At 42.2% G+C, this 112307-nt stretch overlaps 5 protein-coding genes across 13 annotated transcripts; 2 read left to right on the forward strand and 3 right to left on the reverse strand.

The window, feature by feature from the left end:
* Nucleotides 1–5419: 5419 nt before the first annotated feature.
* Nucleotides 5420–19681, reverse strand: rtn4ip1 (reticulon 4 interacting protein 1). Of its 3 annotated transcripts, XM_068581047.1 has the most exons (10): nucleotides 19137–19681; nucleotides 17557–17628; nucleotides 16895–17046; nucleotides 16389–16457; nucleotides 16094–16218; nucleotides 15781–15829; nucleotides 15320–15456; nucleotides 14863–15046; nucleotides 10249–10341; nucleotides 5420–7166 (listed from the first exon to the last, which is right to left on the reverse strand). In XM_068581047.1, exons 1-10 carry the CDS (start codon nucleotides 19408–19410, stop codon nucleotides 7041–7043), a joined length of 1281 nt encoding a protein of 426 aa, XP_068437148.1. In that variant the 5' UTR covers nucleotides 19411–19681; the 3' UTR covers nucleotides 5420–7040. The 3 variants fall into 3 exon arrangements, with proteins under 3 accessions (XP_068437148.1, XP_068437150.1, XP_068437149.1); XM_068581049.1 differs by lacking the exon at nucleotides 17557–17628 and having other exon boundaries at nucleotides 19547–19681; XM_068581048.1 differs by lacking the exon at nucleotides 17557–17628.
* Nucleotides 19682–19738: 57 nt separating this feature from the next.
* Nucleotides 19739–25562, forward strand: qrsl1 (glutaminyl-tRNA amidotransferase subunit QRSL1). Of its 2 annotated transcripts, none has more exons than XM_068580314.1 (11): nucleotides 19739–19850; nucleotides 20467–20626; nucleotides 20708–20806; nucleotides 20880–20976; nucleotides 21075–21236; nucleotides 21330–21505; nucleotides 21733–21845; nucleotides 22850–23042; nucleotides 23200–23317; nucleotides 23642–23847; nucleotides 24982–25562. In XM_068580314.1, the coding sequence occupies exons 1-11, from the start codon at nucleotides 19827–19829 to the stop codon at nucleotides 25191–25193; spliced, it is 1560 nt and encodes a 519-aa protein (XP_068436415.1). In that variant the 5' UTR covers nucleotides 19739–19826; the 3' UTR covers nucleotides 25194–25562. The 2 variants fall into 2 exon arrangements, with proteins under 2 accessions (XP_068436415.1, XP_068436416.1); XM_068580315.1 differs by having other exon boundaries at nucleotides 19752–19850; nucleotides 20477–20626.
* An 11463-nt stretch (nucleotides 25563–37025) lies between these two features.
* iars2 (isoleucyl-tRNA synthetase 2, mitochondrial) lies at nucleotides 37026–51843 on the forward strand. Of its 3 annotated transcripts, none has more exons than XM_068580839.1 (24): nucleotides 37026–37438; nucleotides 37608–37730; nucleotides 37903–38056; nucleotides 38144–38292; nucleotides 38483–38532; nucleotides 38661–38767; nucleotides 38931–39024; nucleotides 39563–39678; nucleotides 39786–39955; nucleotides 40114–40204; nucleotides 40328–40479; nucleotides 40566–40726; nucleotides 40934–41036; nucleotides 42887–42980; nucleotides 46228–46308; nucleotides 46937–47045; nucleotides 47224–47326; nucleotides 47476–47598; nucleotides 47685–47816; nucleotides 48563–48669; nucleotides 49390–49535; nucleotides 49617–49807; nucleotides 50263–50407; nucleotides 51065–51843. In XM_068580839.1, exons 1-24 carry the CDS (start codon nucleotides 37187–37189, stop codon nucleotides 51208–51210), a joined length of 3099 nt encoding a protein of 1032 aa, XP_068436940.1. In that variant the 5' UTR covers nucleotides 37026–37186; the 3' UTR covers nucleotides 51211–51843. The 3 variants fall into 3 exon arrangements, with proteins under 3 accessions (XP_068436940.1, XP_068436941.1, XP_068436942.1); XM_068580840.1 differs by having other exon boundaries at nucleotides 38934–39024; XM_068580841.1 differs by lacking the exon at nucleotides 46228–46308 and having other exon boundaries at nucleotides 37027–37438.
* Nucleotides 51844–54057: 2214 nt separating this feature from the next.
* On the reverse strand, nucleotides 54058–75545 carry rab3gap2 (RAB3 GTPase activating protein subunit 2 (non-catalytic)). Of its 4 annotated transcripts, none has more exons than XM_068580194.1 (35): nucleotides 75173–75545; nucleotides 74032–74120; nucleotides 73737–73854; nucleotides 70515–70596; nucleotides 70362–70409; nucleotides 70211–70286; nucleotides 70007–70108; nucleotides 69567–69666; nucleotides 69323–69421; nucleotides 67327–67475; nucleotides 67165–67244; nucleotides 66561–66653; nucleotides 66329–66468; nucleotides 65985–66180; nucleotides 65661–65804; nucleotides 64904–64986; nucleotides 64750–64814; nucleotides 64577–64667; nucleotides 64363–64484; nucleotides 63976–64186; nucleotides 63578–63675; nucleotides 63298–63406; nucleotides 63032–63192; nucleotides 62650–62824; nucleotides 59712–59891; nucleotides 59394–59500; nucleotides 59107–59173; nucleotides 57968–58038; nucleotides 57824–57859; nucleotides 57599–57727; nucleotides 56540–56755; nucleotides 56298–56387; nucleotides 55970–56200; nucleotides 55549–55713; nucleotides 54058–54943 (listed from the first exon to the last, which is right to left on the reverse strand). In XM_068580194.1, the coding sequence occupies exons 1-35, from the start codon at nucleotides 75279–75281 to the stop codon at nucleotides 54791–54793; spliced, it is 4185 nt and encodes a 1394-aa protein (XP_068436295.1). In that variant the 5' UTR covers nucleotides 75282–75545; the 3' UTR covers nucleotides 54058–54790. The 4 variants fall into 4 exon arrangements, with proteins under 4 accessions (XP_068436295.1, XP_068436296.1, XP_068436293.1 ...); XM_068580195.1 differs by having other exon boundaries at nucleotides 57653–57727; nucleotides 63976–64189; XM_068580192.1 differs by having other exon boundaries at nucleotides 63976–64189.
* Nucleotides 75546–84794: 9249 nt separating this feature from the next.
* Nucleotides 84795–95623, reverse strand: kcnk5a (potassium channel, subfamily K, member 5a). The gene is made up of 5 exons (XM_068580521.1): nucleotides 95414–95623; nucleotides 88502–88613; nucleotides 88039–88205; nucleotides 87791–87959; nucleotides 84795–87704 (listed from the first exon to the last, which is right to left on the reverse strand). The coding sequence occupies exons 1-5, from the start codon at nucleotides 95597–95599 to the stop codon at nucleotides 86767–86769; spliced, it is 1572 nt and encodes a 523-aa protein (XP_068436622.1). The 5' UTR covers nucleotides 95600–95623; the 3' UTR covers nucleotides 84795–86766.
* Between the last annotated feature and the right edge of the window lie 16684 nt (nucleotides 95624–112307).

Consider the following 112307-nt stretch of genomic DNA (forward strand, 5'->3'; position numbering starts at 1 on the left):
CGGGGGAGCTCGAACGCTATGTCGGTCGTCTGCATTTCAAACCGTGATCGTGCGTCGGACACATTTGTGTGTGTGCGTGCGTGTGTGTGTGTGTATATGTGTGTGTGTGTTCTGTGTCGTTGCTTGTAACACTGGAGGTGATGACTAAATAAAAATTTTAATTTAAAAAAAAAACAATAACAAAACAAAACAAAAAAACAAAACAATAAAATGCAACTGTCTTGTCATTTTTTTATTTATTTTTTACATTCGGGATACGGAATGACTTGTATGCTAAATGTCAACATTTGGCCTACGTAACACTTGCAATGCAACGTATGCTAAAAATCTTCCCTTACTCCCCCTCTACCTCGGTGATAAGCACGGGTCATTTCGACCCAAGGACGAGGCCAAGAGCTCGGTGATAAACGCGGGGTCGTTTTGACCCAGGGACGAGGCCGAGAGCTCGCTCAAACTCGAGGGTCTTTTTGACCCCCATGGAGACAGCAAGGGCCCAGTGGAAAAACTCTGGTCTTTTTTTTTGACCAAAGGACGGGGCCAGGAGCTCGGTGAAAAACTCGAGTCGTTTCGACCCAAGGATGAGGCCAGGAGCTCGGTGGAAAACTCGGGTCATTTTGACCAAGGAGACGAGGCCGAGGGCTCGGTGAGAAACGCGGCTCATTTTGACCCCAGGGACAGGGCCTGGAGCTTGGTGATGAAAGCGGGTCATTTTGACCCGAGGAAGACGGGTTTTACACATACATACATGCATACATACATACGTATACAATGGTAGTGGGTTAGTTTTTGACCCTAAAACCGCGTGAGGATACACACAAATACATAAACACTCAAACATGGATGAATGAATACCTGATAGTTTCATCACTATTCTGCCTGAAAGCTTTATTTCCATTTTTTTTTGCACTTCAAAAGACATTTCAGGATGAACACAGTTGAAAACTTGATTTTCTTAAAGATTCTTTTTTTAAATTTCCATCAAAAAGTGTCTCAAAACACCAGTTCTATATGTTGTATGATATTTTAATGAATAACTGATGGTTTCATACTATACCGCATGCAAGCTTCATTTCCTCATACTTATGCTCTTAAACGTCGTTTAAGGGTGAACAGAGTTGAAAACTAGATTTTCTTTAAAGAATTCCTTTTTATTAAATTCCAGTCAAGAAAGTGCCTCAGAACACTAGTCACCATAGTCCAAGAAAGCTTTATTTACTCATTTCTATGGGCTGAAACGATGTTTCAGGCTGAACAGAGTTGAAAACTAGATTTTCTTTAAAGAATTCATTTTTTTTAAGTTCCATCAAGAAAATGTCTCAGACCACCAGACCTATAAGTTGTATGATATTTTAATGACTACCTAATGGTTTCATCACTGAAAGCTTTATTTATAAAGCCTGAAAGCTTTATTTCCTCATTTTTATGCGCTTAAACGACGTTTAAGGATGAACAGAGTTGAAAACTTGATTTTCTTAAAGAATTCATTTTTTATTTTAAATTTCCATCAAGAAATTTTGTTAGGACACGAGACTTACAAGTTGATTGATGTTTTCATGAAATCCTGATGTTTTTATCACTATACTGCCTAAAAGCTGCATTTCTTCATTTTTATACTCTTAAACGACGTCTCAAGCTGAACACAGTTGAAAACTAGATTTTCTTAAAAAATTCATTCTCTTTTTAAAATTTCCATCAAGAAATTTTCTTCGGACACGAGACTTACAAGTTGTTTGATATTTTCCTGAATTCCTGATGTTTCATCACTAAGTATAGTGATGAAACATCAACAGCCTAAAAGCCGCATTTCCTCAGTTTTATGCTTTTAAAGGACGTTTCAGGCTGAACAGAGTTGAAAACTAGATTTTGTTAAAGAATTCATTTTTTTTTGTATTTCAATCAAGACAGTGTCTCAGACCACCAGACCTACAAGTTGTATGATATTCTAATGAATACTTGATAGTTTCATCACAATACTGCCTGAAAGCAGTATTTCCTCATTTTTATGCACTTCAAACAAATTTTTAAGATGAATAGAGGTGAAAACTAGATTTTATAAACAAATTCATTTTTTTTTAGATGTCCATCAACGAAGTGTGTCAGAACACTAGTTCTATAAGTTGTATGATATTTTAATGAATACCTGATGGTTTCATCACTATACAGTCTGAAAGCTGTATTTCCTCATCGTTATGCTCTTAAACGACGTTTTAGGCTGAACACTGTCGAAAACTTGATTTTCTAAAAGACTTCATTTTTTTGTAATTTCCATCAAGAAAGAGTCTCAAAACACCAGTTCTATAGGTTGTATGCTATTTTAATGAATACCTGATGGTTTCATTACGATTCCGCCTGAAAGCTTCATTTCCTCATTTTTATGCGCTTTAACGACGTCTCGGGTTGAACAGAGTTGAAAACTAGATTTTCTTAAAGAATTCTTTTTTTTTTAAAGTTCCATCAAGAAAATGTCTCAGGACTCCAGACTTACAAGTTGTTTGATATGTTCATGAATACCTGATGTTTTAATCACTATACTGCCTGGAAGCTTCATTTCCTCATTTGTATGCGCTTAAACGACTTTTCAGGTTGAACAGAGTTGAAAACTAGATTTTCTTTACCCTGGTGTGGTCCTCACTCATTCCTCGTAAACCCCGTGTCCTGTGGGGTCAATCTGTCTTTGCTAAAGAGCCTTCGATTAGCGCAAGCACACCAACAAGGCCGACTACGGGATTACGCAGATGTAAATAAATTGTATATAAATACAGCGTATACGTACACCCCTTTTATCGTGTCCTTATTCGCACATAACAACGCGTGACAGCTAATTTCAATTTGAATCAATTCAGTTTATTTTGAATAGCTCAGAATAAGAAATACATTTTTTTAAATGGCTTTACAATCTGCAGTTATACGAAGTGATGTCACGTGACCACCCCCCCACCCTCCCACAGCCGGTTTATGTCGCACACGTCGGGCAGTACGCCAGCAAGCAGCCCTTGCAGATGTACTTGTTGCACCCGTTTGTTATGCCCGCCCTAGGAGTGCCAGAGCGTAGCACGACGTCGGGTCTCCCCATTTCCCAAATGAGGACCAATGCTGCAGAGTCATGAACAATGATGTTTATTTTGTTCAGGTGTCAACAATTCTTCAGGGTTAGCCCGGCCCAAAATAACAAACAAAACAATCTATGCAAGTCAGCTGCCTTCCCTAGATCATAACCGAACCAAAAGAAAGTACAAAGCACTTACCTAACTCCCTATTGAAAAACAAGAGAAAACAGGATGAAACAAAAAGGGTTTCTCGCCCCTACCGACACTCGTTGTAACCCCACCACCCACAAATCATTGCTGTGCAGCATGGCCTGGTTGGGAGCTGGAGAGAGAGCGCAGGCCACCACAGGGTTCCTCTCCGTCCAATCACCTGCAAGGAAAAGAGACCAGCAACACATCATAGCACCCCCCTCAGGCAGGGAGGTGAACAACATTAAGGGGAGGATTTACTCTCATTCATAACACCGTTGCACATGGTGTAAGTTTTACAGTCCTTTTCGGGTGGGCCGATCTGACACCTCTTCCGCTTACTCGCAGCCCCGCGCGGCGAGGCGCAGCGGTGCCTGAGGAGCCTCGAGAGGCCTGGGCGAGCGCCGCGTTCTCGGGCCCGTCACTCGTCCGGCCCCACCTTCGCACGGCTTTCAAGACGGCGGCGGACGCCTCCGTGCAGGGCAGACGCTCCTGTCTCACCATGAACAGAGCCAAAAAAGCCCTTCCCAGCCGCTTGAGAAACACCCTCCTCTTGTTCCGCTTGCTCGTCCACACGACCAAGGCGTTGTAGGCGGACACGTAAAGGACGTTGTGGAAGATGACCAGGGGCCAGCGTGAGGTCATCCTCCGGCAGCTGTACGTCCCGGTCACCTTGTTGAGGTTGTCCACGCCGCGCTTGTTGCGGTTGTAGTCGAGGACGATGACGGGCTTGGCGTCCGGGCGATCGCTGACGTCGCCCCGCGCGGTGGGCCCCAGCGTAGCGTTCGGCAATGCGCGCTCCTCTCGCTCGTACGTCGTCGAGGACCACAATATTTCTCCGCTTTTTGACGGGAAGGTCTGTCTTTCGCCTCGGGGGTCGTCCTCTCTGTCGGCCTCTTCCTCCTCCTCCTCCTCCTCTTTCTCTTCTTCTTCTGAAGATGACTGATCATGCACTTGTTCGGATTTCTCTTCTTCGTTGAGAAGGCGACGCGAGGTGCAGGCTCGTGGGCGGAGGCAATATCGTTTGGATAAATAAAAGACGAGTGACCCTCGATCACAGCTGGAACACGTCAGACATGTCTTCCGCGAACGGAGGCGAGAACACGCCGGCCCGCGACGATTCCCCAATGGCCCAACGGCAGTTCGGAAAGCAGACGCCACCGCCGCCGCACCGCCGCCGCACCGCCGCCGCCGAGCGTGTCGGGCGTCACCGCGGTGGAAAACGACGAAGCCGCGCCCTACGCCGACATTTTTCGTAGAAACGAAAGACGCGAGGCAGCCGGCCCTGATCCGTGCTTTGACCGGGACGCGGCCGGGCTCTTCTACTGGCTGCGAGCCGCGGACGACGGCGGCAAGAATGTACTGGCCGGAGGCGATTCCCCGACGGCCTGCCGAGTCCGACCGTGAAAGCTTTGGGCCGGCGCGACGTTGTCTCGCAAAGCGGAGAGTGGATCGAACGGCTGGAACGCGACCCCGTCCAGGCCGATCGAATGGGCTCTGGCCACGACCGTGCCGGCCTGGGACGACTCCGCTCCCGCTCGAGAAGCAAGGCGATGGGTGATGTTTTCACAGAGGGCGGACCAAGCGTCGCCACCGCTCCTGAGAGGGTGGAGATTCGCGTCCGACGGCGTCGATCGATCGAGGGGGGGAGGCCAAGACGAGGCCTTTGACGATTCCGCATTCGCCCGGGGGGCGGGCGCCGCGGCGACCAAATCAGTTTATCGGTACGCCCATTTGGGCGAGCCGGGCTCCATGGATCGCACGGGGCCGTGAGACGCTCACCAGTGCGCCGAGTGCGACCTGATAGTCTCGAGCTGGGTGCCTGGCGACACGTTTCTGAATCAGCACGCCTACTACACCCAGGGAGAGTGCGCCTACCTGAAGGTAGGCCCATTGGGATCTCGCTACGCCGACACTGACGGACGGGATATACGTAACGCTGGAAGCGCGTCCGTGGTGTTACGTGTGCGGGCACACGCCCCAGAACCACAGCTTGCAGTGCTACCGAATGAAAGAGCTTGCGGGGGAGCTCGAACGCTATGTCGGTCGTCTGCATTTTAAACCATGATCCTGTGTCGGACACTTTTGTGTGTGTGTGTGTGTGTGTGTGTGTGTGTGTGTGTGTGTGTGTGTGTGTGTGTGTGGGTGTGTGTGGGTGTGTGTGGGTGTGTGTGGGTGTGTGTAGGTGTGTGTGGGTGTGTGTGGGTGTGTGTAGGTGTGTGTGTGTGCGTTCTGTGTCGTTGCTTGTAACACTGGCGGTGATGACTAAATAAAAAAAAACAATAAAATGCAACAGTCTTGTCATTTTTTTTTTTTACATTTGGCATACCGACTTGTAATACAACATATGCCAAAAGTTGACATTTGGCCTACATGATACTTGTAATACAACGTATGCTAAATCTCAACATTTATCTTCCCTTACCTTCCCTCCCCCTCGGTGATAAGCGCGGGTCATTTCGACCAAAGGACGAGGCCAGGAGCTCCGTGATAAACGCGGGGTCGTTTTGACCCAGGGACGAGGCCAAAGGCTCGCTCAAACTCAAGGGTCTTTTTGACCCCCAGGGCGACAGCGAGTGCTCGATGAAAAACTCGGGTCGTTTGACCCAAGGACGAGACCAGGAGCTCGGTGGAAAAAACGCGGGTCATTTTGACCCAAGGGACGAGGCCGAGGGCTCGCTCAAACTCGAGGGTCTTTTTCACCCCAGGGCGATGGCCCAGAGGACGACGCCAGGAGCTCGGTAAAACACGGGTCATTTTGACCCAGGGACGGGGCCAGGAGCTCGGTGATAAACGCAAGTCGTTTTGACACAGGTCGAGGGCTCGGTGAGAAACGCGTGTCATTTTGACCCAAGGATGGGGGGCAGGAGCTCGGTGATGAACGCGGGTCATTTTGACCCAGGGACGAGGCCTCGCTTAAACTTGAGGGTCTTTTTGACCCCAGGGCGACGGCAAGGGCTCGGTGAAAAACTCGGATCATTTTGACCCAGGAGACGAGGCTGAAGGCTCGGTGAGAAACGTGGATCATTTTGACTCCAGGGACAGGGGCCAGGAGCTTGGTGATGTACGCGGGTCATTTAAAACGACGTTTAAGGATGAACAGAGTTGAAAACTTGATTTTCTTAAAGAATTAATTAAAAAAAAAAATTTTAATCAACAAATTTTCTTCGGACACGAGACTTATAAGTTGTTTGATATTTTCATGAATTCCTGCTGTTTTTTCACTATACTGCCTAAAAATTGCATTTATTAATTTTTATACTCTTAAACGACGTTTCAGGCTGGGCAGAGTTGAAAACTAGATTTTATTAAAGAATTCCTTTTCTTAATAATTTCCATCAAGACATTTTCCTAGGAGAGGAGATGTACAAGTTGTTATTGATATGTTTGATATTTGTAAGTGTCACATGACACTTACACTCAGGTCGGTGGTTTTATTATAATTAGTTTAAGCTAGTTCTACCTAATAAACTGGAACTGGGTGTGTAAGAATAATGTTTTAATACACGGTCAAGCTTTACTAATTGCTCTTAAAAAATAAAATAATCTGATGACAATTCTGTGATAATTCAATCACTGTCAATAATCAACAACATATATCAATAATATATATTTTTAAGCCAGTAAAAAAAAAAAATCAAAATTCAAAAGCATCTTACACACATTTCTAGTGACAAACCCCACACACTAGAAGCAGTGACCTTGTTCTGGTACCTTGTTTGCAACCATGGATCCAATAAGTGAAAACCTTGCATTCAAATGAGTTGAATTCTTCCACAAGTGCATAAAGATGTACAGTCAGTGCTATGAGTCATCTCCTTCTTTGCTGATCTGCACCACAGTCTTTCCACGAGCGTGACCTTTCTCCATCTTCTCAAAGGCCTGAGGAACCTGGGAAAAACTGAAAGTGTCCTCCACCACAGCCCGAATCTGGTACAGAGCACAGAGAGGTCAAACAGAGGTCAATTCCATTCTTAACTATTGTGCATTACAATATCAGTGAGGGAAGCCGTTTTCAGATGATGCTGTCAATTAGGGATGCTCGATTATGGCTCAAATCATAATCACGATTATTTTGATCAATATTGAGATCACAATTATTTACCATGATTATTAAATAATTTTAGGAACATCTTTTTTATTGTACTTTATCATTTAAATGAACAAGAACATTTCTTCTACTTCAATTATTGTGTTACATTCTGGCTAATATTCAAACGTACACATATTTGTATCATGATATAAAAAAAGTTTAAAAAAATAAAGTGCAAAACATGAATAAAATATTTACCCAAAATAAAGTGCAAAATATGAATTCAATGTTTACCAAAAATAAAAATACTCGACAGCTGTGACATCCCTTTGGGAGGTGGATGGATATGCTGCCGTGCTATGCAGGGTCGTGGTTATGTTTGTCTTGTGTTGACGTTGCACATGGACGGAGATTCAGTGCGGTAGCGTTAACCCTCAGACATTGGTCATACAGTAGTTTATGGTGGTTTTTGAGGTGGTTAAATCAATTAGTTGTGTTGCGATGTGGCGCAAATAACTCTAGGCACTCTGTGTATGTGACTTTTTCTTGATTCACATCACTAGTTTTACAGCGATAAGACAGACGCAGTTCATGGAGTCGGTGACATTCACCAAGTAGTCATGTGTCGTTCGTGAACAATTCGTTCAAAATGAAGAGTCCTTACAAGCACTCAAGAGTAATGAGTCTTCTCAAAAAAAGATTTGTTCATGTTCTCGTGGTCGCGCATGAGGACTTGCATAGGCTCAACCAAGGAAACAGAAATGATTTGTTGAATGCAGGTCACGTGAAAAAGGATCCAAAGACTCATACAAAGACCGGGTCGGGAAATGAACGAATCATTTCTGTTTCCTAGTACTGAGCCTATGCAGGTCACGTGGCAAACGGATCTGACCGTGTCTTTGGATCAATGATTCGTTCTTCTGCCGGAGACTCATAACCGGCAGAAGAACGAATCATTGATCCGAAGAGTTGGTTGGCAAAAGAACGAAACATTGATCCGAAGACAGAGTCACAATTTGTTCATCTGATGAGCGAATCGGCATAAGCTCAGCACTGGTAGGCAGCTAAACAGTAATGATTCGTTCATTATGACTGGGTGTTTGGTACAGATCTTTGGATCATTTTCCAGGTGACCTGCATAGGCTCAGAAGAGGAAACAGAAAGTATTTGTTTACCTCGCATTTTTTGTACTTTACTTAGAGTTCAGCATAACTGTTTGCCGTGATAATTAAATGGTAGTGTGATAATAAATGACCCTTTTCAAATAATCCAAACTGTCATCCCGCCTCCTGCTTCCACCGAACGCACCATCTGTAACCGCACACAGCTCCGTGAATTTCACCAATTCCAGGAACTACGTCTGGTGTTACGTTACTGTTTCCTCCATCCACCATAGAAATAACCACTACTTCTGCTTTATACTTGTTGTGTAAACTACACATAGTGTGAAAATCAAACTCCATGGTGTCTGGGTTCATATTTTCAGAGCTGCCAACTTTTCAAAAAACCTTGGCGTGAGTCACGTTCAATGCGTGCGAGCCCCGATACCTCCCGATACCTCCGTCTCTCTGCTCCTCTCTGCCGGCGGTCCCCCAGTGTGTGAGGTAAACAGGGTGTCTATGCAGCGAATAGGTTTACAGATGCGCTCCATAGCACCATCTATCGTCGGGGAGTTTGAAAACTAACGAACGCGCCCTAGACTTTTTTTGGCGTGAGATATTGGTTGTGTGGCGTGTGAGCGTGTGAAAACATGAAAAAGCGTGTGTCACACGGTGAAAGCGTGAGAGTTGGTGGCTCTGTATTTTTTATCCGTAGTCCCAGAAGAGCGTCTGAATGACGGCCGCTATCAGCGCTTCTTTCGGGGGTTAGTCAGCAGTTTGAATCAGCGACGGAGCTTCTCAACGCTGATCGGCTGACGCGGCTATGACACGCGATTTTTTCGCCGGAGTTGGGATATTTGAACCCACGCGAATTTGCGCCGCGTCAAAACGCTCATTTCGCCCCGCGTCAAACGGGCTGTTCACGCCACCTCAAACGCGTCTAAAGCGCCGCCCGACGAAAAGAAACGGCGCGTCTTTGCATTGATTTTACATTGAATCTGGTCGCGTGTCAAATTCGTGCCGCATTCGGTGTGAACACAGCAGCGCTTGATTTGATGTGTGGCAGAGTAGCATTTTAAACCTCAATATCTCGGACGATCATGCTCATTTAATCATGGCAGACAAAATCGTGATTGCGATTAAAATTTGATTAATCGCGCAGCCCAACTGTCAATGATACAAATTAACTGACGACAGATTTATCAGTTTAGAGTGTGAAAATCCCAGTTTAAGTGCATACTATATCACAATGTAATCCATCACACCACAGAATCGGCAATCCTTTGTGGAAGGCACAACTCCTTCAGCAGAGAGTAGCTCCAATGAAAACTTGTAGACTTTGTGTTTGGTGAATGTGAACATTAGTGTTTCTAACCAGGGCTGCTTCACTAGAATCTTTTTTTTTGGGTTGTACCAAAGATTAAGGAATTAAATTCCTCTCATTGGTGAAATGTGAGACATTAATCTAACTATCTAATCTAAATGGCCAGATACCACTCGGTTGAGGCGAAAAACGTGGAATCCTTGTTAAACAGCTATTTGCTGTGCAAGCATATGGTTAATGGGGGTGACTGTAGGAGCATAATGCCACACCAGAAGATCTAAAGAACAAGGGGGGGGGGAGGGTTTAATGGTGCCGTGCCAAGTGAGGACATTGCAGATCAACCTGCCTCTCAATCTGGAGAAGCGAGCGTCGAGCCCGCTGCTGTGTGATGGCCACAGCTATTTAATAAAGCCCAAGAAAAGGCATGACACGGGGTCCGAAACTGATGCTTCAAGCCAAAGAGCCCAATGTATCTCTTGATGTGCAGGTGGTGACACACTAACTAATGTCAGTTCACTGCCAGCCCCTAAATAGTTAATACTTCTGATACTGTACCTGTCCTGCATCCACCATTTCGCTTATTTCATCCAAGGCAGGACCGCTAGCGACAAAGAAGCCCCAACGGTAGTGAACGCCTTTGACAAGGTGCTACAAGAAAACAGAGAAAAGGTGGGCAATTAAAATGTGTCTGCTGTATGCATGGCAGACACTTCACTGTTGTTCTCAATTACAGGTCTCAATTATAGGTCTGAAGTCGTGTTGAATTGATCATTGTAGGAGCCAAATGGGAACATATTATTCTACTAGATATGTACACTGTTGTGCTCCTATATATGCAATTAGAACACGATTGGCTGGTGTTGGACACCAAAGGGCACAGGGTTTTGACCACATTTACAACACTGACTAATTGTGGGCATCAAGGGAACCTGTCATGTTGTACTAGGCCTGGGATAGAATAAATACATATTGTACCATGCAACCTGTCCGTGGATCCTTAAAAGAAAATCAGGGGAATGCAACGTGATTGAGGCAGAACAATAGCACGTCAGCCAATCCAAATCCGGAGGGAAAAACACCTCAGTAGCCCAGGTGGAGGACAGGCTCCTTTAACAATCACGTTACTGTGAGACATCTTGAATTTACGCATCCCAAACCTCTTCTTACCACTTATTCTACTCTTCTTAAGGGCGATATACACTCTTGCAAATACACCTGCCATGCAGTTGCATCGAAGGACTCGTTTTGGTTTACGGTTCTCGTGCCTTTTCCATACGCCAGAACAGTAGGTGGCGCAACGACCATTTAGAGTCGACCTGCACACCGACAATTACAGATATCACCCTCAAGGAATTTATCACCATCTGCGTGTCCCTTTACTCTGTCAAAGACGGGTTATATAAATGCTGATATTTACGGACCTCTTCAGCCAAACGTTCTTCAAATGGGATCCATTGTTCGTGTTTCTCCTATGGCTTTTAAAAATGGCGATATTAAGCTATGGAACCGGAAATGCAAGACTCAGAAAGGATGCGGTTAGCAGACCAATCACAGTCTTGTGGGCTGTGAACGGCTTGCATACCTTTGTCGGATAGTCAGAAATTTTGGGCGACGTGTGTCTTGCGTGCTTGCGTCTCTGTGTAAAACCCAAGTATAAATGACCCTTAACTTCCAAGCAGTAGGAATTGTTTACTTTCTGTTGTAACGAATACATTAATAGTAATAACTAATTGGTCTGTAGCTCTAGCTCAGGGGTCAGCAACCTTTCATATCCAAAGAGCCATTTTGCCCTTTTTTGGAATGTAATGGAGCTTCTGAAGTTTTAGATAGTCATTTTATATATACAAAAAACTATAGTTTGTTATGAAATTATAGAACAAAAATAAAGACAATTTTTGACATTGTATTGCTATTTTACCTGTTTGTAACTATTAAACTCTTTTGAAGAGGAGACGGAAAATAGTCACGTGTCTGCTACATTGAAAGGCCATTAAAATCACCAAGAAACTTCAATACTGTCTCTATTTTTGGCTAATGTGCTAATGTGATAAAGTGTTCGCCCTGTAACCACAAGGTAGCAAATTCGATAATTGTCCATCTGAGTTTTTCATTTTAAACGCATATCTATCGTTGGCAGTGAAAGCAAACGTAACAGGATGTGATGCATAATTTAGTTAAAGAAATATTCAAACATTTATTTGTATTTTCAGTGACCCAATATCACCTCAAACTGCAAGATAAAAAGAATTCCTTTTGAAAGATGTTTCCACTGGGCTTAAAAAAAACAAAAAAACAAACGTTTCTTTTTTTGGCCAAACCCTCAAGGAGCCTCGACAGATAGGCTAAAGAGCTAGAGTTGCCGACCCCTTCCCTAACCAGTGTACTTGTCAGATGAGTCTCAGGGTCGTCTTTATTAATGTTATTTAATCTTGCTTTTTCGGATCTGAAGCAGAAGGAAGTCTACACTTTCTTTACATGCTAGAAATGATGTGAATACATTTAGTGGCCAGTGAAAGAGGATAACAGAATTAAAACATTCAGCTGCTACTAAGATTGCAATCCTTGCAAATCCCTTTGGGTTTCGTCACTGAACTCTTTTTTTGGCTAGAAAAAAGGACAAGTTTCTCTGGAGCTGTCCCGGATTTACAATTCTCATCCACACTCCTTTTCTTAAGTTTTCAGTTCATGAGTACTTCAAAATAAGTTCAGGGGCTCTGTGAGGTTGTACTTGTATAGTGGCAAAACACAACACATATGATCACTTAACGAATATTAGTATAAATCCAATATTCTCACTCCGTCCGATCTCTCAACCCACCGGCTATTGGCCTGATCACGATTTAGCCTCAGGGCAACAAACAATATTCTGGGCCTAGAAGTCCTTCTCTGTGCACCTAAACATTGTTTTAACGTTGGAGTTGAGCAAGATCAGGCCTTTTCCAAAGAAGTCGGTTTACGAGCTAATTCTAAAGTAATTCAAAAGCTAAATAACATCAGACGATAGCCAGTGGGTTCTGAGATTGTATTTCGGCTAACACAGTACACCTCTTTTGCTCTCCATGAGGGCAGTTTACCTGCATGCACCCAAAGCCCGCTCAAACATGATTCGTCAATACTACTCGAAACTTTCTGACACTTTGGAAAAACTGAACTCTGCCTCACGTCCCATTTTAGGTAGAAACACGTCAATGCGTAGTTTCCTTGTTACCTAATGGGATGGAAATAAATTGCATCGTGCTCTAATCTCTCATTATATTATTATAACATATCTCTGGTTTACCTCAACTAATAAACAAGGGACTCAAATTTGGCCTTAAACTGAAACCAATCTTTGAACCAAGAAGGAAGTAGAGGTGTTCAGACTCTCCGAACACATGCTCGAGTCAGTGTACTGTGGATTATGTGGTTATCACTTGAGTGGAAAGACGTGGTAATGGTGTTTTATGGTCTCGACATATTTAGAATAGGACACTGTTCAAAATATGTCGAGACCATAACACACCATTAGTGTTCTGCAAAAGCATTAATGAAGTTAGAGGCCGTCACACTGCCGACGGAGACTGAGAAGCATTGTAGCCATGGTGACTGGAAAGATATCGCAAAGCCTGTGGTTTATTGATGAGCGGATCTTTCGTGAAGGGAAGCGGCTTCACACAGTTCAAGTCGACTGTTTTTTTATTTATTTTTTTTAGATCAGACCACTAAACTGTGTGACTCTCTAATCACGACTGCTCTTTCCATTTTCTAGTTTTCTTAATACTGCAACTCACATATGTAAAGGAGCAAAGGCATTATTGATTCTCAGACTTGCAGTACATGGCCAAAGGTATGTGAATGCTACTGTTACGTTCCCCAATGAGTGTTAGGTTGATGCCCCATTTGTGTCAGTGAAAGGAAATCTTAATGCTAGCAATCAAACACATTTTAGGTTACTTCCAACTTTGTGACATTAGTTTGGAGAATGCCCCTTCCCGCCTCAACCGGAGTCTGTACATGATAAATTGACGTAGTCATCGTGCTTCATCCATTGGTTTGTGGACGGACATTTTGAAGCCTTGAGTTTGCAGATTTTGCAGTCGTCATCTTGAATTATCGGCATGTTGTTTTTTTTGCAACCAATGAACAGAATTTACCATATTTGGAATACAGAGGAGTGACGAACACAGCTCTTGTAAGGGAAGCGACCTGTCAATTAACAGGAAGTCGACCCTAAAGCATATTCTGTTTCATGGTCTATTTGACTCTTAATGGACCAAATTTACTAAATCAACATTATTAAACAGGTAACAGACTACAGAGAAATCATCTCCACTCTGACACTGATGATAACTGTGACTTTATTAATATAAGTAGTAGTTTAAAACCATTGAATCAACTTAAAACCATATGATAATTTTTATCAATATTTTAAATTTGCATTTTGCAATTTAGAGACTCGGGATGTACCCGGTGTCTTGCTCAAAGACACTTCGACATGCAAACTATGGGGATCGAGCCGGCTACCTTGTGGTTTCAGAATGACCACTGTCACTATGAGCTATAGCTGCTCCTTGAAGAAGACTTGAATCTAGAGATTAAGACCATAAACTCCATACAATGTTCCCTAAGGGACTAAATCAAGAGAAGTAGAGTCATTTTCTCAGAGACTTCTATACAACCAGAGGAATCGCCCCCTGCTGGTGAGCAGAAACAAAGGGGGCCGAAGGCTGTTACAGCAGCAGAATAATGCTGATTTGTGAAATGAGATGTTCAGCAATTACATATGGGTGTTATCTGCTTTCATCACATACTTTGTTTGGAACTCCACACACATTTGGCCATGTAGTGTACGTAAACGCAGCCTAAACGAGCCATCCGATGATGTTGTGATATTTTTGCAGAGACTGGCAATATAGAATAGAACATTTTTTTCCTGGAAGGAATCCAACAAGGACAACTCTGATGAATTTAATATAAATACTCCTATTCCTACAACACCTACTAGCAGCAATGTGTAGCATTCATGCATTCTTGCGTAATGCAATCAACAGAGGCTGATTGAATGGGTGGAGGAAGATGTGACCTCAACGTGGAAACTGAGACACTTAGTAATACCAGGTGTAAATGTGATCCGGTGAAATCATATCTGGATACGAGAGACGCAGGTCAGTTTTATTCCATCATTATTACCTTGAGGGCTTTGGTGGCCACCGTGGCGACATTCTGCATCATGCCGTCAGCAATGCCCAGCCTGTCGGTGTTCTGAAGAAACGGTGTGACAAGGGTGACAAACTTGGCGCCACACCAAGGCTTAAGCAGATTCAGCGCCCAGCGCTCCATGTCTCCCCCAACATTATCCAGGATCAGGTCGAATCTTGAGGGCGTTAGGGGAACGGTTTGTTAAAACAAGAGACAAAAGCAAAGATACTTACATGAGTCAAGTCAATGGGTGTTAAAGACAAAGTAAACAAAATGGTGAATTTGGAGGTGAGGTAATACAAAAAGTGATTGGGAGGGAGATTGAGTCTGAGTGTGATTAAGTGAGTTAGTAAAATTGAAGAGTTCCCAAACTAATGAGCCGACCAGGTTGCCACACACACAGCCACACACACACACAAACACACACACACACACACACTCTTCTCACTTCTCCAGAGCAGCAAGCTGCTCCTCGACGGGCCCGACAGTGTAGTCCACCATGTGGTCCGCCCCCAAGCCCCTCACAAACAGCTCTGCATTCTCGGAGCAGGTGACGGTCACATGGGCTCCCCAAGCCTTCAGCATCTGGACGCAAATGAGAGTATCAGCTGTTTTGTTGTTGCATCATTGAGGTCTGACTACAAAACAAGGACACGTTTAAGGTTATTTGTGGCGAACTGATTGTTTGAGAAGCACACAGAATGTAAATAATGAGGTCAAGGGTCACGTCTGTGTCACAGGGGCTCCAGTATTTAGGGCACCAGGCAAAGTGTGTGGCAGTTTGACACCTGACGGGCCAAAGAGATTTTCAATTACACCAATGTGCATTTCATGATCCGTGTAGCAAGATATGTTTGTTTTCTAAAGCAGGCTCTATTGGGCTTGATCATCCTTATCGTCATCACTCACCTGTATAGCAAACGTTCCTACTCCCCCGGACCCGCCGAGGATCAAAATCCTGTGGGAATGAGAGAGGAAGGAGGAGAAGCATACATGCATGATTATGAATGTGACACAGACGTTTTTTTCACCATTTTTGTACAGATTCTCCCCCCGTTTTGTCTCTAATGGGGCTCTTGTATATGTTGTACTGCATTTCCATCTCGGTTCAAGTTCCGCAGCACATTGCCCACCGGCTCATCACAGAAGCAGGCTTGGGGGTGTGTGTGTGTGTGTAGGTTTGTGTGTGTGTGTGTGTAGGTTTGTGTGTGTGTGTCCTCACCGTTTATTGGCACAGTTGTCCTTACAGAGCCCCCCGGTGTTGACCAGTGCCGACCAGGCCGTGGCTGCCACATAGGGAACGGCTGCTGCCTCTACGTGGCTTAGTGACTTTGGTTTGTGGGATACCTCAGCACAACACACATCAAGAAAACAGCTTATTTTTTTAATGCAATAAATACCATTACATTATAAATTACTTCAAAGTACTTTCATAACAAATGTTCAGACTGAAACTTCATGTTCTATTGTCACAGAGAAAGGAGGCAAACCTCAAGAACAACATCAGAGAACAATACCTCGTTGGCGCTCAGCACCACAAACTCAGCCAAGCTGCCCTGCTTCCACGGTGGGATGGCCGCCCACACCTGGAGGAGACACTCATCAACCACAGAGCCAAACAGCTGTGTCCACATTGCTGTATAGTTAGTTCACAATCATTTAGTCCGCGGGAAGTGATGGATCAAATCAAAATAAGAAAACGTACAACGTTGCACAATGAGTCACTCTATCTTTAGTGCTGGTGACACCAGGTCACACCAGAATATGACCTGTACAACAAACGACAGACAAAAAAAATTCCGCACAGCCTCACCTCCTATCTTCTGTTTAATGTAACGCGTGTCTCACTATATGCATGCCATGTCATGTCTGTCCATGTTAAACCACCTGTTGCCAACAATATAGATTCAAACCATTCAATAATATAATTTCTGCTCAGAAAAAAATGGATCAAGCTTATTTTTTAAATTTTTTAATTGAACTAATTTTCTCAATCCGCCTGCTGCTTTTTTGCGTTGTTTACCTCATCCCTCTCTCTGAAGTGCTTCACGTCCAGGCCGCACTCCATGATGACCCCGGACGCGTCCCTCCCCAGGATGAGGGGGAACTCGCTGCCGGATTGCTTGATGTTCAGAGGGTCTCTCTTTATAGACAAGCTTGCAGCCCCGTAGCCACCTGGCGGGGAGAGAGCCTCAGATTGCACATCATGTCAGAGACACCAAAGTCATTCTCCTGTTCAAGTCATTGGATCAAGACCTGGCAACTTTAATCTGCTGATTATTTTTTCGCAAATCATCTGCAACTGTTTGATCTGGAGAATGTTTGAAAAGAAAGTGAAAAATCCATAGCTAAACTCCTCAAGTTCAAGGTCTTTTAGTAAGAGTAGTTTCAGTGAAGTTAAATCAGATTTTGGTCAGATGTCAGGCTATAAACTGAACATCACAAAAACACAAGTGCTCTCTCTTAATTACACACCAAGTGAGGCAACTAGGCAGAAATATAAACTGCTTTGGGAAGCAAAATCATTAAAATATCTGGGAGTGTTAATTACTCAGGAAATGAACAAATTACAATATAATAAACGATAGGATACAGAAAGATATAACAAAATGGTCGACACTAGTATTAGATCTCAGTTCAAGAATTGAGGTGGTGAAAATGAACATACTGCCAAGGTTGCTATACCTCTTCGGATCACTTCGTCAGAATCCCAGAATCTCAATTTACAGCATGGAACAAACAGATATCCCGGTTTATCTGGGCAGAAGCAAGGCCAAGGGTCAAGCTTAAAACACTCCAAACTGACAAGCAGAACAGAGGCCTAGCATTACCAAACCTCAGAGAATATTTTTACGTGGCCAAATTGAGATGTATTGTCTATTGATGCTCCCCGGAGTATCAAGCTGGATGGAAACATATTGAATGAAATCTGGGCCAATCTCAACCCCAGGCCAGACAGGAGGAAAAGATTACGCTGACAAAAAGGGAGAAAATTCCATTTTAGATTAAACATTGGATATCTGGAAGGAGATAGTCAAGAAATACAAATTGGAAGGAGACCGTAAGCTTTTGATCTGTCCCTCTATGACCCCTAGGTTTAGACCTGGACAGATAGATCGTACTTTTGTTCACTGGAGAGAAAGCGGACTAACTGCAGTATGCACACTTATAGAGAAAAACTTTTAAAACTTTTGAAAAACTCAAAATAGAATTTAATTTAGGAAACAGGGACCTTCTCATATATTTACGGCTAAGACACTTCTACAATACAGAAATTAAAAAAGGAATATCAGCAGAAGGTAATGAAGTAATCGAAGCGTTGACAGGTGCCTACAACCAAACCCCCTCAAAGTTGGTCTCCAAATGGTGCAGTAGATTAGAAAAACAAAAACGGAAGTAACACACCATATGTAAAACTGAAATGGGAAGTAAAACTGAACATCAAATTGTCGAATTGTGATTGGCATTCCTTGTGTACAACGCAACAGACTTCCACTAGTTCTAGAAAATGGGGGGAATTTGTTTGGATGAACTTAATCCGCTTTTTTATTACACCACACACAAAATATAAACAATTAGGTAAAGAGCAGCCGTGCTAGAGAGCGTGTGGGCAGATGAATGCCAACCACTCACACATTTTTTGAACATGCTCAAAACTTCAAACACACTGGGACAAAGTCATTCAGACGCTGGAGGGGATCTTAAACTGTAATATCATTTACAATGTTTACCTAAAAAAAATCTATGACTAAAAAGTAAATCAAAAAAGAAATCAGATTCTAAAGTTTCTAAAAACAATTGCCGTTCTATTGATATGGCCGGTACTATTAAGAAGAATGGCGACATGCTGGTTCACAGTGTAACATAGGAGTTAGTCTGCAAACTGGCACTGAGCAACAAACATAAGAATTTAAAATCTAAAATCTTTAAAAAAAATATTAAAATCTTGGAGAAAGTCGATCTGGTCAAAGGGTTTTGAGGAGGCAGGAAGTGGGTTTATGCAGTCAACACCTGCTTAGACAACGCTTCAGATGAAATGTGTGAGAACTGGCACTATGTGGAATACGTTGTATAACTACAAAGAGGCCTGCGGAGTAACCTGAGGAATCAAGGCCAAGAGAGCACCCCCATACAGCGGTTTAACTTGGAGCCGACTGTGACAGAAGGTCTGCGTGATTCATTTGAAGCCACATAGAACCACAGCGAGCGTCGGTCTGGTTAACATCTGATGGCACTGTCAACATGCACACAGGCTTGTCACTCACCTCTCATGCTGACGTCAAGCGGGTTAAGTCCCGCTGAATGCACTCGGACAATGACCTCATTGGGGTAGTTGATGACGGGGAAACTGGCATTTCTGGTGAACCGTAACTCATCATTGCTTCCATATTTGTCAATGACCCAGGCGGGCATTACAGTCATGCTGCGTTTGGTAGTACTATTCGGACTCCCATGGCAGCAAACTGCTGTGCTCACACGTGGTACTTTAATGTGGCGAAATAAGCGCCAGCTGCACACGAAGTGTCTCAAATGACTCATTTTGCAGCAACTCACGCGCTTAAATACTGTCGGGTAAAGTCGTATAACTATAAATTAGCAGTGCCGTGCTATATAACAGTCAATTGAAGTTCTCTATAAGCCACGAACTCTATTCTGTCAACATGTTCTTTCTTACGTAAATAGTCTAACATGCCGTTTCCTTAAAGGCTGTAAATCCAATGTTTATGGTCATTTTAAATCCGCGTCCTCTGTCTCGTATCCGCGACTGGTGTATTTTAACAGCCCCTCACTTGCAGTCTTCCTACCAATCAGAGCGTGGGTTCCTCAGCGGCTGTCCAATCAGGAAAGGCGCTGTTCGACGTTGACGATCGAAACAAAAATGGCGGTCGGCTGATGCCGCACACCCTGCAAAGGTTGTTGTTAAATTAAGAGGTTGTCTCAGAATTACTTAAAATATGCTTGGCCTGACGATAAGGGAGGTTAGTACGACTGTTTGCATGTTCTTTGAGCTCAGTTAACACGGAGGTGTTTGTTGAGTGCAGTCACCCCGCGTGTCGGACGTATTTGTGCTGTCAATTTATAACTATCTTTGGTGAAAGGATGGATTTATGATACTTTTGCTCCCTAAGTGGCATTAGCTATAAAGCTAAAAACGTTACATCTGGTTTTTGCACTGTCTGCATAACGAAATACATTGTTATGCGTAGTTGCATGTATGTCATAAAGCTAGTAAATAACGTTAGCTAACGTTACCGTCACTGCTCAGCAACGTTGCTTTATAAAGCTTTTATCAAAATATGCTCGTGCACTTAAACTGTCTCATTAAAAACAAAAACAATAGCAAAACTTAGTTATTGAGTAGTCCATAATTAAAGAGAGATCTTTTTTTTAACTTATAAGTAGCAGTCGGTACTAGCAGGTAATTGGCATTGGCAGAATGACCCCATGTATGACTCATACTATTGGAATATGACTGACTATAATATAAACTTAGATAGAATACCTCAAACTTATACTTAACTCCAAATATAGGACCGCTTTTCCTGCTATAACAAGTCAAATTGTCTATTTAGTAACTGAATAACTGATCTCCAGGTGTCTGCAGCGCTCAGGCAGGGAAAAATCTCCCCGACGGAGCTTTGCAGGAAGTGTCTGAACCGCATCAAGAAAACACGGCATCTTAACGCTTACATCGCCGTCACGGAGGACCTGGCCCTGAAGCAGGCTCGAGAAGCAGAAGACAGACTGCTGCGAGGTGTGGACGTTTGAGTCTGTATTGCCACAAATTCTGTGCTCCAGAGTCGTGAGTGTTACTGATCTCCTTGTTGGTCCTCAGGTGCCCCCAAAGGTCCTCTGGATGGAATCCCCTTTGCAGTCAAAGACAACTTCTGCACAGAAAATATCAAGACCACATGTGCTTCCAGGATGCTTAAAGGTCCGCTTGAACCTTGTGAAAGGTACCGTGTCTTGTATGTTCCAATTATAACCTCCCGCTACTTGTGCTACAGACTACACCCCACCCTACAATGCTACAGTGGTGCAGAAGCTATTAGACCAAGGGGCTGTCCTCATGGGGAAGACCAACATGGATGAGTTTGCTATGGGGTAACGCCATCATTATCATTGTCAGGAGACTTCTTTTTTTTTTTTTTAAATATAAGATTACCGGTTGTTATCGTCTTATTCATGTATTTGTCTCTCAGTGCGGGCAGTACCGATGGGGCTTTTGGCCCGGTGAGAAACCCCTGGAGCTACGCTGCTCCCTACAGAGAGAGGACGGGAGCAGCGCCCGACTCCGACTGGGTCGTCACTGGAGGAAGTTCAGGAGGAAGTGCTGCCGCTGTGGCCACGCTCACCAGCTATCTGTGAGGGGAACACATTCAGTGGAAAGAAGAAAAAAAAAAAAATCAAAATGGTGTTCACAAATCATAAAGTACTGTTGTGATATTACTTGGCAGGGCTTTGGGTTCAGACACAGGTGGTTCGACCCGTAACCCCGGAGCATTGTGTGGTGTTGTAGCCCTGAAGCCCACTTACGGTCTGCTGTCCAGACATGGTCTCATCCCTCTGGTCAACTCTATGGACGTCCCTGGCATTATGACACGCAGTGTCAGCGATGCAGCCATACTGTTAGGTAGGAAACTCTCCATGACCTGTCACTGGACGAACGTTCGGCGTCATCTTGATTATGGTCATTCTACATATTCAGAGGACAAGATAGTATAGATGTTGGTGCCAAGTAATGCACAGTAAATGTTCTTTATTCTTGAGGGTCAGATTATCAGAAGATGGGTCTTGTTGTGCATTTGTAATACTGGGATCAAACTATGGAGCTAAACGTGATTGTGCTCTGTCACACAGGTATCCTCCAAGGCCAGGATACAAGAGACTCAACAACAATTGCTGCTCCCTCATCGCTGATGGAGTTACCTGAAAACTTTGATGTCAAGAACATCTGTGTAGGCATTCCTCAGGTGAGTTTAGCTTTTCTGTTTTATCTCAGCACCTCTGTTTGGTTGTGAAATATATGTTTTAAAAATGATTTTCTGAAATGAAAGTGTTTTTTTTAGAGCTGTGAAAAATAACGCGTTAATTAGTTCATTTTTTTTAAGCATGAGCAGAATGAGCTTCCAATATACCTATTTAACTATTTACGCTGTAATGCAGCTAGATATATATATATATATATATATATATATATATATATATATATATATATATATATATATATATATATATATATATATATATATATATATATGGTACAATACTACGCCATCACCAATCTGGCAACACTGAGCACCTTGTCACCTTCACTCGCAACGAATATCCTGTTACGCTCTGAAGAAACTAGTTCGCCGTAAAACATCGCCGCATCAATAATTGACTTGAATTTCAGCGACAACCTTTTTTGGGTAGTTTAGCACAACTCGTTCTTTTTTCATGAGCTAAAGACCGCGTGGATGCACGACTGTGGAGCGGGATGAAAAAATAACGGGGTTCACCTTACGGCCTATAGTTGCATTGTTTACAACAGCAGACCAATGTATAAATGACAATATATATATATATATATATATATATATATATATATCTCCGTCTTTTATCATGAATCTTTATGTTTTCACAAAAAAATACCGAGACTATCGGTAATACGTGATTAATCATGATTAATCCACAGAAACCTGTGATTAATCTGATTAAAAATTGTAATCATTTCACAGCCCTAATAAATATATATGTGTGTATGTATATGTATGTATGTATGTATGTATATATGTGTGTGTGTGTGTGTGTGTGTGTATATATATATATATATATATATATATATATATATATATATATATATATATATAAAACCATTCATATACATACACGTACATATATTTATTAAAAGTATATATATGTGTGTGTGTTTGTATATATGGACACATATGCATTGATTCCCTTGTCTTTCCTGTGCTTTAATGTATGTCAGGAGTACCACGCCCCGGGGCTGTCTGAAGAGACTCTAGGACAGTGGAGTCGTGTTGCTGACATGTTTGAGAGGGCGGGAGCGCAGGTGAGACGTGTATCACTCCCCCACACCCAGCACTCCATTGTGTGCTACCACGTCCTGTGCCACGCAGAGGTGGCGTCTAACATGGCTCGCTTTGACGGCCTAGAATACGGTACGAAACCAATGCACAACACATTATGGGCGCATCGTGGAGGATTTCACATGTAGGGTGCTACATTGCACTTTAGATCACACAAGGAGTTTTGGTTTTTTAGGGTAAAAAATCTGGAAAAATCAAACGTCACTGATTCCCGTCTCTCTTTTGTCAGGCCATCGTAGTGAGGTGGACAGCTCGACGGAGGCCATGTACGCCTCGAGCCGACACGAGGGCTTCAACGATGTAGTGCGTGGGAGGATACTGTCTGGGAACTACTTCCTGCTCAAACAGTAAGGCGATTGATGAAAGCTGCTTTGCACCTTTCCGATTAATTTCACTAACTAGCAACTCTAGCTCAGTGGTATGAGTGGTCGTCCTGTAACCGCAAGGTAGCCGGTTCGATGGGTCAAATGCAGAGAAGAATTTCCTGGGATTTTCTGGGGATTAATGAAGTGTTTTTTTTTTCTTTTTCTTTTCTAACTAAACGCCAGTGTGGAGCTGACAGTTTTCAACTTTTTATGAGCACTTGCCAAGTTGTCTGGTAGAGCGGTTCCTTGTTTTTTCAACACACAAAGCATTACCTGTCTTCATCCCCACACTCGTTTTTCCCCCAGGAACTACGAGCACTACTTTGTGAAGGCTCAGAGAGTGCGCCGGCTGATCGCAGATGATTTCAAGCAAGTGTTCGGCTCGGGTGTCAACGTGCTGCTGACGCCCACCACCCTGGCTGACGCGGCCCGTTACTCCGACTTTGCACAGGAAGACAACCGGACGCGCAGCGCGCAGGAAGACGTCTTTACACAGCCTGTCAACATGGCAGGTACAAAAAGTACTGTTCATACATGGCATAGAAAGTGTGGGAGGATTCAGGAACTTGTATATTCCGCATGAATGCATACACACACATCAAATACACTCACACACCAAAAACCTTTCAAACTACTTCAGTTTTGTCAGTGGTTCTGAAAAAAAGGCTCATTGTATCCCAAATGCTCTAGTGAAATAAAATGAGGAAATGAGTATTTGACTTCCCTTTTTTGCTTTGTTATCCTCTGACGGTAAAGTTAATCATAACCTGGTCAACACGTAATCCTCATTACAGCTCAGATAGAAATGTACTTTTTAGGGCAGGAAGATTAATGCGTTAATGCAGTGTTAATCTGGCAATCATTTTTTAACGGTTTTAATAATTTGATCATGCGTTAACTGCATTTATTTTTTTTGCATTGGGAGGGACTTGAAAATTTAAATCTCTCCCGGACGGCGTGGTTCAGACCTGGGCGTATTACGGCTCTCCCAGTCTGCCCCGTGTGAGGTTGATCAAAAAAAAAGAAAAATAAATGAATAAGATGCACGCTATAAATGCAATACGACGAAACTGCTTTTACTTTGATGGCGATTTATGTTTGTGCGCGTGCGCTTCCGTAGCCTCACCGACAGGCAGTGTAGACAACTTGCAGCCCGATGTAAAAGGACTTTTCTCACCGAGTGAAAAAAACTGAACTGGAAAACATCAAAAGCTCTTATTGTTTTTGTATAAAGTTAATCAATTGTTGGTCTTTAATATGCATCTTTAAGGTAAACAACAAACTGAACATGGACAAAAGGAGTGATTTGTCCCTAACATTTATATACTATATATGTATGTATGTGAACTTGCTGTTGCTCCAGAGTGCCTGTTATATTGTGCTGATGACATTAATTTAAAATAAAAGCGTACAATACACTAGTTTTAACTTCATTATTGAATTTACCACATAATGCAATTAATCGCAAAAAAATAATGCGATTAATTAGTTAAATGTTTTCAACTTTGCCCAGCCCTAGTACTTTTACATTCAGTTCAGCTATCACTCTCCAAAGTAACCTCTAATTGACCTTGAACTCCTAATCATTACCTTTTACCCTCGTACTTTCCTTCAACTCCTGTTTTATTCTATTCTTCTTTGCCTAGGTCTACCTGCCGTTTCTGTGCCAACCGCTTTATCAAGCCGTGGCCTTCCCATTGGGTTACAGCTCATAGGCCCCGCCCTGCAGGACAAGAAGCTGCTCAGCGTTGCTCAATGGATTGAGCAGAGGGTTGGGTTTCCCTCCATTAGAGACTGTGGAGACGAGAGCGGGACCGAGGCGGGAACGGCCAAAAGAGAGCAGACTTCAGTTGTATAAGGAGACCTGTGGACACAAGAGAACCCTGTTGACAAGTCCATGTGGTGGACTTAAAGTGCAACTGTCGGGGAATTTCTTGGCTTGTCCTATGTCTTTGCAGTCCAGTTTTTCCTTGATGGAATGTAAATAATTACGACATGGGATAGACTCACTGCTCAACCTCATGCATCAAATTTGAAGTGCAGGGACATTGTGTTTAATCTGTGACGTGCTGCCGTGTTTATTGTCTCAAGCCGGGGCTAATAAACACATGCAAGACAGACACTGATGAATAATAAAACTCACTATCAATAAATGGCCCAAGCGTAGTTATTTGTCTTTATCGAGAATAAAGCCGAGGCACATTTAAGATTTGAGGTGAAATTGAAATGTGTCCAACACTTATTTACTTGTGTGACCAAATTCCTGCTGAACTTATAACATTCCCATTAGCCTCAGCTGTTCTGTGTTTGTTGCACCTGCTACACATCAGCATGCTGCTGGCATGGGTGTATACATTTAGCATTCAATTCTAAAATGAACAATTCTAGTATTCAATGCCGTATACAATTCCTTAAGAGTTATATAATGATTCAGCATGACCAAGCACCAGCAGATTCTTTTTGCTCCATCAGATACTTTCCCTGAAATACTTAGACTATCCCAATTAAACTGTTAGAATCAGCTCAAGCAAAACAATCCAGTCAGCCAATTACAGTCCTGAAAACGGACCCAAACTAATGTGCTACGCTGAGGACTCCAGCTCCGCATAATCCTGACCCTCCATTCTGCAGCCTGATACTTGGACCTGTTACAGTCCGGATTAATCCTGATGCTGTTAGTCAACAAGATCGGAAATAGATTTCCACACACATGGGATGACTTTTTTATTTTTTACTTTTACATGAATACTTTTTTAACGTCAATCAACAAGGTCCTTTGCATGTTTATAATTGCTGGAGCTTTGAGGTCTGGTGCTTTGTTTTTCAGTTGAATGCTTAGTTCACGTAACCTTCACTGACAAACTCACAAATAATTATCTGATCAACACATTTCCCTGTTCACGTCTGTGACCCAATAACTTCTTCCTCTTTTTTTCTTTCCTTAATTTAATTTAATTCAAATTTATTGAAATGCTGCAGGTAAATGCCAGATGACATCCGCTTCACTCAGGTGATGGAAGTATCTAACGACGCTCGATACAATCGATACCTACACTTAAATCTGTGCAGAGAACCCTTTATTTTTAGCTTTTCAGTCTAAATGACCTTCATCACAGCACACCAGCACACATGCTAAATTTAGCACAAAACCTGTTTCGACAGGAGCTAAAAGGAGGACAACTCAAAGCAGCTATTTGGGACTCCAGCCAGCCACGGCAGGCCACATTAAGACAATTAGGAATTGGCTTAAGAGGCTGGTTAGAGCTGGTACCCATGTTTCTGCAGGGGCATCTTCAAATAAGAAATTTTTAGGGCTAGAATATTTAAAATTTGGGCAGAGTTTTATTTTTGGCATTCAGTGACGTTAGTGCACAGCCATAACTGTTTGTTCCCATCAGCTGAAGAAAGTGCCACATTGTTTGAACATTATATGGCACTTTTATGGCACAATTACAGGGCCTGTAAATTAGCTTCCCTATCTCATTTCTGTGTACCTTGTGTGTCGATCCGACGCAACTGTGACGAACCCACAGGGCTGCATTAAAGCAGGTATTGAGTGGGAAAGGGACAAAACTCCGACATTCAAGCTGCATTCTACAATTTGTAGGCTTTGTAATGGATAGATATCACTTATGTTTCAGATATGTACTGTGGAATGACATGTGGAAAAAAAAATGTTCACAGACAGTTCCTCCCGTAACCAAATAACTGGCCTGACACGAACCATTCAGAGTCATGCGTGATTGATTATTGACTCTCATGCAGTGCGTTGGTGTTTGCAATTTTACAGCATGTTACATTCGAGGTGTCAAAAAAAGGAACAGCCCCCGGTACAAGAGCAGTCACAAATCTGTGTGCATGGGAATCCTTGAGCGCTTAGTTCCGCATTCGCACAGAGTGTGACGATGGGGCACAACTCAACTTCCCTGAGGCTACGATACGCGTCATGAAGACTGGTATCGGTCTGGTGTACGTAATCAGGGGAGGCATCTTTATCATTTCAGGGCCGCTAAAAGGTTACACAACCTCTGTATGAAAGTATTATTAATGTTTTGTTTCAAGTCCCTGCCACCTCCACCTGCCTGACTAGAGAACACAGGAGTAGCAACAATGTGTTCGTTTAGAGAGCCATACAAGTTGACACTGTTGACACAAGTTGATGCTTTGGAGAGAGCGAGGGAGTTTCTTTAAAACACATCAAACAGAGAGCTGCTTCCGGCCCCTTTCCATGCAGCCGCTAAACTCACTATATCAGGCTTTGAAATCAGATCTCACATGCCTGCACATGCACACAAGATGAGTGTGTAATCACATTTGCTTAATCGTATGGCGTCTCTCAGTCGACAGGTTTAGCTGTGTCCCATCACTCATTGGGCAGAATGTGGTCCCCCAGTTTGTATTATTTCTTTTTGTTTGTTTGTCACATACTAAATGTTCCGATAATGTGCCAACATTGTTCGTTCACTACATTCACTACATGCATTGATATTTCCAGTGAATGCACTTTTACTTCTTTCTCTCTCTGTCTAAGAGGTGGTTGCTTAGAGATAAGAAACACGACACAATCATCTATGATACTTTCACAAAATAGTAGAGGGAGATATGAATTTGTGTATTTAGTTGACATCTTAGCCTTCATGAAACCAAGGACAAGGCGGGCCTACAGCCGTGCAAGCGGTTCTGCTAACATACTCCCAATGACTTTGCTGAGATGCTTAAGTTTAGCAGGTATAATGTTTACATTTTTTTGTTGTTAGCATGATAGCATTGGCTACTTACCACTAAACACAGTGCAGTTAATGAGATGGGCATTTGTTAAACAAATGGTGGTGCTGAATGAAACGTGAAAAGGCCAGTGTGCAGGATTCAGGGGAATCCATGAGGGGGGATTCAGGGGGATCCATGAGTGGAAATTGAAAACAGTTTCATTAGTGTATTTAACTATGAATTGTTGCGTTTCTGTATCTATATAGGGAGCCGGTCCTCTCCACGGAATCCGCCATGTTTTTTACAGTGGCACGAAAAGAACAGTACATTTTTCTCTCGGCACCATCGGTGTAAAATGTGTCAAAATCTATCTTCGTTACTTCCCCAAAACAGTGACTGACTTCACCAATTGGTGTTTTCCTACTGTGCTCATTTAGTAAATAAATATAGACAGTCAGAAGCTACATAGCAACACTGCGCAGAACGGAGGGTATGGCCTGCTGGGAAGCAGCAGTGAAAGGTATGGCAATATCCATTTTCCAGGACATTATAGTCTTTGACTTGTTGATGAGCAAGAAACCCACATGGATGTCTGTGTTAGAGGCTCTGTGGTGTGAATAGTGAATCTGTGCCAAGGAAAGACTGTTGTAATGGTAAAACCAAATGATGCAGATTCCTGTTTGGAAAAGAGCAAAGGAAGTGTGAGGGTCACCCGATTGCCTTTTATTTGCTCCCAGCCCCCCCCACACTACATCAGCAACAAACAAGCATGTCTGAACTCCGGGTCCTCCTTACCTTTCAGGTGGACAGGGGGGAGAGGCTGGAGGAGGGCCTCAAGCAGTCACACTCTGGTGGTCATCTAAAGAGAGCGCTTCTCCTCGATCACCTGACTGTTCTCCAGTGGCATTCAAGTTTCACTGCCGTGCCGCATGAATGTGCCCAGTGCTCCGTCAGGCCTCTTTAGCTCTGGGTTATGAGGTAGTCTCAAGATGGCGAGCCCTATCTTCAAAAAAAAACATTAAGTCAGCCCAAGCAAGGTACATAGAGGGGGAATTTAAATAGGCAGGTTACTCCAAATGTGTACAAATTAGCAGTTTAGCAAACAATGACTGAGTGGCAAAGACTGGGCTACCGGAAGCAAGCAAAGCAGTTTTGAATATAGAGACAACTATTGAAGTTTTGTCACAGCAGTTTTAAGATACCATGCCATTAGGCCTTACTATGTCATGAATAAAATGAAGTGTGAAATGGCTACAAACACTAGTTTGACACTTACTGCAGACAGCAGAAAACAGTTAGACTGATAAGTGAAACATTTGGTTTCAAAATCGAAACTTACCTACCGCTCAAACCAGAGTTAGTATTTAGAGTTAAAGCAGAGCGATAATCTCAGGCGTAATGATTTTACAGTAATCCGGCCACCTTTCAGCCAAGTAAAACATTTTATCCTCAGTCCAACACACAAGATGATATAGCAGTCGGCAACATTGGCCTTATAACACATTGTATAAATAATGTACCTTTTATACTGCAGCAAGAGAGACAATTAAAGAGTCCAGGTCACTTATAATTGAAAGATTTTATTACATTTACAAACAAATTTCTAAAAAAAAAAAAAGAAAAAAAAAAATCACATTAACATCAGTGTCATAATCGTCACTTTTCTAAACTTGTTTACAATCACTTTAGGTCATGGCGCCTAAAATCAAATATCAAAACACGGGTTTTATTACATTTAAAGAGCGCAGTGCCTCCGATCCCTCCCCTCCGCCAGCCAAAAAAAAAAAAACACACACAAAAAACAACAACAACGGACTAAACAAGAGGCCGGCGGTTGCTCGTGCGTAGAAAGTTAAACGAAGACAGAGCTCTGGAAGTGCGCGCAGCCTCAAACCCAATTCCAAAAGAGCGAAGAAAAAATTATAATAATAATAATAATAATAAGTGAGTTCCAAATTGTGTTAGAGAACATTTTGCGCTTTGGGAGTAACATCGCGTGCCCAGTCTAGCAGTCTCGGCAATGCGCGAGACGCCAACATCAGTCCGCTCATCAGGACCATCCGAGGAGCAGAGAGGCAGCAGACGTCAGCGGCAGCAGCAGCGTGAAGGTGGCGGTCGTCCCGCAGCCGTTATCTTTGGGTGCGGTGGTCATGTTGCCAGACGTAGGGATGGGAGAGTCTGTGGCGTTGCTGGTTTGGGTGGTCTGGGCCTGGACCACCTGCAACGCACAAAACCAGCACAATCATCGGTTCTCTATTCGTGAACAGGTCAACAGAAGAGCCCTTAGTACGGATGCGTAAACATAACCAGGGACACAAACGAGATGACCAAGATGCAAGCATTTCAGCCAGTGAAGAAAAGTCTGAAAATTACATGTCAAAATCTTTAAAATACTTTTACGCAGGATTCAAACTTACGCAAAACTTTGGCACAATGCTTATCGGAGTTTAAAAGTTCACAAATCAACCAATTATACTTATTCCTTAAATTAAAAAAAAAATAATCGGACAGCTAAGTCTTGTGTCCCAGGGGGGTAACATTCAAGTTAATTATTTCCTATACAAAACAAATGCATGCGTTTAATAATGACCAATTTCTGTTTAGAATCAGGTTATAACAAGACTAAAGTGCCACTCACTAACAGATAAAACAAGCCTATAATTAACTGGAAGCTAGGAGCACCTGTAGAGGTCTTCAGTGGCTCAGCTCGCGCCTAACCCCTTCTGTAAGGTCAACTTTCTTCTCAAATGAGAGACGACGTGGGAGAGACACTAAAACACAACGAACCTGCGATGAGATGAGATGGAGAGTCAGCAGGAGAGCTCCTATGTAACCGAGACACATCTTATTCATGTTGGCGGGGAGAGCGGTCGAAGTCTGGGCTCGCTGCTGCGCGCGCGCGCTGTGGTCCTCTCGGTTATGCGGGGAGTCGGATGAATGAGCGGGGAGATGCAGCCGCGAGCTTTATACCCCCCTCTGACATCATCAGCCACTCTATGCCACCTGCTGCATAGCCGATGTCGTGTTGCATTCAGGTGCTGACGGGAATATATTGATATCACGTCAAGCGAATGTAAACGAGTTCAATTTTTTTATTTAGGACTGTGGAGTTGTAGTTAGTCATTATGTCCACTGCATGCTAAAGCTGAACACATCACTCTAAACGGGAGACAGAAGTCCGCTCCACCTTCGTCATGGCAGACGCAGTTGTAGCATGAGGGACTTTCCGGGAAAAACCTTAAAAAAAATAAAACAACCAAACCACACTGCTTCTAATGGTTTGTTCACCCAGTGAGTGAGTGGGTTCTATTGTGTAAGGAGATGCTATCAACATGCCATGACAATGGAAACACTGATATGAAAGTAATCATAATTTGCAATAAAGGCAGAATGAATCCCAATGAGAATATGGAGTCCTCCACTGTAACTACAGGGGGCAGTGAACACACCTTATTCTAAACACACGAGGCAGACGTTCAGATGAAAATATTTATGCACACAAACCTTACAAAATAAAACAGCTCATTTGATGACAATATTCTGTGTTACTATTATTCTGTCTACCCCCTTACCTGTATATTCTGGGATCTGATTATCAATTCGAACTACAAGAATAATAATAGCTATATTAATTATTGTCATCGTTTAATAATAATCTGTATTCATACTTGTTACAATATTGTTCATTTTCTGGTTAAGAAGTATGGAGTTGATGTTAAAGTCTCAAACTTGAAGTTTATATTATGAAGATTATTATTAGTAATAATAATAATAATAATAATAATAATAATAATACTTTTCTAATTAAAGACTGTGGTGTTGTAGTTATTCACTTTGACGCCTAGAGGGAAACGAAAGCTCTGATTCTCAAGCTCTGTCAAGCTTTTCACAATAAATACATGCACTTCTGGTATTTAAAAAAAAAACATTTCAAAACAAAACCACTCAAATTCTGTTTTTATTTACCAAAATATCACGTTTGATGTCTATGATCTTAGAATCACAATTCAGACTCAATTCAGATTCTATAAACTATTGTTTTAGTCGACGGTGGATAAATATCGTCCTCCAGCAACTGCTTGCACCACATTAGTTATAAAAGTGACCTGATTCAATATTTGACCCAAGGCAGCCGACTAAGCCAGTAATTTGAACGCACTGTACTAGTGCGGTTACATGCATTCGAATTACTGGCTTAGTCGGAATTGTCAAGCAATTCTAGAGGCTGCAAAGCAGTCCATGCAGAAGAAGGGACTCAAGCACAAAAAGAAGATCGTACCCTGTGAAAGTGTGGTAGCGGTCTTCTTTGACATAGAGAAGGCATATGATATGATGTGGAGAAAAGGGTTATTAATTAGACTATGCAAATTGGGTGTTCAGGGTCAAATGTATAGATGGATAAAAGATTTTTTATTAAACCGATTCAAAGAAGTCAGGGTTGGAGAGAGCTATTCGGGAAAGTGTGGTATCGAAAACAAAAATCCTCAAGGGAGTATAATCAGTCCGTTACTATTTTCCATAATGATAAAAAAGGTGTTCAATGAAATAGAGAATGGCATGGGATTGTCACTATTTGCGGATGATGGGTCAATTTGGAAGAGGGGAAGAAATGTGGAATTTATAGTAAAGAAAGTGCAGAGAGCCATTTGTAACGTAGAAGAGTGGTCTCATAAATGGGGTTTTAAATTTTCAGCAGATAAAACAAAAACAATGTTTTTCACAAGGCAACAAATTGGTACGGAGGTAAAACTAAAACTATATAATCACAAATTGGAAAGAGTAAAACATTTTAAATTTCTGGGTTTGTGGTTTGATGAAAGGATCACGTAGAAGAAAAATAGAGGAAAAATGCAAGAAAGTGTTAAATATAATGAGGTGGCTGGTGGGAAGGTGTTAGAAAAATTCACTCGACCCCTCGGAGTAAAATCATTAAAACAGGAACATTTATTCGTTGCAAGGAAGGAGCAGAGTCAGAAGTACAACATGATAGACATATTGCATATCCAAGACTGCTCAAAGAATGAGCGAAGCACTCCCTTCTTAAATAGCTTATATGGTTATCAATACACCGAGGCCACCATGACTTCTTCATGGCTTCATCTCACCATTAGGTCTTTAGATTGGCCTCGGCATGGTATGATAACAATGGAATTGCACGTTCTTTCAGACAGAGACACACAGTCTCCCCAGTCTTATGTCTATCAGGAGACATGCTGAATTTGTGTGTAAGATTAAACAGAGACAGTAAGATGAGAAGTCTGAATATAACAGTGAAACAGTAACTGATTAAGAGTGAATACGTTTTTCTTCCAACAGAAGGGAATGAGGCGCAGATAGAACGGCTTTGAAAGCCATATACATCGGACTGATTCGATCTATATTAGATTATGGGTGTGTGGTGTATGGGTCAGCAGCAAAATCATCTCTAAAACAATTCGAGAAAATTCAATATCAGGCAATGAGAATATGCACCGGTGCTTTTAAAACAACTCCAACAGCGGTACTACATGTGGAAATGGATGAAATGCCAGTAGAATTACGGAGGACACAGTTGGCATTAACCTATTGGGCTAATCTTCACAGCCACAGTGAAAACCATTCAACTCAGGAAACCTTAGTACCCTGCTGGGAAAAGGAGAAGAAAGAAATGAGAAGTTTGGGATGGACAGCAGCACAGAAAGCAAAAGAAATTAACATAGACAAATTCAACTTCAGTCCAACAACTCCTTTAACAGCAGTAGGACCGTGGATACTTTCGGATGCAACAGTAGACTTCACATTACTTAAAATGAAGAACAAGGATAGAGTGGGTTCCTTTAATGTTTATACAATTCAGACGCACATAGACAGTTACTACAGTTGTGTACAGGTATACACAGACGCATCCAAGAATTCAGCAAATAAGGTAGGAATCGTAGTTATAGTGACAGAATTCAACATAAAAATAGGAAAAAGGATTACAGAGGGATTATCGGTGTACACAGGGGAAATGCTGGCAATAATGTTTGCACTACAGTGGATAGAGGACACAAGACCATTAAGGTCAATCATCTGTTCAGACTTCAGTTCTTCACTTCACACCTTACAGAACAGTCACTTAGACAGTAGAGCAGACATCCTCATCGAAATGCAGCAAACACTGTACAGAATTCAAATGATGGGTAGCACAGTGGTGTTCTTATGGGTTCTTGCACATATGGGGATTAGTGGAAATGAAATGGCGGATAGAGCGGCAAAAGAAGCCGCAAAGAGTAGCTGCACAGAAGTTGAAGTCAACTTAAGTAAATCAGAGGCCAAGGGGATTATTAAAATGAGGTAAGGGAAAGGTGGCAGAAACAATGGGAGGAGGACAGAAAAGGGCAATGGTTTTGTAGAGTTCAGAGGAAAGTGGGAGAAATGAGATGTGCAGAAGGGAACAGGAGAGATGAAACCATCATCTCAAGGCTGCGATTTGGACACACTGGGCTGAACAGCATGCTGAAGAAATTAGGGAAGCATGATACAGGCAGATGCGACCATTGTGGGCAGAAAGAAACAATAGTACATGTTATTCTACAATGTCCAAGGTATGAAAATGAAAAAAAAAAACATCTAGTTGGAAGCCTTGGCAAGGAGGAGGTACAGTGGAATTCGAAGGGCGTACTGCAAAGTAACTCCAGTGGATGCTGTAAAGCGCTATTGTAGTATCTTGGGGTAACACGAACGATTGAGAGGATTTGAGTACTGGGTTTATGTATTTTTTTGGTTGGATTGGTTTGTTTTGTTGGCTAGTTATGGTTTGGTGTGTTGAAACTGTGCGTGTATGTTTGTAGGTATGGGTATGTATGTATGTATGTATGTATGTATGTATGTATGTATGTATGTATGTATGTATGTATGTATGTATGTATTGTTGAATGATCGAGAAAATTATGAAAGTAAAAAAGTATAACCAAATAAATGTATAACCATTTTTTATATTCTTGTATAACCCTTAGTTATTCTAGCATAATCGTTTAGATTTTTAAGCATAATCATTTAGATTTCTAAGTATAATCATTTTTTTATGAATCAATGAATGAAAGTATATACTGTTTGGTCTTTAATTCAAGTGTGGATTGTGATTAGACCATATAAAATGCATAGAACATAATAAGTTGCTGTGAAATATACTCTTTTTAAGGTGCTATGTATTTTATGTTTTTCCTTTGTCTAAGTGATGTGTATTTGCTATAAGACCAAATAAGGTGGTAAGCCCTCCTCTTGGGACGTCCTGAGGACAGCATGATTTATGTTCTTTGGTGTTTAAAAGAGGGGGAAAAATGCATGTTTGGTGTGCCTGACAGCAGTATAGGAACACCAAACAGAGAAAGTGGTTTTCAACCAACTCTGAACTTAGATTTATTTTCATTTTATTTTTCACACTGAGCACTGTTTCATTGAGTTGAAATTGTTGTAAGTGATTGGGGCGCAAATTAAAAAATCTCAGCCTCACGATTGAGTAAGTGACTGACACCAAATAAAGTTCTGGTTCTTTAGAACAATTTAACCCTCTTTCCCTGTCCACCAACCGTGAGATACAGAAGTGACGACTGAATCTAGCGAAGAGACTTAAGGTAAGTATCTTTGGGTGAAAACTGTGCAGTGTTAGTATAATGATGAGATGGTGTCAAACAGGCAGAGAGAAGGTGTAGATGGTGCACGCACTCGCTATACGGGTTGAGACAAGTTACAGCCCACTGTGGGGACCTGACAGCACACAGCTGTAAAACACCCTCGCCAAAACCTATAACTTAACTCGAAATTTCAAAAATTCTAAAGATTTAGCCCGGGGCGAGATAAAAGACTGAAAACATTATACTCATATCGGATGAGGATTGTCATTCCCTCCGGGATCACTGAGATAATAGTTGACGGAGTGCCACCGTTTTAGGTAAAGAGGTCTTACCTTCCTATCCCCCCCTCCTCCTCCCCTCTTCCCCCGGCAAGATCTCCGATCACGCTACAGTATGTATGTATGTATGTATGTATGTATGTATGTATGTATGTATGTATGTGTGTGTGTATATATATATATATATATATATATATATATATATATATATATATATATATTTATGTATATATATATATATATATATATATATATATATATACACATATATATATACATATATACACACATATGTATATATATATGTATGTATATATATATATATATATGTATATATATATATATATATATATATATATATATATATATATATATATATATATACATATGTGTGTATGTATGTATGAATGAATGAATGAATGAATGATTGAAAAGTACTTTATTAATCTCCAAGGAGAATTTTTTTTTGTCAGAGTAGCAGCATCCCACACTTACAGACATCCAATGAAATAAACTAAGCTAAACACATAAATCAAATCAAATAAATAATAACAGGAACAGGGATAACAGATATATACAAAAATAAGAAATAAATATATATATGTAAGCATATGAAATGAATATATACATATATATATATACATATATATATATATATACACATATATATACATATATATATACACATATACCTGTGGTCTACACACATACATATAAACATATGCATAGAAACATATACATAACAAATATGTATGCGGTGTATTCAGAGATTAGATTAAATGCAAACGGAAATTCAATTAAATCCAGTGTATTCAGAGGGTTAGATAAAATAATGTATGTATGCATGTATGTATGTATGTATGTATGTATGTATGTATGTATGTATGTATGTATGTATGTATGTATGTATGTATGTATTTGTTTAATTTTTGATTGTGGTTGGTGTTTTGTGAGTCATTATTTTATTTAGTAGAGTTTGTTTTTTTATAGGGCAAGTAATAGACAGCCTGACCCACACTCCATATCAGTTGGTGGCGGTAATGCACCGAACAGTTGTTAGCCAACCGCCAATAAACCTCAAAGAAGAAGAAGAAGAAGATGTTTGACCCAAGGCAGTTCCCGTACTTGTCCTCGCTTCAATTTCTTCCGGAACAAACAAACATTGCGCAAAGGGCGGAATGTAACACAGCGATAACTTCTAAGTGTCACAACTCAGAAACAAGCAGACAGTCTTCACTTTTTTGTGCCTTTCCTCTCCACGCAGGTTCTTCATGCTGCTGTGCCGGGTTTCGGCAGTAAGCCAGGCGCTCGCGAGATGGGGACGGAGGCTACATCGGGGAGGCGGCCTCCTCCACCCGGCTCTCCCCTTCAGCTCCAGTCGCTGTCATGGGGTCAGTCCAGGCGAAGTCAGCGCTCAGCCCGCTCAGGGGCTGTACAGAGACACGGTGCTCCTCCCCCAGTCCGAGTTCCCAATGAGGCTGACAGGACAGAAGTTGTTGGACCGAGAACTGCAGATCCAGCAGGTAGGACGAACAACAACTCTTGAGGTTTTCTATTCAGATCGGCATGGATAGGTGTCGCATAATAAGTGACTCTTGGTGTGCGTCATTACTTAGATAAACTGTCTCACAGTCTGCATGATGCATTGTTTTTTGTCACTTGAAAAATATAAATTCTCACCACTTTCTGCAGGACTGTGGCTTTGCAGACTTGTACTCCTGGCAAAGAGAGAGGAAGGCCAAGAAGGAGTTCTGCCTCCACGATGGACCCCCGTATGCCAATGGAGACCCACATGTCGGACATGCACTCAACAAGGTGATCCGTTAACAGCCTCTTTGTCATCTTTCAGATATTCCCTTCTGTTATGGTGCATGACAACCTTTTGACAGTCGTCGACACCATTACATCCTTGTTGTTGTCAGAGCTCTAAGCTTCCTGGGTATTAACGCCACTGCCGAAATAAACAAACATGTCTTGCTTGGTCCAGATCCTGAAGGATATCCGAAACCGCTTTGAGATGCTGCGGGGGCGGCAGGTCCACTACATTCCAGGGTGGGACTGCCATGGCTTGCCCATCGAGCTGAAGGCTCTGGGAGAGTTGGGGACCAGCGGCCTTAGCCCCCTGGAGATCAGACAGAAAGGTAGAGACGGACAGACAGCTGGACAGACGTGACCTCTGTGTGGTTTGTTTTTTTCCGCAGCTGCTGTAATGTTTTCCTCCCAAGCAGCACGGCAGTTCGCGGAGGAGGCCATAGCTCGCCAGAAGGCTGCCTTCCGGCGCTGGGGGTTGATGGCGGACTGGGATCAGTGCTACTACACGTATGACGGGGCCTACGAGGCTGCTCAGTTGAAAGTCTTCCAGGAGATGCACGGCAAGGTGTGCTACTCTGCAAACACTCGTTCGGCATCATGAAAAGACTCAATAACCTTACTAGTACTATACTAGTTATTGTAATAGGGGATTACTTCACAGGAATGGCATTAAAATTGAATTTTGTGTTCTCGGTAGCTCATCTTTTTTTTTTCCAGAGAGTCTAATAATGATTTTTCTTCTTTGTGGTTTTCAGGGGTTCATCTACCAGGACTACAAGCCAGTCTTCTGGTCGCCCTCATCAAGGTGAGTGGGTTTGCTGATCCAGAGGCCGCTGCATAGGGGCCTCAGTATTTAGAATCTGTTCTAAATCAGCATATGATCATTGACTTGGCCACTGTGGTCTGCTTTGATTCGGTCTCTGTCTCCTATAGAACGGCCTTAGCAGAGGCCGAGTTGGAGTACAACCATGAGCACGTAAGCAGAGCCATCTACGCCACATTCCCCCTGAGCACAGTGCCACCCGAGATGGTTTCAGAGGGTAAGAGACACACACACGCACACACGGTGTCACACACACACACACACACACACACACACACACACACACACACACACACACACACACACACACACACACACACGGTCACAAGTGTAATATTTTTTCAAAAGCTGAATTAAGTGTGTGTGTTTGTGTGTGTCAGCAGGATTAGAGAGTGTTGTCTCTGCGTTGGTGTGGACCACACAGCCCTGGACAATTCCCACCAACCAAGCCGTCTGCTACATGCCCAACACCCAGTGAGTAGCAGCAGCACTCCATAAAAGTTATATAGCGACTAGCAGTCTAAAACTCAATTATAGTATGTTTGTTATTATACAAAACCAAGAAAACCAGCAAATATTCACATTTCAGAGGCTAAAACAAAAGATTAGGAACATTGCTTACATTCTTAAAATCAATTATCTGAATTTGCACATCAATTTCTTGCTGGATCACTAATTGATTAATTTACTAAATCATCTCAAGCCCAGATATTTTGTGATCTTCAGTCTTTTACAATTACTGCTATGCCATTTCTTTATTTCAGAGGTGTTTCTAAAACCACATTTCCCATCAACTCTGTGTTTTCTGACCTAACACACATCTGTATTGAGGATTACCAGGAGCAGAGACATGGTGGAGGGACAGAACAGCCTTGTTGTTTTGTGCCGTGATTGCTTGATGGAGTCGGACCATTGCTGGATTTCTGAGGCTGTTACCGGTGTCGGAGTTTAGGAGTTAGAACTTTTAACTTTTTAAACCTTTTTAAAGTACTTGCGTCCCTGTTGTTTGCAGGTACTCGGTGGTGAAGAGGGCGGACAACTCTCAGCTGTTGTTGGTGGCCACTGAGCACACAGCCAGCGTAGCAGCACTGCTGGCCACAGAGCTGGAGAGTGTAGTTACATTAACAGGTAACACACACAAACACACACACACACACACACACACACACACACACACTCTTCTTGTCAGTGCCAAACATAAACACCCTGATGTCCTCTTGTCCCTCTGTTGCAAGGCTCCCAACTTGAGGGCGGGATCTGCAAACATCCGACAATTCCTGGCAAGGAAGTGCCGCTATTGCCGGCCAATCACGTGACTATGGGGAAAGGAACGGGATTGGTCCACACGGCGCCAGCTCACGGGATGGAGGACTACAGTGTGGCATCGCAGTTTAAACTATCTGTGGTACGTTCATTTTTTTTTTAAATCTCTAAGTGAATGGAGAAAAGCTTCTCCCATGCAAGAAAGCGACAATTTTGATAGTTCTTTTATTCAGTCATTTAATCAAGGTCAAAGAAGTGAAGCATCTCTATGTAACTATGGGTGCTTTTCTTCCCCCACAGGAGTGCATGGTGGACGAGGACGGCAAGTTTACAGACCTGGCTGGCCCTGAGCTACAGAATCTGTCTGTGATGACAGAAGGCACTGACAAAGGTCCAGAATAACAACGGAGAGAGGGGACACACTTACTTAGCTCGTGTGGGGTGTGGGTGAGTGGCGAGTGCATGTGTTGTTGTGTTTTCACATCTCTGTCTGTGCACTGTGTTTTTGTGTTAGTGATCTGCATGTTGGCGGAGTGTGGCGCTCTGGTGAAGGAGGAGCAGTTCGTCCACAGCTACCCGTATGACTGGAGGACCAAGCAGCCCGTCGTCATCAGGCCTAGTAAACAGTGGTTTATCAACACAGCTTCACTTAAAGACAAGGCCAAGGTAAAGCTGAAAACATATTTTTTGTTTGTGTTGAGCTTGTATTTGCTGGAGAAATACTCTCTGTGTGTGTGCGTGTGTGTGTGTAGGAGGCACTGCAGAAGGTACGTGTTTTGCCAGAGTCGGCGAGGGGCAGTCTGCTAACCATGCTGGACAGACGGACGTACTGGTGCATCTCCAGGCAGCGAAGCTGGGGTGTCCCGATCCCAGTCTTCTACCACAGAGAGACGGGAGAGGCTCTCATCAACAAGTAGGCTGATACACATACACACATACTTCTGTCATACTCAATTTAAATTTGATAGCAGTCTTGACATGTTTTGTTCCTGGCTCAACCATGTAAAGCCTTTTTGTAAATGTCTTCTTCTTCTTCTTCTTCTTCTTCTTCTTCTTCTTCTTCTTCTTCTTCTTCTTCTTCTTCTTTTTCTTCTCCTAAACCTCCTTCCTGTCTCTGCAGACACACAGTGTCCCATGTAGCAGAGCTCTTCAAAGAAAAAGGCAGTGACTGTTGGTGGGAGCTTCCTATTGAAACTTTGCTGCCAGAAAAAGTGCTCAAGAACGTGAGTGTGCTGCATGAGTGTCAGTGTGTCTGTGAGGTAAACAGAATAGGAGATAATGTATTTCATGATATCATCCATGGTAAGGGAACCCTTCTAGTATGATGAATATTATAATTATTAATGCCTCTTTTTGGCAAGAGTGGACACTGATTACTGAGAGCTGTTTTGGCATTGATTCATTATTTTGAGTTACTTCCCTCCCTCCCACCTCTTAAAGAAAGGCAAAAATAAGTTCTTTACAGAAGTGAAGATTCCCACGCAGCATTATAACACTTGTAAATGTCTGTTGTAGGGTTGTCACGATACCAAAATTATGACTTCGATACGATACCTGCCATAAATATCACGATACCGATACTTACAATACGATACTAGAATTCGATACGATACCATAAATACGATACGATGCTGGTATATTTATCTATAATAGTGATAAATAAAACATCTGTATGGTTCCCTTTTTGACCAGCTTGTTTCTGCCCAGCTTTTTGAACACTTGACAAATGGCATTAATATTAGTATTCGCATACAGCAAGATATTAATGAAAACTACATGCTGCTATCATAGCATTGATTATACACGACTATGTAGGTCTATTGTCCGGATGACTACATAGTTATTTCTATAAGTATGAGCAATTGTAGATAATAATACTCCATACTACTACTACTACTACTACTACTACTACTACTACTACTACTACTACTAATTTTACAGATGTGTGTTTGAGGTGAAAAAAACCTAAAGCTATCATATGGGTACATTAAAGATTGACACATAATTAAAGGGTAATTTCTCCCCTTTATTGAAAAATGCACTTATTGATAAAATTGTACTAATTAGCCCAAGATCCACCTCCAGGCTTCACCACCATGTCACCATTTTGCATCAATTGTGTTTCATTTGCTACACTTTCGTGTGCATTCTGACCTCATGATCATAGATGCTTGTAGTCAAACTAGGCTAATGCTACTCGTGGCTGTATATGGGCGAGCTTGGGGTTTTTTATGTTTATAATTACATTTGCTTACCTGATGTTCGTTAAACTCTTTAAAAAGTTTGGGCTGTCTACTTGAAAGGTGCTTGGCCATGTTTGTTGTGTTACCTCCCTTTTGTCTGTGTTGCTGTAAAGCACGTTTTATAGACACGTTTAAGCCCACTATCGGTGTCAGTGGGCTTTCCCTTACAGTCTGCACTGTATCCAAAGTATCTCCAGATTACACTCCTGGCGTCTTTTTTTTCTACAAGCAGAGGACGGTCGGCAAAAGCTCCTGAGCTCAGGCCATGTCTCCCCCGGTCAGTGGCTGTGAGCGCTGCTGCTGCTCTGCTCCGTCGTCTGAGCCGGAGCCTAAGCCCCGCCCCTCTGAGCTCCGTTTCCATGCACTCTCTGCATGCAGCATGGAAGAGAACAGAGCAGTTTATGGAAGCACTATTTTGAGAAAGTACCGATACTTAAAATATGCAAATTCGTATCGTTTTTATTGTACGGGTAGCGCGGTACTTTTTTAGTATTTGTATACTGTGCAACGTTAGTCTGTTGGTCGTTTGTTGCACGAAATGTCAAAAGCTCTAACTAATGACCATCACAAGATAACCAGAGCTCAGAAGAACGTATTAAAAATGTTTTTAAAAACACTTAGTTAAGATGATTGAGCTACACATATAAAAGTAACAAAGTCCAACTGGCTTCTTTTCTCTTGCTCATTGTGTTGGTGAACATGTCAGATCTACCACTGAACTCTACCTTCCCAGCAGGAACACTTAGTCACAGTTAAGCAGTTTGAGTGTCATCTGCTTTTTGCCGGCCGGCCGACTAATCAGCATTTTTTCTATTGCGTGTACTTATCAGACTAAAGCTGGTCCAGTGATGGACTACGTTCGTGGAGAAGACGTCTTGGACATCTGGTTTGACAGCGGAGCTTCATGGGCCGCTGTGCTAGAAGGTCGGTGACTGTGAAATACTGTCAAAATCTACCTCTAAAAAAACATTCATTCTCTCTCATCCAGTTTTCACAATCTACAAGGAAGTTAATATTGTACGTAGACGTGAGGATATTGCTCCTCCACTTTTCTGTCTCTGTATCAACAGTCATCAGGGTTGTTCTCAGAGCAATGACTTCAATGACTGCCACCTTTCCAAATGCCTTTAATCAACTCTCCTTTCATTAGTTTTATTGGAGAGAAAGCTACTTACACACATTCACACTGTCTACTCATTAAGTTGCTTTGGAAAGTGTATTGTAAGCAGAAGTTGCCCCCAAAACACGGATTAGAAAGGAAGCGCAGCCTCAGCAGAGCAGGGCACTATTTTTTGTACGTGGTTCAACAAAGGCGATCAAATGTTCGATTATCCGGCTTAAATTACCAAGATGATCAGGATTACTTGGTTTTTCAAAGGTTGACCCGCCCACAAACGGTCTTGTTAATTCTAACCAGACGTCAGTCCCTAGGATAATTGCGCGTACTTGCTCCTCTTTAGAAGGGAGAAAAGTTGAACGCCAAATTTATAATATTCTCTTGCTACAATACCAAATAAGATCAGAGAAAGAGTGTCTCTTTTCTCCGCTGAGGAACATGAGATGATCATGACTACATATGATGAATTTAAGCCCGTAATGATGGCAAAGTCTAATGGTGCGTTCACATTCAAAGCGTAGCGAATATTTACAACACTTCCTGTTGTGAACGGAGCATAACGCCGCCTGTACTGGTCGGGCTGGAATCAAATAAGTGTCGCAAAATATCAGACAAGTAAATGCGTCAGTGTTGGGAAAATATATTGGCTAATTTTGCCTCTGTCACAGTGGTGAGGAGTGCCTCATCACCCAAATCAATCAGATTATATTTATTTAAATGTGCCTGCTGGCAGTAGTGTACAAATTAATATATACTTATGAGGACACTGTATGCATGTATGATGTACTATATATGCGTATATTCATGTATGTGTGTAGATTACCATATAACTAGGAGTTTGAATATATGTATGTTCCTCAGTATGTATGTATTATTATCATTAATAATAATATTATTATCATGTATTATCTGAAATTCAATCAATTGAAGCAGTAAAAAGAAATTGTGTGTGATTCTCTGTATTCTTCTTATCATGAGTCACCGTAATAATTTTCTACAATATTGATATGCATGGTGTAATAATAATATTATGAGTGCTTTCAACACATCCATAAGTTTCTTAAGCGCTAAATAAAACTTATGAACAGCACAACATGCAGCAGCTTTCACAATGTTCTCCGCATCAAACTCGCAAAAAGGTGAGCTGTGGCTTTGCGCTTTTTTTTTTACACAATCCTTCTGTGATCCAGTTTGCATACTGTATGTGTACAGTATGGGAGATGGCCAACGCTCAGCTGCGCCGTGTGGTGTTCAAATGTACGGCTCTAGAAAGTCTCGTAAATAATGATTCCTTGTTGGCACAATCGATAGCGCTCATATGAAGTCATCATGATGTAAGAACGGATTATAAAACCAATATAATTAATATCACTCCTTCATCAATGAGGAAGGGAGCTGCTTTTTGTCCAGTGGGACTTGCCAACTTATCCAGTGAACTTTCACTAAACCTGCTCGGGATCAGGTTAAGGGATTTCAACGTGTTGCTACGGTGATTTTTCTAAGCTTGCTTCGAAAAACCGAAAAGCCTGACATGCATCATCTCATCCTCAAAATTATCCAGCTAACTCAGTAAACCAGGTGCAAAAAACAGGCCTCAGGTCACCGTTCTTTCTGTCTGTAACGCTAGTAGGACAGGAAACATTTATATCACGGGGGCCCGGTTCACAAATATCCACCGTAAAACTTTTTACAGCAGAAACAGAGTTAGTCTGGTAGCCTTGGTTACCCAAGTTACTTTATTTTTTCAACTGTGGAAACGGATTTTTTTTTAAAAGTTTGCGGGTGAAAAAAAGTGTTTGTTGTTGTAATGCTCCTTTCGGCCACAGGAGGCCGATGTGCACCACTGACCCAGGCAGTGGGCCACTTCCATGTGAGTTTCATTTCTCCACAAAATGTAAACACCAGCTACGTACAGTATATGTTTTATGTTAAGTAAATAATGTAAAGAAGTGATTAGTTTCTGCTACTTTTTTTTACCAGTGTTGGACTATGGTGATCTTCTTTATATGCATGCCTCTGCTGACTGTCTGCGTAGGGTGGACGCAGCTTACCATGCCTCACTGCGGTTCATTACCAATTGTAAAGTGCTTACTCACCATTGTGAGTTATACTCTCAGGTGGGATGGTTTGGCAACCCATAGGCTGTGTCATTGGTACATTTTAATTTACAAAGCAATCCTTGGTCTGCTCCCAAGCCACCTGTGCGTTTATATATTACAGAGATGTGTCGGGCAGTACTCTCTACGCTCACAGGATTTTTTAATGCTCACTGTCCCAAAGGCTAGAACGGAAATGGGAAAGAGAGCTTTTGTGTACTGTGCCCCCTCAAAATGGAATATGTTGCTGAATGTTTTAAAAATCAAAGAATCGATAACACTGACTGCTTTTAAATCTATAATCAAAGAAATTGAGCCTGGTTCACAAGTATGTACATGTTTCCTGAATTGACTCATTACGTCACTGTCTCTTAGTTTTTAGTTCTTTTAACTCGTCTTGTTCTGTGTTTTCTGACTGTAACTATGTGTTTTTTATGCTGCTGCCTGTCTTGGCCAGGTCTCCCTCGAAATTTTTTTTTTTTTTTTTTTAATCTCAATGGGACTTCCTGGTTAAATAAAGGTTAAATAAATAAAAATAAAAAATAAAAGTATGGGAAGGTGTGGAAATGAAAACTCACCTGGAAGAAAACAGGAATGCTTGTTGTCCTTTTTGGAACAGCCTCGTGTGGCGGAAATTAGTATTCCAACAACAAACATTTCTTCACCTTTTTTATAAGTGTAAAAACAAAAAGTAGCTCCTGCGATTTTCCCACCAAAACCCTATGAAGTCATAAACTACTAGATACAAGATAGAACTATTCACATCCCACTGAGAAAATGGATCACCTCAATATGTTGTTCTTGTTATTTGCCTCTCAAGGCTTCTTTGGGCAAGTGTGTTTTGTGTGCACCTCGTTGACCAAAACCCATTCCCTTTTAATGCTTGTCCGAGACCACATGACTTTGTGAGGGGAAGTCGATCACGGTCGGCGTTTGCTTTTGTGTTGTCATTTCCCAGAGGAGATGGAGGTAGACTTTGAGGAGCCCGAGTCGCATCTCAGCTGGCTCCCTGCTCCGCTCCGCAAACCTCTGGTCAAAGGTTGTCTGATCACCATCCTGCACATCTGTCTTAGCTGTGTCTTTGTCCCTCTCCGTCTCCGTTTCTTCGTCCTGTTTGTCTGTCTGCTTGCAAATGTCCTCCAGGTCTCATCTTCCCTCTCTTACACCCAAATACTGGAGGTCCTTCAGTTCAGCATATTGATTAATGCTCGTCACAGCACGTGTGAAAGTGCTGTGACGAATATTTATGGACACCAAAATGTGGATGCACTCTCCTTCTTTTTCTCTCCTCTCTTTCTCTTTGTGGCAGTTTGTTTCTTTTTCCAGGAATGGCCTCAAACTCTGCACTTTGCAACTCTGTCTTTTTGTCTCGTCTGTCGGATGGATTCAGGATGGAGGTGGACAAAGCTCAAAGCCGTGCTGTGATGCCATGGCTACTTTGGGCTGTTTTGAACAAGGCATGCTTATTGAGTCTTCAGCTGTGGTCACCTTTGAGTGCACACATGCTAAATTGTTGAATGTCCAACACTAACACTGGCTGATCTCTCAAGTCTTTTCCAGACGTTTCTCTCCTCTGGGCCGGTCTTCGCGGGCACTAACCGTTTTGTTCATGGAACCCGTGTGACTGTCGAAATAACCTCCTTTTCTCTGCGACCCTAATCCTCCAGAGTCTGACACGAGGGCAGACGCATATGTGGAAGGGAAGGACCAGATTGGAGGCTGGTTTCAGTCCTCGCTGCTCACCAGTGTAGCCATCAGAAACAAAGCCCCTTACAAGTAAGTGCCCTCGTGTCACTGTACGTTTCAGTTTTGTGTTTTCAAAAGTATAGCACACCGCTAAAAATAGTTTGGAATGACATTTCTAGGCCAAAACATATACATTTTAACATTTTCAACTTAAGAGTAATAAATACAATATCCTATTTTTGCTGATATAGTGTGTTTGTGTGTGCAGGTCTCTGGTGGTCCATGGCTTCGCTGTTACGGAAAAAGGAGAAAAGATGTCCAAGTCTCTGGGCAACGTTGTGGATCCTGATGTCGTTATTAATGGAGGGAAAGTAGGTAGAGACGGTGAAATCTCTGAGAAATTGTTTTGCAATATAAATAGGTTTAGATTTGGTCTTACGAAGAAAAGAACAGCTTTCTGTAATCACCAAGTGATTGGTCCTCATGCACACTTTTTCCTCACATGCCCCGACCTTTTCAGGACCCCAGTGTGCCGGCCTACGGGGCAGACGTGTTGCGTTGGTGGGTGGCGGAGTCCAACGTCTTCTCTGAGGTTCAGATCGGACCCATGGCGCTCAACTCAGCCAAAGACAGCATCGGCAAGGTACCAGAGCCGCGAGGACATGGTCCAAAGTGGCCCGTTACCTTTTACCAGGCTTTCACACTGTGTGCCTGTTTTTACCTTTTCAGCTGAGGAACACCCTGAGGTTCCTACTCGGCAACCTGCAGGGCTTCGACCCGCGTGTGCAGGCCGTGGACCCCAAAGAGATGCACTACATCGATCAGTACATGTTGCACCAGCTCCGCGAGTACAGCATCAAGGTGTGTCTAGGTGCGCGACGGTTTCCTCTCGGTTCCAACAGTCAGTGCGTTTACATGATATCAATTCTTTTGCTTTAGTCAGACTATACTATCTTTCGGGGCAACTGCTATTATCCTAATATACATGGCAGTGAATAAATCGAATCATTGGCATGTCATATCCGATACGATAGGTGGCGCTGTTTTCATCACATCGAGTGGTGATACAGCCATCTCTGCTTGACCTTTTTACTCTTCATAATTCAGAGAACCCTGCTACCTTCGGTGGTTGTCGGGGAGCTAGCGGAGAGCAAACAGGGAACGAGCAGCAGCGCAAGCTGGCTACAGCAGTGAGCTAGCGGGGACACCCACTGAAGGTAGTATCGGCTCGTAACCCGACTTTTACGTTTGTTCGTTTTTGCTGGCCGGCTTCCGGCACACTCATCGTCTCTTTCGACTTCCGGGTCAAGACCTGGAAGGGAGGGAGGAGGGCGGCGCAATCTTGAGCATGTGCAAAGACGCATCGTCCAGTTCCTAATCCAATTCATCGTTTACATGCCGCAATTTCCAAATTATCAGATCGTCAGATAGTCAGATCGAGTTATCCAGGGGTGTTAATCGGATCGCGTTCGGACCGCAATCATTCGAACAAAGGTGTTTCAGTCCGATTAAGCCAGTAATTCGAATGCATGTAACCACGATCAGTATGAGCATAGCCGTTGACTGTGTGTGTGTGTGCGTGTGCGTGTGCGTGTGCGTGTGTTCAGTTGACAGACGCCTACAGTGAGTTTGACGCCGGCAGGGCCATCCGTGTCCTCCAAGCTTTCATCACCAGAGATCTCTCCAGCTTCTATTTCAGCATCATCAAAGACAGGTGAAGGTCACAAAAAAAAAGCTGTGCTTGTATTTTTCCAATCGCTTTACTGAGCTTCACCCCTCGTGGCCTCATCAGAGACAATTTGGGCTTTCTTAATTTTTTCATCAGTAATCTACTTGCGCGAATATTCGTAATGCTTTTTCGTGTTATTTGCACCGCTCGGGCGAAAAATTGTTTTATTCGCAACCATTCGCGTCTGTGCATTGACTCTAAATGTAATCTACTTTCGCAAATATTTCGCAACGCTTTTGGTGTGAACACACCATTACGGACGGGGCTAACATGCTATTCTCATGGTGTCCACTAGGGGCTTTACTGCTGTATAAACTATAAAGCATTTAATACAATGCATCAAACTCAATGTTGTTCCTAATCATTGACATTGACTGTAAGAAAACATCCCCCGAGCATGTAATATAGAGAGTAATTCAATTTGTGTGTTTTTTTTCTCTCCATACAAACCAAATTGGAATAATGAAATCAAACTTCAGAAAAAGAATGCAATTGAATGCGTATTTGGTTGATGTTGTTTAAAAGAAAATAATATATTACTATTTAATTTCACGACAGTTTTTGACACAAACATTTTTGTTGTCGGTGGCATCAGAGCACCATTTTTTATATACTTTTTTTTAACTAGGCCCATTAAGTATCTTTTTAAACTCTCGTATCTCGTCTTTCGTTGTCTGGTCCTTTCATTCTGCCTCTTCTGATCAGGTTATACTGTGATCCAGAGGACTCGCTGGGCAGAAGATCATGCCAGACCGTTTTGGAGGAAATTCTTGATGGGGTGACCAGATCTATAGCTCCCATCCTGCCACATCTAGCTGAAGAGGTGTACCTGCACGCTCCAGGACACGACGGTACGTGCTTGCCGGTCTGTGTGAGGCTCACACACATGTTCAACCGCACCACCTCTGAATACATTTTGTGTTCTCTTGCAGAAGGGGAGACCTTATTTAAGAGTGGCTGGATCAAAAGCAGCTCGGTGTGGCGGCGCCCAGGATTAGAGGAGGCAGTGGAGGGAGCCTGTGCCATCAGGGACTCCTTCCTGTCTTCCATCCCGGGCAGAAATGCAGCTCGGTACGACCTCACCATTGCCATCGAACCCGGTTTGCTGTTTGAGCTCATTGAGGTAAATCAAATGTTGTGCACATGTTGCTGAGGCAATGGGACAATATTTAAAGTATAGTGATGGCTTCCTCAAATGTTTCGACTAGCCTTGAGAAATTCCACATATCATGTGTCATCACTTCCAGGGTGCTAAAGTCATGCACACATATGATGATGATAAAAAATATATAATATATGTGCGTTTAAATATGATGTGAAATGTACATCATCATACCTAATTTTTCTATGAGGTACTATATACATGATAATAATACATAACATGTACTGATAAGTGACCTGGCATAACTTTATAAAAAGGTGCAACATTAAAAGGCAATGTAACCCATGTTTACAATACTATTGATCTATCATAATTAGATAAGAACGACATATAAAATATGCTACACAGACGTTGCAAATCCCCAAATGCTGATATTTATATATTGTGCGTCTCATAACCTTCCTCCTCTCTCCCAGTCCCTCCAAGAGGAAGCCACCTCCACATCCTCCCAGTTGGCCGAGTTGATGACAGCGGCGCGGGTCAACCTGACCAGCACGCTCCCCAGAGACCTTCACCCAGAAGCCCTGCTGAGCCATGGAAGCTTTCTCATCAACCTGGAAGGTGAGAACGGCAGCTCTGAGCCAGTGCAGAGATGGCTGCAGAGAGCAATCACCCAGGAGTGGGAGATAGTAGAGTTTGTGTCATGTCTGAATACACCTTTCTCACAGCACCATTATTATTACCCTACCAACGGCAAACAATAGTGTAATAACGCGTGTCCGGGGTGCCCTGTCTCGAGAACGGGATATCTCAGGAGCGCTCCTTCAGATTTGGAACAAACGCCACCCTAAACTTAAGGATGACCTGATTGTGTTTTGGAGGTTAAAGGACAAGGTCACTGTGACTTTGAGTATATCTCATAAACACTATATCTCAGGAACCTCCTGAGTGACTCTCCTCAGATTTGGCTCAAATGTCCACCTAGGACTCGAGGATTGAACTGATGAGAATTTGGAGGTCAAAGGTTACTGCGACCTAACAAACACATTTTGGCCTAGAACTGAAAAATTGATACGCTAATTATGATCTCACACAAATGTCTTAATAGTATAAAATAAATGATGGAAATGATGATATTTTGGTACAGACGTTGATGTAAACTAATAGTGGTTGAAGGAGGTTAACAACCACAAGGTGGTAATTGTAGTTCCCATTGTTTCGAACAGCTTATTATATTTAAGTTCTGTGATCGTATACATGTTATCTCTCTGTGGTCAGGTGGTGTCATACGAGAAGACAGCGCCTACAGCATAGCAGCGGTGCTCACCTCTGCCGCCAGGTGCCCGCGGTGCCGCCGCTACACCGCAGACTCGTCGGACTGCCTGTGCCCGCGCTGCCAGACCATCGTTTCACAGGCTCACTGACTGACCATGACAACCAGTGAACATCAGGGTGAAGTTCCTCTTGAAGGCTGAACAGAGACCAGCTTTCACCATCAGCTGTGCTTTCTTTCATTTTTGACCCTCCGAGTCCTGCAGCTTTGCACGCGGCTGGCTTTGGGAAAAATTAATAGCAGATAGCAAAGCATTCTGTCTCGATGGTCTTCAGGCCGAAATGTATTATGCACTTCCAAAACCACAATGCTGAATGTCCGTGTCTCATTCTTTGATGTTTTTTCCCCTAATTGACCCAATGAGGCGGTAGCCTCTTTTCCTCAGAGCGCTCCCGCCTCTGTGTGCGGACTGGGAGCTTCACGATGAAGATGTCTGGCATCGTCACTGCACCAAACCATCCCATGAGCACGAGCAAGATGGCTTCCTGTGTGTTGAATGGAAATACTTGTATTTTCTTAGAGGGGATGCCATTCACGTGGCTTATCAGTTGTTTTTTTATGTGTAAATACACAGGAGAGGAGTGCTTTACTCTGAGTGTCACTATGTGACAACAGTAGAGAATCTATATTGGGTGTGCGTGAGTTCTTGTAAACGCTTACCTCTATATAATAAATCCTGTTCCTTGGAAACGGTCAAATAAAGTTGAAGGTGTATGGAAAACAATTCTCTAAATTATAAATAAATGACATACTATACTATGCCTAATTTAATTTAATTTTTCTATGAGGTACTATACTGAACATTTTATTTCTGGACTTTGCTGCATTCCATATAAATTTTTTTATGACATGCAGTTCATTTATAATCATTTGCAATACATTTTTAATGGCATACAATTATCAGAATTTTCAATAAAAACAACTTTGCTTTTGAGAAACACAAAAAACACTCTTCAATAACACAAGTATCCAATATCATTTATGTTACATGCGCCAAAAATATGGATTAAAAAAGTTAAAAGCCGATCACATCCACCCACAGCCTACTGCAGTTGTGAGGCCGAAGGTGTTGTATTACTACGAGCTGGAAACACTACATCTCCAGCTCGACGATGGACCGTGGGGAGAAGGCGTTCATTAGCTTTCTCTTTGTGGACCGTCTGTCACATGCTGCATGTGACTTCTGGACACCACAATTCAAATCCTGAAGTGTTTGGATTAGATAGGGGGTGGGGGTTCTATCTGCTGGCGCCACACATACAGCACCTCCATCAGTCTGCAGCACACATTTCCATTTCTCTGTGGTTTCCTTTCTCCACCTGATGACTATGACCACTCATTAAAAAGATGAAGAAAAAAAGGCTTCCCCGCTCCCTCTCTGGGTCAGTCCTCAGTGGTGAGGGCCTCCACAGCCTCTAGAAGGTGCAGGGCCAGGCTGTACTGGGCGTGGTTCCCCGGCAGGATTTCAATCAGACGGCTGACCAGCATGCTGGTCCAGGACAGTTGTCCCTGGGGGCACCGCAGCTCGCTCGGGTCCTGCAACACATGACATATACGTCCCGTTGTGAAACAGGCAGCTGGGCCTTCCACTGCAAAACGGTATGGCTTATTTTTCAGTTTGTGGTTATGGCTGATACTCTTCAAGCTATGAGTCAACCTTAGTTGGCCATTTAGCTGATGAGAATTGGATTTCAAAGAATTCAAAACCAAGCCAGTCCAACTATTTGAAGCATATTCACATATCATTTATGGAATGTGTTTCTATGACTTTACTTACATCCTAACAACATTATTGTTCTTACAGTGAAAGTGATTCATGTTGCTGCTGGTGTTGCTGGACTGTTTGGGTCCACTATGTTAAACCGTGTCTAATCATCCTCAGGGTCTCTTGGGTTTCGGGTCTGACTGTATTGGATTACTCTCTAAAACTCTATTTGGGCACGTTGAGTTTGGGTAGTTACAAGTCTGGATGCTGAAAAACTGGTTCATTTGTCTTTATTTGCTGCAGCTCGTAATGTTGTTGATTTAAGGGTTTGGGGTTTAGGTGCCTCTTTAACACCCGGCAACAATTCTGGATGATATAAAAAGTCTCTTGAATGCATCATCAGAAGACATTTGGGAGCCTCACCATGGCTTTGATCTAGGTGCATTGAGGGGGGCAGGCGGGCCAGCAGCTCCATCCTCTACTCCACAACAGTAGAGAATCTATATCCGGTTTGCATGATTTCTTGTAAACGCTTACCTTGATGTAATGAATCCTTTTCTTTGGAAATGTTCCCATAAAGTTGGTGTATGGAAAACAATTATCTAAATTATAAATATATGGTATACTATGACATTTGACTTTTTATTGACATACTATGCTTTGTCTATTTTAATGGCATTTTTCTGTGTACTATACTGATATTTTTATTTCAACATGCTACATCTTAACTTTTCTGTATTCGATATGAAATTTATATGACATGCAAAACTATTCATCATTTTCAACATAATGCGATTTTCTTTTTTTCAACATACTATGGCTTTTTTATGACATCAACATGCTATAAAAAAATAAAGGACATACTTTTTATGCCAATGACATTTTAAAGTAGGACCTTTTTGGACACACTATGATGTGATTTCTTTTTAACATACGACTCATACTACATGACTTATGCCAAATTTCAACATTAAGATGTAATGCTTTGACTTTTCAAAAATACAACTTTTCTTTTGACATACAATGACAATTGACTTACAATCACATTTTCATAAAACTTTCTCGATGCCATCTCAAATTGCTCTAACATTTGACTATTTATGATGTATATGACATACCATACTAACTTTGTATGACACTATACTACTTTTTTTATGACTTTTTAATGGCATACAATAACTATAAGCATGTTGTTAAGCGTCTCATCACAACTGTCAACAAAAACAACTTGGCTTTTGAGAAACTGCTTTATTCTGCAGTACAGTGGGAACAACTGAACAGAGCCAGAGGTTTACAGGCACAGCTAGTCTGCGTATATATTTATATAAATAAAAAATAAGGTCCATATTTCTTTATGATACATCTCTTGTCCGTGAGAGGGAAGGTGAAAGAGGAAGGAGAAACGTCAAACACACTTGATATGGCACAGTGAGGACACCAACAAACTCAGATTTAAAATGAATAAGTGACAAAGAAAAGACATGCCCCGTTCCATAATAACCATCTCATAAACATAATCCGACAACACTCTTCAATAACAGCTGATCCAATGTCATTTATGTTACATGCGCCAAAAATATGGATTAAAAAAGTTAAAAGCCGATCACATCCACCCACAGCATACTGCAATTAAGTTGTGAGGACGAAGGTGTCGTATTACCACGAGCTGGAAACACATCGTCTCCTCCATGTCAAAGATGGACCGGGGGAAGAAGGCGTTCATTAGCTTTCTCTTTGTGGACCGTCTGTCACATGCTGCATGTGACTTCTGGACACCACAATTCAAATCCTGAAGTGTTTGGATTAGATAGGGGGTGGGGGTTCTATCTGCTGGCGCCATACATACAACACCTCCATCAGTCTGCAGCACACATTTCCATTTCTCTGTGGTTTCCTTCCTCCACCTGATGAGTATGACCACTCCTTAAAAAGGTGAAAGAAAAGGCTTCCCCACTCCCTCTCTGGGTCAGTCCTCAGTGGTGAGGGCATCCACAGCCTCTAGAAGGTGCAGGGCCAGGCTGTACTGGGCGTGGTTCTCCGGTAGGATTTCAATCAGACGGCCGACCAGCCCGCTGGTCTGGGACAGGGGTGCCAGGGGGCACCGCAGCTCGCTGGGGTCCTGCAACACATGACATATACGTCCCATTGTTAAACAGGCAGCTGGGCCTTCCACTGCGAAACGGTATGGCTTATTTTTACCTTTCAGTTTGTGTTTATGGCTGATACTCTTCAGCTATAAGTCAACCTTAGTCGGTCATTAAGGAGAATTGAATTTCAAAGAATTCAAAACCAACCCAGTCCTACTAATTATTATTTGAAGCATATTCACATATCATTTATGAATACGTTTCTATGACTTTACTTACGTCCCAACGACATTATTACAGTGAAAGTGCTTCATGTTGCTGCTGGTGTTGCTGGACTGTTTGGGTCCACTATGTTAAACCGTGTCTAATCACCCTCAGGGTTTGTTGGGTCAGACCTGAAGGTCTGACTGTATTGGATTACTCTCTAAAACTCTATTTGGGCATGTTGAGTTTGGGTAGTTATATTCAGATGCTGAAAAACTGGTTAATTTGTCAGTAGTCCATCATTATTTGCAGCAGTTAGTAATGTTGTTGATTTGAGGATTTGGGGTTCAGGTTGCCTCTTTAACACCCGGCAACAATTCTGGATGAAATAAAAAGTCTATTGAATGCAACAGAAAACATTTGAGAGCCTCACCATGGCCTTGATCCAGGTGCAGAGGGTGGGGGGCAGGCGGGCCAGCAGCTCCATGGCGGCTTGCGTCTGGCTCTGGCTGTGGAGCAGTGAGTAACTTAGCCTCTGGCCTGTCAGCACCAGCAGCTGGGAGCCCAACACGTCCTTATCCTCTACCTCCATCATCACCTGAAGGATAAGATGCCACACACTTCAAATGAAAAGCCCGATCAGAGCAATGGGTTGTAAAAATTGTCAAGCAGTGTCACTGTGATCACCATGAAAGTATTTTTTTCAAAGTAGTAAAATTCACTTCAGGGATACATTTCTTGTTTTCAGGTTTTGGGAAAATGACGCCATGTAACAGCCTTAACAATTTTTTTTGGGCTGTGAAAACACCAAATGATATCTGGTAAAATGTTAAACTAAATGAAAGCCACATTGCCTCTTCAGCACGCAAGTCCAGGCCCTGGTTGTAGAGCTCGCAGACAATGTGCCGTCTCAGGATGTCGGGGTTGACCTGCAGCAGGGAGCCAAGCTCCAGACACAGCGAGGGCCACCAGTCGGCGTTGGGGCCATGAGAAGAAAGAAGAGCCCCCTTCTCTTTGGTGTCCGGGGCGGAGCTGGAAGGATCCTCTAAAGCTTGAACCCAGCCAGTCAGCACCCGGAGGAGGAACTTAGATGGAGCAGGGATGTGGGAAAGATGGAATAAGATGACAACCAAAAAAAATCTTCATTTCTTCTTGACCTCTCGATATGAATCCACCTCTCACCTCTTGTCGTAGTGAAACCAGGCCTGGGTCCATGTCTCCACTGGGCATCAACTGGATGGTCGTCAGGTCTCTGAAGAATGCATTCTTACCCTGAGAGAGAATATACAACGTGGACATCATAAGTCCCTTATTTTGGATGATATACATTTAAAAAATATAAGCTTTAGGAGTGAGCACTTTAGCCTCTTGTGGCTGAAATGAACATTACAACAATAAACACTTCAATCAGTCCCTCTCCTCACCTTGCTGTCAAACAGGCTGAGTGGTTTGACCTTCAGACTGAAGGTCATAGCAGCATGTAGCAGGGAGGCTAACAGGCAGTGGTGTTGCACCAGCGGGTAGTGGACGCCCCTCTGCTCCAGGGCAAGTTCAGCCAGGGATGCGGGACCCTCGGCCCCGCACCACGCCTCCTCTGCAGACAGCTCCGGGGGGCCAACGTCCTCCACAGCCGAGTCCGCCTGCGTGTGAAGAAAATCACCCGAAGAGATGGTGAGGAGAAATAGGTTGTGGGCTCGTCCGACTGCGATCTTAGATCACAGTCAATGCAGATAAGTGTAGATGAAAACACATGCTTGAATGTTAAAATCTGCCTCCACTCGTATTTTGCTTATTGATCCGTCACGGTGATTTGAAGGTGAGCCATGCAGAAAGTTTTCTGTGCTTACCTTAAAAATCACAGCTTAACAGGTGCACATAATGAGTGTCCTGCAGGTGTGATTTGGACAACTTGAAACCTCCACATGCACTGAGAATGAACTTTTAGGGATACATTATAGCTAACAACTACACTTTTGAAATGAGCAATGGCTGATCACACACAAATCAAGACGAGGTAGCTATCAAACAGTGGCGGGGCATGGAAATCGTCACTACGCAAGCTGTTTTATTTAACAGTTGATTGTGGCCTCTCTTACTGTTTACCCGGCGGAGAGAAAGAAGAGAGAGAGAGGGACATACAGAGACAGAGGTGAGATGTGATTGGATAAAGAGCGTTAAAACAGCGTTCTACGGCAGTGAGCTAGCCCCAGCAGAAACAAGGCAAGAGTTACAGACAAGCTACTCAATGAGAAAATAAGCTAATAGGGAAAGAAACATGTAGTGTATTTGTGATAAACAATTACATTATAAAATAGATTAAAAAAACAACTAATAATAAAATAGCTATAACTTTGTGATTCTATTAAGGCCAGCAGAGAAGACTTAGCAGACCCTGACAGCTCACCACTGCTATCAAATATAGGTGTAGTTAGTAGTGGTAAGTTTCTCCATGCTTTTTCCATTCCTGGCATCTCTTTACTTACATAATAATCAATAAAAGACAAATGGCTCTGATTTTTAACCACTACTCCAGTCACCTCCATGAGGATCTGCAGCAGCTGAACACAGCAGCCCAGGAACGACGTCACGGCTTTGTCTCCCATCCCGACATCCTGCATGCACAAACACGTCCTTATAACGTGCAGCTAAATATTTGAATTGAAACACTTTGCATCGGAAATAATTGTGTCAAAGCTTCACGTACTTACCCGTCGACATAAGCGATCTTTGGGGGCCTTCCCCACCTGGGAAAAGGAAGTGTTAACATTTTATATGCAGCCTCACACACTCAACAACGCCTTTGCTCACTGTGACACACTGTGCACTTTGTGTACTTCAAATGCACGACCTACCTTCTCCATTAGGAAGGCTGCTGCTGAGAAACGCTTGACAATGAACGTACTCCACATCATCGCAGAAATACCTGTGAGGAAGATTCAATGACGTCTGGTGACACACTAGTGAGGGTCATTTTCAAAAGGTAGGCGATCGATTAACTAAGTGGGGACATTAATGTCACTTCTGGAAATGACTACTTCCGCTCACATATTTAAGCTGTTATTTTATGCATATCTGAGGAAAACTACACCGCTTCCAACTTCTATAGAAACAACTAGTATTATACAATTTGGATGGATTATATGAAGATGGCGCCGCAGATGGCAGCCTCGGTACTGCGCTCCCTCGTACTTTTCCTTTTTTTCGTTTGTCTTGTTTCCTGCTCTCCCTGATCTGATCACTTTCAGCAAGGAGGAACTCTTAAACCTTCGTCAGTACACTGGTCAAACTTTTTCACCGTTTTTCATCAAACCGGGATACTTTCAAGAGATTTTGGTTGGAGGAGAAGTAGCCCTTCTTTGAATTCACCGCAGACGGCGACGTGGAAAGCGCGCAGGAGCGCTCGTTAAACTGCGCCAGCGTGGATTTCGAACTGCGCTCTCATCAATTCATCTTGCGAACATTCGCTCTCTGACAAACAAGCTAGACGAACTGCTGCTCCTGAACAAAACAAATACAGACTTTAACAGATCTGCCGCCCTGTGCTTCACCAAAACCTGGCTCGGTGCGCACATCCCGGACAGCGCACTTCACCTGCCGGGCTTCCAGTTCCACCGAGCGGATCGCGTCACGGCACTGTCGGGGAAAACGCGGGGAGGCGGGATGTGCTTTTATATTAACGAATGTTGGTGCACAGATGTCCCACTGTTAAAGGAATCATGCAGAAACACTTTTAATAAACTGCAAACCTATACATACTGTTATACTGTTTTTATGTTTCCTTAATGTCTTTTTTTGGTCTTTCTTTTATATTAATCTTCATATCTAGCTCTTGTATTGTAAATAAATACAAAGTGCAGAATCCGGCGTCAAATTCCATGAATGTGAAAATGTACATGGCCATTGAAGCTGATTTTGATTGGACATTATTATATTTAAATAATTGTAGTTATCATGGAGCAGAAGCAGAACAAGAACAAGACATTGAGCCCACCTAGTTGGATATGTGGACTGGAGACTAGCTTCAAATGTTCAACAGCCAACCAGAAGTATCGGCCCTCCTAGGAAGAGAAGCAGGTCCAAAATTTAAGACCAAAAGATCATTGATTATTTTTCGTGTGACAAGATACACCAACTTAACTGACGATAAACACTGGTTTTGAAAACATTAAATGGCTGTCTTACTTACTTTTCAACCACTTTGAACAAAATGTGTGTGTGTGTGTGTGTGTGTGTGTGTGTGTGTGTGTGTGTGTGTGTGTGTGTGTGAGGAAGACACACCTCTGGGTCTTTGTTCCACTGCACTACGTATTCCCAGCAAGAGTGGGCAAAGAGCAAGTCAGGTGAGAGGGAGTGTGGGAACCGCTGACACACTGCCACCAACAGCTCTGGAAAACAAATAGGACTATTGTTTGGCTTGGATTGGCTTTGAGGGTATGAAGAGGCTCTGTGATGTAGGTTCATACAGCATGCGGTTGCATGCTGTATGAACCTACAAAGGCCATCGATAACATTAACAATAAACACACATGTAAATCTGCTTAACATAAAGACCCAATGCATCAGTTCATATCCACATGTTGATCAGTTAGTCCTGACCTGCTGTCCTGTCTGTGTCCTCAGGGCCCTTCTCTTCCGGCTCTTTCCCTTCTTCTCCAGCCCCCTGCTCGGGTTGGTCATCTGCCTCTTTGTCTTCTCTCTTTTGGAGAATTTCCTTGAGTCGCTCTGGGGCTAAGTCACGTCTGAACACCCACTTGGAGACACTGTCTGCGATGCCACCTTCAACGTTATCGACAAAGATATAACATCTGTTTTATGTAGCCACACCCAGAATGCTACAGAAGCCTCAAGACAGGTGAGAACAAAACATTTTGGAGATCCATCTCATTAAGTCTGATCTAAATTGTTTTATTCGTTTTCGACAATAATAATAATAATAAAAAAAAATGTTTTCACAGTTGAAAATAATAATTCACAGGTGAAATGTTTGTTGTTGTAATACTCATGTTGGCCACAAGAGGGTAAAGTGCACCAATACACCGTGATCTAAACAGGAGAAAAAGCATTCATCTTTTCTTCCTGGTGAGTTGAACTTTCTCCATGCACTCTTATCACAAGGTGGTTAATGTGGCCAATGAACTGTTTGATGACTTCCCAAATAAAGACAAGAGAATCAAACGAATAAAAGACATGGCAAGAACTGTTCACGATCGCAGCACCATGATGGCAAATCAAGTCAAGGAAGCACAAATTAAGAACATAAACGTTGAGAGATACTTTTCTCTCGTGTTAGATGAGTCAACAGATGATAGCCATCTGTCTCAGTGCAGTATAATTGCCAGGTATGCTGCAGGTGACACACTAAGTGAGGAAAGCTTGGCTGTTTTACAAATGAAAGGGACAACAAGAGGAGAGGATTTATTCATGTCTTTCATGGAGTTTGCTAAAAAAAATACCGATAGATAAACTTATTTCTGTCTGTATTGATGGTGCACCCTGTATGTTGGAGAAGACCAAAGGATTTGTATTCTCCGTTAACATGAAAAGAGAGCCATCCTAAGTTTTCGTTGCATCCTGCACCAGGAGGCACTTTGCACTGGGTTGGCTGACGTGTGGCCAGCCAACCCAGTCTCCTACAAATTACGTTCCCCAGAACTAATACGCATTTTCAATTACATTGACTAGAAACGTATTTTCTCCCTGATTACGTCAGTGTTTGATGTATTACAAATACTAAATACTAAATAATAAATAATACATTGATTATACGCATAAACATTGCTTATACACATATTTTAGTTGTATTGTGTATTTATTCCAAATAAGTTTATTTAGTGCTTGTGTTATTGTTTTCTTGCTTTCCCGCTAAATTTAAGCATATTTGAATTTCTAAACTCTACGGAGAAAAGGCCGTAGAGGCCGGTCTAAAGACCGCTTGGCCGCCGGTGTGAGGTTGAGCCGGTAACGGCCCGGGGCCGGTCTGAAGACCGCTTGCCCGAAGGCGCCGGTAATGGCCCACGTCGCACTAGGGTCTGGGACAGGGGCTGTTACCGTCCTCATCCCGCCGAGTCTGGGGACAGTAACAGCCCCCGTCGCACCAGATTCGGGACGGTAACAGCCCTCCAGCCTGCCAGGTCCAGGACGGTAAGAGCCCCCGTTGCGCCGGGTCCGATCTTCTCTAAGTTGGGTTGTTAGCTGCAGCTGACACTGACGTGACAAAATTATTTAAACGAGCGGAAAGAGCCACGGGACAACATCTGGTTTTCAAAAGTAGTGACTGATATGGATGTGTTCAGAACATTTCTGACTACATCCAAACATCTTAACTGTACTGGTTACAGAAATGTTTTAATATGTTAAACACAAACACTACAAGTCCATCAGCAAAACCATGCAGCACCAAAAGTCGCATTAAAAATAAGACATACTTAATTTATTATACGTTAAAAATACTATATGGCTCTCAATGAAGTATATTTACATATATTTGGCTTATATGGCTCTCCCAGTCAAAAAGGTTCCCGACCACTGCTCTACACCAACAACTGCACCTCCGGGGACCCGATTCTTAAACTCCTAAAGTTCGCAGACGACACAACGTTATCGGCCTCATCAGTCTGCGTACAGAACAGCTGATCCTCTGGTGTGGTCAGAACCACTTGGAGCTGAACAAGTCCAAAACAGTGGAGATGACAGTGGACTTCAGGAGGAGCCCACCAACACTACCCCCCCTAACCATACACAACAACACTGTGTCTGGGGTGGAGAACTTCAGGTTTCTGGGATTCACAATCTATCGGGCCCTGAAGTGGGCCTCCAACATCAACTCCATCCGCAAAAAGGCCCAGCAGAGGCTGTACTTCCTGCGCCAGCTCAGGAAATACAACCTGCCTCAGGAGCTGCTGATCCTATATTATTCTGCTATCATTCAGTCTGTTCTCTTGAACTGTTCTCTGTTTGGATTGGCCACCAAACAAGACAGAGCCAGACTTCAACGGATCATCAGGTCTACAGAGAGAACTATTGGTTCCAGCCTGCCCTCCATCCTGGACTTGCACACCTCCAGAGTCAGGAAGCGGGCTGGAAAGATCACTGCGGACCTCTTACACCCTGGACACAAGCTGTTCCAACTCCTCCCCTCTGGTAGGCGCTACAGAGCACTGTACGCCAAAACCACCAGACACAAGAACAGCTACTTCCCACCGACCGTCAGTCTGATGAACAATTGAACAATTAATCAGACACCTTCACCATCTGCACTTTCTGGACCACTGTTTTTCTGTTTTCTGAATGTCTTTTTATATTTACCTTTTGTATATGTACATATGGCGGGTGGAGCCGACCCCGTGAAACGGTGGAGATGTTTTGTTTTTGGTCAAGAGCAAAGAGAAACCAGAGTCAAATTCCATGTACGTGAAAATTTTCATGGCCATTTAAGCTGATTCTGATTCTAAAAGAACCACTGTCTTATGTTTTTGACAGCTTGCCTGTCTGCCTGCAGACTTTCCTGAGGATATTCTTCTTCTTTACAGCTTACCTGTGCCTCCCTCCAGCAGCGTTTTAATAGAGCACTGTGCTGCGGCTCCCCCTGTTGCTCCCTGAGGAGGAGTCACCAACAGCAGGGTCTGCAGCACCAGCACGTCCTCCAGCTGGCGAACGCAGACCACCCACTGCTCCAGCTCGAGGGACACTGCCTCCCACTCCGATTGCAACTGTCACACGCAAACACAGAACATGGGCGGAGTCAGTGAGTGTGGTTTCCATGGAGTACAAGTAGTTCTAGTGTTGGTGAAGAAGGGGGCAGTACAAACTGGTAAATAAAGAAGATCAACGCACAGACTGACAAGTGCACAGCTGTGTGTGAATATTGTGTGTACATCTGTGTGTGTGTGTGTGCGCATGAGACTTGAGACCCCTACCTTGCTGTCACCCCGGCTCGTGGTGCTTGCCTTGGCAGCGCGGTGAGCAACGAAGGCGGCCAGCAGAGCGGCGGCAGCGTTGTAGGACTGGATGCATGTACAGCGGACTTGCTGCCACCAGGGAGAGATGGACTGGGGGTCCCACGACTCCTCAACTGCTCCTGAAACCAGAAACAAGAAGCGGATGGCCTTCTCCTCATCATCATCTTCTTTTTAATGGATTAACACTTTTGCAAATGAGTCAGCACACACACAAGTACACACACCTTCCATGTTGCTGAGGGCGGTGAGCAGCATGTGCAGATTTCTAACGGCCTCTTCTGGCTTCACAAGCACCTCCTTCTCTCTTTGCAGCCATACACTTAGCAACAGAGACTGAACAGAAGAGGAGCAGGGTAAAGAGGAATGAGCATTCAAAGTTTCAAAAACTACAAAACATAATTGCATTAGTCCACTTATTTGTCACAAGTCATCAGCATTATTATTATTTTTGTCTCCATTAGCAAAACTCAACTTAATGTCAACCAATCTTTTCCCCCATCTTACCAGCAGCTGCTGTGGGCTGAAACCGGCCTGCTGCAGGGTGTCACAGATTTTTTGTGGAGTGCTCTTTCCACACAGACAACCCCAGAACATGAAGCTCCCTGCAAACACACAAGAGCAAAGTCCTCACTCTGGATTTGTGCGTCAGTGGGATTTCAGTTTATTTTCTTGTGTAAACCCAACATGTCCTCTTTTTACACAGCAATAGAATACATGTGTGAGACAGACAATACCAGCGTCTCACCACCAAATGACACTTCATACTCTTAATCGATACTTGTGCGTGAATTAATTTGTCATACCGAGAGAAACAAAATGCTACACAATAGCGTCATATCCCTTGATTGTGTCGTGGTCTGCTTGGATAACCCGTGTAAAAGTGCATACATATGTTGCCATACCGAGATGATTCCAGTCGGTTTCAAAACCGCGGGTGATCCTCAACCCCCCGTCCTCTGTGCACTCCATCTGGGAGAGAAAGGCTTGTGCTGGCAGGGGCGAGTCGGGCGAGTCCTGGGCGAAAGAAACACTTGGTCTGGCAGTGAGCTGGGCGTAGCATTGCAAGGTGGGGCCAACGCGGCTCAATTCATCCTCTAGGCCTTCAAGGGAGTCCTGCTGCGTGGGGAGACCATGCGTTAAGAGTTCATCATAGTTACGAGTAGTATCAATGACCATGTCGCAACAAGACTGCCCTCATTAATCGCTGCAATGTAGCTCTTATTTGAGTTTGAAAATGTTGAAGCCGGAGCTATTAACAAGCTTTTCCATGTGTATGCGTGTGTCCTCACATTTATAGAGCAGGCCTCTAGGTCTGCACCAGAGTGCAGGTTCTGGATGTCTGTGTAGAGCCGAAGCAATTTCAGCTGTGAGGAGCAGAGCTGGAGTAATGCTTCGTCCACCTCCTCAGGGTCTGCGATGAAGAGAGATGAACCATTGGATGATAGGTTTTACATATACATGGTACAGTACCATGTATTCCTTCATAATAAACCATTGCGTTACCTTGCTGCTTCAGAGTGTCATTTAAGGCGCATGTGATATTGATGAGACACGAGACAGGAGCATTCTTGTTGGACAGCAGAGACTCCAAAGCCTTAAAGAAGGGAAGGCCGTTAGAAATGTGACCGTTCCCAGAAAGTTAGTGTGTGAGTCAGTGTGTTTGTCTTTGTTTGTACCTGCTTCTTAATGGCTGGATGTTTGATATCCAGCAAAACACTTTTGGCTTCACGCTCCAAAGTGTCTGAAAAGGAAAAAGTAGGCACATATAAGAGCACAGATTCAAAACTCACGCCCACATCTCCCTTCAGCTTGACCTCCTGCATCTCTTACCAGGATCCACCACTCTGCTCCTCAGTATCATCGTCAGTCGTTTTATCAGGTGCATGTCTTTGGCGCGCTCACTTTTCTTGTCACTGAAACAGAGAGACAGAGAAAGATAGAGTTTTAGTGAGAATAAGAAATGTGAAAACCTTGGTCGTGAAAGTAAATTGTGATCATTTGTTAGCAGGATCTTATAATGGCTCCTGCTGCGTCGACTGTGTATTTCAACCAAAAATAAATATGATGTGTCGATAAATTAGGTACAAAATACACATATTACTAGAACGTAGGGGCTCAAAAATTAACCGAAACATTCAGAAAATCAATGAAAGTTTAAATACAGCTACATGGATACTAAACTCTGCATCCGACTCAAATTTTGAGAAGAACCGGTAAAAAAAAATGGATACATCCATCATTGAACCAAATCAGTATGGGAAATATATGACATTTCATGAGAATACTACATGAGTGAAGTTAATTTGAATCACATCAAAGTAGTGCTACATCAATTTGGATGGAACTGCTGCATGGTCGCACAGAAGAATACTGAAATATATATTGGATGGTCCAAAGAGGGAAAGACACACGTCCCTACTAAAAATAGTCTGGGGCACAACCCCATTAAGACTTCTACTTGTCAAATGAACTCTTTGCTTTCTGTACGATTTAAACAAGTGAGATACAGTATGAAGTATTTTGCTGGACTATTAAAAACACATGCCAGTTCAGTATCTCTGAGGTTCATGTATGTCTGTGAACCAACCTGAGGGCCAGGTGGAAGGGGATGTTCACGGTCCTCAATGCTCCCGTTATGGGATCCAGCAGACACACCTGCTGTGTGTGGAGCTGCCAGCCCTTACTGGTCACGCTGTTCACCCCCATCAGACGGTAGCCGGCGTACAGCAACCTGGAGTACACACGCACAAAACAACATTTTACATCCATTATATTGTGTGCTATCCTCCAGTGTGTCTGTCTGAGTGTAGAGTATATTCTTCTGTGGTACTACCTCTGAAAATGCATTACGAGCTGCTTAGTTTGTGAAAAATAGCGGTCAGAACGCCTTCGGTTTTAGTGTTGTTTGTACCTGCAGTGTTTTCCCACAGTGAATGCTCCGACTCGAGGCCCCTGCTGCATCCCCCACACCTCCAAAATTCCCCTGCGGGGTGCGTAGATGACCAAGAACAAAGCATGGCGTCTGGGATGGGAGGCTGAGGGGGAGAACTCCCGATCACAGCGTTCCTCCGGAACCTGCAGCCAACCCAGCTGAGCATCTCGGTAACCTGCGGTTAAATGGTCTTGTGATTTAGAAGGAGGAGGCTATGTGGGTGTTGGATGGGAAGCAAGTCTCTCAGACCACACGGATACTTTTCAAAACCACCATGTTATTCCCTTGTTGGTCTTAGCTTTTCCTCTCTACTCCGTCCTCACCTTTCCACATGCGGATAGCAATGCCCCGGGACAAGTCCAGCAGTGTGACTCGACCAAAGTCATCTGTTACACCTGCGAGCGTGTTGCAGGGAGACAGACAGATGGACTCGCCGTGACGACGGGAGTCTGGGAGACCAAATCTGGACGGAAGAGGTCAGATGCTTTGTATTGCCAACATTGATCAGGCACAAAGGACATTGCTGCTTTCAGATTGAGATATCATAATTGTTACCTGATCCCCAAAGCTGTGGCAGGCTCCACCTTGGGCTTCTGTTTCTGAACCGCATCCTCTTCGTTCTTGTGCTTGTTCCAACCGAGCCATCCACTGGGAGGAAAAACAGCCAGAGAGAGATGGAAATATGAAACATGAACACAGAGACAAATATGATGTAAAAAAAGGCAGGATTAAGGGAGACTAGAGTACAGAAAGCAATAAATAAGAGGGGAATGAAAGCAAACTCCCCTCCTGTATGGATCGAGCAGAGAACTGGCTATAATTCAGAGCTTTGTGCTGTTGTAGCAGTACAGAGTTGTCAATACTGCTGCATTCAGCCTTCAATTGTGTAATGCCCACACAGGCGCACAGAAACACTGGACAACTCTGCACTACACAAATCAAAATGTGGCATTAGTTGTTGCTTTGGTATTATTGCTGCTGTTGCTGGCTGGGGGAAACAGCTTTTTTGGACAACTATTTTTTTCTAAATTGCTGGACGTCTTAGAAAAGTAAAATTACGTTTATGTTTAATAATAAAGCTCTTGCTTATGCACACATGAAAGCTTGGTCATGCACGTGCGCACCCCCATCCCTCTACCCCGTCTTTCCTCCCCCCTACCTGGCAGCACTGAAGAGGGCTGAGGTGAGTTTACTGGCCACAGCGAGAGCCACATGGGAGAGGAGAGGCTGGGAGCTTCCCTGAAGACAGAGAGGAGTTATTCATTTTTACGGTCTTTGCAGGAAATAAAACAGCCCGACTTCCTCCGTCTCTCTTACTCACCTCTACAGCATAGTAAAAGCCTGTGTACGGCCCACCTCCCACAGTGACATACTGGCTCATGGCAGGGGGGCTGCCTTTCACCGACGCATTAAATCCCCCAAGGATAGATGCGTTCTTCATCTGGTCAAACACACACAGCGTCATGACGCCTGACAGCAGGAGATATTAAGAGAACGGGGAGGAACAGGAATCAGTGAAGTACAGCATTTCATCCATTCTATTTTGAATAAAATAATCTTTTCCCAGTAGACAACTCCACTGCACAATACTTTAATGCAGTCTATGTATGTTCATAAGGTTAACAATCTAATTCTAAATCAACATTCAAAATGCTCCGGTTTATCTTTTTTGTGCGTGTTTATTTATTGTATTTAGACCCGGTATTCATGCACAGTTGCAGATAAAGATCAGAATATCATTAGTATAACACAATTTAACTATATAATTAGATTTCAGTTGCTAAAAGCTATGTTTCTGACTTGTGCGATCCAAACATTTTCAATAACTCAAGAGCCTTGTGAAGTCCAAGAGTTTAAATTTTTTTCGTAAACAGATGGTTGTAATCATTTCCCAAATGTATGCTTATCTTCTGAAATAATTAGCTTCAACCCATATTTGCTGGCATTTAGTCATTCGAAAAAAGTTCTGTGAGGAGCATTTTCTCACATGTTTTTATAAAGAATGCAGTATTCCTAATTTATAATACGGGTAGATCAAATCAAGCATTCTGATTGGTTGAGAGTGAGTCACGGGGGGGATGTTTATTCAGACAATACAGTACTGGACAGCCTGTTTACATTAACCAGCGTTCCATATCAGTGCGCACTCAAAATAACAGGTAGATTTAAATTGCGCGACCGTTAGTTCTCATTTCCAGCTTCACATTTACCAAACATGTGTAGCGGGGCCTCTTGCGCCTATACTTTTATAATAATAAAATAACAACACCCTGCTCCGTTAGGTAAGACAAGCCGGCAACCACTTTATTCTTGTCTCCCTTTTCACTCAAACAAATCCTCCTCTATTTCCGTTTCCACTCCACAATAAAAGCCGTAAAGTACACACTATAAAAGCTTACACACGTTTCGTGTAAACTTTGATATTTTGGGGGGAATGACTTTTGATGAGAATGTCAGTGGCGAATAATGTGTTTGTGGTCCCTGTTCCTGCTGTACAGTCACACGTTGATATGGCTTACGATCAGGAGAGCAGACTAGTTAACGCTCTGAGAGACTAGTTAACGCTCTGAGAGACTAGTTAACGCTCTGAGAGCAGACGAGTTAACGCTCTGAGAGCAGACGAGTTAACGCTCTGAGAGCAGACTAATTACCGGGGAGCGAGCAAGTAAAACAGGAAACGCAGGAACGAAAAGAGTTTGATCACAAAATAGTGATGATTTCCAGTGAAAGATAATCACCGTCAGCAATTTCCCGACGTGAGGCAAGTTCTCCAAACGTCATGGAGGGGGAATTAACGGCGAAAACACGGACAGAAGCAGCGACAGCACTTATTTTCATCGGTGGCTGGGTGTCATCCTCCACCCTGCTTTCAACCGGCCTGGTCAGTAAATCACGGATTTACTGACCGTAAATCACGGATTTACTGACCAGGTAGTCAGTTTTATAGTCCCATATGTGCGTAACACATACGGAACTATTTTCTCTACACTATTGAAATGTGATACACAACTTTTGGTGTCTACAACTATGTTGGGTTGAAAGGCAGCTTAATATTACTGTTTATAATGTCGCTGGTAACCGTATTATAAAAGCAATAAGGTACTCGAGGCAGTCCTGTATCGACAATAATGTACTATTCAAGGGTTGCCGGCCCTCTGCTGCGCGTTGGGCCTAACAACACTCTTGAACAATACATTATTGAACGATACAGTACTGCCTCTCGAACCTTATTGCTTAATTAGAATGTCCACGAATCACTTCAACCCTGGGATGTAATAGAAAATCAAAAGATGGGGAAGCCACCATTGGGCTCTTACCCACACTACTGTGGTCCACAATGGTGTCCATGTCCTGCAGACCCCACTTCTTATAGGCCAGGGGAGGAGGTTGGATCACATCACTACCTGCTGCTGTCGCTGGATGGGGGGAAACAGCTGGTCATTTCACTCACTCACTCACACACTCACTCACTCACTCACTCACTCACTCACTCACACACTCACACACTCACACACTCACACACACACACACACACACACACACACACACACACACACACACCTCTTGCCACCTGGTTCCGGCAGGCACGCAGAGATTGAAAGAGGCTGAAGCCGTCGATGGTGACCAGAGCGACGGGGTACAGGATACTTAGCTCTTCATGCTATGTGGGTGGATGAAAACGGATATGATCAAACATCCACAAATAAAGAATTATTCTCACAGACATTTTCTGCATCTTTAAAGCTCATTAATAAATATTGTATAGTTAGTTGTTAGAGTATGCAGACAATTTCTAACCAGGAAAACTGACTTGCGGGAGTCACTGCAAACCAGAAGAGGCTGTTCTAAAGTATGTGGCTGCTCACTTTAGTTTCCGTATTTTTTCGTACAGTTATCTTGTCGCCCAATGCTTGACAGGAAAGCATATGTGTATTTGCCAAAACGTCAAACCGTTCCTTCTTAATCTGAACAGAGTTTTCCTTCACAGTGCTGATGTTCACCTGCTCAGTTACTCCAGGATGACGGGGGATCTCATACGTGCGGCACTTAAGCCTCAACACAGGTTCCTCGTGCAGCAGCTGGGCCAGGAGCAGAACCCCGTTCTGATGAGAAACAACCATATTCAACACACACTCCTTTCATTTTCTGCTGCTGAATATCTGAAAATGTAGTGCATTAAAAAGAAGGTATGATTGGCAAGGTACCTCAGTGTAGAATCGGACATAGCCGGAAGTGAAACCCACAACTACACATGTCCAGTCGGGCCGCCCTGTGGAGCTCCTACACACACGTTGTTAGGCACACATACACGCAGCATTCTGCATCACCTCTATTTCATACATGACTATTTCTTACCTTTTCTGGCTTGCCAATGGTATACAGATGGAGCTGCTCACACACTCTCTGCAATGAGAAAACATACAGAAAGTTCTTCTCCCTCTCTCTCTCATATCAATGGTTGTGTTGTTATTTTCATTCCTTCTCCAGCTAATCTAATTTTACACTTACCCTTCGTCAGTGCTAAGGGTTCCAGTCCAAGACACAGCCAATGTCATCTCCTCTCGGCCGCTGTCATCTGTACGCCACTTAGCTGGAAGAATCAATAGCAAAATATATAACTCTACTGTGTACTTAGAGGCAAGTGTGAGTGTTGGACCGGAATAAAAACTGGTTTGATATCAAACCAAATAACCGCTTAGAATCAAAAAAATATGCCAAAGTGTCCCACTAGCGGGCCCGGGTGGGTAATCGGTAGAGTTCCCGGTGGGCCGCTTCACTTCTGGGCCGGTCGAGAATTATCTCTTAAAGTGGGCTACACACGCTCCGCAATCTGACACTGCAGCCTCTGCATGGGTTGTACCATGCGAGGAAGTTCTTCCCTCCCAAATAGAGTTAGTTTGGTCCGTAGCCCGCCTTTTCCAAAAACATTTCTCAGATATGCTGCTGATAGCTGGGCCGGCCTGACCGCAACGATACGCGTCAGGGAGAATGGACGAAGAAAGAGGACAGGAGGGGCTGAAAAAGCCAGGTGGAAAAAAAGGCATTGGAGGAGGATGCTGCCAAATCCACCAAGCTAACCGATTTATTTTCCAGAGGACAAACACAAGTGGCAACTGGTAAAGAGAGATGAAGGCGTAATGATTAGCAACGTAACTATTCGGCTGACGTTGTAGCCTTGATTAATATATGGCTGCAACTAACGGTTATTTGAATAATCGATTAATCGGTCGATTATTTTTTCGATTAATAGGATAAAAAAATAAGAATTTTAAAGCCTTAATTTGCAAACCTTTTAATACAAAAACAGAACTAACAGTGCAAATTCACAGTGCAAACATTTGTAACAAAAAAGAATTTATAAAAAATAAAGAAATACATATCAGAAAACTTAACAGGATATGTCAGGACTTGTTCTCTACACTCACAGACACAGACACAGACACACACACACACACACACACGCACACACACACACGCGCACACACTCAGAGACGTACACACTCAGAACTTAGAGAACAAGTGATGATATTCCAGAAGTAACCACTCAATGTATCAACAGATAACTTACGGACTGCACTTTACCTAAACAAACGTTAATTAGATATGAAACTACAAATCCCAGCAACAGTTCTCTGCATGAAGCCACATTATATTGGTTGAACGCAGATCTGTGTTCTGCACCTCAGAGGAGATATTTACGCGTTGCTTTTCTGAAGCCTTTGCGGTATTTTAAAACGAAGACGTTATCTAACCCAACAGCTCAAACACGGGGAATGAACGACGAACTAGCGAGATAATGACAACTGTTAGCCTCGCTGCTACGTTATTGTACACGCAACGCGACTATACAGTGACATAGAGAGGCTATAACAGGCTGCACCAGAAGCTCCTGGACCTTCTGTCTGCTGCGCTTCGCTCCACTCAACTGTTTTGTTCAATACTCAAACTTCTCCGCGACTTACTTAGTGGCGACACAACGAATCGATAATGAAATTTGTTGCCAACTTTTTTAATAATCGATTTTTATCGATTTTATCGATTCGTTGTTGCAGCCCTAGATTAATATCGTTGTAGCGTTGTCAACCTATTCCCAAGCAAAATATTAAATTGAATTAAAAGATTAGCCTTTTTATATCACCCAAAATATGGCGATCCATACACTTTGCAAATATAATGCAAATATTGATATATAATATTGATATTGACGTATGCAGTTATATGACTAATAGTTTTTCTTTGTAGCTTCGGAGCAGCAGATAAGACAGTCTCCTGCTGAAAATGATGAGCCCGACATTTGCAATGAGGAGACCATGACGACAGGGACAGGTAGAGAGGATAACAGAGGAAACAATATGAATTAAAGTTATATATTGTAAGAAAGAGCAGTATATGACAGTACTTGATGAACCAATATGCATTGTTTGCTCAGAAGTGGGTTTAGTAAAGGAGTAAATCACCACTATATAATACTCATGCAGAAAAATGATTATGACCATGACAATGTCAGCCCCCATGAGGTCTCACTTCAACAAATCTGGCCTGCTGCTTAAAACTGTGCCATTTCTCCTCACAACCTCCTCATAGACGCTTATCCTGTCATTGGGTTAGCATATAAGTTTATGTTGACTTTCTCCATCACACAGGTTGCATGTGAGAGAAGCTTCTCAACCTTAAAACTTGTGAAGAATAGGCTACGAATCTTATTGAGGCAGGACAACTTGGAGGCGTCCGTGTTAATGTGCATGAGATCCTCATGTCTATAAGCAACGACACAGTTATAGATACAGTGCCCAAAAACCAGTGCACTGCTTAGGCAGTTACTGATGCTGTTGGTGCTATTCACAATGTAACTGTATACTGTACTGTTAGTTTAACTGTAAACATTAGTTCAATATGCCTCTTTGTTAAAGAGTGGGATGCGTTTCAAATGTTTTAGTTATTTATTTCGGCTTTTGTTAATTTATTAACCTATACTTGTGGAATAGTGGAATATTTTTTGTTAACTTCTCATCTTAAGTGGATTATTATTGTTGTATTTAACCTTTACATTATCTGTTGGACAACCTGTGGAACTCTTGTTTCTTCTCATCACCCGTTATTAGATTGTTCCTAAACACCTTTTTTCATTCCTCATGCCGATTCAAGTAACTAAACTTTCAGATTTGCCACTAACATTTACTTGCTTTAAAAACAAACAAAGAAAACTTAAAACAGATCAGAATTTATGAGATTTCATTCGAACACATTTGATTACATTACTTTACTTTGCCCAATATTATTTTCTGGATAGAGCTTGAACGCATCATAATGAAACTTAATGCAACCTCTGTTAACATTAGCTGTTAGATCTGTTAATTAGCAAAGCAGGACTGTGCTGCTCACCTGATGTAAACCACTGCCCTTTCTATGATTTGAGATGTAGCATTATCAGGGAAAAAACTGTATTGTTGATGTTCCTGTGTGTAGGGTAAATGAGCTGATAAATTGTAGGTTAACCTGATATGGGATCGATGCATAGACTTGTGTACTTGTCAATATGTGATCCAGCATTTTGGGCTGGAATCAGAGACCTTATCGATACCAGAACACCTCTTGTCATATTGCTTATTTCTGATGTAAACACAACCTGAATTTAGCCCCACAAATCCGTATGCACAGGTCGCTGATGAGGGCTACTTATTAGCAAAACCGTCAATCGACACAACTGTGTTGTGTGTTTGAGTATCTGACCTGAGAGAAAGACAGCCTTCTGTTCGCGGGCCACTACTAGCAGGTCGGAGCAGGGCGACAGGGACACTACACAGTCCTGCAGCCAAGGGGCTCTCTGTCCTGTGGTCTCCTCCTCCACCTGTGGGGCAAAGAAGAAGGTCAGTGGGAGGAGACCTTTTCCTGTCACACCTCAGGTTGATTTTTTCATATTCCACAAAGTGGTTCGCTTTTGCGCTATTGTCAATGTTGATTGTCAATGTTGATTGTCTTTTCTTATGACAATGTTAGAACAGAGAATGAACACAAGACGACAGACCGTTAAGGCAGAAGAGGCTCCCTCCTCTTTATTTTCTCCACCATCCCATGACGCCTCCCAGTCCGAAGATTCCCAGGACAACTCATTTTCTGTCAGGGAAAAGGGGAATAGGGAAATTAAATTAATAATTAGTGACATCTTGCACACTTTTAATATGACCCAGTAAATTTAATGACACTGTTCTGGCAGCCAACGCGTAGCAAACACGAACAATGATCTTATTTTTCCAGAATAGTGACTAAACTGACATGTTGATGACGTTCTACCAAAAGCGCATACAACTAAAGGAGAGTGGAAAGGATTGATGAAGGTTGTGTTGCACGAAATAACCTAAAAGCATTCAACAGTGTGTTCAAAACACAGTGACAGAACAAGTGGCAAAAATCCAGGATGAAACCCCGTTGCCATGGACATACATAATGCATTAAGCCTTGGTGCAGAGTGTCGATGCTCCAGCGCTGCAAAATTGTGTTGACACAACCGGTAGGTCTGAACGCATCCACAAGGAACGAGGACTTGAGGGCCAAAGAGTGCTCTTTCTGTGCGTGTGCCTCGGTCCTCCCTAGTTAAGCCTCCTGCAGCAATGGGTCCAGGTGTCTCCTGTGGGATGACTCAGCACCAAAGGGCAGAGACCGTTTCTCCTCCTTGTCTCCCATTGGCCTGGTGGTGGTGGTGTTGTAGTTGTTGTTGTTGTTGTTGTTGTTAGCCGAGCTCAGATGAAGCTCGGTCCATCATTCTCTTTAAAAAGCCTGGCCATCAAGTGATGTACCTGGATTATTAGTCAGGTCTTTACAAACAGCTGTTCTTAAATGAGGGAGGGTTTTTTGTTACATGTCAGATCCGGGTCGTTTCTATAATATGTATTATAATACTTTGTAATACTTTTTGTACCGCACTTACAGAGAGCATAATTGCAGTAGGTAAAATAACAACCTTGCTCTGAATGAAGAGGGCGGTTACTTTAAGTAGGGAAGATCATTTCTTCCACCTGTCACCTACAAACACCGACCCGCTCTCCCTTTAGCCGCCTTGCTAGTCTAGTTAGCCTTTGCTTTGTTGACTAGTGTCAGCTAGGTTAGTTCCAGAGGGAGCTACCTGGACTGGTCCACTTGCAGCAGTGAGGCGCCGCATCGTAACTCACCTGTTGGATTCTTCTCCTCCGCTGGCTCGGCTTTCTGGCTCAAGAACAAGTAGTCTCGGACCGTCTTGAGCTCCTGGAGCCGACAGAACTCCAATAGGCTACAGGACATCTCTCTTCCACCCCGTCAAGTAGATAGGCAGGGAACAAGCCTGTTAGCCTGTGTGCTAACGGTTCAGTTGCGGGAGATTGCGGTGTAGCTCAGCAGTTTGAGTCCGTCTGCAAGTCCCGCTGTGCCGTTAACTTTGTGACAGCCTGCTCAAAGAGACAGTGTTACTTACTTGTCTTAAACTGCCCCCTCAAAAAAGGCTCAACAGGAACCCGATGCTCTTATTCTCCCCCCAACATTGAGAGTTTCTACCCTAATTCTGGTGATCGTTAGCATAATAACAGAAAGGTGCTTCCGGGTCCTTGGAGAAGTCGACAATTTCAAAATAAATGCAGTACTCGCAATTTGGCGCAAAGAAGAGCTACTTATATCACATAATGAAATAGATATTACTTCTTTTTGTTTGACATAATTATACATAACAAATGTATTTGAAACTGAAAATCAGATTTCTTGGTATTTGTAAAGTGTATTAATATATTCTGTCCACTAGAGCGCAGTAGGGGATCATTTTTGCGGGTGGCATGTAGGATCTTGCGCCTCTCCTCTGAGCTCCTCCGTATTGTTTATTACCAGTGCACGTACACGTTCGTGTACTGTACTGTACTCGAACACAACGGCATGTTTTCCATTGTAGAACTATGGACATACAGTACGCTTATCTGCGAGACCAAGTCAAATTCCAAACTCAGTTATGTAACCAAGTTACACTTATGTAACTATTCTGTTTGCTGGTGAAGATTTGCGAAAGAATAATAATATCATTATTTTATAACTATATTTAGGGTACACTGCGTATGGGTGCAGTACTGTAGGTTAATGGTTAAATAGGATGAAATCACAAAAACACCCAAGAAATTATATTAAATTCCCCTTATCATACTGTTTACCATGTTCACCATACGTATATATTATTGCACTATGTTTGTTGTTTTTTATCATATTTTTATTATGATTGTTTTATTCAATGTCTATGTTTATTGTTATCCACTTTTCACTGAGTCAAATTTCTTGTATGTGCAACATAGTTGGCCAATAAATGGTCAAGATGTGGTATTTTGTCTGTAATTTGCATATTATTGTGCTCTAGGTCTTGTGGTTGCTTTGTATTGTTGTCTTTTGACACAACTGCAAGAAAGCAGCACCTCATCGTCTCATTTTCTTTTTTTTATTCTAGGTACTGACAAACCTTTCTTGTTGCCCTACATTTGTTTAAATCAAGACCTTCCTTTAATCTATAAAGTTAACGTGTAAATGTTCTAAGGGCCAAAAAAAATAAAGTTATTTCAAATTTGCTTGTGACTTTGGACTCTTTTGACCCCACACAGAGTATCGGGTTGGAGTCTTGCGGGGTCAGAGGTCAAGGCTACTACTTTCTCTTCTCTGTGAACACACTGTAACGCCTGCAGTCAACATGACCAGCTGTTAGTGGCATTGTTCCACCCTACTCAGTGTCCTTTTTTCCCCCATCCTCTCCAGCGCTCTTTAAAAAGCAATGGACATTTTTGCCAATGTACTTCCTGCCTTCTTACAAAAAATCCCACCTAGCTCTCACATCCAAACACGCACACATGCACACAAACACACAAACTTAAAGTAAACACACTAATACAAACTCACCTCTGGGGGGTGCCCAAAAGTTTCCGGTTCGGAAGGCCGGACACAGAAACTCAGGAAACAATTGGGTGTAGAGAGAGAGGTGCAGTGCCATTGCTTATTGCGCTGTTGTTGTGTTGGCTATTTCACAGTCAAAAGAAAACAAATCTCCATCTGGTTCCCACTCTTCCTCTTTTGGTAAGGAAGTGAGCTGGCATCCATCTGTCCCAGGACATCGGTGTTGTTGATGCCCAAAGAGAGATGGCATTAATTTATTCAGACACCCGTAAGCGTCACTCCAGAAAGACCTTGGGCTCTGAGGATTGTTTTGTATTGCTTTTTTCTAGGAAGTTATTCAAAGAAATGATTAAGTTATGTGCATGTAATATGATTAATATGGTGGAATTAGAGGAAAAAGAAGAGAATCATTTTGTTTATCGGCATGTGACACAATACCGGCCTACATTGAAACGATGTGGCGGTTCTGTGCTCCGGCTTTGAGTGTGCTCGCCGACCGCTCCTGCTGTAATCTCTTCACAAGTAGACTCGACATCTGGGAAACATAAACTCTGAAGAAAGCGTTGCAGTGTGAAGGACAAAGGCCGGCCTGCTGGCTGGTTTCTGCGACACCTGGTGTAATCAGACTCCTTAAGAGAGAAGTGCACAGACGCACACCCACGTGGTCTGGAGGCACACAGGTCACCAAGAGTGCAAATTAGACCTCTTGTCTTCAACCTGGGGAAAAATGAGATGTTCTGAGTTTAATATGGCAAATTCACGCACTAGCTTTGGCACGTAGTGGCTGGCTGTGTTATGCCATTCAACATATCTGTGCTAAAATGTCAGTAGCTCATCGCACCAACGGTTCATTTTCCGCTCGGCTTTTTTGGCCTTTGGTGGAAATCTTAGTCCTTTTGCATTCTGACACGTAAACATTGTAGATTTATCTTACTAATTTTTTTAAATAGTGGGTAGTTAACTAGGCTGCTGGGAAGGGTATATTATATTTCCATAACTGCGGACCAGAAAGTAAAATCAATTTTGAACAAGGCAACTTCCCCAAACTCCATATTGGTTTTGAAACGGAAAACCTTGCATGGAAATTGTACAACTTGTACAATTGTACAAATTGTACAACAACAAATTTCTTTAATATGCGTTTGCAGAAATGTGTTTATTTTATTGATATCTATTGTAATCAGCATATCCAGATGTGTTGAATGTATTATGTGTGCTGGGGCAGTTAAGACAGTAATATAGATCCAAAGATCAAACAGTCATGTGGTAACACTTTTATGACAAATAAAGTCTGTTCTGTGAACTTATCTGCAGTGGAAGCGCCAAGGTCTTCAATAACAATATGTTGCCGCTTTATTCCTGCTCAGTTTCACTGTAAGGTGTTCAACGTTTAGTGTGGTTTTGGTGCAAGTTTCCAGACACTATCAGTAGAGAGGGATTCAGCAAACAGAGAAGGCATATTGTCTAAGATGAGCAGTCACCGCCTGATCTCTCGTCCTCATCTAATCTTGCTCTAAAATCCCCCGACCAGACAGAACATCACTGCTGACGTAATAAAATGTATGAAGCTTAAGTGCTGTAAAACCCAAGACACGAGTCTCTCTGATCCCCCAACCTGAGGTTATTGCAGCCATGAGATAAGCATTTCATGTACTGCAGCTCCTTCTTTGTCTTTGGGAGAAAACTAACAGGCAACGTTGGTCTTAAATCAGCCCTTTGAGTGCCGTCCAACAACCAAATGCCAATTTTCACCGTCCTCGAGGCGTCTCCCAAATTGCATTTGGTGATGTGTTTTTGATGATGAGATGAGCCTCGCCCGCTCGTCCACAGCTGCAATGTGACGCCTGGCACGCACTGAAGTGCATTTTTAGCACCTCTCGTGTGTGAGCGTAATGTACAATTGCTTTAAAGTTCACAGTGTCGTGATTTTTTCTTTTGTTCAGTTGACTAACTTTCATGGCTGCACAGATGTTATTTCAGACGCATTTTGTGGTTCATTAAAACTTTTAAAGGAGTATCGTGTTGCCCACATTCTAATTTATTTAGTACAAATTATGAATTAAGTAGCCCCAGAAATGGCCGGATATTTTTTTTGTCCACAGCTTCTCAACGCAGACGCCATGATTAGAGGCCCTGAAAACGTCTTGTTGTGTTTTGATTCATGTCGTCCGACATAAACACTAATTTAGCAAATAGTTTGGGTTGTTTCAATTGAAAGAGTTTATTTGGTGTGTGTGCTCTTCTCACTGGTTGGAAGTGGGTGGGGTCGACGGGCTCTGGTAATCGTGGTTTCCGCGTAAGCGACGCAACCTCAACGTCGCCGGTTTGATTCCAACTGTGGGATCTTTGGAGTGTGTCATACACCGTGCTCGCTCGCTCTGACTCTAATTTGCTGCCAGACTCTTTGTCATCAAGATGCAGAATAGCAACAACAACAAAAATCTAATTTAAATCTAATGTGAACCTATGTAGTTGGGATGAAGCAGTTTATCAGCGTCAAAGGTTGAAGGTCAAACATTTCACTTTGATTGCAGAATAATTGTAATTGGTTAGTGGAGACGTCTCATCACCTTTTCAGAGGATGTAGCAGTATTGTGAGGAAACAAAAGCTCATTTACGCTTCTAGCAGTTACAGAGGAATAGGTATACAGCAGCATTAACTTTCATGTACGTGTGTGTGTGTGTTTGTGTTTTTCCGATTTCTTTCGCACATCGTTCTGCAAATGTTCAGCAACACGCAACCATTTCTCGTCGTCACATGCATCCGACCTTTTCAAAATACCTCTGTCTTCACAGGAAAGTTGTAGGCAACAAACTGACTTCAATAGAGGAAGGGAAATATTGTAGTTTGGGTTACAAGAACTACGGAAGTCTCTCTTTTAGCTCTGTTTTTTGACTCCAGGGGGAGTTTTTCACTGCCAAATGCTGCACTGTGTTCACAAAGTTTGCTGTGTCTCCCCTCATTCAATCACATCAGTTCCCAAAACTATTTTTATATTTGATTTTTTGCAATTGTAGCTCAGAGCACTTGGAGGACCTTTCTTTCATCCCTCTCGCCGCCTCACTACCGTCTGACTGTAATAAACACGCAGACTCCCTCACACACCGGTTTACTTTGGAATAATTAAACAACAACGGCCTCAGTATTCATCGTAATTTGTGAGGAACGTGACGACATGAAAAGGGGTTGATTTATGTTGTGCCTGGAATCCCGCAGTAACAGGAGACATTCTGGTTTCCACCCGGCTCAGCACATTTTCCACAGTGGGCCCGCTCTTTAGTTGGGTTCAGTAACCATCATCAGCTAAGTTAACATTTATAAGGGCAAAGGTTCTCTCGCACCACCCATTCTAGTGAAACATTGACGGTGGAAATGCAATGAAACATTGTTCCACTGCAGATTTTTAAACTGCGCCATCAGACTGGGAGGCAAATAACATAGAATGTCAGAAAGTTATAAAAAATAAATATATCAATGCGCTTTCTGTTTAATTTCACAGTTTTCTAAATGTCAGTGTTTTATAGATTTCATTCCGTCACTTTTGGTGGAACCAGGGAGTCGTATTCTGCCAAATCCATTCAGGACGTTCAGTTTTAGCCTGTGCCAACAACAACAACTTGTTATACACAAGCTAATTTCATGTTTTTTTTGGCGCACCAGGATATGTCAACAGCTTGGCTCCATTGGTACCATGCTTATTGAAATCCAGCCACATTCCAATTATTTATCTAATCTAATATATTATTATTATCTAATGTAAACAGGAACAGATAAATGTACAGAAATCGCCCCTCCCCCCCCCCTTGCCTCCTCCACCACTATCCCCTTCTCGTTATTCTGTTTTCAGCGTCGCTATGATGTGTTTGCGTGTCAGCTCTCTGCTCCCTTCGTAGTGGCTCACTAGTACTGACTCACTGGTGTGATCTTGATAATGAGCAATGCCAGGTGTCCCTCGGATAAATAAAAAAGAAAAGTGAATACAATACATGATGCAAATTTTGCAGAAGAACTTCACAGGTGGGTTACATGTGTTTGTACAAGTGTTTGTATCACCTTTTGCCTTGCACGTTCAAGTAAATTTACAATTTACTCTAAGGCTGTTAGTGTAAGCAAAATGTAATAATGCAGGTTTGACTGTGCAACAAGGGTACATATTTAATACTGAAGGAGGAAGCAGGAAGGAAAGAAACTCGTCAGAGTCTGCAGTGTGTGAACACAAGATATCTCAAAATAGACAGGAGTGCATATTCCATACGGTGTCCAAAACGAGTGAATATTTAACAACATCTCGAGCAGATGTTTGTTTGGATCCCAGCGCATGATGACATCCTCAACATCAACACTCACTCAACACTCATGTCAGGACTCTGAGCTCTAATGTTGGTTTAAATTTATGTTTAAATATTTCATGCAACGCTGTCAATTTACTGCAGGGAACTTTTAACTGGTTATGAAACCAACCAGATTAGATTCGGATGCCTCTGCAAGTAATAATGTGTTTGTAATACCTCGAAAAGTAAACAAGACCATCAGCAAGAAGATTGTCTCAGTGTTTATACGGTTTCCTTATGCCTGTTCAAAATCACTCCGCTTTTAAGCACACAAACCACCAAAATCAAAACAAAATTAAAGTTCTTTTTTGAAGCTTCAAGGTATTTATGGTTAGAAAAAAAGATCTGTTTTATGGATCAGACACTTAGCTACAGACACTGATTTTCCCTTTCCTCCCATACCGACCTCCATACAGCACCACCTGTTTCCCTCTCTTACTTGTTCTTAAAGTGGATGACATAGGATTTTGCGGGCCTCTCTCCAGGATGTAGCCCAGCCCTGCAGACAACTCCTAAAGAAACAGCCATACAGGGATAAAGAAAGAAATAGAAAGAGACATTTTTGCCTGAAACCCATCCTAACAAAAATTAAAAGATCAACTTGCACCTATAGAAAGCGATCACATATTTCAACGCACCACCAACGGACGCAAGCTCCATTCTCTCCCAAGTGGGCCCCTTAGAGAGGAGGTCGCCCGCAGGTTCAGGTGGCTTAGAACACGAGTGGCTCTGAGAGACAGGAAATGAACACTTACCCACATCAGAGGAAGACAGCTCCAGCAGGGGAAGCAAACGGGTCACTCCCTTCTTGTTTATGAAGGAAACCAATGTTGGGTCGTCCGTCCTGATCAGAGCGGGCCTGCCCGTCAGCACTGGACAAAAATCCATCAGAGCTAAGAAAGATGCTGGCAGCTCCAAGTTGTGGGTGTGCGGCTATGCCCTTTGCCACTATCCAGACCCCCCTCACTGCCGCCCCATCGCACAGAGCCACCCAACCCTCTCAGGGAGGTGTCTGGGGACATCCTCCCTATAGGGGCCTTAGATCAGTAGGAGTGCTTACGCCTGGACACATTTGGTAAAGGTGCGAATGGGGAGTGACAGGCCGGATGGCAGCACCAGATGTCTTTGAATGCAAACCTGCCTGTGATCCGCATTATTGCTTCTCTGTGAGATCAATAGTTGTGAACCAAGCCCTTGAGCAAATTGCGCTAGGTAGCTCTGTGACTGCGAGCATTTGTAACTTGTATAATCCGTAGGGCTGTGAAATGATTACAATTTGTAATCAGATTAATCACAGGTTTCCAGAGCTGCCAACTTTTCGAAAAACCTTGCCGTGAGATTTTGTCGACGGGGGTAAGGCGTTGGGGGGCGTGACTTAAGACCGGAATGAGTGACAGTCACGTTCAATGCGTGACACCGATACCTCAGTCTCTCTGCTCCTCTGTGCCGGCGGTCCCCCAGTCGCGCGACTGTGTCTGTTTGGGGTAAAACAGGATGTCTATGCAGCGAATCGGTTTACAGATGCGCTCCTTAGGGCCATCTATCGTCGGGGAGTTTGAAAAGAACCAACGCACCTCAGACTTTTTTTTTGCCATGAGATATTGTGTGGCGTGTGAGCGTGTGAAAACATGAAAAAGCGTGTGTCACACGGCGAAACCGGGAGAGTTGGTGGCTCTGGGTTTCTGTGGATTAATCATGATTAATCACATATTACCGATAGTCTCGGTATTTTTTAGTGAAAACAAAGATTTATGATAAAAGACGGATATATACATTGTCATTTATACATTGGGGGGCTGTTGTAAACAATGCAACTATAGGCCGTAAGGTGAACCCCGTTATCGTTTCATCCCGCTCCACAGTTGTGCATCTTAAGCTCATAAAAAAAGAACGAGTCGTGCTAAACTACCATAAAAAAGTTTGTCGCTGAAATTCCAGTCGATTATTGATGCGCCGATGTTTTATGGCGAACTAGTTTCTTCAGAGCGTAACAGGATATTCGTCGCGAATGGAGGTGACAAGGTGCTCAGTGTTGCCAGATTGGTGATGGCGCAGTATCATACCAAAGGCTCAATAAGATCGTATTTGGAGGATAATTATCCTGCATCTGGCAACCCTGAGATCGGTCGACCAATGACAGTTCTCTCTAGAGTCAGAGCTCGCGCAAGAAGGTGGATCGTAAGGGAGATACCATTTACAAAACTTGTAAGGGTGTAATAACTAGTTTGTAAAAGACTCAGAGAAACACAAATATCACACGAGGCAAAATCCCAGACGTTTTTGGAATCCCTGCCAGACGCATTTTTAGGTCTCGACAAGAGCTGTTTCCCTCCAAAGCTCAAGCCTGAGACAAAATCTGGGAACATCGACACCGTGCAAACCCCCAACTTCTCAGCCAGTGGAGGAGAGGGCCACTCAACCTCCAGCTGCTCGGTCACACACAGAAGGGGAGGGGTACACTACTCTTGGTCCACCCTCTTACCAATGAGGACTTCAACCATAAAAGCTCCAGAAAAAATTTGGATTTTGGAGTACAATGGTCTTTCCCAGCGCTCTTTCTACAAACACCTCCCCAGAGTTGAGCTCCAGAGATAGTGACATAAAGCACGGGGCTAAGGCTCCGTCAATGCCCTTGAGGCATGGACAATCCCAAGTCAGACGGGCCAGGCTTTGTGCCGCACTCCTGAGGACAGGGTCGAACAGAAGACTTCTTCCTTCCCCGTTTATGCCTGGCGCTCACCACGAGACACAAGTCTTATGACAGTAAACTCCTGCGAGGGAGTAACACCAACAGGAACTGTTGCTGCAGCCAACTAGCCCAACTCAGCAGAGGGGTACTCTTTAGTTGAAAAGCGAAAGACCTGAGGGATAACCGTGGTGACGGACTTATAAAGACAGGGCCTCATGAACGTCACCACAGGTCATCTGTCTGGAAAGGCGTGTACAGAGAGGTCTTCAGGTAGGGCGCTCGGGATAGAGTACAAGTATGAACCTGAGAATGAGTGCATATGTCATAATTTCAGTTTCATCAGCTACCTCCCCCAAATTAACTACTTATAAAACACGTTAAATTGTTTACCGTTTTCAAGGTCTACTCCAGCTCTTTCATAAAATAAATTAATGCCAAATTAGAAGCTGATATCCAGAGTCCCTGAAGACACTGGATCCTACACTTTCCACAACTAAGTAGTATCTTTCATTTCTTCCTTCCCCATACCTGAAAAGGAATTCAGTATCACTTTTTTCTATTGCGCATGTGTGAAACGTGCCTGTGTATGCAGAGACCGTCCTCTGTATATAAGCATGTCTGCTTATGTACACCTGCAGTCTGCGTGCAAATCTACAGCTGTCAAGGCTTTAACAAGAACTTCCATGTTAAAAATCCCTGGAGTGCCACTTTATTATAATGTAAAGATCACAAAACACTCAGGTTTTATGAAATGTTTATTTACATGAAATATACAGTTTTGTTTGGAATTCAAATGCAAACCTTTTCAAACATGAATAATTTAATCATTTAAAAAAGAAACCAAGAACGAAACACAACTGTACTGGAGTTATACACACTGGAGCAACATTAAGAGAAAAGCTCGGGCTATGGGTTAAACCAACCAAAGCTGTTCTTTGTTAATAATCTGCAGACAGCCTTGAAATTGTGTCCAGAAAAGTACCATATAACAATGTATTGTACTGTATCGCAACACTTAACCAGAATCAAGGAACACTAGTGAAAATAAGAGGAAGACAGAGGAATGCTCACATAGATGTGACGGCCCTGTGATGAAATATGAGGGGGGGAAGGGTTTAAAAACACTCAGTGGGAAAGATATAATGACTCACTGAGAAGGTTACAAGTACATTCAACAGATGTTACATTGTACTGCATATCCCTGCTTTGCAGTGGATTTGAAGGCATTTCCCCTGAACAGCAGTCGTCTGTTTGGCAGACTTAGGAGAAAACAAATCCTACAAATGATGGACTATATTTACAGTACACTATCCATGAGGAGTTCCAAATTCCAAGTAATGTACTGTAACACTGTTTTAAGTTACTGTGTGCAAAAGGTGAGCAGGGCGACTATGGGACTATGACAAGCAATGGACATTATATTTCGGTCCCTTGAGTTCACGGTGTTGTGTACACAAGGAACACGGCTGAAACACAATATAGTAAATGAGAGCACCTATACTGCTGGCTTCTCATCTCAAACATATGACAAGAGAACATTGATCAGTCACAAGTTGACCTTAGCTTAACCTTGTCATATGAGAGCCCCCAAAGACAAACATGAGCGGCAAAGCCCGTCCCGAGCAGAACTGTGTTTGTGGCTACCGAAGGGTTTCAGTATTGCCAGTATTTACATGACAATAAAATTAAGCAAAAAAGGAAAAACAATGTGATTGTTGCTGTTCCCATTATGCAATTCCATGGTAGATAGCACAGAAGACACAGATCAACACATCAACAACAAATCAACAATAAAAAGTTTCTGTTCCCTGAAGCAATTTGAGGGTAATCTGTAAGGCTATGCATTATGTCAACATAGGAGGATCATTTCCAAAGCTGATTTTCTTTTCTTTTTTTTACAGCAGTCAAAAAAGTTTGGAACAAAAAGCAAAACAAATCATAGCTTAGAGAGTTTCTCTGGCAGGATATTCAGATTTGCTATAAATACTTCTCTGCTCATAAAATTAATGATTTTCCTTTCCAAGGTTATTCAGTTGGTTCTAGACCCCGAGACGTCGCTATGGGTCACTGTTAACCTCTAGTGCAGTCACATTTCTATTGCTCACAGTCAAAATAAACATACATCTTAAGACACAACAAGTCAGCAAGGATTTCACAACAGAAACAAGTGACATACCAAAGAAAAAAAAGGAAAAATGGCCCTTAACCCCCTTCATTTTCTTTTTTAGACAAATGTTTGGCTCAGGTTTGAAAAAGAAAGTCTGCACTGAAACAGACTTTGAACTGTCCTCATTTGGTGGATTTGTGCAATGGGAGACACAACCCATGCAGCCATTACATACAAGCCACTATGTCCTTCATTTGAATACATATTACAAAAACACCAATATGGTGAATATACATAGAAGAAACTCTGGGGAATCTACATTTCCACATACACATTCCTGTGAGTAGAAAAAAAAAACACTCATTGTAAATAGTTCTTGTTTGGACATTCCAATAAATGTGTGGCATTTAGTTTCTCAAACGACATAAAAAAGGCATAAATAGAGTAGATGTTAAATACTCATTGGTTACATGTCCCGCTCTGACATCCATATTCAGAGAAGATTATTCAAGGATTTAAAAAGGGACAGTCAACATGATGGGGATTTCCATTTCTCAGCTATGAGCAGAACATTTCATAGAAATTTGATCTCAGCTTTGCAGTCATTATCAGACCCTCAAACGTGCAATGGGACTTCTGATATCCATTCAAACACTTCACATTAGAATACTTCAATGCCAGCCAAGTCAACAACACAGGACCAGGAAGACGTGTTGACTTTAGGCAGCTCAAGGCTTTGTGATATCTCAAGATTCTGTATTTTCCTCCTTTGCATATTCCTCCACAAGTTTCTCATAGGAGTGGCTGTGTTCTGAACTGTCACTAGTGAACACAGACCCTTCAGATTCAGAACTATGTTCCTCCTGGGAGTTTGTTTCAATGTTTTCATCACATGTAGTAATGGATAGTTTTGCTTTTGAGTCATCCTCTTCTTCCTCCTCCTCCTCATCCTCCAAGTTATTGCTGAGAAAGTTCTCCTCGTCTATGAAAGTAATGTTTGCATTTTGGAATGTGAGAGGATGGTACTCCCTTGAGTCCCACGTCCTTCGACCACCTGCTCCACAATCTCCGTCCTCCAGGTGTACATCCTTGTCCAGCTGGTTCTCAAACATTTGGCCCTGGTCAAGTTCTAAGTCACCTTCTACATGGTCCTCTGTTAGCAGCAAACCGTTGTCTGAGCCCAGGAGGTAGTTCTTGGACTTTGAAAAAGCAACAGTGACTCGGTCACTGAAACTATAGCGCCTCTTTTGGCGCGGCGATCGGTCCAGACTAAGGATGGTGTGTCCGTTGAACATGGGAGAATCATTGCAGCTCTTGGAACGACTAATATCTTGGGATTTATTTATGGTGTTGGCATTGCCGCTGTTGTTCCTGCCATCTTTTTTGGTGCCAATCTGTTTTATCAAGTCATTGTAGCCTTCCTGCTTCTTGGACAGGAAGCTGAAGATGTTGACGTCATTCGGAGTGGGTGGTCGGAGAGCAGCCTTGTGAGACTCTTTGTAGTGCCGGAGCTCATCGAGAGATAGCTTGCGCAGCTTGCGCCGTTTCTTCAGTGCCTTGTGGGCCTCAATCACCATTCGCACTTTCCAGTTGAAGAACAAAGAAAGCCAGGCCAACCCCAGATAGATCCACACTTCAACAAAGTAACGGTACAGAGTTGGGTATTCTGTATTTGGTTCAACACCTGCAAGGCCAAATAAAATAGTCTATTGTCATTTGAATTCAAAGTTATGGCCTGGTGTAATATCCAGAATGCATTTCTCAGCTTACCTGCAACCAAGTCCCCAAACCCAATCGTGGTCAAGGTGACAAATGAGAAGTACAAGCCTTCAACATATGACCAACCCTCTTGGGACATAAATACAAAAGGTGGAAGGACTAAATGCACCAGCACACCCCAGAGGAGAAATATAGCTGTGCAGGTAAATTGAGCCTTTCTCTGAAAAAAGAAAAAAGAAATCATTACTTCAGGTGCAGGTTTTGTCATACCATACAAGAAAACTCTCCTATGAACTTACCAGTGAAAATCCTTTCTTGGTTAGATACTGGCCCAGGTGCTTGGCTCTGCCACCGAAGAACTTTCCCAGCTCACTGATCCAGGAAAGACACAAAGGCACACCAAACAGGCCGTAGAAGATGCAAAATACACGGCCTTTGGGGGTTTTGGGGGCAATGTTCCCATATCCTTCACAAAGTAAAAGCAAAGTAATTAGGGTTGGGATGTTTAAACCAACTACTTAAGTTACTTTATAGAAGGAGATGAAAATAGCAAAAAACATGCCACCAATACAGGTTGTCCTAATCCAAGTAATCTCCTCCGGCAAAACAACTAACAGTTGTCTGCAATAGACTTTGTCCCAATTGAACAATGCAAGACATTACTTTAGTCTCATTCTCTGAAACATTCAAGTGCAAACAACTAAAAGAGCTGCCTCTTTTCTCCCATCAGAACTAGATCCCTTACCATAAGACAGTGCTTACCGATAGTGGTGATAACAGTGGCGGCAAAGATAACAGCATTTGGCCAGTTCCAGTTGTTAAAGGTCTTGCTGCCAGTTATAGTGACCCCTTGGCCTGCAGCATCAGACACCACCTGAGGATACATAAGAAACACATCGAAGTATTAGATTGATTTTAATTCAAGGTAATTTAATGGAGGCCAAATAAACTGGGTGCCATCAACTGGCAATTATATGAAACAAGGGTCCCATCTGACTAAAGCGTAGTTTATTCTTTCCGTAATCACGCCCAGTGTTTGGTGCAAGTTGTTATGGCACTTGGTCGTCACCTCTGACCACCTCTTGGTTATTGGCATATCAATGAGTTCCGCTCGTCTTCTTCACAGTAAATTTTGTTGGTACGCCCACTGGGATTTCAGAGAATAATGCAGCGCACAGCTCATTGAGTATAAACGCTCCATACATGCTTTGCTTAGCGTCTGCAGAGGCTCTCGCTACAGTGCCAAGCGTGAGTATAAACAAAGCTTAAGCTTAAGTAAAACAGGAAGTTTGTTGTGTGCATGCTCCATTTATTTCCACCACATCCTTTCTGTGATGTGTAGATCACCTGTGGCACTGATGAGGTGCAACAACATCAGGCACCCTTGAGAATCCTCATTGCTAAGAGGGTTTTATTGTGCCAACGATTGTTTGTATTGGTAGGAACACAGAAAGGCCTGAGCAGCTATTTCATAACCTCAAGATGATGCTTTTTTAAACACTTACTAGATGATTCCTCAGTGGTTGTTCTTTCTAAAGTTTGTTTTTCTTTCTCAAGATCCAAAATTGCACTGAATATATACAAAAACATTCTTCAGGATAATAAGGTTTTGTCTCCAACCCTCCTAGAGCATGGGACACAGCTCACTCCTTACAAGGAAATTTCAGTGTTGACATCCAAAGGAGACAGAAAATGCTTCATCAATCATTCCCTGCTCGAACAGAACAGCCACAACAGAAACTGAAATTATGCAGGGGATGGCAGAATTCTTATACCCCTAATCAGTGGAAGATGCTTGCTTCTTTAATAATAACAGGTCTGTGACAGCTCTGCTCTGTAATTACCAGCACGAGGAAAGGCCATTCTTCTGTCTGCTGAAACAACACAGTTGGGCTTTAGAATGACAGCAGCGGTGTGTTGACCAAGTTTGTGTTGCAACTATGGCCAGAAATTAAAGAGGGAAAACAACACACGGTCCTGCTTACGCACTTCCACATTTGACAGTCCTCCTGAATCCACTGTAATTACTGGTTTGCATTGGCAAACTCATTATTGACGTAATCTTACTGGGCTTAAGGTGATTACAGCAACCTTTGAAACCCCGCATTTCCCCATTGGCCTAAGGAACCAATCAACACGACAGCACTCCACTTGGTCGGATCGGCTCCATCTAATATACAAAAAGGAAAGGCGTGTTTAACGCAATAGTAATCTGTTCAATGTATATTGTCACACCAAAATGCTCCTGCAACAATTCTTTAGTACAAATGGTAAACAAAATAAAAACAACTGAAAATCAAAAAAAGACACCGCAGTGCACCAATCCAAACAGCTGGTTTATCAGGGACAGCGGGGCTGATCCATTCAATTGGGTTCTATGTTTACATCTAATTACACACGTGTGTAGCACTTTGTGAATCATCATCAGCACGCCAGGAGACTACATCGCTGAGGGACAACAAACAACAAACGTGCCAGCTGTTTCTAAGAACACGGCTATTATGTTGAAAATGTAATGTCTCAGAATTATTTTCTTTGACAAAGTTAGGAAAGCAATCTTTAAGTCAAGCCTGTTGCCTTACACAAATAAGAACAATCTGAGTCTCTCCCACACAGTGAGGCATACAGCGTATTAATCAAACACTGGGATCAGATCAGTACAATTTGTCTGCGCATCCCGACCAAAGGAAAGTTACTCAGACCAAAGCAGGTTACTAAAACACGCAAGTTCACTCATCACATCTGCCCACAGAAAAGATAAAGGGCATCGCATGTACTTTATGTTTCCAGCACTGTGCCTTGTACTAATGGAAAGTGATGAGGCAAGTCTCGCCACAAGAAAGTCAATTTAGAATTCAAATAACAGACTTTTGGTAAAGCCCCTCAAGAAAAGCAACCATTCATTCATTCACTCTTTCTGGTGCAGCCAATATGACATTGTATCGCAATTCACTAAGTCTAACATTTTGAGCTACTTTTCTTTTTCTGTGTGGAAAACATAAAGTGACAAATGTTATGTTTGTGAGTCATGTCTGTGTCTGTGTGCTCGGCTCTGCACCGTCCTCATACTGGCCAAATGAGGGTGCTCTGCACATGTTCACAGTCTATGTGACAGATACAAAACGCTGAAGTTTGAGACGTACAAAACTCTGACTTGCAGGAATACAACAAGGCCAGAATGCTACATCATGTCGCGCAAGTTGAGAAAGAGAACCTTTTAAAAAAAGTCAGACTTTGGAGGTGAACGTGTTAACGGTTCTGCTTTAAATATACTGTATTGTTACTGTGCAGAGGCTAGGAGGGAGATGATCTACCACAGCACTCACTCAGTAAAGACTGTTCAAACATGGTGGAATAGGCTTGGCGGTGTACAAGGTCCTCAAAAGGTTGAGACGGACATCTACTGGTCAACTCGTGGTCACTTCAGGTCACAAATAACCCTGAGAATGAGACAAAAGACACGAGCACCAGGGAAGAAAGATACAATACACAATGTGTCAGATTGAGCCAGAAGAGGCTCATGAAGAGGTCAAACTGGCTTCTCTACATGCCGGCTACCAGGCTACATGGACATTGATACCCTGGCAGAGCCAAGTTGAATCATGGAAGACGCTTCTCTATAACCAGCGAGTCTTCGGCCACATAATCAAAAGAAAATTACACTAAAACAATCAATCAAGCAATTTCCTGCTGTATCTCACCAACTGGTGTTAAGATTATCAAAGTTGCATTTTGTGCATGACCAATGAAAGCAGGAGGGAGGACGTCTGAAAATGTTGTAATAAAACCACAAAAACAACACCCTGCAGCCCCATTAATGATTAACGCCACACTAACTCACCCACGGCCTTTTTGAGGTAGGAGAACGTGGCAGCAAGATCTCCTTGCTTTTACAAAAGTTAACGCCTTACTAGTATTGAACACTTCTTGCCACTGTCATAACGTACAACAGACACCTCATTAAAAATATTTGCCATAAAAAAAACAACCTTTTCCGTATGTAAGATTGGAGCCGGAAACGATTAGTTAATTGACAGAAAAAGCATTGGCAACACTTTTTGATAAGTGGAAAAGGCGAAAAATTCTCTGCTACCAATGCTTCCAAACCACCCAATCTGCAGTCGATTGATTGATTTGAAAGCACTAATACTTTACTCATTGAGCATACAATACAAAACGCTGACTTGAAAACTCCCAATGTGGTGTTTCATGTTAACACACTCTGAAACAATTTCTTTGCTTTTGTGGATCTGAAAACATTGCCAAGCATGCAGACATCTGTCACCGGCCCACTCTGATAAACAGAGCCCAGTGAACACTACAATGACAAACGGCAACTGTTATCAGGACAGCTGGCAGCCCGGCAACTCCACCCCGGCGCCCACAGCCGCTTGTGGGCAGCAAGTGTTGACCCGACTTCACCAGTCAGTCAGGTTGTTATGCATTGATTTTCGAGACAGCGGATAGATGGTTGGCAAACAATGCGCAGAATTCAGTGTGTACACCAAAAAAAAAACACAATCGAGAGATGGGAGCACCGAAAACATGTGGGATGCCGTCTTATTTTTTACAAATGAAGATGACGGAGAAACCAAAGCAGAGTGAGAAAATTACAGACAACTTGTGTCCATTTTACAGCTTTTCCTTTATTTGGTAGACATAAAATCTGTTAAAAAAATTCCCGGACACTGAAAGGATTCTTCCATCTGTGAAGCAGAGCATATTGCACAAATAACTTGAATCATTACAACACGTGCCGTTTTTATTCATTCTTGTATTTCTGTCGGCCCTATAAACATTGCGAGTTAATTTTGACATTCCAGATCAGTGTTGGTATGCTGACGTAAATGATGACTCTCACATTGTACCGGCAATATCCTTTATCAAATTAGGCATACAAGGCAATAAAGGGCATCACTGTCTTGTTAATTCATTGCCTCAACCTAAACCCATGACATGTAAATGCATCGCTACCTTCCTTGACTTCAGTGTAACTCTTTTTTAATTTACTTTTCAAAAGCGGGATGAAAGACTTGGCTATTTCCAGCGAGCGGCCCTTGGGCACATGACTATCCCAACGAACAGAGAGCTACTTCATTGTGCCTTTTTAGTCAATTGAGGGGGCTATGGTTTCCTTTTCGCATGTGACCGCCGAGTGCTATGCAATGTTTTGCAAACTCCTCCTTCTTCTGGGCCACACGCGATCTTCAGTCATGCACAACAGGCGGGACCATCACGCAAAAAAACTAAATAAAAAAAAGTCATTTGCAAAACCAAAAGCTACACTGAGAGAAGGAACCTTTGAAGTTTTCAAATTTCATACAATGCCTCGCTATGAATGCACTCAACTTGTAATTTCATATAGAGGAGCGAGAAACTGTATTTAATTAATTCCTTTTATGGTTTTAATTCAAATATGAAATACATTTTGCTTTACGTCAGAGCTTGCAACAATTAGCTGATCAAAAAATGCACACGAGCACATGTACCAAGGGGCACATGTACCAAGACTGAATCCTACGAGTCACACCCGCGTGCGTCTCCTCTCCCCTATTCCATTCTTTAGCTGCACTGTCAAATAAAGGCAACACCCCCACCCACACAAAAAAACAACAACAAATCATCAATCAAGCACAACTTTTTAAGCATGTAATAACCATTTCCATGCTAACTGTTACACATTCATTGTTATCTGGAGCTTAATATTTGCAACTATTCTGCAAAGAGATTTTTTTATATGAATGTAAAAGTTTCTGGTCTGTAAGCACCAAAAACTGAAGAAATAGTATAAAATGTATTTATCTGTGCCGAATTAGCTCAACACTCAGATGGAGCCATGCAAACCAGCCCTACGTCTACGACCGGTATGTACACACATTCAAGCACAGTTCAGAACCATGAGGCCGTCAACTCTCAACTAAAACATGGTACCTTCCCTTTCCGTCCCGAGTCCACATGTGTTTCCCGGCGACGCCAAACGGCAAACACTGCTCACGCTTCTCGTTCTGGCCCGGGAAGCTCCAAGCACTCATTTCTTGTTTGCAGTGGAGCAAATGTGAGCAGCTTTGCTGAACTTTTACAACAGCGAGCATTGATGGACCATAAAATCCAATCTATAAACTGACCACTTCAAGGGTCCCGTAGTTAATAGTAAACTCTTTGTTAATAAAACAGCAGAAAACTAAGTTTTACAAGAGTGTCGCCATCTCTCGTTAAGCCAGCTTATATATTTGAATCGTTGACGCGCCGGGCTAAGTTTCCACAATGGAAACCTTGGAAGATCTCTGCTGCTCACGCAAATAAAAGTTGATAGAAAGCAACTCAAAGGCAATATATTAGATGTTTAACCGTTTGAATATACCAACTCCAAAGTTTTTCAGCAGGTGTCTCCGCAGACTCATGAGAGGGGGTTAGGAAGATGTGATTTGATCCGATCTTTTGAAAGTGCTGTGTAACCCCTTTGTCGTTGACAGAGCGTGCAGGAGCACGTCAAGTTTCAGTTTCACAAATTTATTTCACAGATTTATTTTATCCAACAAAAAAGTCCAAAAATCTAACAACAGATATTCCCCAGACTATATCAAGAGGCAGATTCGGCCATTGCATTGGATTAGGCTGGAACAGAGAAGCCATGAATGGGGGTGGGGGTGTCACAGCGTATCCCTTTCAGAAACCCCCCCTTACAAAACACAGAAAGGAACTGCAGAAGAAAGCAGAATGGGGGGATGGTGAGGGGATAATAAATCTCCCTAATACTGACATGGGCCCGTGAAGGGGGAACAGGTTGAGACAGGTTTTCTGGTCATACTTGAAAGTGCAAAAAGCCCCCCCAAAAAAAGGAACAAAAAAACAGTAAGAAACCACCGTCTGGTGTCACTCATGCAGGAAACACGATCCTTCTAAGGGTGGCGTGTTGCAAATACACCACTGGGTAGACTGCAAACACATGGATCAAACCTTCTCTTCCACACACTTCTTTTCCTCGGTGAGGGACTTTGAAAATCTCATCTTTTCGTCACACTCACAAACAGACCGAACCAAGGCTGTAAAAAAGCATCTTGATATGAAAAGTGGACAAACAATATGTCATGGGGCCAAACACCTGTGGGGTTGACTTACCATGTGTCCACCCACGGTGCAGCCGCAGAGGCAATGGCACCGGCTTTGATGCAGGTTGAAAAACTGCCATTTAAATGAGAAAAATGAGCAATGCAACATCATGTACTGAGGGTTATAGATTGACCCTCAACACCCTGGTATAACAGGCACCTCTCCAGACAGACTGTCTGTCAAGGTTTACAACAGCAAATCAACTCAACCGGATGATAAAATAATGACCCTCACAAGGAACCAGGCCAAAGATAACGTTTATGAGGGAATATGTGGCAATTCGAGGGGGAAACTTTTATTTCTATTCGCCTGCGTGACTTGTTGCTGTCGTGGCGTTTGAACTATTTAGTGTGGGGTTGTGTTGACCCACCGAGAAAGGAACAACCATGGACTTAGAACAAGGCATTTCTCAGGAAATTTGATACCATCATTTCATTCAACAGTAGAATCAGCAATTTGCCTTGGCACTGAAAATACACCTGGAGCAGTTCACACAATGGTTTACAGTAGGATGCGTTTTACAGTGTCAATAGAAAACAAAGGTGTTCAGTGGAAGAACCATACCTCTAATATTTTGTCCAAATCATCTTTCGTCAGACAGGGATACTTCTTAAGTATTGTATCCTTCTGGGCAGTATAATTCGTTGCAGCCTGCTTCCAATTAGGCTCCTCCAGGACTTGAAAAATTGCTGCCCCAATGGACAGGTAAAAAATAATGGCAGAGGTCAACAAGGGGCCTTTATCTACCATACTTATGTACAACGACTCAACTCTGAGAGCGCGGGACAGGGGGAGAAAAGAGAGAGAGAGAGAGAGAGAGAGAGAGAGAGAGAGAGAGAGAGAGAGAGAGAGAAGGGAGGGGGGTAGATAACAACAATACCCGGAGTTATGCGGTACTCATTCTCAGCACGGCTCACGAAAAGTTTCTCCTTCCGCGTGAGGGCTCTGAAAAGTGCATGAAACGCGCCGCAGCAGAAAGCATTTGGGCCCGAGACGCAACGGGGTTGAAATTAGTCATGAAAAAAGCGGAGGGGGCTAAGCGCGAGCGGGACCGCAGTAGTATTTTCTCTCTCTCTCCACGTGCGCAGCTGAAGAAGTACTGCCCGCTGAAGTAGTGAACTGGGACCAGAGGAGCGAGGAGGATCCGCCCAGGGAGGGAGGGAGGGAGGAGGGGTAGGGGTGGGAGGGCGAGACTGCAGGTGCACCGCTGCTCCAAGCTTTCATTAGGCGTCTCAACGAAACTCTGAAGGACTTTTTTTAAATTTTTTACATTGCACATTTATCGATTCAAACAAACACAAGTGCAACAATTACACTAGAAAACTAAGTAGCTAATAAAATCGCAGATAAAAAAAATTGTAACTTCAATTAATTGCATTAATTTTCCACCCTCGAAAATCATAGTCACACTGACTTTGTTATTTTGTAAAAAAAAAAAAAAAAAAGGACTAAAGCAGTGCCACTGGATCTGCCTCTCCCTGCAAAACATATAGGTGTCCAAAGTTGTGCATGTAACTTCCTTCAGCTTTCAACAAGAAAAATCATGTTGATTTGCACTTCCCAAATCATTGTTTTCACAAGAGCTCAATGTACTTGTGCTCTAATACAACAGTGCAGGTTTGCGAGTGTGTGAGAATTCACGGCATGCAAGACGACCAGACATTGCATCAGGATCACTTCCATGAATTGCCCAAGGCTGTTTTTTTTTGCATGTGTTTGATTCGTTTTTTTGCTCTTGCAAGTACAAGTATAAACTCAAGCAGCATGTTTTAAAACAAATGCACTCTCACATATTTCTGTGAGCTTTGAAGTTACATACCATTACATATTTTACTTTTCTATGTATACACTGGCATTACATGAGAGGCAAATCCTGTCATCACTAATGTTCAAAATGCATGTGGAACTATATAAAAGCTAAAGTTATGTTCACAGGAGTACTGTCGTAGACCGTATCGGAGACTGTAAGTTTACAGATCTGTGCAGGTTGCAGTGCAAGTGCTAACCTGTTCTTTTATCCAACCAATAGCTGCGATAAATATGTTGCGACCCACGGCAAGGAAAACTTAAGAAAATGTCAAACGTCAAACATCATGTGCTTGAACACAATTGACTTGTTCCTTTTTACGGAATCAGAGGCTGGCCACATTTAAGATGCTCAATACAGAATTCAGACCATACACATTACCTCCACATGACTCTCAAAATGTTGACAGAAGACTTGAATTAAAACTGGTATCTTCAGTTTGCATTTGATAGACAACAAGATCTGCTTTGTCCCTTGCCCTGTTACACCCACATTCTGTACAGATTTTATACCTGTCATCGTGTTTTACAACAGTGAACTGGCCTGCTTTATCTACACACCGGCGCAGTCACTGGTATGTTTTTATCGACAAATTCTTGATTTGCTTTTAGATTTTCTGCTTTGCTGCATGGAACACATACTGATCTTATGCCTATAATAAAATGATCCTTAATGATTAAAAGCTATAGTAAGAGTTTTAATGTTACTCACTTCTGTGTGCTTTAATTGTTGCCTCAACATGGTTGTTATTCTTGGCCAAGTTTTTCTTGTAAAAGAGCTGTTGGATCTCAATAGGACAAACCTGGTTAAATAAAGGCTAAAAATAAAGTTATTTTAAATAGGTAAATAATTAATAGGTCATATTGTGTTTGTTTATTCTTTTGGCTAAGCTATACGGGCTCCATATACATCTTCAGTCACATCAGTCTTATCATCTCACTCCTGGACAGAAAAGAAAGCATGCAAAAAAGGTCCTTGTGCAAAAGCATGCACTTTTAAATCAGCTGACGCGGCTATGTGCTGGTTTCAGATCTGCTGGTGTTCCGGAGGTCATGTTAAACAAGGTCCTGCCACACGCAACTTGTTACATAACGCCTATTCATTCTCTGTAGTATCCAAAGGAAAACGTGAACTTCTTACCACTTAAAAACTTGAGATATGAGTGAATCACAACAAAGAAAAGAGGCTTAGAAAAAGAGATTTTATCAATATCGTCCTCTCTCATTTCACTATATATTATATTTATATTATATTCAGTCTTAATATATTTTGTTATCCAAACATTCCATTGCGGGCGGTATGGAGTTTTAGTAATGTGAATCAGATTAACAACACTTAACCATCTTGGGGAGTGTAAATTCATTTTTTTAATGTTACTAAAAAGTGAAGTGAAAGAATAGAGCCCACTGATTTGGGCCACATTTACACGTAGCCAGGTATTTACAGAAAAAAATTGTTCTGCCCCTCCATTTTCAAAAATAACGTTGTATACACAAGATCGTTTTCCAAAAAGTTTCTGTTTACATGAACCTGCATGAATACGCCACCGAAGTGCCGTCACAACTATGCCAAACCAGTACAGAGGATGCTCATATATGACATGATGCCTTTCTAGTTTTCATAGATCTCAACTTTGGCTGGAGTTTTTAGAAATGATAGTTTTCCGTGAGAAAACCTCAGTTTTTGTGTAAATGAAAGGCCAAACCGCATGAATATTATGCATTTTCCCCCCGTGTAAACGGGGCCTTAAACATCACAATTGTTTTTCCGTATATATTAAGAGATGTATCGTTTCCAAATGTTGTTCCATTGATCCCTTCCAGTTGACAATATTGGCAAATCAATACATACAAGTTACAAAATTAAAAATCTCAGTTCTAACATGTGCAGATGTTAGAGGTACCACATACTGTAACACAGTATTCACTGTGGATGCATTAACACATGTTTTATTTGGTGACCAAAAGTCTCAAGAAGACAGAATCTTTTTAGAGATCTTGAAACGCTCAGAGCTTCTGCTGCGTACTTAGTTTCTAACTTTGAAAACCTGCCTTAATAGACAAGTATGATTAAAAATCTCGCCATGCTTGTGTGTTTCCTATCAAAAAACAAAGTCGTTCCCAATGTTTTGCAGGGTCATCAAAGTTTATCTCCACAAAAAGCCTCAGTGAATTCAGTTGATACATTTGGAGAGCTGTGTATTTCACTTTGAAAATGGATTCACTGATTTTCTGGGTCAGTGAAATGTCAAGTTTGTTTAACAGACTATTTCTCAATCAGGTTACTCTTGATCAACATGAAAAGCATCTGCCTTTCCTTAGATAAGCACAGCTCATGACGCATTTCCACTAAATGGTACAGCACAGCTCTACTCAACTTGCTCTTTTTTTAGTTTTCCAATATCAAAAGTTGTGGACAGTATCTGCCACTGTTTTTGGTCCCGTCACGGTAGAGGTTTCAAGTGAGCTGATCTGATACTAGAAGGTAGATTTTAAACACTGCAGACCACTGGTTGGCCAGAGGGAAGTGTCACTAGCTTGACACAGGACGTCTTGCAGAAACCCGTCATTTATAAATGGCTAAGCTACTGTCTGTGTTCTGTTTTGAGAGATGCAACAGCAGAAATGATCTCACTGAGATCTCACAGACAATTTTAGCAAAATGCCGAGAATCGTTTAGTCGCTCATGCGCAAGCATAACCTGTTAACGCTGTAACTTAAACATTTCCATGAAAGTACAGGCATTTCTCCATGTATTTATTAATGCCATTTTATGTCCCCATACTTTGCTCTTATGTACTATGTAAAGATAACGTGTTCATGGGGAGACTACTCTTCCTGAAAGCCGGTTCGATTCCCTGGTCTCCCCATAGTTTGCATGTGGAAGTGTCCGTGAGCGAGACAGTGCTTCACAGCAGCACACTGCTCCTTAATTACCAAGGATCGGTGAAATGCAGAGGATATTTCCCTTACTATGGCAAAGGTATGAACCACCCCACTCTTCCTCTGATTGGTTTACCTGCCATTTCTTACTTTAACCCGAACCAATTTCCTTCCTCATGACTAAACCAAACCAACTAAGGCAACAAGTACTAACCAATCATAGGAGTCATCAGAGTAGTGCTGAGTAGTGCAGAGTAGTGCCGCAGAATTCTTAATTTGATGTACTGTTCAGTAGTTCCGACCTCATTTACCAATATAAATTCCCCATCTCATTATTAGTATGGCAATGAATAATTGTAACTGAAGTACATTGCACTTAAAATAAAAGCCCAATTCCATTGACACCCAGTATTTCAATAACCATTTAGTTTTCTCTTAATCTGTGAAAAGTGTTTATAGTATGTGCGTCCTGTTTGGTAAGTAATATTGTATGCAATCCCTTTGTAAAGGATTATATTTAGCGTGTGTCCATTGATTTGACCATGTGGAATGACTGAAGAACTGCTTCCTAGTTCCATTGTTTTATGTTTATGTTGTGATTTCTTTCTCGAGCTTCTCGGTAGGAAGGAAACCTGCACAATCAGCAAGCTAATTTGATTCTTGTCGGTGTGGGTGTCGATTTAGCATGCATCTTTACAATGTGTATTCCCAAAGTTTTTGGGTCCTTTTAAAAACCACAGGATCCTAATCTGGATCCTTTTTGTATTTTTTATATATATATATATATATATATATATATATATATATATATATATATATATATATATATATATATATATATATATATATATATATATATATATATATATATATATATATATATATATATATATATATATATATATATATATATATATATATATATATATATATATATATATATATATATATATATATATATATATATATATATATATGCACGGTGGTGTAGTGGCTAGCACTGACGCCTCACAGCAAGAGGGTCTGTGGTTCGGATACCGGGCAGGGCGGGGTTCGGATACTGGTCTGGAAGGTTCTTCTGTGTGGAGTTTGCATGTTCTCCCCGTGGCAGCGTGGGTTCTCTCCAGGTTCTCCGGCTTCCTCCCACAGTCCAAAGACATGCTGCATAGGTTAATTGGACTCTAAATTGCCCGTAGGTGTGAGCGTGAATGGTTGTCTGTCTATATGTCTGCCCTGTGATGAACTGGCGACTTGTCCTGGGTGTACCCTGCCTTTGTCCCTTAAAAGCTGGGATCGGCTCCAGCGCTCCACGACCCTAATGAGGATAAGCGGTTAAGAAAATGGATGGATGGACACCAAATTAAACACCAAAGTCTTTGCTACAAGAATCAGTCAGCCATTTAAAAAAACAGAAAGAAAGATAATCATAAAAGTATAAAACAAAAAAAAGCCCCAAATCAGCCCCAAATCAGCATGTTTCCAGAACCAGCAACCCTCAGCTTGGTGCTTTCAGAAAAAACCTGATGTCCAGAAGCAAGGCAATTCCACACAGATTCCACACATGCCTTCCAAATCCTTTTACCTCAAAGAACCAGGGAGATATGAGCCAAAGAGCACAGAAACACAAATCGCTTTATTGCTTTACAATCAGCAAATACTGCTTACCTTTGTTTTACAGTTTGATAATTGTTAATTTGTGTGCTTGTTTTATTTTAAAGGGTAAATATAAGATGTTTTATGAATTAAAAAAAAAAAGAAAAAAAATCTGAATTTCTTTTTTTTTTTCTTCTCCAAATGTGACCAAATGTGAGCCCTTGCCTGACTTTTGTTCTGCTTCACTTTATCAAAGTAAAACAATGCAAAAATTATGTTAAAACTTTGAGGTAGGATTTGGGAGAAGTTTAGACCTTACGAATGCATCATTTCAAGGTAAAAAATCATGCTAAAAGTGCTTTTTTTTCTAGGCGGACCTGAAAACTTTAAATTACACACTGTGTGTCATCTTCATTTACTCTTAACCAGTAACATATAGACTGATATTTACACATGTGAGCAAAATTCAACATTATACTTGTTTATTAAATAAGATTATTCAAATAGCGCTAGTGGTTGCAGAGATACACCAATTTTAGTTTGGGTATGTCATTTTCAAGCAGAAACCTAAAAAGAGGGTCGGTGTTTAAAAGGTGGACATTTGAATCATAGTGCAGTCTCTTGTACATTGCGCATAAAAAAGTAAAACAGAAACTTACGTGTATTCCTACAGATCTTAGTAGTAATGACTTCATGAACTTCTTCAATGGTAAGATTCTGGCTATAAGAGGCAGGATAGGTAATCTCCTGGCCTCGGCTATTGCCGGTCCATCCTCAGGTTTGGTGGACTTGGAGGCGGCTGTGGACCCTAATGTGTGTCTTTTTCCATTAACCTCGACCTTCAATGGTTTCTACTTCCAAATCTTCTACCTATCTCCTGGACTCTGTTCCGTCGAGGCTGCTTAAAGAAGTTTTACCTTTAATTAGTGTCTCTCTACGAGATATCATCAATGGGTCTTTATTAACGCATTATGTACCACAGTCTTTTAAAGTGGCTGTAAATAAACCTCTTCTTAAGAAGCCCACTCTCGATTTAAAGGTGTTGGCTAACTATAGACCTATCTCTAACCTTCCCTTCCGCTCTGTTACTGGAGAAAGGAATCGCAACCCAGTTGACGTTTTACATAACAATAGTTTATTTGAGGAGTTTATGCCAGGATTTAGAAAGCATCAAAGCACAGAAACAGAACTGGTGACAATTACTTATGACCTTCTAGTTGCATCAGATAGGGGACTTAATTCTGTACTTGTCATGTTAGACCTTAGTGCTGCATTCGACACCATTGGCCATGCCATCTTATTACAGAGACTAGACCAGTTGAATGGTATTAAAGGTACCACATTAAGCTGATTTAAGTCCTATTTATCAGATCGATCTCAGTTTGTATATGTAAACAATGAAGCCTCAATGACCACCGCTGTTTGTCATGGAGTTCCACAAGGTTCTGTGCTTGGACCAATTGTATTTACCTTATTATTCAGCTTTCTTTAGGTAGTATTATTAGAAAATATTCCATAAACTTTCACTGCTATACCGATGATACTCAACATATCTGTTGATTAAGGCAGATGAATTCCACCAGGTCGCTAACTTTTAAGCGTTTCTTAAAGGCATAAAAACCTGGATGACCTGCAACTTCCTGCTGCTGAACTCTGACAAGACTGAAGTTATTTTACTCGGCCCAGAACACCTCAGAAATCAATGATCTGCTGATATGGTTTCTTTGGATGGCATCGCTCTGGCATCCACCACCATAAGGAATCTTGGAGTTATTTTTGATCAGGAACTGTCCTTTGGCTCACACGTAAAACAAATGTCAATGACTGCCTTTTTTCACCTAGAGAACATTAAAAAATCCAGCAAATCCTGTCTCAAAACGGTGCCGAAACATTGATCCACGCATTTGTGTGGATCTGGTGTGGATCTGTGTCTAGACTGGATTACTGCAACTCCTTATTATCAGGCTGCATCAATAAGGCCCTTGGGTCTCTTCACTTGATCCAGAATGCTGCAGCTTGTGTATTAACAAGGAGTAGGAAGAGACATCATATTACTACTGTATTACCTGTTCTCTACTGGCTTCCTGTAAGATTAAGAATTATATTTTAAATTCTTCTACTTACTTACAAAGCTTTAACTCATATCTTAAGGAGCATATAGTGCCATATTACATTACTAGAGAATTGCGCTCACTGAATGTTACTTGTGGTTCCCAGAGTCTTAAAAAAGTAGGTTGGGGGCTAGAGCTTACAGTTATTAAGCTCCTCTTCTGTGGAATAAGCTTCCACTTTCAGTCTGGGGGGCTGACATGGTCACCTCATTTAAGAGTAGACTAAAATATTTTCCTCTTTGATAAAGCTTATAGTTAGGGCTGGCTCAGGTTCGCTCTGGTCCTGCCCCTTGATATACTGCTATAGGCCTAGACTGTTGGGCGACATCTTAGGATACGCTGAGCTCCTCTCTCTCCTCTTCTCTTTTTCGTTTTCTCCTCTCCTGTTTTCCTGTTCTTTCTCTCTTTCTGGATTGTCTCTTCAATGCACATTACTAACTCTACTTTTTTCCGGGAGCCTCTGTGCTTCCTCGCCGCTAGTTTCCATGGATTGTGGATGTTTGGAACAGGTCCTGCCTGTGAAAAGAAGTTCTTCAGAGGTGTTGGGGTCATTTGGACCGAATTAAACGATTGGACGGGCTTATTACAATCTTGTTAGTCGTATTACAGCTGGTAACGCCGTCCCTCACCCATGTTGACGGCAGGGAAGAACCACTCCCACCCTTTGGTTCCAAACCAGGTTAAAAAAATACTGTGTCAGCACTGTTGCAGCTGTTTGCACCAGTAGCAGTAACAGATGACTCAGGTGTTACCATGTTCAGAGTCGTGTGGGGGCACTAGTTATGATCTGAATTTCGTGTTAGTCACCATTTACTTCTGGTCAGTAGGAGGACAAGTGGTGTTACATAACAGGACACGAAAGGTCACTGTGGTTGAAGCACTGTTAGATTTGTCAGAATACCCGGCTACGCCATTTCCATAATTTCCCAAAAGTGCTAGCAAGGAAAATTGGATAAGGATAAGGCTCTGCTCTTGAGTATGCTTTACAAACATCAATATTGACCCACTTCAAAACAAAAAAAGATGATTATCACAAGGTGACAAGTCTTGTCAAGTTTCTTTTGCATAGTTATTCTTAGATTGTGTCACGAATAAGGAGTTCTATACCCTAGTTATGAGCTCTCCGACGAAAAGGTGGAGACAGGCAAGCAGAACTGCTGAGTAAACGCCACAGGTTGTTTATGTTGCCGCTCTCCTCTCTCGTGTGCTGGCTTGTTTGAGCTGCAGAGAGATTTAAGCCGGGGAGGAAGTGCTGTGGAATGAGAGAGAGCATGCCATTGGCTGCCATTAACTCTCTGACTGCCCGGTACATCGGTGACTTTAACAGAGCAGCGCTTCTCAAAACAAAGATTAGTGTCTCTGTAACATGCACGCAAAACCAAATCACACGTCACGTCACATCAGCGTTCAAAGTTTGCCAACATTATCAGGATCACGTGTATTATTTGATAGAAAGATTACCACAAATTATTTTAAGGATCATAATCTTCGCTAGAAAGCAAGCAAAGTGTCTGACCTTTTGCACTCATTGTACAGTGCTAAAAAATAATTCCATGTACTAAGTGCTTTTACAGTAGGTCTGCTTCAAAGCGGTCCTACACCGGTTAACGCAACGGTATTGTAACAGCAACAGTTTTATTATAGCCTCACATGAGAATAGTCACAAGTTTACTATAATCCAGCATATCAACATATCTTTGCCCTTTACTCTTTACTAGGCTTCACATGAAGGGTGTGTTCAATTGAACATGTCGTTCTATGTATATCGTAACTTGTATTTAGCTTTATAGTATTTTAGGCCATGATCTTTTGATTGGAAAAAATGAAAACTACTTCATGTAAGAACATATCTTTGAGTTCAGGAAGAAGAGAGAAATGAGGTGCAGTTTTAGCATTGTATTATAACGCAACAGGAACAAACCACTGTATATTCTGTAACACATTAGCTGCTCTTGTTGATTCAGTTGCTTTAACTTTTACCAGCAGGCCTAATAAAACAGTTTGCAAGTGTTAAAACAATAAACTCTCACTAATAAAACCCCCTTTAATTAATCGTATGGTGTTTTTGATTGTGTCTGGTAGCCAGGGTGGGTTTACAACGTTGTTTAACAGTTTACGTTTCTGTCAGTTTCTCCTGTATATGGAGTTCACATAATCCCACAGTCACGCTTTCCTTGTGTTGTTTCATGTTTTCAAATGTTTTTCCATTGAAGAAGTCTGGTGACCGACTTGTATTTATAGCAGTTTTGGTGTAACTTAGTATGATGCAGTGCAGAAAAACAATGTTCCAATGCAACAAAAACTTGCTTTCTATGTTTTCCCGATGGACCGTCGATCCAGTTGTTTGGTCGTGAGTGAAATATCTCAATGAATTGTCTTTTTTTTTGTACAGACATTCATGGTGCCAAGATAATTCACCCTAATGACTTTTGGTGATCCCTTCAATGGTTGGGTTAAGAAAAACACACCCAACATACTCCTCTTGAGGTTTCCGGGAATTTTACCAAAGACTAATTTCTTAATGTTTAACAGGAAAGAGGGCCCTAAAGAGTCCAGAGTGACAGACTCCTCAGCTGTGTCGACAATCCCAAGAAGACACCCATTTGCGTTCAGGATTGCTTTTGTACAGTTCCTTGGCGCCCAGTTAACGGTTACATTAAAGCAAATTTCAGTTAAAAAATTTGACACTTCAAATTATTCAAACTTTTGGAATTACAATTGACTTAAATGACATTAACTCTATATTAGATACTGATGCTGCAGGTCCAACCAGCTAATTTTGCAATGTTTTTGTGTGTTATGGCACAGATTGCACTTGACCTTCATTAATCTGTGATCTATCGTGCTTTATTGTCAAACACAGATAGTTAAACATGCTCACATGTTCATTTTGAGAAACTCAGACAGACGAGATTTAGTGCCACTTAAGTACCCTTAAGTACCCTTAAGTGGCACTAAATCTCTGTCGCTGTCAGGGTTATCAGACAGTGAGTAAACAGACCACTGTTTCAGCTCAATTATCTCAAAATATGTTGAAATTCATGGCGGTTGCCCAATAGATTCGTCAAGGTCAACTTTTATGTTCGGTAATCAACAAATTATAGTCTGTTGTGTGTTACAAACATGTCTCTGCTCTGGAGTGTTCTGTTGAAGATTGGAGTAGAACAGATATGTTCTTGGGGTTTGCTTCCCATGTTCAATCCACTACAAGAAATGAAAATCAATGTGATGTTAACAAAGTCAAACTAAGAGTATGTTGTGAGCACTACAGTTCCCATAAAAACATTAAAATGTATGTAATTTAAGGATTATTTGTTTTCCGATAAATCCATGAAGAAAGATTATCTTTATTATTAATTAATCTGTTGTGTATATTTGTGATTCATTTCTTGATTGATTGATGATTGACAATATAATTTGTCTGAAAAAAGTAAAAGATAACCCGCCTCAATAAAGCACAAGTTGGCATCTTTAGACATCTCGGTTTGTCGGGCTAACCATTATGAACTGTTAGATTTTTAGTGACAACCACAACTGACAAGCAAGAAAATGTAATTTTCTCTCTCTTCTTTGTGTCTGTGTTCATTTTGTGTCTGTTATTGTTTTTGTCTGTTTGTGGTTGTTTTGTGTCTTTTTGTGTTCATACTGTGTCTCTTTGTTGTCATTTTGTGTCTTTTTGTGGTCGTTTTGTTTCTCTTTGTGGTAGTTTTGCCTGTTTCTAGTCATTTTGTTTCTCTTTGTGGTAGTTTTGTCTGTTTGTAGTCATTTTGTTTCTCTTTGTAGTCATTTTGTGTCTCAATGTGGACATTTTTTATGTTTTTCTATCATTGTTTTGTGTCTCTTTGTAGTCTTTATACAGCTCCACATGTAAACATCCCAACATGTCATGAGTGTGCTGTGAATAAGTACTTTAGGAAAGGTGAATTCTCACAGTGTTTTCGGCAGGTCACAGTGGCCTGGTGTCATTATCTGTTTACTCTACCCTGTTGTGAGTGAGAATATTTGTAGACGGTCTTGTTTAGGCACTCTAACGTGAGGACAAAAACACAGATGAGCAGAGGGAGTTGAATGGGGGGATGCTTGCATGCTGCAGACCGCCAACAGACAAACACATGCAGATGGACACACGTCCATCTTTTTCGTGACTCAACAGACATACGGTGTACAAGTCAGTCTCTTCTCAACCTCCAGACACTCATGTGTCTTAGTGTAGTTTACAGAGCTGCAGGTGACTTAACGCTGGATGGTGAAGACGGCTGGAAAATAGTGTGGTGGAATAGTTTGGGATGATGCAAGTGGAAGAAATGTTCATTAGCTTTTACTTGTACAGCTCATGAAAAGCCATCTGGTGCGTCTGGCCCTCAGCTTATCTAACCTCGTGCTTTCCAGATGTTTGTGGCAGCACTTGCCCACTGTTGTCAACTCAGCACAAGTCTTTCTGTCAACTCTGTCCGATTACAGTGATTGCTGGTATTTGCGTGAAGCGCAGTCGATGCCTCGTAAGGGAAAGTAAACAAGGGCGGTCAATGAGTCAGGTTAAAAAATGCTGTCAAACACGGAGGTGAATCAGAGTCAGATATGGAGAGAGCTCACGGAGGGTTAACTAGGAATGTTAGCTGTCACACAGAGACAGTGCCAGGCTATGCAGGAAAAAAAAATAAAAAAAGTCAAACAAGACTGTGGAGGCAGGATGTGTCCGTTGTCCTCCCATTGGCTCAGAACAGGGAGATCAGGTCCAATGACTTGGATGGAGAGGGACACGCATAAGGCAAACATATCAGTTGGATAATACTGAAACCAAATGTGAAAGACAAAAAGGTGACGTAACCTGAAGTAAGAGCAAGAAGGAGTGCAATAAATACCCCCTATTTCTTCTATCGTATAAGAATATGATTATTGATGATTGCTTTTAAAAGATTTGTCCCACCCTGTATGTGGTTATGCCTTTAATTATTAGCCCAGAGACTTTTCTCTGGTTTATGTCAATGATGTTTTTAATCATATCACTCAGGACTTATCGTCATAGCTTTTACAGCAGTAATATTTTGAATTGCCATCCCAATTTAGCATTATCGTGCACAGCTATCTTTGTGTTGCTGTTTCTCTTTTACCAGCACGATGAAAGCTGATGTTTTGCAGGTCAATAATTAATAACCACAGAAATGTGTTCATGAAACTGTGTGCTGCTGATGAGGCACATACGGGTCCAACTGAATATTTGCAATATGACTGAAGTTAACCACAAAGATATGAATATGATGTCAATTATCTTGGTCGTTCCTTCGCAACCTCAAAGCCAGTAGTTTAAATACTTTATTCAAACATGACCTGCCAATGTATATGCTAATATGGATTGGCCTGAAAGGCATACTTTAACTACAAACCTACTTATATCGTGAACAAAGAAATTCCCTATGTTATACCATATGGCCGTAGTTCAAATAGTAACGTGAGGCCTTGATGTTGCCAGTAGCGGTTATGCCCTGTCATTTGCACCCTGTTTGGGACAATGGAGAGCAATTGAAGTGACTTATAAGTAAAGAAAGACCTGAGTCACTAATGCTTAAGCACACAAATGGTATTTGTACAACATTAAAATGTCAATAAAATGTGAAGTCTGCATAACGTTTTAGCCATCTGGCATGTTGACTGTTTAAACGAGGAAGTTATGCTGGAAGACTTTCTGGAAAGTTCTCCCATCTTAAAAGATAGTTGAGAGCGCTTTAACGTAATCGCTCGAGGCAACTCCTCACCATCTTTGTACGACCACGAAAAGAGCCATGGTATTCCCACTAGTCACTTAGACACAAAACATGATAACTCTAAAAGTCTATATATTTGTTCTATGAATGAAAAAATAATAAAACAATATTCCAAATGCTGTATTCTGAAGGTCAGACATGCACTAACTGGTCACTTGGAAAACACTTTGAAAACATGTGGAAAAAGTCAGTTGAGATGCATTTTACGTGACCTGTGTGCTGCTCCCACGTGTGCAGATGAGATAAGGAACAGGCAGACCTTTGTGTATAAGTGCATTTAGGGATTTGTGTTGTTTCCTGTGCCTGCAGAACACTTGTTTGATGTTTATATTAACAAACATGAATTGTTAGTATGATAAATCGGGTTGAGTGTGCTAAAAACATGACCAGGTGAGTGTGTTTATATGAATCAGCATGGCACTCAAGGGGTGTTCTTACTGTATGTCTTTCTGGGTAAACCCAAGAGGAAACACTCAGTGTGCAGCTGCACAATTACGGAAAAATCTGCACAAGCAAACATACCTATATATTTCAGATATTCTCGACAGATTTACCAATGTGTTTTACATATGTAAAATGTATGAACTGCAAATATAGCTTTACATCTTATTTTATGAGTTACCACTGATATTGGAAAACCAAATCACAGCAATGTAACTGGATCCACCTCAAGAGTGTAGAAGATCATCTCCCACTAGTAATGCCTACGTCCTTTATAATGCGTGAAAGAGCATCTATAAGCTCCCAGGACAAAGAGGTTTTTGTGTACTCATTGTCAACAAAGATTATGGGACGATATTGATGAGACTATTGACAATGCTTGTTGGTAGAATCAAAATAATTTCTGTGCCCTTCTCGTCGTTTACAGTCCAATGAGCAACTTGAGATAGAACACATGGCGTTGGAGTTGAGCTCATTTTGAACCAATAAAAAGTTAAATAATCATTGTCCCAGATTGCCAAGGTGTTCTGCCTTTTTTTCTCTTCGCATGGACAGTTCATTGTATTTGGTGAAGTTAAGGCACCAACACTTCTTAGTTAGGTTGTAGCCAACAAGACTGTAGATCCTGTTCATCATTACAATGTGTCAGTGCTTTATGTAATAGCTGGTGACAGAAAAGTACAGTTTAAGGAGTTAAGGTAATGACCTGAACAAATGAATAGAAAGAAGAAGAAAGAATTACTGTCATGATGATGCCGATGGTCTGAGCGAATGATTAAAAAGCATGTACATCTCCAGCTTTGGATTTACCCACTCTTGTCACTGAAAGTTTCCATTCAGTGAATTAGCAGGGAGGTGTCTTATAAGATGAAAAAGTTGTCTCAGGCTCCCAGTACCAGTTTTGGTCCTAACACAACGGAAACATACCCATTGTCCATGGCAGTGTGAAATATCTGCAGTTTGACCCAGTGCTTGGATCTTCTTTTTCTAAATAATAAAATACAGGTAGATTATGACTGTGTTATCGGGGGCACTTCAATTTCTAAGCCGTGTTTCCCTGTGGACAGTGTGCAGGCTAAATAAACCACATGTCGATTGGACAGAATAAGTCTGAGGCACCAGTCTTCTCACACATGCTGAGTCCTCATTGAACCGTGGCCAAACAGGTATGTGGCGTTTTATTGTAAAGCGGTCACATTGCTGTCACTCTCGCACCATTTCCTCCCTCCATTCCCTCCGCTATCTGTAAAGAGAAAAGGGAAAGCAGAACTCCCTTTCCACAGTTCTGCGCTCTCTTCACCGACCTCATTTTCCTTGTCTTATCCATCTCTCCAGCACCCTCTTTTTCCATTCTTTCGTCCCTGTTGCTTCACTGTCTGTCTTTGTCTTTCACTCCTCCTCAGTGTGGGCGGACTTGCTCCATGATATATGTGCCCCGAAAGCCTTTAGCTCCTCTCTGTCCAGCATTCTACTATTCTAGTGTGTTTCAAGAGAAGTATGCAGCAAAGAGACACAAAAACAATATGGAATCAGTGCATTTTTATTTCATAATGCAATATGGATAACACATTACATTTCATGGACAAAGATTGATAGATTGTGTTTTGGTTAACATATCCTTGATACCGAGACTTAATGATATGAGGTGTAAGAATATATTGACTGTGAGCATGTGATCAATATGGTAAGTTCATGTGATTACAACATTATTCAATATACAGTCAGTACTTGTTGCTTTGCCTCTGATTTGAATGGTTGATTTTAAATCCAGTCTTAGTTCAGTTACGCCACCCAGTGGATACAATGCCCAATTCTGCTATGCTTTTCCTAGAGGACCCACATAGGCCAAATAACTAAACATTTAAGATAGTAAAAACATCTTACATATGCTAATATAATAGCTTTTAATATTTTTGTTTTATATAATCAGTCTTAACATTCGCATATTGTGTTTAATATGGTCAATAACTGATGTTTCTACATGTTGTACATAATGTATAACATAAATACATTTGCCTTAGCAAAAATTATTTGAATTATTTTGCCCATTTAGCTTGCATTCAAATAGGCTGATTATAAATCTGTGATTCTTCAATTGTTGAATGTTTGTTTTCATCAAATCAACTTTTTGCAATATAAAACGGGTAATTTAAAGTTACTACGAGGAACTTTCATTTGGAGTTGATTTTGGCGGCCCCTGTCAACAAAAGTAGTGTTACCAAACACCGAATCCTTAAAACAAACAGGGCTGCTGCAGTAATTTTACTGCAGCAGCCCTGCATGGACAAGGTTCTCTTCAGAGGACTTGACAATATAGCCTGAGCCTCCAGCAGCCGTGTATCAGTATCGGCTCCCAGAGGGCACCAGGTCCTACCTTGAAATTGAAGCTTCGTCTGCAGGTCCAAGACTGCAGCGAAGCCGTATCTGAAATAGCCAAACTTCTCACTGAGGGTTAACTTAGGTCCTACAGCGCTAGTATTAGTGTCATCGGTACTCGATTGAGATAGTTTTATGATCAGTTTGAGGTTCCTCACAGTAGCTTTTAAGTAACTTTCATTATCCCAAAACAAATTCCATTATTTATTATTATTTTGTCGATTGTGGTTCTGTTTGTGGTTTCAAAATTGCCATAATACATTGGCCATTCTGTGGCATAAACAGTCAACTTTGTTTATGAATGACTTGTGGTCAGTGAGGTGAGCTGATAGAGGCCAAAAAGCAGCAGACAGACTGACTGCATCGTTCTACTGACCACGAACCAGACGGACACACGGGGGGCTGAGGAAGTGTTGACCCAGTATCTTTCCTTAGACTTTAATCTTTTCTTTTCAACCAAGTTGATCAACAAGCATCGGAGCGGAG

The sequence above is a fragment of the Clinocottus analis genome, unplaced genomic scaffold, assembly GCF_023055335.1.
Source record: "Clinocottus analis isolate CAN_PGR_092001 unplaced genomic scaffold, fCliAna1.0.p SCAF_17, whole genome shotgun sequence".
In the NCBI taxonomy this organism is placed as follows: domain Eukaryota; kingdom Metazoa; phylum Chordata; class Actinopteri; order Perciformes; family Cottidae; genus Clinocottus; species Clinocottus analis.

Bases quoted from the DNA above. Each gene is read 5' to 3' on its own strand.
- rtn4ip1 (XM_068581047.1), bottom strand. From the start codon at position 19,410: ATGAGTCATTTGAGACACTTCGTGTGCAGCTGGCGCTTATTTCGCCAC. The intron at 17,629-19,136 runs GTGAGTGACAAG...GCTTCTGCCCAG, and splicing joins GCTTGACGTCAGCATGAGAG to ATAAACCGGGATATCTGTTT. The intron at 15,457-15,780 runs GTGAGTGATGAC...ATTTGCGTCCAG, and splicing joins TAGGAACGTTTGCTATACAG to ATGCTGAAGGCTTGGGGAGC.
- qrsl1 (XM_068580314.1), top strand. From the start codon at position 19,827: ATGCTTGGCCTGACGATAAGGGAG. The intron at 21,506-21,732 runs GTAGGAAACTCT...TCTGTCACACAG, and splicing joins CGATGCAGCCATACTGTTAG to GTATCCTCCAAGGCCAGGAT. The intron at 23,848-24,981 runs GTACAAAAAGTA...TTCTTTGCCTAG, and splicing joins ACAGCCTGTCAACATGGCAG to GTCTACCTGCCGTTTCTGTG.
- iars2 (XM_068580839.1), top strand. From the start codon at position 37,187: ATGCTGCTGTGCCGGGTTTCGGCAGTAAGCCAGGCGCTCGCGAGATGG. The intron at 46,309-46,936 runs GTTGTCTGATCA...CTAATCCTCCAG, and splicing joins CCGCAAACCTCTGGTCAAAG to AGTCTGACACGAGGGCAGAC. The intron at 48,670-49,389 runs GTGAAGGTCACA...TCTTCTGATCAG, and splicing joins TTCAGCATCATCAAAGACAG to GTTATACTGTGATCCAGAGG.
- rab3gap2 (XM_068580192.1), bottom strand. From the start codon at position 75,281: ATGTCCTGTAGCCTATTGGAGTTCTGTCGGCTCCAGGAGCTCAAGACG. The intron at 64,485-64,576 runs GTAACGCAATGG...TCTTCATCGCAG, and splicing joins TGACACTCTGAAGCAGCAAG to ACCCTGAGGAGGTGGACGAA. The intron at 63,193-63,297 runs GTGTGTGTACTT...TTCTGGTTTCAG, and splicing joins CGCCCTCAGCAACATGGAAG to GAGCAGTTGAGGAGTCGTGG.
- kcnk5a (XM_068580521.1), bottom strand. From the start codon at position 95,599: ATGGTAGATAAAGGCCCCTTGTTGACCTCTGCCATTATTTTTTACCTG. The intron at 88,614-95,413 runs GTATGGTTCTTC...ATGTATCCTCAG, and splicing joins ATTTGGACAAAATATTAGAG to GTGGTGTCTGATGCTGCAGG. The intron at 88,206-88,501 runs GTAAGCACTGTC...TACTTTGTGAAG, and splicing joins CACTGTTATCACCACTATCG to GATATGGGAACATTGCCCCC.